This window comes from Elgaria multicarinata, chromosome 3 (assembly GCF_023053635.1).
Source record: "Elgaria multicarinata webbii isolate HBS135686 ecotype San Diego chromosome 3, rElgMul1.1.pri, whole genome shotgun sequence".
Taxonomy (NCBI): domain Eukaryota; kingdom Metazoa; phylum Chordata; class Lepidosauria; order Squamata; family Anguidae; genus Elgaria; species Elgaria multicarinata.
In genome coordinates, this window is record NC_086173.1 from 96,780,972 (window position 1) to 96,925,150 (window position 144,179).

The window sequence follows — 144,179 nt, forward strand, 5'->3', positions numbered from 1 at the left end:
TGCTTTAAAAGGGGGTGGAGAAGGCTATCAAAGGTTACTAGACCTGATAGCTAAGTGCTACTTCCAGTATCAGGGTAGTAAGCCTGTATACACTAGTCGCTAGGGAACATGGGTGGGAGGGTGCTGTTGCACTCATATCCTGCTTTTGGGTCCCTGGTTGAAAGCTGGTTGGCCACTGTGTGAATAGAGTGCTGGACTAGATGGACCCTTGGTCTGATCCAGCATGGCACTTATGTTCTTGACTCACCAGCTATATTACTTTTCTGTATTATACACAATTGCACATGCTGTTTAGTTAAATCTAATTTAGTGCAAGCAATTTATGGAACTGATGGGAAAAACTTTGCCCCATTTTTTAATTTATTTTTTTGGCATTTATTCTGATGCAGCAGTGTGGAAATCTCTCCAGGCTGTTTTTATAAGAACTCTTCTCAACAATGCTGGTGTGGTAAAATGATAGTTCCGGTTCAGACATGGCATCGTGTTATAATTCTGTTCTTCTAATCAAAAGGTAGCCATAACTGTTGTGTTCAAAAACCTTTCCATTGCTGAACACGAATTTCCTAATCAACCACCCTGTCATTATCTGATCAAATGTAGGTTAAAATACACAAAACATTCAGTTACAGCTCATTCATCCTGGTCAGTTACAAGCCATTCATCCTCTTTACCTGTAATTCATGTTTTAACCTGCAGTTTCTCATACAGTTCCTACTGGGAGCATTTTTTAATGCTTATTTTCACATTCTGTTCTGTTGTAGCCCTAATGTCTATGGCTAATTGATCCCAATATGATCACCGAGTGGGTGGGGATATAGGGTAAGAGCAGCCAGACTTCTCACAGTGAGAGATAGCATTTTAAACAAAAGGCATCTCCCAGCTTTGCTTTCTGGCCATAGAAGGTATGTACACTCGTGCTGGAATATAGATCTAGGCTTCTAGTCTAGAAACTAAAATTATCAAGCTTTTGCACTGAGATCGAAGTTGGGGTACTATATATATATATGATTAAATGACCTATTATCCTTCTTTGATCTCCTTTCAATAAATTTCAGGACTTTTATGATGACTTCAACAACAAAAGGAACTGATAGGTGGCTGCAGGCAGCCTAGGTAGTAGCCCTTGGTCCAAGATACTGGAGTCTGAGCTTAGTCCAATGTCGTTTTAATTGACATACACATCCAATGCTGGGCTAAATGGCTTGGGCCCAGGTTATCTGAAGAAACACGTCCTCCCATATATACCTGCCCGGACCCTAAGATCATTTTCAGGGGTTCTTCTCCGTGAGTCCCTGCCAAAGCAAGTGAGGCAGGTGGCTACCAAGAGGAGGGCCTTCTCTGCTGTGGCACCCCAGCTGTGGAATGAGCTCCCTAGAGAGGTTTGCCTGGCACCTACATTATACTCTTTTTGACGCCAGGTGAAGACCTTTTTATTTTCCCAGTATTTTAAGTTCATCATCTTAAGTCTTTTAACTTGGCTGTTTTAAATCTGCATAAATCTCTGCATTGCTTGGTTTATCTTTTATATTGTACTTTTATACTGTGTGTTTATAGTGTTATTTTATACTTTGAATTGTATTTGATGGTTTTAACTTTTGTGAACCACCTAGAGAGCTTTGGCTATTGGGCAGTATAGAAATGCAATAAACAAATAATGTGGGAAGGTAGAGACCCTGCTTGGATACCCCCATAAGCTTCATGACACCTGGAATCAGAATGCCCAGGACATTCTCTTCTACTCAGCCTGTCTGAAACCAAACTGCAACACAAAAGGAGACACAGACATGGTTGCAAAAATAGGCGCAGCCAGGCTTGCAAAACACAGATTATTGCTGCCCAGGCTACCGAGCAGCCTTTCCTTTGTTTGCTCACTGCTATTGAGTACCCTAAGCAAAAGTGCTCCAATCGAGCGGCAGTGTAGGCTGACAATTTCAGCAAGACGTCTGTTGGATGCTGTGAGAAGAGACAAGCTGCTCTGTCCCAAGGTGACACTGTCTGCCACCCACCCTGGGACTATGTCAACCTTGCCTGGAAGGAGGTTTCTGGGAGTGGCTGCTGGTGGCTTCCCCAGCCTGCCGTGCCTGCTTTCCTGGCATCTCCTTGAGCTGACCCTGGGCTTCAGTGACAGCTGAGCTTTGGGGAAGTCATTCAGCTCTTTGCTTTCCTTATCGTCAACTGAAAAGATAAACAAGGGGCTTTGCTTCCACAGACAGGCCTGCAACAGATTGACAGTTAACAAGGAAGAAACCAGGAGGGTGGGACAGATACTACTGCACTGAGAAGACATCCTTTATTTGATGAAATTGGTGAAAGATCTTGGCTGTGTTGAAACCTCACATGTTAATGCGGAAAGGAGCTCCTGGCGCTCAAGGGCTCAGCACCAAAATCCAGAATATTTTTCATTTATTCATTTCTGCCCTGCCTTGTCTATCAACTTAAAATCTGAAGCAGAGTGTGTTCCAAAGTATATTTGGACAGAAATAAGCCATGATGGAAGTTGTAGGACTTTTGTCTAAATATGCATAGGATTGAATCCTATGTCCCATAGAATTTAATGGACATTTCTCCCTAGTAAGTGTGCTTAGGATTGCAACCTTAAGCTTGCGGCCAGGTTTCCCTGGACTGCATCAGGGAGGACTATAAGTGGAGGATCTTGTTTGAATTCTGTACCATCTATGGCCTACACACAGAAAACAATCTAGCCTTCCTGTTTAACCTACCCTCCCTCCCTGGTATGCAGTTTTTCTGTGTGAAGGGCGATGTTTATGTTTTTGTGGGGAACTATTAGGATATGTGTGTGCGCGTGTGTGTGAGCGCGCACGCACCCTACAGCTTTGAACTGGTACTGTCTAGGCAAAGCTTTCTCACTTGATTCTGCTGAATGTATAACATAGGTCCAAACAAAGCTTTCAACAATGCAAATACTGGATGCTAGGAGAGGCATGAAAAGGGGTATAACACTGGCAGGCTCATGGGATACAAAGAAACCCCCTTCTCTTTGAGCTGGTAGCTTTTAAACTCAAGATCTCTGATGAGGCAAGGCAGGCTAAGATAAAGAATGACCTATCCCATATGTTTTGAATGGCATATTGATAAAGAGGTCCTTCTGCTCCTTCCTTTCCCTTCTATATTGGCAGAGTATCCATATGACACATGTACACCTTTTCAAGTCACCTCTAGGCCTCTCAAATCCTTTCCTCTGTAACAGGAGTCAACACCAGCCTTTTCACAGTAGATAAAACAATGTCCCATTAAGATAACATGTCATCCCTCCTTTTGTTCTCCCTGGCCTCTGCAAGCAATTTAGAGACAGGGATCTCTCTGTTTTATGTGTAATTGCTGTTACCTGTAACCTGCCCTTGAGCTCTTGCAATAGCACAGGCTCTGCATCAAAATAAAATAAAATCCCAAGAATGCACAGTATTTTGTAGGAACATGGAACAATTAGGTAGTAACAGAACATCAAGGTGCAGGCTGCTCGCTCTTGCCACGCCATAGGCCATGTTAGGGACCCCTTGGGCCTAATTTTTAGATTCAAAGCTCTTTCAGGCAGGGACTGAATGAATTATATTCTGGCACAGTATCCAGCACAACACAGCCCAAGCTGAATATGGCCTTCAATTAAAATTAAAACAGCAGCACAGAGAATTGAGCATAGAAGAAGATAACAATCTCACCATTGATACCATAGCTTCATGTAGCTGCTGGGTATTCATTTAATTTGTCAGGGTATAGGGGGTGGGCGGCAACTGGCATCCCCTGGGCCCCATCTGAGCCCTGCTTAGATATATATATTTTTTGCAGGTTCCACCATCCTTCCCCATGCCAGATTGTAAGTGTACAGACATTATGGATTTTTATGGGGGTGGGGAACTAGGCCCCAAGCAATTTGGCCAGAGATAATCCAACCTGCCAGACTTAAGTTCTGTAATGGAGTCACCCAATACATATTTTTGCCCTCTGGTGTCTCTCTTCTTTACCGATCTGTTCCTGTGTTACTTGCCCATGGAGCAGAGAAGCCAAAGTAAGATTGGCTTATCTTGTCCCATCACTCTGCCGATTCCATCAATGGCATAAAATTAGTGCAAAACAGGGCAGGCTGTAGCCAAAATTAAACACTTTTTAAATCCCAATGATTTTAATGGGAGAATTAAGCACATGCTTAAATCTCTCCCTCAGAAATAATAGAACTTGGAAATGCTGAACTTTGGCTGGATTGTGCCTTAAATGTTTAATGTATACTGGGAAATGGCTCACACTGACCTGTAGGCTATACCTCCTTTGTCTGTGAATACACAGGTTATAAAGTAGCCTTTTAAATCCACAACAACTTTAAAAATCCCAAACAGTAGCAAATATAAAAACATAATAATAAATATATTTCATTTTCTTTTCTAATTGAAAAGCAAGGTTGACTAGGCACCTATAAAGTATACAGATCAAATTCATTCATGACAAATCTCTGTAAGGTTCATACAAAATGTACAGAAGAGGGGAGGTGGGAAGCTGGCCAGGGAGATGCGCTCTTTCTGCCAGGCAAGGTCAGTGGAAAAGAAAATCTTGCTTTCCAATTCATTTTCAGGTCCCTTCTCCACTGTGCAACCCTCAGAATTTCTTCCTGCTCCTGAGGCTGGCTTTGGTTTGTTTCCGACTGCCTGAGCCAACGGCAAACTGTTTTTTAAAGTCCACGAGGCAGTCTTTGGCTTCGGAAATGGAAGTGAAAGATCGAATGGGAGAGTCACTGCAAGCTGGTTGGGGAATGGGGCTCCAGTCATCCTGAGTGCCCTCAGACTCTTTGTCCACCTCTGCCGAGTTGTGCCTAATGGGAGGGAAATTCAGAGAAATAGTAAGTAAAAACCAGGCAGCTACCTTTACAACAACACGTCTGCAGGGTCACATCCTGGGCCTACATGCCATAGTCTTACCAAACTCAACTCTTTTTAACTTCCTCCCCATTATTATAATAATGCTATAATAATAATAATCCACTTTCAGTCTCTAAACCCCAAGGGAATTCAGAACTTAAGCTATACACATAAACATAATATTGATGATGATGATGAAAGAAGAGAACCATGACTTCAGAAAATAGAGAAGAGACATAAAACACCAGAAAGGCATTTAACTAAAGGCACAACAGAACAAAAACGTCGTGGCAGCCCATCTAAATGCCAATAATGTGTAATGGGTCAATTAGGCCTCCTGGGGAGGGAGTCCAACAACATGGATGCCACTGCAAGAAGGTCCTGTCCTGCATCCCAGCCAATTCAAGCTTTCGCAGGCAATGGGATGAAGGGTAAGGCCTCCGATGACAAACTCGGTGAGCAGGCCGGATTGAGTGGCACAAGGTATCCTAGTCCAAACCTTTTAGGGTTTTATGAGGACTGACCTTAAATTGTGCCCAGAAACATACTGGCAACCAATGCAAATTTCAGGTGTAGGATTTATTTTCTTGTCCACACTCACTACTTTCCTTTCCTCTACTCTATTTTTTATCTTTAATAAGCTTAGCTGCATCATTGGACTGTATTGATTTATTTATTTGCACCTCCAAGGTTTGTTCTTCCATACTGCCTAGACAATTTGGGTTATGCTCACCAGAGTAACTGAATCCTTCACAGAAGGAAGGATGGGCTAAATGAGGGTTGGGACCTTCGCTGGCTGTTTTCCTACTCATGGGTAAATGTTTGGAGGGTGGAGGAATCCAGGCCAACTCTGCAAGAGGTATCAAAGGGAAGCTGATGGCATAAAACAGAGCAAGGGCAAGGATAGCTTGATGGAGCAACCCACCCTGGAGGGCTGGTGTTCAGCCACGGCTATCACGCAATCGTAACAGTGCTGGGATTTCTGAATTGAAGGTGTGAATGCAGCCTTCCCCAGGGAAGGTGTGAAAATGGTGGGAAGCTGTGAAATGTAGATGTGAAAATGACGAGAGTGTTTGTTGGGGGCGGGGATGAAATAAACACACACACACTTCCATTTCTAACTAATCAGACAGGAAAAACCTAGGTAAGGAGAATGGTGAGAATCAGTTGAGCCTCACCAGGAAGGGGAAGTGGTGATGCAGGTGCCCCTTCAAGCCCTGCCAAGGGAACAGAGCCCCGGGCTTCTCTTCCTCCCCCACCCCCACCCCATTCCAGCCTGAACAACTGCCTCTACATTCCTGATATGTTAGAGAACAATGGCAACAACAACCCGTTTGCCAACCGTCATTTTAAAAGAGAAATATTCTGAGCACGTGCACGGTTCACATTTTCAACTCACTTAAATCAAAATGCCATTATCACTACAAGACTAAAATGGAGTTTGCTACTGCAGCCCAGCACGTTTACTTGGGAATAAACACCATATTGTTTGTAGAGAAGGAATATATATATATATATATATATATATATATATATATATATATATATATTAAAGTAAAAATAATAAAATGAGCATCAGCAACCAAGTACATACCTCCTGCATATATTTATTTGCTATCCCCATGCTAGCCCAGGTGTTGGAACCAGGCCTGTTTGCCACCGCCCTGATCACCTGCCACTCTCTGGGCTGTCATTTGAGGGGGAGCGGACTTTGAGGTCCAGCCCTAGCTGCACCACTGATCCTATGCACAGAGCACGTTCCGTGTTAAGGGAGAGATTAGAGATATTCAGTATTATTTGTTCATCTCAGATCCCAGTGGGTCAAATTTTACCAAGATTGGGATGCAGCGAGCCTCTAAACTGAGAGCTGGGAGGCAGCTGCTATTCCCTCTCTGTCCTCCAAGATGCATCCAGCATAGCTGCACCCAAGATTGCTCATGTTGAGGCAAGCCAGTTCCATGGAGAAGGTGGAGAGATGCTAGAGAGAGGCTCCTCATGGTTTTAATTTTTGTGAACCGCCCAGAGAGCTTTGGCTATTGGGCGGTATAAAAATGTAATAAATAAATAAATAAATAAATAAAGTGCTAAGCCAGGAAGGAGGAGCAGAAATGAACTCTTTCGTCTGCAGAGGCCAACCAAGGAATCACAGTTGCCCCAATGAAGCTGCAGCAGTTGGTGAAATATTGATGAGCACTCCTTCTCCAGATTGGGTGTTTGCTGTCCCTAGCTGGAAGGACAAATGCAGAGGAGGAACCAGAGAGAAGCAGCAGGCCCCTCAGCAACTGGTAGCTGCCAACAGGAAGGAAGAGTGGAATAGGGAAGATGCTGGAATGGCACAGGCAAGTGCAATCCAGTCTCCAAGCAAGGAAGGGATGCTTCCTGTAGAATCTCAGAGCATCCTGGAATGCCCTGCCAAGCGGAGGGGAAGATTTCGCATTCTGAAACAGGAGGGGTAGGTGAAAAAGTGCCCCCCCAAGGACCCCTTATCTGAAACACCCCCTCCCCAAGATTATGCCAATACTAGATGTTGAAATATGTCCTGGTTCAGATACTGCAACATATTCCCAGTCCATTGTAACCTGTCCTGAACTGTAACGGGGAGGGGAGGAGACAGGGGCAAGATGAGAGAGAGAACATTTCTCATTCTCCAGCGATTTTGTTACCCAGTGCTGAGGGAGAAAAGAAGCAACTGGCTTTAAGACTGACTCTGAATTACTAACTTGTACCTACCCAGAGAAAGGGTCTGGCATGTAACTGGGAGAGGGAAGGAGGCAAAGCCAGGTTCTGCCTCCATCTTCTCCTCCCCATCACCTTTGCTTTCCAAAGCGAAAAAGAAACTGCCTTGAAAACAGCACAATGAAGCAAGAGTGGAAAGTTTGCAAACCCTTTGAACAGAGCATTTGTGATGTGCCCCTGTCCGACTACTTCAGGGAAACAGCCAAATAGATGCACCGGGAAAGAGACTGGGGGAAACCTCTGCTCAGAGCAAGATCACTGTGGCTTGAGACAGCCTAAAGTTTACATTTACCACCATCCTGCTGAAAAGCAAAGAAGACACAAGAGTCACATGTTACCCTCAACACTACATGCGAGTCCGTTTCTGTCACTTCTAAGAACTTACTTGTTGCAAACGCTACACTAGCCAGCTCCAAACCGCCCCACATTAGGACCAGAGCGGATGGTGAAGACAAGGGAGGGGAGATGCCATAGTGTGTCTACACCCAAGCAGCTGATAAGGAAAGAGTTTGCACCACTTTCAGAGCACAAGAAGTTTGTGAGGAGTAGTTACTCCTGACTCTGTTTTCTCTGAATCTCTATCGTGCATTAGCTGAACCAGAGAATTCTCCCTAATGTTTGTCTGGAAGGTGTTTGGCTGTCTGAAAATCTGTCTGGAAGTCCTGTGCCGTATCTAGTGGTGTCATTCCACCAAAAGGTTCTAACGCTTGTAGAAACCCCATTTTTATCCTAGCACAAGAGTAAAATCTAATACATTGATTTTGCTTGTGCAAGCTGTTGCACACTACATTGTACAAGTCCTTATGGAAACTGTTGTACAACACATTGCACCAGCTGTTGTGCAAATCATTGCACAAGAAGTTGCACAACTCATTACGATTTCATTAGACTAGGTGTTGCTTGTGCTAGTTGTGCAGTTGACAGCAGTTGTGCAATTCCTAGCAGAAAAACGCCAACTGTCTGTGCAATGCCTTGTGCAATGCTTTGCGGAGCAGCTTGTGCAGCACACTGTGCAAGTTTGCGGAATGTGTTGTGAAACCATTTGCACAACAGCTTGTACAACAGCTTTGTGCAAGCAGAATCAAAGTATTGGACTTCACACTTGTACAAGTCTAAACAAAGGGTTTCTGAAAGCAGTAGAAACTGCACTAGCAGAATGACACCAACGGATACAATCCCTTGTTACTGTAGGAGCTTGCCAGAGCTGTAAGGTTTTAAATCTTTTCTCCCTCCGATTTACATGTTGTAATATAAGGGAGGCAGCCCCTCCTTGTCTCTTTTCAGTCCTGCCAGCGTGCCTCATAGCAAAGAACTGCTTGTCATATGCAAATGCATCTGCTCAAGATCCAGGCTCCTCAGATCAAGAGAGCTATGGCTGGGTTTTTTTCACAAGACGCCTGATTTTTCCTATGAACCACCCATACTATCCCGCTAATACTTTGTTACTGATGACTCGATACTGTACCCAATATTGTGTTAACGTAATGGTCCCACATCAAGCAGCTGTTAAATGTTATACAATCTTTTGCGGCATTTGTGCTGTTTTGGTTTCTTTTTCCCCTCCTGGATTTTGTACTCATGAACCAGTGCAGCTTTCTTTGCTTTTTATGTGCTACATGGGATACCTTTCGTCATTCTTTTTTGTTGTAAATGGGTCCCTCTCTCAGGACTCATTCAGAAGTCACCTTGATATCCCCTCAGTGAACATTGCTTTTTATACCTATAGGACAAGGTGTTTTATTTTTTTTTCCTTGTTATTGTTTCAATCCTATATTATTCTTTTTAGAATTTGAAGTTCCAAAGAAGCCCATTGATACTGTTTTTAAAACAGGGACTTCCTTTCTTATTTGTTTTGGTGTTTTAATGGAAGCCTCATGTTGGGCATCTTTTAGTGGTAAGCCCAAAAGTTGTTTGCTGTACCAATGCTTACATGTGAAGCAGTCTTTTACATTCCTTATATCTTACTTTTTAAAACATTTTTGTTGTTGTTGTTTATTCGTTCAGTCGCTTCCGACTCTTCGTGACTTCATGGACCAGCCCACGCCAGAGCTTTCTGTCGGCCGTTGCCACCCCTAGCTCCCCCAAGGTCAAGTCTGTCACCTCCCGAATATCATCCATCCATCTTGCCCTTGGTCGGCCCCTCTTCCTTTTGCCTTCCACTTTCCCTAGCATCAGCCTCTTCTCCAGGGTATCCTGTCTTCTCATTATGTGGCCAAAGTACTTCAGTTTTGCCTTTAATACCATTCCCTCAAGTGAGCAGTCTGGCTTTATTTCCTGGAGTATGGACTGGTTTGATCTTCTTGCAGTCCAAGGCACTCTCAGAATTTTCCTCCAACACCACAGTTCAAAAGCGTCTATCTTCCTTCGCTCAGCTTTCCTTATGGTCCAGCTCTCGCAGCCATAGGTTACTACGGGAATACCATTGCTTTAACTATGCGGACCTTTGTTGTCAGTGTGGTGTCTCTGCTCTTAACTATTTTATCCAGATTTGTCATTGCTCTCCTCCCAAGAAGTAAACGTCTTCTGATTTCCTGGCTGCAGTCAGCGTCTGCAGTAATCTTTGCGCCCAGAAATACAAAGTCTGTCACTGCCTCCACATTTTCTCCCTCTATCTGCCAGTTATCAATCAAGCTGGTTGCCATAATCTTGGTTTTTTTGAGGTTTAACTGCAACCCAGCTTTTGCACTTTCTTCTTTCACCTTTGTCATAAGGCTCCTCAGCTCCTCCTCGCTTTCAGCCATCAAAGTGGTGTCATCTGCATATCTGAGATTGTTAATGTTTCTTCCTGCGATTTTAACTCCAGCCTTGGATTCGTCAAGCCCAGCACGTCGCATGATGTGTTCTGCATACAAGTTGAATAGGTAAGGTGAGAGTATACAGCCCTGCCGTACTCCTTTCCCAATCTTAAACCAGTCCGTTGTTCTGTGGTCTGTTCTTACCGTTGCTACTTGTTCGTTATACAGATTCCTCAGGAAGCAGACAAGATGACTTGGTATCCCCATACCACCAAGAACTTGCCACAGTTTGTTATGATCCACACAGTCAAAGGCTTTAGAATAGTCACTAAAACAGAAATAGATGTTTTTCTGGAACTCCTTGGCTTTCTCCATTATCCAGCGGATATTGGCAATTTGGTCTCTAGTTCCTCTGCCTTTTCTAAACCCAGCTTGTACATCTGGCAATTCTCGCTCCATGAATTGCTGGAGTCTACCTTGCAGGATCTTGAGCATTACCTTGCTGGCATGTGAAATAAGTGCCACTGTCCGATAGTTTGAACATTCTATAGTGTTTCCCTTTTTTGGTATGGGGATATAAGTTGATTTTTTCCAGTCTGATGCTGTTTGCTTTATGTCAACTGATACTGAGCAAAGAGTCTCTGTTGTTTTGGGTTTTCTGCCATCCGCAACTCCCCTCCTCCCCCCCCCCCCCCCCCGTCCACAACACCGACTTTCACCTCATGAATATCTGCATTCCCACTTTGGAATATCTGCATTCACACTTTGGAAGCCCTAAAACAAGCCTCTTGATGCTGCAATCTTGAATTGCCTTGATGAGCTCCTTAGTTGAAATAATGAACAGGACTGTATCTTCACTATAAAATGTTTTACAATTAAACTTATAATGGTGTTGTTTTTTTAACTCCACATCTACTGATTGTGTATTGTGAGAAACTGCCATGTTTGTTTTTATAAACAAAGTAAATATTGCCTTTTTTCAGTTCTGCCTGTACTTGCAGATACTGTACTGGCTTGATTCCTCCAACTATATGTGATTTAAAAAAAAAAACACCATATGCGTTTTTACGTGACCATCTTAGGAATGTTAGCATTATTCTGATCCCATATTCTGAATTATGCCAATATTCTGAACTCCCAGGTCCCTGAGAGAGAAAAAGCTGTAATGTTTTGTTGCTAAATCTTACACTTTTTCTTTATTGCACATCATTCTGTATGGAATGATGAATCCACCAAATGTTAAGTTCTGTAACTTCCTGCTGCTGTGTATTCTAAGGGACTCCTTGAAAAGGAACAAATGCAAGGACAGCTTGGCGCAGCAGCTTAACCTGGAGGGCTGGCACTGGCCACAGCTATCACGCAATCCTGGCAATGCACTCTATAAAACCTGGCCTCAGATACAACTCTGATGGCTACATTCTGTGCCAGCTGAAGCCTCCAAACCATCTTTAAGGACAACCCCACCTGGAGTCCCCCAGGAAAGGGTGAAACTGGAGCACTAGATGAAGCTATGCAAAGGGACTCCTAGTCACAGCCACAACCCGATGATCTAGGAGCAAAGACAGATCCAGAAACACCCCCAGATTGCATGCTACCTCATCCACAATAGGGTGTACATCTAATCCTGGATTGGATCTCCTACTCAACAACACCTCTGTCTTGCCTGGATTATGTCTGTTTCTTGCCCTCATGAAATCCATCACTGCATTCAGAAACCAGTACAAAACTTGCACTGCCTTCCTGGACTCTGTTGGAAGAGTGATAGAGCTGAGTTTCATCAGCATACTGGTGGCACCACAGTTCACTCGCCCACAGTGGCTTCACGTAGATTTGATAGTGTACACCTCCCCCATATCCTAGCCAGGTGCTCCAAAAAGATACTATGTTCGATGGTACTGAAGGCCATTAAGAGGTTCAGATATGCACACTCTTCTCTATTTTCCTGTTTACATCATCCTCCAGGGCAACCAAGGCAGTTTCAGTTCCAAAACCAGGCCTGAACCCAGACTGGGAAAGATGAAGCTAAACAATTTCATCCAGAAAAACACTGGAGTTGTTCTGCTGTTATGATCCACTGGTTTGAACCATTAAAGCATGAGCTCAGTTAATGGCAAATGAAGAGACCCTCATGCTCCATGGTATACCCCAAGATTAAGGAAAGGGAAAAGGTTATCTGCCTCTATTTAGGCAGTTATTCCCTTCTGAATCAGAAAGGGGTGAATTTCTTCAACAGTAACACTAGTTGGTCTCCTGTCTGTTTTACTAAACCTTTTCTTTTTGGCTTTGCTGAGAGCATGTCCTTGGAAACCAGCACCCAGATATGGATGACCATGCTTTTAATTATGGCCTTGTTAGCAGCTGAAAGATCCTGCGGCACAAGTGACAATAGCTAACCTTGAGTCTTCTCCTCTGGAAGGTGTGGCAGCCCCTTCTGCATCTGAAATGAGAATAATACCACGGGATATTAATTCTGGCAGCCTCTCTGTCTGGACAAGTAGAGAAACTGTAGGCCCAGGTAAACATCGTCAAACCAAACGGGGGTTACAATCGTGGCAAGGGAAAACATGGCAATAAACAAAAGAAAGGGGCTATAAAAATGATTTTAAGTGTTAGCCTTCAATAACTCAGGCCATCTACAGAGGCTGAATTTGGGAGACAGCCTTATAAAACCTAAGTGCTAGTACGAAACCTATTATGAAAAGTTTAAAATATATCTTTTAAAAACTGCATATATTCTACGCAAGAAAGAAGAGATGGATGGGCTTCTGTTGCCTTATTGCAAAGCAGACAAAGGCTACAAAGCTCCTGCTGGTGTTCTCTTAAGAATGTGACTTCCAGTAATGAATTTGCCCTCCCTACGCCCAAATAGGAGCCCCTGCTGAAGCCAATGAGGTTGTGGTGCATAAAGGCCAGGATCTTCGTACAGAAAGCATACATTTAGGGAGAAGACCAGCAACCATGGCTGAATCTGGAATAGCACAAGAACTGTGCTATATAGAAGGCAATCATGTTCTTATAATGCTATGCTAGAGGGTGGCCCAGTTTGTACAATCACTGAAGCTCACTCTAGCCATGGTGGCTTGTTTAAACTGTGGATGTGTACAGTTTGTATAATCACTGCCCAGGCGCAGCTTGTCATGCCATCTAAACCCAAGCGGCATGGCTTGTTGGAGGGTTAAACAACCCTCAAATAACAAAACAACAGGCCATGGGTTTGAGCGTTGCTTAACCCTCCAACGAGACATGCCACTCAGGTTTGGACGCACAATACGCTGCACCTAGGCAGCGATGATTCAAATTGCACCCAGCACGCGCTGTGGCTTTAAAAGCCCACGATGGCTTGAACTGTGTGAAGGAGGTCAATGATTACTAGCATCACCAGGCGTGTATGCTGGCTGTTTGCCGAATCTCCTACCTGTGGCCTTGTGTTCAGATTGTTCCAGCATGCTCAGTAGTCGGCCTTCACATCTTTCCTCCTCCTGTGACAAAGCAAGTGAAGATCCTTGTTAGAACCTCTACTAAGGCCGTAGCTAGACCTCAGGTTTATCCCAGGATCATCCCGGGTTCGTCCCTGCCTGAGCACTGGATGCCCTGTGTGGCACTTAGATGAACAGGTTTGACCCCAGGACAATCCTGGGATAAACCTTAGGTCTAGCTATGGCCTAAGTGTCCCTAAACCTGACGTATAACCATAGGGGGAAGAAAGGCACTGGACAACTTGCACGTATTTTTATCCTGTTTTATGTAGTAGGTATTGACATAACAGAGAACACCCATTGAAATCAAGGGTATAAATAATGTAAGTCCCACTTATTTCAGTGGGTCTACTCTAAGAATCCCTAAGTCTGGATACAACCCTTAGTTTTCATGCATTCCTTTGCAGCCATAATAATTAGAAGAGAAAGCTATGATTCTTAGGGATGTGCACAAGTTGCTTCAGAAGCCATATTCTGTTTTCCCCATGGGGCATCTGAGTAAGCGGAATCCTACACATCCTGTTCAGACGGAGAGAACATTGAAAAGCAGATAAACTTCTGGAGGTGAGCAGTAAAGAACAGGAGGCAAGGGCTCGAACTACACCTTGCAAGTAATCTTATTCCTTGCCCTGACAGCTTTGGCATTTCATTCTGTGGTCTGAGGATAAGATCAACCCCCTTTCTGAAGGAAGCACTGTTTTTACGCCAACATTGTTTAAAATACAAGGCAAGCTAGTAAAGAAAGAAAAACTGAAAATGGATCATTTGTCCCAATCTTCCAAGATTTTGACATGTTTGGGAGAAAGGTAGCATCTTCTGAACTTTAATGATCAAGCAGTAAGTTACCTACGTATTTTGAAGAGGCTATGCTCTGAAAGCTATGTGGGGGTCTATCTAGTCCAGCATTCTGTTTACACAGCGGCCAACCAGCTGTTCATGGGAAATCCTCAAGGAGGACATGAGTGCAACAGCACCCTCCCGCCCATGATCCCCAGCAACTGGTATATAAAGGCATACTGCTTCTGATACTGGCGGTAGCATACACCTATTAGAATTAGTAATCATTGATTGCCTTAACCTTCAAGAATTTGTCTAATCCCCTCATAAAGGCATCCAAATTGCTGGCCATCACTACATCTTGTGGTAGAGAGCCAACACTCCACAACCAAGGTGAGACCTCTATGCAAACTCCAGGCCTAGGCACCGCTAATCCTAAAGGGCTGGAAGGAGAAAAATGATCAGGATGCTGAAAGGAGCCACAATCTGTTTTGGACCCACAGGCCTCTGGTGACACCCTTTACTGTGCAGATGAGGCTCTCCTTGTTTGCGTTTTTCACATCAAAACGTTAATTGCCATGGAAATCATCTCAGTTCATCTGTTCAGCTTCCTCTCTACCCAAGTCCCCTGCCTGCCCACGTGAGCAACAGCATACAAATCAAAAGGCAAAGATGGATGGCTGCCTTGAAAAGTGGGCATTTGATGTAGCAAAAGAAAGGCTGAGTGGAACTGATTTGGGAGGGACTGACAATAGAAACATCCAAAGAATGGAAACAAAGGCATCCAAAGAAATTTGAGCATGAAAATCACTAAAGTTTGGAGAGAACGTCAGCATTTTTCATCTGGATTACATGCTCTGGCAAGCACATTTAACACAAGACAACGCCCGCCCCCCCCCCCCACCCCCAGTGGCATGCCAGGAGGTAACCACCAATGACTCCATCTTTAGGTTAGAGCTACCTGGCCACCACCAAAACTGCAGCCCTGCCCCTTATGTTTTCCTGTGTCTCTAGCAACGTCCAGTAATCCAAATCAGAAATGATGTGTCATCTTCGTTCTCAAAGGTCCCCTAGCTGGTGAAGGGAGTGCTTGCAAAGAAATTCTAAGCATCAAGACAAGCACACCATGCATTTTAGATTACTAGATGCTCTGGGAGAGTGAGAAGGAGTAGATGGTGCAGGGTTGCTGCTTTTGGCAACAGCTGTAGGACTCTTGTAACATCTAGTTTCAGCCTAGGAATCACATGTAGGCTAAAAATTGAATTCCTACTCTGTTATGCTGTGCATCTGTTCTATTATCCCCTTTGCCTAACCAAATGCCATCCGCCGTTAATCAAATTCTTTTGGTTTATTTTAATTGCACACCAAGTGCTCTGTGGTTATCACGTAGAATACTAAAGTAAACTCATCAACTTTGAAGGTTCAAATTCTTAGGAAGAAATTCTTCTTTTAAAATTCTTCTTATGGACTTCAAGGAACTCTGGGCAGGCATCCATGCAGCTCCCACAGGGAACAGAGGCAACACTGCTAAAAGCCTCAAGAGAAGCACGCTTACAGTTCTGAGCAGTTGGGGTCGGAGGACACAATGCCCAGGTGAGAGCAAATGGGAGCTCACTTGGGCCAGTTCTGAAAAGCAACAGGGCCTGGGGGTGCCAAGGGAACCTATAGCACCTCCTGCGTCTGTTTTAAGCACAAGACGGGTTCTGACCACATCAAAAAATACGTTTGGGAAGCCGAGTTAGTGACACGAACAGAGGCTTCCCACTGTGCTGGAAACTGCATAACGCTTGGCTGTGTCCCAGCCAAACTCATCAACAGGCAATCTCGTCATTTGCATGCGAATCCCTGAGGGGCTGGGGCCTGTGATGGATTTAAGGGATTAGACAAAACTGAGACATCATGTTGTATCTTCCTGCTGAGAAATCACATTGCCTAAGCATTCGCACTGCTGCCATGGATTACAACCTCGCCGTCAGAAATAAATCAGCAAGGAGGCAGCACGCAGACCTCTACTGCAAACAAGATGGGCAGTGCACGTAATGTGGAACACTACTGCATCCGAGGGAGCCATAGTGCCAGGATGCCATTGCCCCACTTACATGTCTGAGGTTGAACGCCCATAGGGCATTGGCTGGAGGAATGTCAGTGGCTAATACTAACAGGCAGGGCCAGCTAGATGATCTTGTAGTACACTGACCAAGTTTAATACCATACGAAGGTTGGCAGAACTGGAAAAAAACAACATAACTGAAAACTAAGGGCTACAGCAAACTGGGCCCTAGTGAATGATTCAGGAAAATATCAAAAAGTGCTGAATGTCTGTGTTTCAGAGATAAAACCTTATAGTTAATATTAAAAAATAATAATCAGTGAATCATGGTTTGCACATACAATTCTGTCTGTGTAGCATGGCCCTCCTGGCAAAAGGATCTCCTATAAAACACATTCTGATCTTAGGAGGTTGCACAGTTACCTCTTTAAGCAGGAAGAGACACCCCTGAAGTGCGTTGTTTAGGAGATGTATACATCTGCACAACAGACCACTGTCTCTCTCTGCCAAGATATACATATGAAAAGTGTGGAATTGTAACTTTACATCTCAATTTGCTGAAAATGGCACTGTGGTTTGTACCCTTTCGTTCCTCCCTCCAGGGGCATCAACACAGGCTCTATGAAGATATATTCAGACATACCATGTTAGAAACAGCGGGCATGGTGTGAATGCATGCTCACCATTTGTAATACAGACTACTTGTTTTACTTGTGGTGCAATTTTCCATTAAAAAATGTTTTCCAGTGTTTGTTTTTACCTACAAACGAATTGGTTGTGGATGTAATTAAGTGCTGCCCTCCCACTGCAAGCTGCAACCCCACCTCCAGAGCTGAATTACTCTCTCACTGAGAGAGCGCACTCTCCAAACCAAGCTCTTCTTCCAGGTTCTGCAGTTTGTTCACTTCTGCTCTTTCATAGGTGGAAATTCTCAAAAAAAAAAAATTCAGTGTTTCTGCCTGCATTCATTAACCTGCACTTCTGCGGTGAATTTGGTTTTAAATTTGTCTAAACACTGCCTGCTAGTACACTTAAATGCACATATATCCTTGAAAATGAATTCTTTCTGCTAGAGCCCCCTTAATTTTTTTTAAAAAATGGCCCTTGGAAGCATTGTGAGTTCCTGGCTGACATTGAAATAGGGGGTGAAGAGCAAGTTCAGAGTGAAATGAAGCAAAGGAGAGACTTTTCCCTCCTCTGCTGCCTGTTGGTCCACCAGTAAAGAGGGATCTCCCAATTCACACAGGTGCTGTAGCCTGGTGTGAAGTAGTATGGCAGAGCCCATCTCTGCTCAAGGTTGCAGTTTTGAGCAGAGAAACATCTTTGGGCTAGACAGAAACATATTTTTATGCCATCTGTGGCATGGCAGGAAACAATGTATTCTCCTGCGATGTCAACAAAGGAGACGGCCATGAATGTTTATAAACAAACAAATCATATTGTGGGCTGAGCATCTGAGTCACTGCAGGAACAGAATAGCATGCATCTTCACAATGCAGAAGTGTGGGGCAGCTGCTAAGCACAAAGTGTAATGGAGCCATGTAGGCGTAAACGTGCAAATTATGGTCAAACATCTAATGAAAACTCCAAAAAAAGGGGGGGGGACCACCAACTTGGAAACTGACAGGAGAAGCCAGGAAAGCAAGACACACACCTCTTACAAAGATTCACGGAATTCATTATCAATGGCTTCAGAGTGACAAACCTTAGGGGTGGGGAAAACATGGATGCCGTTCCAGCATTTGACCGGCTGGTGCCGACGGCAGAGCAGCTGGGATGCCACTTCAAATGGGGGAGCAAGTACATGTGTTACATTGGTTGCAAAGTCAGACTTGCACAAGGATGAGAAGTCTTATGAGAAAATGTGTATTACGGCTGGATACATCCTGAAATGAGACACTTTTGTTCTGGTTCAGCAGGGCTGACTACCAAGGAATGGCTCTTTTAGACAGATTTACATGTTCCGCAAACTCCCATGTTTTTACCACTGAAGAATGCCAGGCTCCTGGTACCAGGAGAAGAGCTAGACTTGCTGTTCCTGGGAGAAAAACAGCTGTTCTAGAGGTCCTCATTTCTGCAGAATTACGAGAGGACAACATAGAACAATATCTGTGTATTTTGTGTGTCCTGAAATGTGATTGCAGGGGAGAGAAGTAGTCTTCTGAGATTCACATATTTTAGCAAGTTTCTAGCTCTTATAGATGTGGAAAAACACTTAGCAGGCAGTACAAGGTCAAAAACAAGAGGAGGAGGAGGAGGCCAAGGCAGGGCTTATAGCAGTCAACGGTTGAAACGTTACGGTACTTCTCTCTCAGAGCGTTTTCGGGGGGGGGGGGGGGAATTGTGTTTCCCTACCGCTGCTTTGCCTCCTGCTTTCTCTCACTTGGGGAACGAAGAGGAGGTGAGTCGTGACCACGTGGCCCATTCAGCGGGTGTTTTTCTAGCGCAGCTTCTCTTGCACACATCAGGAAATATCGCTAAATACTGTCGGAGCTAAGAAGAAATGGGATCCCGTAGCATGAAAAACAGAAGAAGCGGGAGACGCACAGGAGGGTCGCTGTGTCATCAAAATGACCCACAAAGATCCGTGAGTTGCCACTCATGAGCATGCAATAAAACGCTCGTCTGAAGACCACAGAATCCCATCCTAGCCTAAGAATTTAAGGATTTCATTTTAGGTACACAGTCCTATGAGAAAGATTAGGCTGAAGAGATAATTTTTTTTTTTTTGCCTAGGGCCATCCACACTGAGGCTCACTGCTGAGCAAAGGATCTGAACTGCCTCTCTCTGCGGGGAATCAACTCATGGAAGAGCAGCTCTCAAGCTGCTGGTAGTGTGTCTGAATGGCACCACAGCCAAATTTTTATCTATGGTCAGAGGTATCACATTTAGCTACCACACAGAAGCTCCCTCTCTCTCTCTCCCTGCTGAACACTTAACTCTACCCCATCATTCCTCACGATTACACCTTCCCTTGGAGCCCAGTGCTTAGAGGGGTGTTAGGGTTTTGGGGTTTTTTTATGCATATTAATCAATCCCATGTGGTTGTGGTCTGCTCAGAATGAGGCAGGGATGCAGTGTGTAGATCAAATCCATGGAACAGGCCCGCTCCTGGAATACTAATGCTGTGCAAAAGATCATCCTGCCCACATAGTTATATCATTTAGCCCAGGGGTAGAGAATCTGTGGCCCTCCAGATGATAATTCTCATCATTCCAGACTACTGGCCATAGTGGTAGGGCTGGTAGGAGGTAGAGTCCAACAACATCTGGAAGGCCACAAGTTCCCTACCCCTGATTGAGACGCAGGCACCTGCAGGGTGGAATCAACGCAAGAAAGAGCGGCACTCAAGCAACTGGAAGGTAAGTCTGAATGGCAGCATAGCTGAGTTTACTTTTGTGGTTAGAGGCTTTGGCCGGTATTTAGAAAAAGACAGTGACAGGAGCAGACCTGCTGGAATGTGCGTGTAAATACAACCTAGTGAAACAGCACACCTTTGCAGCCTTGCAAAAGCATCTACCCTCACCTTTGCACGCCGCAGCCTCCTGGGCCCCGGGGCTCCGTTGGCACTCCGGCTCCAGAGACAGCCTTCGACATGCCTCTGATACTCTTTCGGTGGCACCAGAGACTTACAGAGGTAACACTTCTCGTACCTGCCAGGCCAGAAGAAAGAGGAGCACATTAGGATTCACTCTGCCTCGAGCGGTTTTGCTTTCTCCAAGCCATTCTCTGGGTAAAGCCTCATCGATGGAGCTGGATCAGCACAGCGGGATGACCCATAAAACGGGCCTGGTGCCAATCAAAAGGAGGGAGTGATTAGCAGTTTTCCCCCAACTGCTTTTCTGTGCCCTGCTGCTGCAGCAGTGGGATGGTAATGAAATCAGCTCCACTAACTATCTCAAACAATGCCGGTTTCCCTTCAGACATAAAACACCCTGTCAAAGCAGCTGAAATGAAGTGCAATGCTTTTTGCAAAAGGGAGAGACGTTCTGGCCCAAAAGCAGCAATCCAAGTGAATTAGGTCAGAGATGTGTTTTCCTGGGTCTGAATGAATTCACCTAACTAGTATATCAAATCTTGCAAGGCAGCATCTCCATTTTAGAGTAGGAACACTGCGCATGAACCTGGTGCCAGACAATTTGGCAGGAATGCCACTTTCTCCCAACTCTAGCTGTACTGGAAGAGGCTCAACTGTGTTCAGATGTTCCCCTGCTAAGAATTTGACCCTGCCCAAGAAGTAAGGAAAGCTAGGTCCTGAAGATGCACACAGGAGAATGATAGGAACGTGAGTGCCAAAATGCAGCTGCTTAACTGTGGGTCCTGCACAGGAGTCCGACAAGCTGTGCAATTCCGTGGCATTTCAAATGGGTCTGAAGAGTCCCCTTCATGCTCCATTCTGCAGTACTTTTTCCATATTTTCTTTCCAGTCATTGCTGATTACCAAGATAATGTGTCTAAACAGAAGCTGTCCTCTCTATAATTAGCCTAATTCCATTAGTGATGTTGCCATCCAGTGTTTGTAACAGCAAAATTACTTCCATGGCAGGGATTTTTACTGTCAGATCCTTTCTTATGATGCTGTGTGGGTGGGAGGAGGAGGAGGAGGGGTGGCAGCAAGAAAGATTAAACAAAACCATCTCCATCTGAACAAAGTCTAATTTCATTAAGGATATCACTACAGGTACCATGCTTGCCAGCCTTCTCCATCACAGCTTCTCTCTGACAGAGACGTGCAGAAATGTGTTCAAAACTAGCCCACTCCTTCAACAGCTACTTGCTCTTAGAGCTTGCCTGCCGCCTGAGTTAACTTATTACAGTTCAAGGCTTGGCTGCTTTGCAGGGCTTTGTACTTGTCTGGAGGTTTGCCTGCTCTACCAACTGTTGCTGAATTAGAACCAAATTGCATGATTTATCCCAGGACAAAAAGGGCTGCCCAAGCTTTGTAGTTCTACTCCCATGGGATTTTTCCATGCATCAGGGTGTGGACAATGGCAGCATAGTGAAAGGCAAGGGAGGGAACAAGGAAACATGACATCTAAAATGGCGAAGGATGGTGTGAACACTGGAGTACAAGTTCTACATGTTTTTGTACAGTACTACTGTTAAGACATTTGTGCCCATTCAAAATGGTTCAACTTGAATCATGCAGACACAGTCTCCAGTAGTGCTGACTGATACCCAGATGGTTTCAATGTATAATATCCTGCAGTTCACCTGCTGGTTAAATCAATGATCAGAGTGGAATATTCACATATTTATATGCCAGCCCTAACATTTCATCACCCTCTAATGTGACAAAGAAACAGAACCCAGTGCAAGGTTATGAAGATCGGGCACCACCCCTTATGTCTCTCGCTGGGTTTTATAGGATAAAGTCTTGCTCCACCTGAGGTGCTGGCTACAATGACAAATGAAAGGACGGGAGAGTCGGAGAGGGCAAACGACTGGACTCTCCACTGTGGAGATAACAGTATATCAAAAGCCCCTAGGGAAACTATGCCTGATCCAACGCTTTCAAGAACAGAACACAGAGCTGGTCAAAAACAAATGAAAGGAAGGTGAAAGGTAAAGATGGGAAAGAACGAGGTGGGTTTTAGAGAGCCTTCAAAACTGAAGAGAAAAGTTGTTTCAAGATGGCATCATACCTACTTACTTGTTAATGTCAATAGATTCTGACGTCTCTTTGCAATTGGTAAGTTTACTCTGGGCTTCTCTCTGTCGCCGGGTCATCACTTCAAAACAAGAACAAAACAGTTGCTCCACCTTTCTTCTTAAGAACCTTAGGAGGTTTTGTCAGGTGTCCAACAAAAAACACAATGCGTGTTTTGGAAAACATTTTCAAAGCCCTCCTGTGTAGGCAAGAACCGGTTCGTTTGGGGACATCACAGTGGGAAAAGTGAGAAGAGGTCTAGTTTATAATAGCATCATCTTGCCTGCTGTGAAAGTTGCCACTGTAAAGCTTCTGCCCAGAAAGAGCATTTGCTAACTTCCTTGTCCTTCTGACATACTATAACATCAAAACCTAATGACAGAGTTTAATTTGCCTCGTCTTACACGAAAACTTTTTGTTGTGCAATAATGTATAGTTTAATTTCAACAATATATTATAGCTCTTGGCAGCCTAAAAAAAAATAGGTTAAATATCTGCTGCTTTGGCATCTGAAATAAAGATAGTTTCTTTACTTAGCTTCCCTGCATAAGCCAGACAGATAAGGCTTATAAAGCTCAACCTCAAAAACACAGGGCTGCTGTATGTAAGGGTTCAGGAGCCCTGCCTATTCCAGAACAGTGTTTCAAATCCTAGGACATGCAAGACCCCTTGGCTCAGTCAGGGCTGTGATGGATGAAAGATCTCAAGGTGTAATGCTGAAAACTATTCCAGGGGGTTGTATACAATGTACGGCTATGTATTAAAAGGCTGGGATCAAAAGGGAAATGTTTGAAGTGCAGGCAGAATTTTATTTAGTGTGTAATCTAAAAATATCCCGTTTCGATACTCAGAATAAATCAGGCGCATTTGCAAACACTGCCTTAAGGTACATATATTTTGAGTGAAATCTTGGGTTTGGGCAGACTTTGGAATCTTTTGCCCAGGAGAAGGGATTGGGACAGAGAGACATGGGAGCGGAGTAGGAGAGGACAGGACAGCGGGGTAACAGATGTTTTCTCTTCAGATCATGTAAACCTTTTGTCTTTTAACAGAAGACGTATCACCTGATCACCAGATGTTCTGTCCAAGATTCCATTTAGGCTCTACACCTTCAGATCTAACCACATACTTTGAACCTTCTCTTTGCAACTATGAGAACTAGAAACATACTTTAACACACACACACTGTCATGTCTAACCCTACTGCCCCTGTTTCGGGAGAAGGGGTTTCAGGTAATCAATCAGAATCAGATTCAGAACTAGAAGACGCAGCGCCTGACACCAGCCAGGCCGTACCAGAGGGGGAGCAAGCTCTCACGGGAGGTTCCTCAGCTGGAAATCAGCCCACTCCAGAGCTTATCTCCTCAAGGCCAAATTCTACACTCTCAGAGGGAAACGAGGGAGCTTCTGGGGATGAGCATTCTGAAACACTAACTGATGCTAGAATCCGCCAGAAGCTCAAACGCACAGCGCGTAAAGAGGCCGTGAGAAAGCTGGAGAGATTACGCCAGAAACTACCACCATACCAGGCACCTTGAAGTTACAGGCATTTGAGAAGTAACTCCTCTCTTTCTTCTTGAACGGACAATTGTCTTGCTTAGTTTGCATAGTAATTGCTTAGGGCGTGGATTCAAAGAGGTAGACTCTATTCAGGTTAAAGGGAGGTTTGTTGCTTAATAAAGACTTTGTGGATTACTTAGCAAGCCTCATCATTTGCCTCCCATTGAAAGCATGAGGGCTTGGGAGGGACACGACAGACACACACACACACACACACAAATACGGGCAAATAAATGGTAATGAAGAGTTTTACACTGCACTTAAATACACATACATGCCGCCACCCCCCAAGCATGTCTCTCTTCTTTTTCCCGTTAGAATTAGCAATGGTGACAATGAAATCAGTGATATGTGTTTGTCAGCAAGCCCAGCCAGAGGCCTCAGCTTTTCTCACCAGACATCTATAGGGGTAATTCTTAAGTGTTTCTTTCATACAGTTGAATTCCTTTCAACATATTCCTGTTGACAGGCCACCAGCTATGCTACTTGGGGAACGTATCGAATATCCTCAGCCATTTCCACCAGGGTGCTAGGGTTTCTAATGCAGAAGCAGATGTTGCTTTCAGCACTCTTGGGCAATCTAGTGGAGAGGACAGTGCATTAGAACACTTTTACAGCCTAGTATCAGATCTTCCTGTGCTCAATACTCTCATTAGGAGAAAGGTCTGAATCAGTGTTATAGGCACTATAAAACTGTTATGGTTTGCTCAACATCTGCTGCGAAGTGGGTGCCCACAGAGTTCAGAACAGAAAGATGCCTTATCAGTGCCAGCACAGCCTGGGACTTGAAGCATACATTTTGGCTCTACAGTTCCTTTGTCCCTGTTCTCTTGGTGGTTGCTATAACGGCACATCTGCTGGTCGTAAGGGATGGATTTTCCCCAATTACATGCTGCAGTGACCAGTATGCAGTTTGTGTGCTTTTGGGGCTGATGTTTATCCTTACACAGGATTATAGAATCATAGAATAGCAGAGTTGGAAGGGGCCTATAAGGCCATCGAGTCCAACCCCCTGCTCAATGCAGGAATCCACCCTAAAGCATCCCTGACAGATGGTTGTCCAGCTGCCTCTTGAAGGCCTCTAGTGTGGGAGAGCCCACAACCTCCCTAGGTAACTGGTTCCATTGTCATACTGCTCTAACAGTCAGGAAGTTTTTCCTGATGTCCAGCCGGAATCTGGCTTTCTGTAACTTGAGCCCGTTATTCCGTGTCCTGCACTCTGGGAGGATCAGGAAGAGATCCTGGCCCTCCTCAGTGTGACAAACTTTTTGAAGAGTGCTATCATGTCTCCCCTCAATCGTCTCTTCTCCAGGCTAAACATACCCAAATGTTTCAGTCTCTCTTCATAGGGCTTTATTTCCAGACCCCTGATCATCCTGGTTGCCCTCCTCTGAACACGCTCCAGCTTGTCTGCATCCTTCTTGAATTGTGGAGCCCAGAACTGGATGCAATACTCTAGATGAGGCCTAACCAGGGCCGAATAGAGAGGAACCAGTACCTCACGTGATTTGGAAGCTATACTTCTATTAATACAGCCCAAAATAGCATTTGCCTTTCTTGCAGCCATATCACACTGTTGGCTCATATTCAGCTTGCGATCTACAACAATTCCAAGATCCTTCTCGTTTGTAGTATTGCTGAGCCAAGTATCCCCCATCTTGTAACTGTGCATTTGGTTTCTATTTCCTAGATGTCCACTGGGCAAGGTGTGGGGGGAGGGAGGAGTGGAGCAAGATTCTCACACGTTCACGGAAAGGTTGACCAATCATCAAAGGAGGACAGCTCTTGTTTCTGTAAGCCTGGTCTAGATCTGAGTCAGCGACCTGGGTGCAAGAGGCTTCCATGCCCTGCTGTTAACCCTAGAGTCACTTGATACTCCCAAAGGCTTTTTAACAAGCCTGTTTGCAGCAAAAACAGAGCAAATCTCTAAGCCAGTGCACAGTTGTTAATATTCCTGTAACAGTCTCTCTCTCTTTCTCTCTCTCTCTCTCTCTCTGAGTGCCTTGTGCACAGCTCAGGTGTTAATCAGTGCTATTTTTTTCCAGGAGAAGAGAACACATCTGGCACAGCAAGCCTGCTAGAAACCTTTGGGACTGGTGCTACAGAAGAGCCAGGAAAGACCTGCAACTGTACTGCCAAGAACAGCAAGAGAAGGAGCAGGGATGGCATCACCAATAAGCTCAGTCCATTACAGACGGGTTGGCCCGCTACCATTCTGAAGGCGGAATTCAACTGCACCATGGCAGGATTGTGCCAGCAGAGCTTCCCTCCAGCAGAGATAGCAGGACTCGAACAAGGTTCCTAAGGAGAAAACCAAGTGGGGAAAAATCTCCTTAACAGAAGCTACTAATGGATAAATCTCCTCTCAGAGCAAGAAAGAGAGTGTGTGCATGCCTCTCAAAACATCGATGCAAAATGAGCACAGCATCTTCCCTCAAAACATGCTGAGTTAAGTCAGACATGTTCACAATGTTCACTGTAGCCAAATTAAAACTTCATCAGCTTCAGTTTTCACCAGTCAGTACAAATGACTGGAGGAAGCTTGCATCCTCCAGGCTTTTCTGGATGTCATCTAGCCCCTTTTTGGTACGTTCCACCTTGGCTAGACTAGTCCAGTCAGCCTAAGATGGTCTGGAAGCTCAAGGTAGTGCATCAGAATTAGAATACTCCCGGAGGGCACAATATCTGGCTCTCCTGGGGCTGTTTTGTATCGCTGGGTAGATTCCTGAGCATTCCACCTTTCTTTCTTTTTAAGATGCCTACATTTTGAGTTCTCTTGGTTCCTATGCAATTTTACAGCGAGCATCTCCAAACTACTTCATGGGAAAAGAAGGTAGATCTTCCAATAGGGTCTCAGGCAAATCACATAACCTCAATGATTTTCCTTGGCCTAGGCTCTCTGAAAGTAGTTTTCTTACTACTTAAAGATAAGTATGGTTTCTTGGAAATCAACTTCATGTTCGAAGAAATGTGAAACTACAAACTTGAGAACTAAGTATATTGGTCTCGGGGAGTGTCTGGATGGGCCATGGGGGCCGGGGGCAGGCAGGAGTCAAGAGGCCCACCAAATACACAAAGGACTCCTGCAACCCATACCATGGCTCTATCCAACCAGTGCTAGTAACCAATCTATCCACAGTGCAGGGAGAAATAGTTGTGGGGCTAACATAGGCGGTGCAATCCACATAAACCAAGGAATACAGTGCAACCTCCATTCTCAGACGTTCTTTCCTGTCCTCCAAGGTCTATAATAAAGCCCCCCAACAAGAGTGCTGAAATACCCCCTGAAAATACCCCTGCAGAGAAGAAGCAAGCAAACCTCAGAGCATTTTTAGAGTCTTGTCACGCACAGGTCTGATTTCAGAAGTGGCCCCTTTTTGGTTATATATTCACATATCATCACAAGTGGGTAGAGCTGACATTGAATTCTTTGCAAATATTGGGGAAACTATCTCTGAATGGGACAGAGAATGATATCAAGTGTCTGGTTACCTTTTGCAGCAGACTTCCCACTGTCTCTACACAGGGCGTCCCCCACCTCCACCCGGCGTTAAGTATCTATTCTCATTTACCAGCCGTGCTATTTTTTGTGCAGCATCCTATTAATGGAAAGAATTTCTGGTATGTCGGCCGTTCTAAGAAGTGATGACGCTTTTCCCTGCACCAGTTCAGTTACTTTTTTTTAAATGCTGCATCAGTGCCACTTCCCTTGGTGTTGAAGCTTTTTTTAAAACAGCATCAGCACCAGCACGGCTGCAGCTCAAAAAACTCAAGACTGTGTCACTTTGTGCAGGAAGATGTGGCTGGAAGAAGGAGGAGGAGGAGGAGGAGGAGGAGGGCACCCTGCCTTGACCTATGATGAAGCTGGATGTCCTCACAAGGTGGTCACTGCCGTGGAGAAGGAATGAACTCAGGCACATGTTGAGACTCAGGAAAGCTACAGCCAAGCTTTTGCAACAGGCTGCTTTAAACATTCCTGGTAATATTGGAGAGCGGAATGTGGAAGGGAATGAAAACCTTCCTCACAAAGCCACGCCATAGTGATAGTTGTGCAAGGGTGGTGGTGGTCTCAAATGGCAAACTCCAGTAAGGAGACCCAAGAGCCTTCCTCACTGTGCCAGGGTGATAGCTTGTCCAAGGAGGTGCTGCTGGCCTATATTTCTTTGCCCTTCAGCATCACCACTGCAGCTGCTGCCTCAAGAGATTTTGCTGCCTGAAGTGGCACTCCTGCTCCTGCCCTCCCCGCTGCAGGACCAACATGTCAAAAGGTCTTGCTAAGCCATTCAGACACTAATTCCTGCTTTCGCCTATCTCATCCACATGGTGCCACCTGAAGCAGGTTGCTTCACCCTGCTGCATCAGGCAGGCCCAGAGGGGTGTACTGCAGCTACCAGCTCAGCAGGCCTTCAACCGGTCCAGTAGAACTGCTGACTCTGGCCTGGCTTTGCAGTCCAAGCGGCCATTTCCCCCCCCCCCCCCCCAAGCACAGACTATGCCTTCCAGTATCTCACTCTCGAATCCCTACTTGGCTGTCAGCTTCCCAGCTTGCCTCCGGGCCTGTCAAGTTGCAATGGTGCCTATGACAATGCTCTGCATGTTTCCTAAAATATCGATCCCAGATAGATTTGCCAGGGAAGAGACAAATCAGCTTAGGGAGAAATTTCCAACAGCCTAAACATGCAATTTTCAGCCACAGCAGCTGTGTGTGCACAAAAAGACGTGCCACTGCACTAGTTAGAATGAATGGGCGCCAAGTATCATCCAAGCCGAAGCAACTTCTTTAGGTTACAAGCTCAAACAAGAGCCAGCAAATTTATAGTAGGCAGTAACCAAAGAGTAGACAGAGAAGTCACAGGAGCTCCTTTGTAACAGGAAACACTAAAAGATGTTAAGAGTTTATAGTACCAGAGACCTCCAGAGTCAACCCAATTAAGAAGTCCTGAAAGTAGATCACTGACCCTTAAGCCAACTGGAAGGAAGAACTGCAGCAGCCTTCATGGAGCAGATCAAGGAGGAGGGTGGCAAGCAGAGCTTTGATTTCCTTCCACGCTGTGCTACTGCTCTGATCACAGGACGGCCAAATACAAACACAATTCTGAACCAACTAGTCAAGTGCTGGGGATGCAAAACATAGAATTTTCAAACTAGCATCGGTCAAGCTTGGCTCAGCAAGCTTCAGACAAAACTGCACCAGCTTTTCAGGATACTGATTCAACAGGGAACTATGAAGGCACCGTAACTGACTTCACAGATATAAGCTTGCCCAGCCCTTAATTATTGAGATGGAGTGAGGGTGGGTGGGACCCAAACCTCAGACTGAATCCCTCATGATTCAGATTTACCTAACTCAGGGGTGCTTCCAGAAGAGTCTGGGGAAAGATATTATGGAATAAAGACAGGAGCTGGAGGCACGAATGCTTCTTTTTCGGAAGCCATGGTCGGCTTGTCCACCGCCGCAAGCGCTTTCTCCCACAGCTCGGCCCCCAATTTATCAGCCCTCTGCCTCCTTGTCTTCTTTGAGAAGGCCTGGCAGTGAGGGCACGCGTCAACCTTACGTCCTTCTCCAAGGCAAATGACGCAGAAGTTGTGGCCGTCTGACGGCGGTAATTTTGTACCGCAGCGGGCACACTTCTTAAAAGGGGCTTTGGGGCCCATGCGGTCCAGATAATAATAGAAAGAGAGAATATATATATATATATAAGATTGAGAGAATTTTTTTAAAAAAATTATTTTACAGATAGAATGAAGAAGAAAAGTGAAGAGAGAAGAGAGTTGAGAGAAAAGGTAAGTCTTAGCTATTTTTAACGATTTTTTGAACGGAGAAGGTTCCCGATGAGGCAGTCACGAAGACTGTCGAAGAAGAACTGGGGATCTGGGCGGGAACCCTCCTGCGCATGCGCAAAGGAGACGGAGGGTTCCCGCCCAAAATGGCTCTCAGCTATAGAAATTTCCTGAAGCGGGGCTTCACACAGGTGCAGAGCCCATATGTGTGATGCACAGAGACCATGAAGAAGAACCTAAATTCGCTTTTCAGAGTATGTTTTTATTTACTCATTACTATTACTGACTATAGTGTTATCAAGATGATGCACAGTCATGATGAAAGCAAAACCCTTTTCTCTGTTGCAACTGGGGCCTCTGGCCACCTCTCAAGATGTGCTAAGATCCTAGAAAGAATATGCTACATAACCCAGGATTGCTTCTACTGTATGCATAGCAGTGAATATATGGTGTGTGTGTGTCTGTGTATGTGCGTAAGTCAATAAAATAATTGAAACATATACACAGTACACAACGTGTCCCAATAGGAGGTAGGCATGTCACCCAGAGACACTTTTAGGAAGCCCACAATCTCTTGTTAGAATTCTGAGAAAAAAATACTTTCATTATAGAGCTTTTAGTCCACACTGCAGCACAGTTTTGGGCAAGGAATGGCAACAGGTGTTAAATGTCAAAGCCAAAGAAACTAGCATTAAAAGCAGCTCAAATTCACTGCATTTAACTTCAGAATTTCTAAATCCAAACAAGATTTTGTAAACGCTAAGTCAACTTTTTCATATTTGAGAGCAACAGTTTCAGAATAGGAACAAAGCTTACCAATAATTTATTGCAGCTTGGCTTGACAAGGTTAGGGGGGGAAAAGAAAGAAAGAAAGAGAGAAAAGAAGCTATGCCAGTTATGTTAATCACATGCTATTAAAAATTCAAATTGGCAACAGCCCTCTGGCTTATGATGTATTTCTAATGCTGTCATCAGTACTGATCAAGTGACCTATCCCTACCTTAACAAAAGAACGACCAGGCACTGAATTAGCAGCTCACTTCACTTGTCTAAAAGCTCAATATAAAATCACTATGTTTGTGGAAAAACTGGACTGATATACTAGTTAATTAAAGCACAAAAATGTTACACCATTCGAGGCTAATAATTAATGGTGAATGGTCATTAGCCATATAAAGGTGTTGCATATGTGCAACCTCCTCTTCTAAAGGGCTGCTCCTCAACATGGAAGAAATGAAGGAGTTTAAGGCTGTGCTAAACGCGCTTTCTAGGGAGCAAGATGCACTGAATACAGTGGGACTTACTTCTGAGTGTGTGTGTGTGTGTGTGTGTGTGTGTGTATGTAATGTCATTAAGCATTTAGGATGCTTGTTTAAGTATCTAGGATGCTCTTCATAGCAAGCAGAGCCTGCCTTACTAGCAAATACCTGAAGTGACTGGCTAGAAAAGACCCTTTGCAGGGGTTAGTTCTTTTACTCCAACAGTAGTTGTACAGGATGTTGGCCAAAGCTATGGGCAAGATTTCTCAGTGGCAAGAAGACATTTAATGGGCCTGGAGCAAAATGTGACTTGTGGATGAGAAACAGCAGCCAGTCAAGACCCAAGGGGCAGTGGGGATGATGGGAGGGGATGTGACAGAGGCAGTGATAGGGGGAAAAAAGCATAGGCCTGATGGGTATGTGAAGATGCTAGACCTAAGAGCTCCACAGCAGGGTGTAGATGTGCAGGCACAAACTGTCAGGTGCCGCAGGGCTCACAACAGGTGCCCTGCTAATCAAGCACCGACTCACTGCTCTACTCAGGCTCCTGGTCAGGGGAGGGAACAGCAGGCAATTCCAGCAATGAATTTCACAATACAGTAAGTCATGTGAGACTGAAGGGCCATTCAGATGCCGGCCAATCACTGACAGATATAAAAGACTCTGACTCCCCCACCCCAATCTTGGCAACTTGTTGCCGAGGGAAGCCATGGAATCCTCCCTTTCCACCACCAGCCCAAGGGCCTGGTCTCCATCCTGCCTGCCTCCAGGGTAGTTAAGCACAGCTAGATCTGTCAGGAATCCTTTCTCAGGGATAGAATATGCTGTCCTTGGGCAAAGCATGGGACTGGGTGAAACACTGGATCCCATTGAACTCTGATTTCAAAATTGTTAAGATATGGTCCCAATGTGGACTACTCTAATGTTTCAGCTGAAAAAACAAAAACAGGAAGTGGGGCAGGAACTGGATACAACCACCACAAAAAAATGGTACGTGAGAACAGATTTAACAAACCTGGAACATCATCACTTGTGTCCTCTCCGGTGCCGTTACAATACATGGCGTGCAGCTCAATTTCCGAAACCGGGAACCTGCGGTCACAAAGTGGGCACGACATGGGGTCATCACTTGGAGGGCTGTGTGTGGACATGTTCTCCACCGCATCTGCATCGGCCTGAGAAAGAGGGTAAGAGGTCAGCTAAATTGGTCTTCTTGCAGTTCTAATTCTTCATGCTCGACCGAACTCCCTTGATCTCCTTCAATTTCTGATTCTCCCAAGGCCAATCCCTTCCAGCCTCAGTTTTTACTGCCCCTGAACAGGCCAAGGAACCCTGCACTGATGAGCAAACACTACAGCACTGGCATCTAATGCTTACTTCAAAGACACCACGTCCTCCCGAATCGCCACAAGGCTCCCCTGGAGAGTCATGTGTTCTATTTAAAGCAAGGACCACCTGTGCTGCCACTGTGATTCTCTTGGGAGAGTGTAAAACATCCTTAAATTGAGAAAGTGAGACTGTCAGCAAGCAAAAACAAACACAACTGACAGAAACTGCAGGTACCCAATCCAGAGTTTAGTCAGTCCATAGGTGGCAGTACTGCCTTCAGAGCATGCACCCATCAGGAGAAAAGAAAGCGGCCCTCATCCTTGAGTCAATCAGACCTAGCTAGATCATGTGTCGCATCATAGCAATTTAGGGCTGTGCTTGTGTGATGGAGATGGTATGTGCTGTATTTTAATTTGTTTTTTTCTTTTGACCAAAGTACAGCCATTTTGTGATGCCAGGTTCTCTAAGCCCAACGACTAAGCTATCACCATGAGACAATTGTTGCAAAGGAAGGTGTATCAGGAGCCACTGTCAACAAGCCCTTATAATCACAATTCCATTCAATGGTATTTCCTGATCGGCAAGACATTTTGGGTTCCACGTGTATATTTCCTATTTCTTCACTTCCAGTTGGATTCGAATGTATACGTAAAAATAATCTGAAATGTAGCCAAAATGCTTTATTAAAGCCACTCAAATCAGAAAGTCAAGCTATATTTGAATGTAGGCAATCCCCCCACCCCACCCCCCCAATCAAGCAGGGAGTAGTTCATTCCCAGAAAAACAGCACCACCTTGGGTGGCACCTGCTTGGAATCCAGATTTGCCAGGTACTGTGAAAAAATGGCCTAATTTATGTTGTGACAGAGAATACGACAAATGAACTGATAACTTTTGAAGATTCTACTAACGAAAAGCTGTGTCCTGACACAGAATTCTATGGTGGAATTTAGCTAACTAAGCATGCTATTTTAATGCTTATTTTCTTACATTTCATGACCTATTCTTGCATTCTCTAAATAAACCTCTTTTTAAGATCATCTGTTTTGCCTTAAGAAACAACAACAACAAATTCTAGCTGCCACTGAGCAATATTACTTCCTAGTGCTCTTCTGCTTGGATGTTCCTGAGGGAGGGACCTGGGAGGACTAAGAATATAACCGTGTAAGAATTGCCTCGAATTAGCAGACCGGCTGCTGGGGGGCAAAGGATCAAGGGAGCCTGATGCCTTCGCACCCTGCTTGTGGGCTTCCTGGAAGCATCTGACAGGCCACCCCTGAAAACAGGAGGCTGGATGAGATGGACCCTTGGTCCGATCCAGCAGGGCTCTTTTTGTGCACTTCCCAAAGGTCCAACTACTGTATTTCTTCGATTGTAAGACGCCATCGATTGTAAGACGCACACTAATTTCAGTACCACCAACAGGAAAAAAAAAAACTAAGACACACCCGCAATTCTAAGACGCACCCCATTTTTAGAGCTGTTTATATGGGGGAAAAGTGCGTCTTAGAATCGAAGAAATACGGTAATTCAGCGGTCTGTGAGCTTCCCATCAGCACCTGTAAAAGAGAAACAGGACAAGACTGAGCTCGCCAGCCCAGGCTGCTTGCCCTGGAAATCAGAATGATAGTGCTCTAAATAGGGAGACTCCTCTTTTAGCCATCACAGGTATGAACCCTTGATCAATCTATCCCTTTAGGACTGTGGCTAAATCATCAGAGCCAAGAACGTTGGAAAGATTCCTGCGGCCTAAGTAGGGAAGGACAGCGTAGGTTTTGTGACAGTGACAGCAGTCCTGTTTTGTTTTAAGCAGGCATCTCTACCTCCCTGGTTATTTGCCTTTCATATTTGTATCCTACCTTTCTTCCTAAAAGCTAAGGGTATAGTACATGTGGCATAGGGGAAGCCAAGAAACTTGCCCAAGGCTATGCAGTAAGTTTCATGGCAGAGTGAGAGATTTGACCCGTGTCCCCTCAGTCCAGGCACAACACTGCATCCAGAGGAACACAGGAAGCTGCCCTATACTGCATCAGTCCAGTATTTTCAACACTGACTGGCAGAGGCTCCCCCGGAGTTTCAGGCGGGATCCTTTCCTAGCCCTACCAGGAGACACCAGAGATCTAACCTGGGACCTTCAGCATGCAAAACAGGTGCTCTAGCAACTGAGCTACAAACCTCCTGCCATACACACCACTGGCTTTCCAGTGGCGAGCATGTGACAGAGTTATAGCAGTTACTTTGGATTACCTCTCAATACAAACTAAAACCTTGGGGGCTTCATGTGCTTGCAACAAGCACATTGGTTCAACAAGATCAGCCCCTATTTCACTGGTGGGGATACAGGATGAAAGAAAAACACACCAGAGTTCTTTCTTGGCTTTTTGTGGGATAAAGTTAAGCACTATTATTTGCATGTCATTAACTCACCCATCCCCAACAGTGTCTCGGAGTCACCATGCATTTCTCCCTTGGAAATGCAGAGGCTCTGCCTTAAACTATTCATGTTTGTAAGAGGCAGAAGGCTGACTACTGCCATCTTTTTCTTAATACAGGAAGGCTTCTACCTAATGTCAGTCTACCTAAAAGTTTCTTAAACATTCAAAGCAAAGAAGATTTGCCAGAACCATTAAAATGTCTGTTTAAATATTAAACCAGCTAGATGGAACCTGTGGGAAATAATCTAGGATAGGTGGTTTTATTGGGGTGAGACAAGCAGACACGCTTTCCCTTACATACACACCCAGATACTGTCATTTATGTCCTTATAACTGTGCACTTCCAAGGAAACCATCACTAGAGGTAGTTTGACTGGCTGCTTAGGCATGCTTCATGTTTTGTTTTATGAGTGGTCTCCATTATGTAGGCCTGTTGCTTAGCAGCTTCATTAAAGGATCTACATTGACAAGCAAGAGCCCAATTCTATGTGAGGAATTTCATTGACTGATTGAAGACTGCTTGCATGTGTGTGGGGGTGTATGATTGGTTGTTGTTGTTTTTTAAGGACCAATCTCAAAGGTGCCAAATTCCTTGCTGACAAGTGATCAGCACCAAATTGCAGGAACCATCAACAATTCTGCAGGCAAAACCCCGCACAAAATCCTTTTCTAAAGAGACCTGATGCCAAAGCGGAAGAATTGGGCTGAGAGTTCTGCAGTTGCTCAGCTACACTGCAGCCACTACTACAACAACGACGACAACAACAACAACAACACCTCTTCCCGGGTATTTCACATCTTGGCATTGCTACATCTCGTTAAGTGCCATTATGCTGTGGTGTGTCATGAAGACATGCCAAGCGCAGAATGAGACATGCCAAAGATGAAGAGTTCTGATCAAATCGGTGTTACCCTAATAAGATGACACATACACAGATGTGAAGAGCTCTCTGCTCCTTCCCATTTCCACTTTACACAGCCTTGCAGATCACATCTTTTGCAAATACCAGGTGTCCAAATAAACTTCTTACACTCCCACGGTAAACAACTCATTGCAAATGTAAATGCGGCATTGTGTAGCAACACTCGTCAGCCCCCTCCCCCTGAATGGCTTTTGACAAGCCCTGGGAGAAGCCTTAGCTGCATGACTGAATGCCCACCCAGCAAAGGGGAAAGCAGCAGCAGCACCCCACGCCGTTTGCAAGAAGAGATGCCCCGAGCGACCGAGGCCTCCTCTGTTCAAACTCGTGCCTACGGGCCAGCAGCAGAGGAGCGTTTACATGGACAGCATCTGATGGACAGGAAACCAGAGGCTGGCTGCTTTGCGGCTCACCTCCCTTTAACCACTGAGCTGCATAACACAAGGCCCTTTTATTGTTTGTCCTGAGGGCTGAGGGTCAAATCCAACCACAATATTTGAATCTCTCTGCTCAACTAGGTTAGCCCTGTTCAGAGGGGCCGTCATTCCGACTGTCTGTCTGGATTACTATTTTAAAGATGCAAATCCCACCCTGGAACCATTCATAAAATGTAAAAGACCCTCCATAGTTCTATCTATCCTAGAGGTGTCTCTTCCATTTTTTTAAAATCACCATGCAAACTCGGCATAGGCTGTGAGAGCTCAGCTACTTATGTGGTTCAATGTCCCATCAGCCAAAAAGTCTAGCAGAACAACAGCACGCACTACCTGAAAATATCGAGCTATGAAAAGCATCAGAGAGGGAACAAGGGGCATTAAGATGCCTGGGACAATGTGAGGCTGCTCCTACACGCAACCGCCATCTTCATGTAGACAGACACCCTGTACAGGCTGAGGACTCCAGGAATTAGCCTTTTTCTTATGAATCATCTTGTCAACTTCGCCTGTACTCATGTATCCTGCCAGAACGGCACTTGGAAATCCCTTTGATATCTGGCTCCCCCTTAAATTGCAGCCTAAATCGGCGTGTTTACCAGAAACAGCAACTGAAGTCAGATGCCGCTGTTGTGACAGCTGCATGGTGACTGCAGCACAGGTGTAGTGATACAGGGGGGCAAAGCAAGGGACGACAACAACATTCTTTTGGAGATGATGTGGCAGGCAAGGGAAGTCTTTCTCTAGATTAATCTAAACCCCCAAGGCTGGTAAATCAAGAGGGACCAGAGGGACCATTCGAAAATCAAAAAGCAGTGTTCAGACCAGTGTCAAAAAGTCTCACGGTGTGCCCACTCCCTTTTCGCACAAGCACGTTACCCATCTCAACCCTAAAAGGCAGTAAAGAGCCAACAGCGAAAGTTTAATCACACTGCAAAGTCGCAGTTTTGCCAACATGCTTGTAACCCCTTTTGCTCGCTTTCCTTAGCAGGGCCCAGTGGAGTCCTTGGGCGCATCACAACCCATGTAGCACACACTGATAGGTGTCGCACGCAAGACGACAAATGTGAGAAAGTCAGCAGCAATCCCTTCAGCTAACGGAGGTGCCAAGTTCGCAGTCCAGGGCCACAGAGATGGGGGAACAGAAATTACTGGGAGGAGCTGTGGATGACAGGGTGGGAGAACAGCAGGAGACCCAATGAGAGGCCATAACCATTTCCTAGCAGGCTGCGTCGTTCACAGAGCAGCTCATTTTGGAAGATGGGCAGGAAATGAGACTCTGCATTCCAGACGCTTCACTGGCTGTTATCCCTTAGGGATTTGCTTACCTGCAGAGAGACATCTTTGCTGGATGAATGGATTTCTCCGCTTTCAGGCTCGATAGCTTGTGATGGACTCGGCTGGGTCTCTGCAATAGAAGTCTTCCATGTTAGCAGCAGCCCAGCCCCTCTCTATGCTCCACAAGCCCTCCCCCCTCCAAGCCTCCCCCAGCACATTCCACACTAGCTGATAAAACTTATCCCATTTGCTTTACAGTGTCTTCACAGTTTCTAAACATTTTTTAGACTTGTCACAAATGTTAGCAGACAACGTGCAACAACATAGCTCGAATCGAAGTTTAAAGCTGTAGTGCAGCAATGTGTGGAGAAAGCGACTGCCGCTCTACAGCTTAATGGGGAGCAGGAATCAATGGGGGGGGGTCGGGTTAGGTGTTTGCTGGGGAACAGCACCATGCAAGAGCAAAGCTCTCCCAACTCAGGACAAAACACACCGATTGCTTCGCTGTACAGCTTGCCTTCTCTTTGTACCCGTAGAACACCACCCCTCAGTTATTACCAACAATGAAAACCTCATCCAGCTTCCTGCAGGGAACCTTACAATTAAACCTGTTCCTGTAGGAGATGTGACACTGAAAATGCTTGCTTTAGAAAAATAAATTTCAAAATCAGATTGGGTCTGGAAGAGAACAATTTAACCTTCAACACTTTTCTTGCTTACTGAATATAAGAAAAGTCCTTTCCCCCAGTGCGGTTTTGAAAACGTATGCTCAAGGCAGATGGATTTATAAGCACCGCTGTATGACTGATTTGCTTTGAACTGGGGCGGTGGGGAAGCACACATCCTTCAGGATGCCTTCAAGAGAACCAGCATGTGGGGACCCTGGTTTCTAACTAGGCAACTCACCCACCCTGTTGGAGCTGTGCTTGGCACTCCTGGATTTGGATGTCCAAAGAGTTAATAGCCATTGCAGCTTCATTAAACACACTGTTGCAGAAGGCAGAGAAGGAAGCTCATTTGCGCAACCAGAAAGCTAGAAGGAAGAAATATTTCATTCCATTTCTAAAAGACAAGATCAAGAGTTCTTGTCCCAGCGTGCTTACCTAAGAAATAAAGACTGCCATAAAACACGTACATAAGTGGTATTAGTACAAAACACAGCAGCTCAGTCTGTGGTGTTCACTCTCACCCTGGTGCCAAGCAAATAAAGGAAGGGGGCAGCAGTGTGGGAGTGCTAGCAGCATCCTTTATAGTGTGCCCCAAGGGAAGCATTCCAGGGAAGCAAAAAAGCCCAAGGGGAAAACCACGAAGCCCCATGAGCTGCTCTCAAGAGCGTCATCAACATTATGGCTCAAGTGAAAGGGTATAAAGAGGGTTGAGCAGACTGCCTGTCTCCTGGGCGAGTCAAGACACACACGGATTGGAATGTGTGGGACCAGGTAGGGCTTTATGTTTTCCCAGACAACTGACCTAATAATAATAATAATAATAATAATAATAATAATAATAATAATTTTATTTATTTATTACCCGCCTCTCCCTTTGGATTGAGGCAGGGAACAACATTAGTACAGGAATGAACACATCTTAAAAATTCTTGATTTTACAATGATCTGAGTAGGCCTGCTGGAAAAGGCTAGTCTTCAAAGCTGCCTTAAAACTACAGAGAGAGTTAATTTTACAAATCTCCTCCGGCAGGCCGTTCCACAATCTGGGGGCGACAGAAGAAAAGGTCCTCTGGGAAACTGATGTCAGCCTAGTTTTAGTTGACTGAAATAAGTTCACTCCAGAGGACCTGAGTGTATGGGACGGGACTGTACGGGAGAAGGCGATCCCGCAGGTAACCTGGACCCAAAAAGGTAATGACTAATACTTTGTATTTTGGATCTTCTTCAAGGTGTCCACCTACCAGTTTGAGATATTATTATTATTATTATTATTATTATTATTATTATTATTATTATTATTATTTCTATCCAGCCTTTTGCCCGATACTTGGCCTCAAGGCGGCCTTACAAAATATAAAACAAATACATTTTAAAACCTATGAAAAGAAATATACAAAAGTTAAAAAAATATTAAATATATTACAATATTAAAACATTAAACATTAAAATACACGACAATTTTACAAGTCCTTAGCATAGATAGGTGGGACTTCGTGATTTAAATCCCACCAAACAATGCAACCTTGTCTGCAAGGAAAAGATGTGACCTTCCTGACTCAAAGCTGCAAATGAATTGTAACAAGACTCGTACCAGGGCAAACAGTGATTTCTTCCTCAGCGCGATTCTCTCTGGCAATATCTGGGCTTCTCTTACTGTCCAAGGGGGTCAAGGCAGAAATGCTATCAAAACATAAACACAAAATAAACCCGTGTCACAACGTGCAGGCCTGTGAAAGTCAGATACAGTCCTGGGAGCTCCGTTTATCCATGAAGGGTAGCAGGAGAGAATGCAGGAAAGAGACAGCCTTGAAAGAGCCATCCCAAACAATGTGACCACGGAGGAGCCCTTCTTCTCTAGAGGCACTTTCTAAAAGCAAAAGAAAGGGTCGCTGTGTCATGCAAGAGACGTAAGAATATCTGCTCAGAATTGCAAAAGCTTCTTTGATGCTTTCTGTTCTTGTTCACAGAAGTACTGCAGGTAGCAAAGCAGCCTAATTCTTAGTGAGGAACTCCTTAGAGCAGGAAGGGGTGGAGATCTGTTTGACACTGAACTCTTCTTTCTCCTATCCTTTACTGCTATTTCCCCCCATTTCATCACTGCACACGGCTCTCTAAAGCAGCAGGAATCTGACACAACTCAAAGCTTCCCTACAGCAACGTCCTGCCAACACGAACAGAGCATCTCTTTCAGGCGGCATTTAACAGTGCCTGGCTCCTCTCATTTTGACCTTCCAGTGCCGCCATTTTCTCCGCAAAGCACAGCCTCGCCACGTCACAGGAAGACACAGGCTGAGCCACGATGACATCACCAACCTGTCACCCTCAGAGCTCTGTGTGGCTCTCCAATTGGACTGATCAAGTATGCAAGCACACGCTTGAAAAACATGAATCCCCATACTGACAAAAGAGAAGATTTATTAAACTCAGCCATGAGCCTCGGAGAGTCAGGAACAGCCACCACAGATTTATGATAAATAAGAAAATCCTGATGGGAAACCACAAGTGACTTCTCTCGCTCTCTCGCTAAATAAACCATCTCAAAGCATTTGTTATGAGCCCAAGCTGAGCATAGCTTACCCTGTGTAAACCATCAAGACTCACTTCAAAAGGCCTTACACTAAACAATTTGCTATGACATTTATAAAATGGGCTAATCAATTTGAAGTCAACCCGCATTGCTTGCTACACCAACTATCTCCTAGTAACAAAGCATATAATCATTTATTAAAATCTCAATCTAATGTACTTTGCACAAGGCAGGAAACAACAACACTGAGTGGCCCACAGAAAGCGGGGGAGGGAGATGTCTTTGGCTAAAGCCGCTTCCAAAATTACTCCAGCAGCATAAGAATCAAATAGCTTCTGAAGCCCGCTGACCAGGTTGCCTGTGCATTGCCCAGCACAGGGCTCTCCTGGCAAGCCGCCAGCTGCCAGATGGCCACACTTAACGTGCACAAAATTGAGAATACTGCGGCCACTGTCATCTTAATGCGGACGTGCCATCGGATGAAATTAGATGTCGCAGCACGTAATGGTCAATCTTGATCCTAGCGGCATGATGAGGGCAGCCGCCGGCTGCACGGTGAAGTTCCCAAGGCCACACTTTGGCAAGTGGACTGTGCTTCATCAACCCTGCTTGTGGCTTGATAAATGTACAAGACACCTAATGTAACCAGAAGTCTAATCCTATTACCCACAGTCTGGGGAGGAGAGGGAACAAGCCTTAAAAGGCAGAAGCTTTGCACCAGTGCCACTGGCTGATTACATGAACGCTGTCTCTGGATGGAGCTAGAGGGACTTTTCCAATCAAGCCCTGACTAATGAGTACTTGAAATATTATGCCCTAGTGAGGAAATAGGGGTGTTAGCTCTTTCTCCTGCTCAGTCCCAGAACCTCCTGACAGCTGTATTGGCAAGGAGAGAAATCCACACTCGAAGCTCTCATCCCAAGTACAATCACTATATGGGTGAAACTGGCATCCTGCTTATTAGGCTATGTCCATACAAGTGCTTACCCTGTGGCAAGTTGGGAAGAGCCAACAGCCAGCCTGCTCCCTCATTGAGCATTCAGCCAAAATGCTGATAGATCAATGAGAAGAGATGATACCAGGCAGAGAAAAACCAGCAGCCTCAGGCCAAGAGCATTTTAATTACGAAACCTGGAGAAACTAACTTAAGACTCAAGTAACTTCTCACACCTACAGCCATGGCTGAATAGCAAATATCGAAACTTTCCTGGCTTCATGAATCTTCCCCCTGTCTGCAGTCATCTTCTACAGCTTCCTTCATTTCCTGATCTCGACTGCAAACCACCCAAGCTAGCACACTTCACTCCTGCTTTGGGAAGCTTTAACCAAGCAGACCTACCAGGAGGTATTGCAGAGATGGTCACTCTGCTGTGTCCTGCCAAAGAAGGCAGCAGGGACCCAAACGTGAGGAGCAGGCAGCAGCCTCCCAATCTCATTATTGAATCGTCTGAGGCCAATGCGGGGAGGTTCCAAACCCAACTACAGATACCACTTGCTCATGCTTGCATTGGATTTCCCAGAACATTGTTTGCTGTCCCAAGGAGACAAATGTGTTGTCGCTACGCAGATGTGTTTTCTTGGGTCTCCTCTTCTGTTCTTGCCTCGTCAAAGAATTTTAGATGCATATATTTATATATATTTTAACACTGCTCCACCATGCTGTGTGCATACCCACTGAGACTCTGCTAGGTTTTTTTGTGTCCCCGACCCCCTGTAGCTAATCTCACCACCACCACTCATCTACTGCTTTGTGCTGTCAAGTCAGATTAGGCTGCCAGTTCTTGAGGCCAAGGGCAGGACTTTCTTATCTGTACTGCAAGGGCCACTTCTCGCTTTGCATTTTAAAGAAAGGTTACCCTGCTGATGGTCACACTCCTCTGTAGGAAAATATAAACATAGGTAATGCAAGAGTGATAAGGCGTGCCATGATCTCAGAGAAAAGATCCAGCACAGGGCCCAGAGTCGCATATGACATCTGACCACTGTGCAAACAAGACAATCACCACACTTCAACACAACATAGCTATAACCTGCCACATATAACAGCCACAGGGATAGGGGCAGAATTTCCATGCTACAGCTTTCAAAGAATCCAGTAAGGCCATGAAGACCAGGTCATGCCAGCAGGCCTATGTTTCCCAGGATCGATTACTCAGAAATATGCCTACTTACCTTTGTGTAATCTGCATGGGCTCCCTTTCTTCTGGCACATCTTCTCCAAACAGCACCTGGGATGCCTAAGGAAAAAGAAAATAAGAAGAATCAGTCAGCTGCATAACTTCCATCTAGAAAGCGCCAGAGAATCGTAAAAGTTGGAAGACACCTCATTGCCATCATGACTAACCTGCCACTGAAGGGCAGGATCGGCATACCAACCCATATCAAGGTGCATTGAGCCACAAGCACAGAGCTGCAGCAGACAAGGCTTGCTGTGTTGTGTGAAGCAGGTAGTGAAGATAGCAGTGGGAAACTGGAAGTTAGCCCCCCTAAAACAAAGGGTTAAATTCAGTAGCAAAAATCTTGTGAAAGCCAAAGCTGAGAAAGCAACTGTCAAGAACACACTGCGAAGCAACAATGGTGGTTGCAACATTGTCCCTAGCTGGAAGATAAACCGGGGGGGGGGGGGGGGAACCTATCTCGCAAGATATTCTCAGAGCTTACAAATGATACACTAACTGTAAACTCGCTCTGCGCCAGAATTGGCCAATTGATTATAATATTGGGAAATGGCATCGTTCTGTGTCAATAGAAACCACAGAGCAACTAAGTAAGTTATACTCTAGCTTTACGATCAGTGTGTAAATACATTTTACTATGACTGAAATGGCTCTCTGAGCATGAGAACCCTCCCCATCTTTGTGTGAAGAGGTCCAAGTGCTGCATCTTCCTTAGGTAAATAAGAGATTGACGCTCACCTATCCATGATCTCTTACATGCTGACTTCTTGATATAAAAGGAGAAGAAAACAATCTAGGAGGTGAAAAGTACGGTTCTCTGGGTCAATAGTTTACAACCTTTTCAGATCTGGTACCCACCTTTAACCCCATCCTGCCATATGTGATCAACTTTTAATTTTAGGCTGTATGTGTTTATTTTTGCTTCCTCCCTCTCATTCTCTCTCTGCTTTGCTCTTTTGCTCCTCCTCTGCTTCACACTTTCCCTATATCCAGTCTCTCACTTTCCCTACATCCTGTCTTTTTCTTTCTCTCGCTCCCTTATTCTTAAAACAACCTGAACAAAAATGAAAGGCAGTGGTGCCACTGGAGTGAACTGTTTGGGGGCAGGCACAGGGCAGTGGCCACAATGGAAGGTTAATGCTCTTAAAACTTCCTAATCTTCTTTCCTAATATGTCCCAAGGCTCTTAGAGCCAACAGTACTGCAGGACTCAAGTAACTTGCTATAGAGACAAGGCAAAAAGCTTTAGCGTCACTAGCAAATACAATACCTGAACTTTTCAAGGATCTCCACATCTAAACACCCAAAGGGACTTAATTGGAGAATACATTTGACGAACATCTACCTTACATCACTGAAGAAGTCCAGAGCACAGTGCACCAAATTGCACCATACATGATGCCTTCAGAGCTGAAAGTGTACGTGGAAGACATCCAGAAGGCTCAAGCAAAAAAGCTGTACCATACTCCATAGAAGAAACAACCACGCTGACAGCCACCACACACACACAACTAGGGTTACAAGACAGTCTGAATTGAAAGAATTCCCATTTAGTTATCTGTTACACTTCAATTATGCATGCAAAATCTTTTCCTGAAACTATCCTCCCTGCCCTGAGGAATTATTCTTAGCATTGTTGTTTCTGTCCACCTGTTCAATCCACACTACCTCTACCTGCAGTTCTGATGCCTCGAAGGAAATGAAGAGAAACACCTCACTAGGGAATTACTGAGACATCCAATACTAACTTGCAACGCAACTGACCCTTCCTAAATCTATCCAGCTCAGTCCTGATACTGATAATCAGGACGTTTATTCAGAAACCTGAACAAAGTCTTAAAGTCTGTGTCAAGATAGGCTAAGGAACATGCGTGCCTTCTGGGCTACAAGGAACACAATGCTATTCATTTCCAATGTGAATTTGGTACACAGACAAAGGACAGAACAAGAATTATGGTAAGATGTGGAGCTGCTCTTCCCATAACCTAGGGGTACTCAAAACATAACAGGACATCATTATTCTCACCCCACAAGCAGGCCATCAAGGAAGTGGAGTGGGGAAAGGGAATTTTATATGTGTAGAGTAGTCCCAAATTTCACAAGCTATTTATTTATTTATTTATTACATTTTTATACTGCCCAATAGCCAAAGCTCTCTGGGCGGTTCACAAAAATTAAAACCATAATAAAACAACCAACAGGTTAAAAGCACAAATACAAATATGAGAAAGGAAGAGACATGGAGAGGCAGTTTTCAGTAGAAGCCCACATCTTGTTTCAGTCTAATTCTGGACAATGAATAGTAAAAATGCAGTAAAAACAGACTGAGGTCTATATTCTGAAGAACAGTGAGGAGTTTGAAGCGGTCGTTCAAGTACCGTAACCATTTCAGCAGCATTTCACTGTAACAGGACTGAGCAAGGAACCACCAGGGAGGACCTGAATGGACCTGTAGTTATTGCCGTGATTAATAGTTTTGAAATTCAGCAGATGCCGGGGCGGGGGGAGCAATCAAGCAGGTTTGCCAACAACGCAAACCACCAGAAAAAGACAGATTCAGACGTAACATCCGAGGAAAGAACTGATTCAGCTGTACTGCAGTGGCAACAAGTGGTGCAGGCAGGCAGGCAGGCAGGCAGGCGGGAGAGGGAGGTATGGCTGCCTGGTCTGAACAGCTAAGAAGACACGTTGGCACCTTAAATACATTAGGGCTTCCACTACTGTCAACACAAAGGCTGCTGAAACAGTGACAAAGAACCCAGGTAGGTAATTATGGCAAAGAAAAATGTAGTGCTCAAATGAGGCTTAAAACATGGGAAAGTGGCCTTTGAATTACCTGCCATCAGCTCCATGTTCCATTACATGGCGGAAGAAAAGAAAGGGGTGGCAGGAGTCACCTGCCGCAAAGCATATTGTTAGGCTCGGCTGAAGCCCTGCCTTTGCTTCTCTGCCGTGCTGCCTTAGAGTGCTTTCGTATACATTTATGGATTGGAACGTGAGCTTTTTCCATTTTAATTGTGTTTTCAGGGTGCCCCAACAACTCCATTTGTTTCTCCTGGCCCTAGAGCCATTTTAAATGTCAAGTCTATTACTCCCTGTTTTTGCTGGAAGGCTGCTTGGACTTGTGCACAAGAAGCTCACATTCCTCAAAGGAGTAGCACAAGGGATGTTGAACCTTTTGTTAAGATGCTCCTTCTTCAAGGAATTCATTAGGGATTAGTATTAAATCCCGAACAGGTGCTAGAACAAGAGTCTTCTCTCAGCTGCCAGTGCTATCACAGGCCCTTTGGGGGGTCTCCTAGATTTTCATCAGCATTTCATTTGCCACAAAACCTTCCAGGTTAAATAAGGCCTGAATTTCCAACAAGAGAGTCAAGCAGATAAAAACCACTTTGACACAAAACTACTCCAGTCATCTCCATCAATCATAAACGAGCACAAAAAAGGCGGCACAAATCCAACACTTTCTCCTTCGCAGGTCACCTTTAAGGTGCGTTTAAATATAGCCTCTCTGGATCCAAGACTGCGAAGCCCGAAGCGCAGGCTGCACTACGCTCTCACTTCCAAAAGAAAATGCAGACATGACAGTTTTTCCTCAGAGTGTTCAATATTACAAGACAGAATATAAATATCACAAAACAAGTTAAGTATCTTTCCATCACCAGGGTAAACAATCAAATACACTTGAAAATAGTAACAACAAGGTTGAGCTTCAGTCAGAGAGAAGATAAAGTTATACAATGATCTAGCAGCGAAGTCATTATGAAAAATGAGGGTTGGAAAAGGCTGACACAAACCTAAAATACAGCAGCAATAAATACTTCATCTGACTAGCGATCTGTTTAAAACGGCGGCAATGACCGAAAGCCGCCACTAGCTCCTGAAATGAGACAAACACTGACACCTAGCGGCCACCAGGCAAGTGATAAAAATGGCACATTTAAAAAAACAATTAAAGCAAATGGAACGGGTTATTTTTGGCCCAGCTGCGTATGCCACGACAACAAGTGAGATTATGAAGTTGTCCCTGTCATATCTCATCCTCTGTCCAGCAACATGACGAATACAAAGGAAGGGTTATGAAAACCAGTCACTGCTGCCAAGACAACCTTAAAAGGTAAGCTGTCCTACTGGCTAAGGAACACAAAGGGAGCCTGAGAGATTTATGGTCTGAGGAATGTTACAAGACAAGGCTGTTATTTTAATAATGTATTAGTTTTATATGTTTTAATCAGTTTTTATGCATTTTATAATATTTTTGCATTCTATGTTGTTCCCTGCCTCAATCCAGAGGGAGAGGCAGGTAATAAATAAATATATCATTATTATTGTGATGATGATTATTTATTATTCCATTTATATCCTGCCTTTTTTCCTCCAAGGAACCCAAGGCAGTGTACATAATCCTCCTCCTCTCCATTTTATCCTCACAGAACAACCTTGCGAGGTGGGTTGGGTTGAGTGTGTGTGACTGGCCCAAAGTCACCCAGTGGGTATCCATGGCTGGGTATTATTATAAATTGTTATTATAAAACCCACCCAGTGGGTTTCCATGGCTGAGTATTATTATTATAAAACAAAAATTAGAAAACAGAAACAATGCCTGAATTGTCGAAAATATTTTTTTAAAACTAGGCTGCATGGCAATTTTCTACCTGTGATATAACATGGACCTGGTATCACACGGATGTTACTTTGTAAGAAAGAGAACAGGCGAGGCAAAACAAACTAGTCATTATGTTAGCAAGCCTAATACTAGTGATTAGCAAGAGCAAAGAGATGGCTTGTTGTCCGCAAATCGTTTGTGGATATCTCTATTTGCAGTCATATTGTTGCCATTATAGTAAATATATAACAATCAGGAACTTACCATTTTCGGGATGGTAATGGTTTTGGGACCTTTGAAGCATGCTAGATGCATTAGTAATTATTTTCTAAACATTTAACTTGGAAGAAAAGTAAAATTTGCGGCACTTTGGCAACTAGAGAGGAATAGTGAGGCTCTCTACTTTTTCAACATTTATTGTTTGATAAGTAGAACTAAATAGATTCTCTTGGCAGCATCCAACAGTGACATTCTGCAAACTCAAAGAGTGCTAGTGGAGCTCTGCTGAAACTTTCTGTTGCCAAGTGTCGACCATTATGTTTGAGTAACAGGTTGTGCAGCCAGTTGCACAACAGGTTGCACAAGCGGAATGCGCAGCCAGTTGCACAACAGGTTGCATAAGAGTTATGTGCAACTAGCTGCATAACATGTTGCACAGGCATAAGGCACAAGTGTTTCTGTAACCACACTTGCTTAAACGTACCTTTAGTTGGATTCTTCTCTTGTGCACAGTTCAGAACCTAGTTTCCACTAGCGCAACGTCATTTGCGGAAACAGAATGACACAGTAGTGGATACTGCCCACCAACTACCACCTCCTAAAAATTAACTCATTGCATAATGAGATCCTCAAAATTTCCAAGCTGTCTCCTATCCCTATGGAAACCTACAAGGACCATCGTAAGTCTTTGAATGAAGATGTGTGGTCAGTTGTAGGGAACAAGGCACTGCTTAAATGTTAAAATAACAAAAAGCAACAGTATACTTGTCTGCTGCGTAGGCCACGTCCACAACATAAATGCAGAGCTTCGGCTATTGGGTGGTATAAAAATGTAATAAATAAATAAATAAATAAACAATCATAAAGCAAGACGACTAGTCATTCCCTTGTTCATTCAGAATTTATGAGGCAGACAAGAACAGCAGAGCAAATTTACCTGACAAGAAGTGCTTGCTGGCTCGTCTTCACACTCAGCATTTCCCCCCTCAGCCACATTCTGCTCTGGATTTTGGTTAGGCGCTCCGTTTGTTGGGGATAGAAGCCATGTTATGCTCTCAGGTTCTTTTTTCTCATCCGTATCATCTCCTTCTTGTTCATCTGTACCTTCACTTTCCCTAACTGCCTCATCCCCTTTCCCACGTTTACTTCTCCTCAAGGAGCATGAATCAGGAACAACTGGCTCCCCAAACCGTTTCTTCTGCAGGAGCTGCCGCTGAGCCTGTTTCAGACTTTTCTGGTAAACCTCAAACTGGCACATGATAATCTGGGTATATTTGCTAGGATCCACTCCTTTGGGGCAGAATGGAACACCCCAATAATAGTGTACCGTGTCTCTCTCTTCTTCTTGTTGACATTCCTCATTAGCCATATGAAGTGAGCAGAGTGGTGGGGCTTTTTCAGGAATGCCAGTCCTTCCTGCAGGCTCAGTAGAAAAACATGGGCTCTTGCTGGGCTCAAACTGATGTCCAAGCTCAAAACCTGAATTGCTGGAGTGGTCCAAGATACTGCACTTCTGAGGCACTTTTCCTTGGGCTTCTGGGCTACCAACAAGAGTGTCTGCTTCCGAGTAATTTGGGGGATGCTTCTCAACTTCTTTGCCTACTGGCTTTGGAGGGCTGCACCTCCCTACAATAAGTCTCTGAGGTGCCAGCGGCCAAATGCTCAGAGGCTTTTGGGGAAAGGTGGGACTTAGGGTAACTGGCATCTCCTCTTCTAGACTGGGTGGCGTGTCACTGGAACTGCTCCCTGCTGGTGAGCAAGGGTTTTCATTTGACCTTGCATAAGGCTGGCTCTTCCCTGGAGATACAATTATGCTAGAGACTAGCGAGCTTTCAACTATCTCCTGGCTTAACCTCGTCAGTACTACAAGGGGCCTCTTGGCGACATCTGTCTGTCCATTCTCATCAGCTTTGTTGCTGGGTGAGACAGAGCTGCACTCGGAGCAAGGAGACTCGGAGCAAAGCAGCCGAGCTGCAAGGAGCTCAGGATCCTCTTGTCCAGCTGGAGACCCTGGTGCCTTGGAAGAAAGAGGCCCAGCAGCTGCAGCAGAAGACTCAGAAGGCAGGCAGCTCTAGAGGGGAGGAAAAAAGACAAGCCATTTGCTTTCCAACATGTGTATTCCTGATTATTAAATCAAACTGACTGCTCTTCAACAGTGTGTGTGTGTATGGACACTCCCACACTAACCTACAAAACAATAGCGAAAGGTGAAATCAGCCATTAGCTATGAAGGAGTCTGCTGGCATAGTAAAGATTAACAAATACATTGTGAGCCCACCCTGTCAGATGCATTTATGCCTTACACAAGACTGGCTAGAATTCGAGCAGGAACTTAGATAAGCCTGCCACAAAAACATCCCTTTTGAAAAACAGAGGGGGGGGGAAATCTTTGTGGCACTCACACTGAGGCTCTCAGCAATGGCCTTTCTCAGGAGTTCTTCCTCCTCCTCCTCTTGCGAGTTCAACTGTCTGGCTTCTTGCTCACTCATTTTCAGAGCCAGGGCAAACTGCTCATCTTCTGTCATCTCTGAAAAGAGTGAAAGAAGAAAAGCATAACACAACACGAAGCAGCAGACTCTCAATTCTTACACCCTGAAGAAGGTGACTGGGGACTTTCACCTTCACTGGCGGGGGGTGGGTGGAAATCCTTAAATTGGATCAAAGCTGTTACATCTCAGCTTACCTTACCATGTACCTTCAAAACTGGAACAGACAGTGCTAAATGCAGAGTAATGCATTTTGTGCAATATCAGATCACTGAACCAAAGCCAAGGCATTTAGTTAAGGGTCCCATAGAGATTTCAACTTTGACTCTTTAGGTGAACATCACAACAAAATATTTTTATCACATAATAACCCTGGTTTGTACTTCCACATGCAATATATGCATCAAAGAGCACAGCGGGGAAAGCAGTAGACTTTGAACATTGAACTGCACATGAAACCGCCTTTTTTTGATAAGGTGCAGTCTGTTGGCAGAGCAGAATGAAAATAATAATTGTCAAGTGGACAGGAACTATCAGCAACGAAAAGTCACAGTTCTCTGGGATGCCTACTCTTAGGGGGAAACCATCTGAAATGTAAGCAGGCAAAGGTCATGCACCATATTCTCCCAGATGTGTGCAAAATCAGGTTAGAAGAGTAGCCTGGAGAATATAGAGAATGATATTCAGAAAGACTGTCATGGCCAAATACCCTTTTGCCTGCTCTCCTGGTCAACTGCTCTATGTTCCCACCCTCTTCCTGCCTATTCAAATTTCTTCCCTAAACGTGTTTCCAGTGCGTACTGAAAAGCACAAGTAACAATAAATAAATAAATAAAGCTGTTCTGGAAAACATCTATTCATTGAGATTTCTGACCCACCACTTCCACTCGGCTAAAAATATCCAGGCCTGAAAAACAGAATGAAAAAGCAACTCCCCAGCTTTTTGAGCATCTGAAGAGGACATTGAAACACTCTTCAGTCAAACCACTGTTGGTTGATCCTGAGCAGTCCTTCCTGAGAGACCCCTCCCCTCACACAACAACTCTTAAACAAACAAGAGCACCTGAACTTAAAGTAAGGGTAGAAGAAATTAAAGAGAGGGCTTTTGAACAAATAGATCCCCTTCCAGATGTGATGGGTGCCAGTCAAATTCCTTCATGCTCTAATGAAGAGTGTCTAGGCACCAAAAGAATCATAATACAACCTCAGCTTCATCTTGAAATGGGCACACTTCACATGAGAATTGCCTCCAGATAAGAGCTGACATGTGGATTACTGAACCCCGTTTCTCCTCCTTCTCAATGGCAAGAGAACGGGAAGCCAATTTGGGCTGAGAAAGAAACAGAAAAACGTGGAGTTTGCAACAATCTCTGGAAAGGTTTCAACTCTACTGAAGCAACCATGTGACACAACCCTGTTTCATTTTGCCCTGCTCAACGGGTGTTTTTTTTCCTCTCCATTGGAGATGGATTTAGCTGTTTTTTCTGCCACGTGGAATTGGACTGCAATAGGTGCTTTACCGGCATTCCGCTATGCAGAAGTAAGATGATGTTTTAAACTTTTCATTAGAAATGTAATTGAATCCAGGGCAAGAAATCACTAACCTATGCTGCCACAGCTTTACCACTGGAAAGTTGTGATCCTGTATCGTAAACATACAGCCCATGGCTAGGATATCCTGAGCGTGACTGAACATAGAATGCACTCAAATTCATTTTATGCAGTTGTATCTGACAAAGGACCTGGTTCAGTTCAAGTACTAGCTGAACATTTAAAATAATTGGAATGAGAATAAAGTGTAAGGTGCAATACTGCATTTAAGTGCATGATCTGATTTCAAGGGACCTAAGCACACATAAATGGAGAGGAGGTCACAATCATCATAGCTACCTATCAAATCTTACTTTTCTTTTTATTTAGTAAGGGCATATGTGTTTGCATAACCAGACTATCAACAACTATAAAACACAATGCAAATAAAATTCCATCTATAAAGCAATATGGTGCATTACATTGCCATTTTTTTCATTCTCTTGGCACAGTAAAATGGAACACTGAAAACTCTAGACGAGAATTCTTCTGGCATATCAGAAAGAAAAATAAACCGTGTTTATTCTGCTTTTCAAATTCACCAGTGGATTGAGAAAGATAAATCTCCAGCCCCTGTGAAATATACAGCTTACATGACAGTAAAAGGAGCAAGCCATCTCCTTGATAGAAGCAGGGCATCTGTTCTGTCGAACCATGCTGCGTATCCCTGACTATCATGTATTATTCTGCTTAACATCTGATCATTTCTAAATACTGTCTGCAAACGCTCACAATTTGTGCATGCTTGATGTTGATTACATTGGTCATAATTTATGATGATTAGAAATTCTAACTATTATGCTAGCCTCCTAGTGATGTGGGCAAACAGACTGTTTAATAACTTGGGAGACACAAAAATAGAAGCTGAGCTTTGGGAAGCAAGCACTGTCTGAATGGTTGGGCAGGTAGTCAATCTTACCAGCATCCGGAATACAGGAAACCTTTTGGGCACAAGTTAAATGTATGCATGTATGTGCATTCAAACCCTGAATAACTCCATTACAGTGCACAAGGTGTGTGTTTGTTAAAGCAAGCAAAGTTCCACTGTATCAAAGTTAGGCTTTCCTTCTGAAGAGGTGTTGAAAGCAGTCATTTCAATGCTGCATGGAAATTTAACCTCACATGACCAACACAACCAATCCCACTAAGAGTGTGTGTGTGTGTGTGTGTGTGTGTGTGTGTGTAGAGAGAGAGAGAGAGGTGCTTTTAAAGACACAATATCCTTAAACAAATTAAACCAGTTCAGAGCCTTTTAACATGCTAATATAGCAATTTATTAAGCAATTCCTGTTTCAGTTTGACAACTGCAAAATGAATTAAATGCAAAGCCCCAGTCAGAGTCCTAACTCCTACTAAAAGAAGATTTCCCTCCCTGCCACGAAATATCAAAATGTTGTATCTATTACACTCACAGTCATAGTGAAATTATTGCACAGCAGAAAGAGATCCAGTACATTTTAGAAAATACACATCAGAAAACATTTTAAAGAAAATGGTTTCTCCAGGTTTGTGCGTATAATGTTACCCTGCCAGGAATATAATGTCACGGATGCATTTCAATTATCACTCAGAGTTAAAAAAAAATGATTAAAAGCTATAAAGCCAGAGAGGAACAATGCAACTTGAACACTAAAAATACCAGATATGTTCTAGCTTTGGAAACTGGCAGCATATGTAGACCTTATTTTATCTAGGAGCACTGAACTTCCACACACATGGTACCAAACCAGACATGACCTTATTCGCACAATTAACAACTCAGTGATTTCTTTCTACTTCTTTTTTAACATCTGAGGAAAGTTCCAGATTGGGACCACAGTGGTGGTGGGTGGGAGCTTTCATCCTTTGCCCTCACGACAGGCCCGACTGGGCCCTTGGAAGGGAAGCAGCCTTTAATTTAAAACACACACACTCGTATTCCCACAATCGCTAACTGCTTGAATAAGTCTAGCCAAGAGAGGAGGGGCCAAGCAATCCCACCCTCCCTAGGCAGCCTCTTCTCCAAGAGGCCAATTTGTCATAAAACCCAAGCAACCCTTTAGAACAAAGACAGCATTTTTTTATTTCAAAGAAATGAACCTTAATTTGCCTAAAAATAAACACTAAAAGGCTAATTATAGCTCCAATAAATAAAAGAGCAGACATGTAAGTGGATGTGCCTAATTAATTATTACTAATTGAGAGCTCTAATATAGTGGATGAGACCTGCATCCAAAGCAGCAAACTGGAGGGGAGACTCAATACTTTTGCTTAGGTCAGCATTGTTAGAAACATCTCAGGCCAATTTCTAAAATACATTGGTCTACGGATCTAGTCTCATGTTGCAGGGGGCAGATGGATTCCACACACGTTCAGGGGATCCAGAGTAGATTTCAACTGCAAACCACTGAATGCTTCATGTTCAACCAAAATGAACCCATCCCACAGGTATGCTGTACAAAGAGAGTATTTCACACTTTCCTGCTCTTGCTTGTTCGGAGTGCTGAATATAGACCTCCTACTCCCTGCAAAGGAACTTGCAGAGGGCTCTTTGCAGATTGCTTGGCATCTTTCCTACTTGGAGTGCACCTGTGCCAACTACTTTCAGGGCTGTTCAGAAATGTGTTCCACTATATTCTCACATCAGTGCTGCATGCAAAACCAACATTATTTACTACATATCTTGAGAAGTAATGGAGTATACTGCTGGCAACCTATAGGAATGGATCGATATTTGTTCTGTGAAATAGGAAGCTGCCTTATACTGCATCAGACAACTGGTCCATCTAGCTCAGTATTGTCAATACTGACTGGCAGCAACTCTCCAGGGTTTCAGGCAGAATTCTTTCCAGCCATATCTGTACACACCAGGGATTGAACCTGGGACCTTCCGTATGCAGAGCAGGTGCTCTACCACCGAGCTACTGCTCCTCCCCTAGAAGTACAAGATTCTGGAATTACGTCAAAGACAAATTTGCCTTCACCAATAGAATAACTAAGTTACAGGGTCACCCGTAAGACTAATTAATGTACAAACCTCTATGTACACTCTCACCCTAATGACAAATCAAGCTGCAAGCCAGAATAATCTGTGAATGAAAAGCTCACTATAAATCCTACATGCCATCTACAATGGTCACCCGATTGGGCTAAAACCCTAATCCAAGAGGTATATGGTAATTGTCACTTTTTATCCTTATTCCCACCTCTCAGCTGTATATAGCACAGCTGAGTCAAGTCTCCATACAAAGAATTGATAGCAACACTGCACTTTGCATACCCACAGCACTACCCTCAGGGCCTTAATAACCCACTTCTTCCTGCTATCAGACATATGCTTAGTCATGAAATTTGAGGTATACGTGGCAAAAAAATTAACAGAACTGCAATAATGGCTGTACTCTATGCCATGGATAAAGCAAAGTAGCTAAGCTGAGTTGTTAGCCCCCTGCCATAGATGCACAGCATACATAACAGCTGAATATCCCAAAAAAGTGCTCTGCTCATTCCCCAGTTCCCCATTTTCCCAGCATATGTGAGACCTACGTGCAATTTTTCTTTTTGCTGCAAACTTCGCTCTATCCAGCTGCTGCTTTGTTCTTTTCTTCTGCAGACCAGGCTCCTCTTTTGACTCTTGCTGTAGGAGAAGAAATATGGTAAATATATAATCTATAGGAGGTGCTACCATTTGCTGCCCTTCCCCCACCTCTCCCGCTTCACCTTCATCCAAATCTCCAAGACCAGAGGAGGAGAAAAAAGAAAAGAACGAGAAGAAAAAGCTGGCACAAAGGCTGACTCCTCAATTGGTGAAAAATGTGACTTTCAGACCCAAATAAAAGAACTCTCAGTAGCTATTAAAAGAGCTGCGTGATAAGTATAATGAGCAACAAGAATTGCAGGCAAACGTGTAAATAAGCGAGCAGAAGAAGACAATAGACTTCACGTCAGTCACTGCCGTGCAGAGTACCTGCTGCATAGGATTTTAACAAAAAGTTGTTTTGCCTTTACGTTCAAAGAGTCATGAACACTGGAAAGGCAAAGGAAAAACATCCAGCGGCAGGCGTGTCCAACAGGGCAGGTACTCTTTCTTAGTGCAGCTGGAAAGGTTTCATCCAGCAAAGTTGCTTCCTCAAAGAGAAGGGGTACTTAGTTAAAAGAAAAAGAAAAAGAAAAGAATTCCATGTTTACTACCACTCACTATGAAACAAGTCACCTTACTATGTATCCTATGTCAGTCTAGTAACTTCATTTACTCCCCTTTGAGGAGGGAGGGGGGGTCACATCCATCAAAACAGCTATCTTGCTATGGACTCCCTGAACTGTCAAGTAAGAACATTTTTAAGAGTCAACAGCATGAGTATTTGTCAGGGACAGTTAAGGTCTAAAGGATGTAACAATGGAAGCACAATTCCAAGCCATATCCATGCAGAGAAAGAACAGGAGAAATTGAACAAGACAGACCTTGCTACACAGGAATCTTTTTAATGATTGGAGAGCCTAAAATGGAAATTGACCAAAAGGAGTGAGGTGGACAGATTGCTAAGGTGAAATATACTGGTCTAGCACAAAAGCATGTCTAGACAAAGTCAGAGAAACAAAAGCACATTTTGACTGGGTTTGGACAGCACGATGAATTGCAACTAGTAAGAGATATCCAAAACCACCCACAGGGATTTTACATTATAAGAAAAGACACCCCAAGACTGCTCACCTCAAAAAGAGATACCAACAGAGAATACAAAAGTGCTAAATAAATATCTACTTTCCAAGAACTTCTGAAACAACTAGCAATATCAACAGAGACAACAATGGGAAAGACACATGAATTCAGTATCAGAAAAGAGCATATAAAATACTACTTGATCAGTCTAAATTGGATATTCATGACATTTGAAAATTCAAGGAGAGTTGATGTGATTCCCAAAGACTGAAGAAATATTACAGGGCTGTTTTTTTAAAATGGGAAGAAAGATTCAAAATGGGGACAGATATTGGAGCAAGCATTTGGAACAAAATAAGGCTGATTATTAGAAGCAATGTGGTGATGTTACAGACAAACTTAGTTCTCTTCTCTGGTTAATTAACTCCTTTAGTAGGCAGGGGGAATTCACCTAGGCTACAATCTAGAGCTCATACATATCCATTACCTATCATGCACTGATTCTGAAAATCTTGTTGTTCTTGCTGCATTTGAATGTATATCCGACAGTTATCAATTTAGTCTGAAAGTTTATTAAAATATATGGACTGCTTCTATTAATGTATATATCTGAAACAGAAGTGCCAAACTTTTCTTTTCTTTTCTTCTCATTAACAGTATTGTTTACAGTTCTTGTTAAATGAACAGGCTTTTTTATCATGTTCTTTCTTTACTTTTTCATTGCTGAAGTGAAAAAACACGTATACAACACCAGCTACAGTAGAAGCAGCAGCACAGGAACATGGAGCTTGTTCTCATTCTTCAGTCAGGAATGGAGAAGCCCTGTTACTGTGTAGAGGGCTGCTTCACAGCCCCAATATCAACAAGGATATTGATCCAGTCCCAAGTGACATCCTCTTAAGCAAGCATGAATTATGTGAACTTAAGATGAAACTACATGAAGTGGATACACGAGTGGCTAAAAATAACAGCACTCTGTGGATAATAATGAATTAATTGATATGAAAGAGAAAAGGGGTGGCCACTGAAGTTCTCAAGCAGTCAGTTCTGGGGCCTGTGCCATTTAGCTTCATAAATAACGACAATGAAGAATTACCAGAGGGGAAGCCATGTTAGCCTGCTGCAGCAAAAACAAGACAGAATCTTATAGCATCTGAAAGACTATTATGGAATAAACTCTCGTAGACTAGAATCCACTTGGATTCTAGTCCACAGAAGCTTATGCTATTTCAAATGTGTTAAGTCTTTCAGATGCTACTAGGCTCCATTGTCAGTGAAAAAGTCGACAGTGCAAGTATTATTATTATCAATCTATGTTGATAGCAGGTTGGGGTGGGGGGATTTTATAGAGAACATGCTATTCACATTTTAAAAGACCTCAGTATAGCTAGGGTTGGACAGATGATAATAAAATGTAAACCAGCAAGGAAAAATACTAATATTAAAACAAAATGAAGCAAAACCAAGTATATAAAAAAGACAGGGCAACTAGTTAGACAATGGCATTGCTGGGATTTATTTATTAATAAAAATAAATATGAGTTGCCTTTGGGACTAAAAACGGCTCCCAAAGTGATGTGACAATTTAAAAACTTTTATACAATGTAGGTGTTGTAACATGTATGTAACAAATAAGCACAGCGTTTAGCATAGTGACCCCAGTTACTAAGGAAGGCAACAACAAAACCTACCTGAGAGGTTCAAAACAAAACTTGGTTAAGGACCCACCATGGATGCCTAAGATTAGGGATGTGGAACCACCAGCATCCAGGACCTGCCCCCTTCCCTGCTGGGTTTTCCCCAGTTCAACACTACAGGTGGGAGAAGGCTGTCACCTGTGATCGGTGATCAATAATTGGAGATAAGAGCTGGGATTTCTGAAGTTGAGATATAGGCTATCTTGCTTCAGGACAGAAAGGTTGATTGACTGACTTCCCTCTCTCTCTAAGATTTGAACCATTGTTTTTTAAAAAAACTGCCAATATAGAGGGTGGGAGTGACCCACATAATCTCTTCTAATTGTATGATTCTTTATATTCACAGATATTAATCCTGGTGACCCTGTTCACATATTTAAGAGCATATACATACTGGAGCTGAGATAAGTCAGTTGTAACTCCACACTGTACAAGGATCCTAGGTGCCTACATGGCTTTTTGGACTGAATACCGTCAGTCAGGCTGAACTCTAAAGGGGAAATGCATGCTCATTTGGGGCATAGGTTTTTTACAGAGAAGCAGTCATTTGCCTGGTGCACAATGCATTACCCATTTTACTGCATTATAGCACGCATACAAATTTAAACCAAGGGCTCCAGTACTTCTCTCAGACATTGTTACAGCTTACTTTTTGCTCTTCCATTTCATGCCAATGTTTGATTCCCACCCCCACCCCAGATTTGTAAGTTATATTTTTGCAGACCATGTCTAATTTTTCAATTTTCTGCCCATGTTTTCTAATCACTCCTGGCCCCTTTGGAATGCAATTCTGCTATGATGTGCACTTGCGGTGTCTGACAATTTACCATAATCTGTGGATTTCATTAGTGTGCAAATTCTGATCATTAATGTAGAAGTTAAACACAAGCAACCCTGACACCAGTCCCTTCCTCCCTGTGCTGTTACTCAGAACAAGATTCATTGCTGTATTCTGCTACCTTTTGTCTACAGTTTTTTTAAATTTTCATCCCTGGAGTATGCCTACCCAACTAAGTGCAAAGCAGAGTTTTACATGATTCTCCAAATCCCAATATGCACTTTCCTTCACTGCTTTTAAATGACCAAAACAAACAAACCATTTAATATGTCAAAAGTTATCCACTACTCTCTATCTACACACCACAGTGACACAATATTTCCATTTCCTTCTACCAACTTTACTACTCCCTAGGTATTGCTATTATAAAGGGCCTATTCCCTGTCATACCTAAAGCCAAGATCTGGCGCTCTCTCTTTGAAATATAGACCCTGCTCCCTGCTCACTCTTTTACACTCCCATATCCCACTTTGGGCATAGAACAGTGGTCCTCAGGAGCCTTCAACTCAGCATCCGCGCTGCTCTGGGACTAGCTTCATAACCTCCTCTACTGGACTTGGTGACGGTAGCCTGGTTATACCTGCATGTAATCTGTACATACACTCACAAGCTTCACATCAGAATAAAAATCCAAGGAGACAGCCTAGGAACAAAAGATGCTGACTTACACTGAGCAAGAATATTGGTCCATCTAGTCCAGTGTTTTCAACACTGTAGAAATAATTAAAAGGAAAAAAGTTTTCAGAATCAATCTTAAAAGGGTGAAGAGAAGGGGCTTTGCAGACATCCCCATGGAGGGATTCCTCAGTGTGGTGTCAGCACTGACAAGGCCTTGTCTGTGATACCCCCAATTAAATCTTTGCTAATGACAAGCCAGAGAGCAGGTTCTCTGACACTGATCTCAGGCAGTTTCACATGGGTTTCAGGTGGTTCTTCAGATATTTCAAGGCCTGAAAAACCTAGGAACAGATTAACACCTACTCTTAAAATTGAGCTCAGGAAGGAATTGCTAACCAATGCAATAGGTATAGAATCAGTACAATATGCACTGATCATCTTGCTCCTACCGAATTCTTGGCAGTCAATTACAATTTCCAACTGTCTGTACGTGGAGGTGCTTTTAGAGCATTGCAGTAGTTACATCTGGATGTAACCAGTACATGATTAACATATTCCATAGCTGCTTTCTCCAGATAGGGTTGTAATTAGTGAAGCACATGAAATTGATAAAAGTGTTCTTTTCACCAATGTCACCTGGACCCAGCATCAACTAGGAATAACTCTGGGGTCCAGGAGAACCCCCAAATGACATACTTGATTCTTCTGGGGAAGTGCAACTCCATCCGAAACAAGCTGCACTGAAGTCCTCATGACTCCAACCAACAGCATTTTCATCTTGCCTCTATTACGTTTAAGTTAGTTTGCCCTCATCCAGACCAAAACTGCCAAGAGGCATTGGTTTAGAGCAGTGGTTCCCAAACTTTTTCAGGTAACCGCCCCCTTGGTTCCACAAACTCATGCCCAGTGCCCCCTACTCTACACTATAAAAATCATTATTCAGAATAGTGGTTTTCAACGACCCACTAAGGAAGATAATAACAATAACATTCAAAACAGTAACAATTAATTGAATATTTATTCTAAATAAGCACCCGCCACAGGCTTGCCGAGGGAGGGAGGGAAAAGAGAGCGAACGCCTCTGTTTTACAGCCAGCATGGCGGAGCACACCAAGCAGGGCATGTCTCTTTATTAGCGTTTTGGTGCTTTTGAAACATTTCAATTCACAGTTAAAAGGACTCTTCTTAAATGGTATTAATACATGTGTGGATTCTTCCCCTATATAGCTTGGGACCAAACTACCTTCTCCCATAAAAATGTCCCTGGGTTTTAAGACCTTCTGGAGAGGCGCTTCTCAGAAAAGACCACTTTGAGCGCCCCCCTGCCGCCCCTTTGCCTCGTAGCGTCCCCCTGCCACCCCCTTGCCTCTTAACGCCCCCATATGCAATCCCACCGCCTCCAAGGGGGCAGTACCGCCCACTTTGGGAACCACTGGTTTAGAGCTTCCACTGGCTCCTTGGGATCAGCAGATGGAAATGTGTGGATAGATGCAAGTGTCATCAAACCTCTGGACAATGTGACCCACTGATTCATGCAGGTGCTAAAGATCGTGGAGGACAAAATGAAAGAGCTGAGACATCCTATAAGCCAAAGGCCACAGGATGGAAGAGCCATTCCCCAGCACCACCTTCTGGGACAGCACAGCAAAAAGGACCCTTTTCCTGATGTCCCACACTGTTTATTTCTTCTCTGCTGTTAATTTCAGCCACTGCTTTTCCTTGCCAGCTTCTCTGGATTATGATGACCCTGGCTGCGGTACAAGATTGTAGCTCTAGATTTGCATTTTTATTAAGCAAATTCATTTCCTGCAGGCCCTATACAGCAGCCTAAGAATCCCCTCAAACTAGCCTACATTTGGTCATTGACGTCTCCCTGATCCAGTATAATAGCTTGCTATGCTTCCCTTGTTTTTCCTCCCACTGCTTGCCAATATTCTCACGATTCATCTTATATTTACTAAAGTAAAATGCCGAAATCCATATCACTATAATCCCTTTACTGGGACAAATCAAAGGTCACAAAATACTGAGCAAGCTTTTGAGTTCTCCAGAATTCTTCCTCAGGCAAGAAGAAAAATGAAGCGGGGGGAGGCGGTTTATGGCAGATGTTTAAGCCATGGAGTCCACATTTAGTTACAAGATGTGAAGTGGGAGGTGGCTGCAGACATTCGTATCTTTTGCTACCATGTACTGAGACGCTTTCAGAATGCACCTGGGACTCTGCCAAGGGTTACTGGGGAGAACAAGCAAACAATGGTTCACCATCCGGTTATGAAAGTATAAAAGCCAACTTTTATTCAATACTGTATTATGTCTACTGTGACCTCATATACTTAGAGATGAACCCTGAGACTATACAGAAAATTGACTGCATTTCCTATGGGCTGCAGTGCATGAAACAGAAGGACAGAGCTTATAAACACCTTAAGAAAGCTGCGGGTGAGACATCCAGTCATTTCAGCAAAGAAAATAGTTTATCTTGTTTTGTCAGATCTATCACTCTCAAAACAGAAACACTGTTCAACAACTGGGCAGTACTCTCGCTATATCAAAAAGTAAATTTCATATCATCCATATTCTGTGACAACGAAGTCTGAATTCTATACTAAGCCTTCCCCAACCTGGCTCCCTCCAGATGTGGACTACAACTCCTATCATCCCAAACTAGCATAACCATTAAGTAAATCCACACAAATCAGATTAACTTGGATTGTTTCTGCCAACAGGAATCTGGGTTTGATTTATTTGATGAAGAATTCAAACTGCCCACCACCACTGCCAGCATTGGCATCACTAGGCCCATAGGGCCTTGGCCCTGGATATATTCCCCAGGGTCTTAAATCTATTCTGCAGGGCCCTGAGTGTGCACTGGTACCAACAGAAGGGGGAATACAGTTGGGGAAGGAAGGCTTAACTGTCTGCTCTCCGCATGCTGCAACACCCTCTCCCCACAAAAATCTCTCCCTCCATGGCAGTTATCCTTAGCAAGAAACCTTTCCCACTCATTTAGGATCATATGGCACAGGGTGCAAATTAACTGAAGAATTTATTTTATTTGAGATTATTTGGATGAGAAGTTAATTGGCTGGCTTTGCCTCTCTGTGAAAATTAAGTAAATCCTAGTAATTATTTCTACATGCACATAAATCAATATAAAATCAATATATGCAGATTTTATGTATATTTGTGTCCGATGGGCCTGTGCCCTGAATCTTTTAAGTGCCTAGCCACATATCAGCTTCAGAGGTAGAGGTGGTGACGGGCGGGGGACAGATTCAGGGCCATATGTAAGCCATAGGAACCAAGGCTCTTTACAATCCTGCAAGGGGGCTTAGGAAGACTCTAGACAACCCTATTTCTCACTGCATTGGTTACACACCACCTTGTTTCCATACCAAGTATCCCCCCAGCTTTGCCTCAATATTATTTGCATTTCCAAACAAGGTACAGGCTTCTGCGATACAAGAGAGGCCTCAGCTGCCCCCATGTACTACGTGTATATATTTCCCAATCCTTCGGTACAGATGCTATACACTTTTAACACCGTAGGAAAAGTCGTGGGTGAATTCTGAACATTTCAAGACTATAGGGCGTTGCAAAAGATTAGCACCACACATTTCTCCTAGCACAATAATTCCACTAGCATACAGTACATCCAGCACCAATGGCACAACAACCTGTACCTATTTAATAAAAAGAGGCTAGCCTTGCTGTTTTTGAGGCCACCATACTGCTTGCTGCTATTTTGTTATTTGTTAAGGAAAATGGGCATTCCAGCGTTGAAGAGGAATGTGCACATTTCACTGCTGCGGGAAGAGGGCTTTGTCTTACTGGCATTTGCTACATTTAAAAAAAGAACTACATGAGGGTGCTCTAGCAAGATGGTAGTTGAGCGTTCAGACTCCAGCAAAATTCTTAAAAGCTTTTCCAAGGAACGCAAGTATTGACGGTAGCTATTTCTTTTCATAGCGATGTTACAGATACTATCCAATTGGCACCTATGACGCTCATGCAACGATATACCACGCAGTTCTGCCATAGTTGCACAAGCAGAGATGAAAAACGCATTTTCTCAATAACAACACTGCTGTTTCAGAGTGGGGGAAACACAATGTTGGAAAAGACATGTAAAGCCCCTGCAATATGAGTACCAAGTGAGCATTTATTACGTAAAAGTGGTAAGTCTCAGTCCCTGTGTATGATTTGCTCTACTGGATAGTTGCAGTCAAGGGAGCTTCTATACTGAATCCAATTAATCCTCATGGCCTAAACACACACACACACAGTATTCAGTGACTGAGATTTTTAAAACCATACTTATTTAATAAAATCAGAAAATGAAAAACACTATTTAATTAGGTCTTAGATCTGCTCATGGGAAGCTTTTATTTCTAGTGGGAGCAAACCCTTTAATCCAGAAGTACTCTATATCTATGCTGGCAAGAATGGCCTTGAGATACCTTTACTGAATGCAGAGAGGGAAAGAAATCAACAAAGCCAGTGGGGCTGAGCTAATCTGACCCAACCTTTTAATAATGCTCATCTGCCAACGAGAATATCAACTACTCAAGGGACCGTTCAACCAACTGCCTTTTTAATAAGACCGCTAGTCCAAAAATAATCTTAATCAATTAAATATCGCCAACACTGCTGCAAGGTCATTCCTAATGCAAAACTTACAAGGAAAACTAATAGTTATGCTCGATTTGATCTGTGTGCTGTACATCTCTGCTCACAGTGAAAATTCTGGATAAAGTCTTCCTTTAGTTTCTTTAGGTTAAACCTTTTAAAATATCAGTCAGAAGTAATCTATGTTACTTTCTCCACATAGGGATCTACAGTTTAATTTATGCTTACAAGCAATTCCAGTGTAACCTTTGTGCAAAGACCACAGAAAGAGATTAGTTCTTAAATCTCCACACATTTTAATGCAAGAAGAACAGATCCTTTTGCCACTGTTTGAGCTTGATCATTTGAAACAAAAACAAACCTGAATTATTACAACCCAACCTTAAACACACTGATTGAAAAAAACAAACCCTATTGAAATCACTTTAAATAAGGTCTTCACATCCAAGCCCGTAACTCAATTATCTAAAATCTAGCTGTGCACAGTATTAATACATCCAGCGCTGATATATGGAATAGAACCTTGCTTAACAATACAAAAATGAGGAACACACACTGATGATATCTGAAAACAAAATTATCAAAGAAATCTTTGGTCATATCAGGAAAAATGAAACCTGAAGATGAAGGATTAAAGAAGAAATAAGAAGTCTCTATGACCAGCCAAGCATAGAGGTAGGAGATTAAGGCAAATTTATTACAGGAGCTCAAATATAAGGGTAAGTAGAAAGCAGTGAAAAACAACTTTTGAAGGAAAGCCATGCACTAAGGGCTTATTTAAATAAACAGTTTCAGGTGTGTCCTTGCTTCATTTTAGGTTTTGCAGGGTAGTACTAAAATCTGGATTTGAAGGAAATAGTGTGATATATAAGACAGGGGTAGAGGGAGCAGCTTTGCTGCAGGGGAGGCAATCAGCCATGCTGCTGTCCTTAAACCACCTACGTTCTTTTTAAAACACTGGTCTATAATCCAGTGCACCAGAAAACAAGCCAGGAAGCTGAAAACTTACTAGTCTTAAGGCAAGCAAGACTGGTGAAACTTTTTGTTAATTTCACCTTGGCAGCGAGTTCAGCTAGTATCAAGGCAAAGACAAAAAACTAACTTCCAGGAGTAAAACTTACAAGGGGTTACCCTGAACCTTGTCTTCTGAAGAATTTATGTAAACCTAGTATCTCTAGCCTGCTTAACTGTATACCTAATTGCAGTTGACTACAGAAGGGCAGATTATCTGTGAAATATACAAGCCACTGACAAGGATATGTAGCTAGCTATTTATTTTTGCAACTGCCGAATGACCAAGTCTGTAAAGAATCAGAAAGACCGTGTAGCAATCCAAACCATCCCACCTACATGGCATCAAGCAGCAGCAGTTTTTCTCTGCTACATGCATGCCATAAAGAACCATTTGGGAATCTCTGGAACGGTTAACACCTGTCAAGTTAATACAGCCAATAACAAAGCAGTCCATTTGTGAACTTCTTGATAAAGTGGTGTGTTGAAAAGAAGGCTAAGTACACACAAAATCCTAGGTGGTTCTTGAAGTCCATATAACCTGCCTTGACAATATTAAGACATTTGGTATATTTCCCACCTTACCTCCTCATAAGCAAATGAGGAAAATATGGACTGCATGTTACTGTTACCCGGCTCACATATAACTGTGTTGTAACCCGGATAATGGTTTGCTGTTAGTGTAGAAGGAAGAAATAAAAAAACTACAGAATCTGAATGAATCAAGCTCTTAGATGAAGGAAAGCCCTGAATATCTAATTTTCAAATAGTACAAAGCCAAATAAGATTTCATATGGCTGTATGTAATTCAGCCCCATCCCACCCTGGGTCTTCCTATCCCCAGGTCACAATGCTGCAGTGACAGAAGTCACTGGCAGACTTTCCCTTGCCCTAAAGATAACTTACACTACATTACTTTTAGCTGCCATGTCTCTTGACCATCCTCCCTAGCATTATTGTCTACTTTCCACATCCTGTATAGAATATTGTCCTTCTTGACCTTCCGCAAGTCCCTCTCTCTGATTTCTTGCATCAATGTGCTGTCACCTCTGGCCTTTTCTTCAAACCACCTACTCTTCCTTCAGGTTTCTCTTTTTCAATCCATTCTCTGTTCTGCATCCTTTCTTCAGCTTCGTTGACTCTAGGCACCCTGAACCAAAGTCCTAAAACCTCAGCCTGTCTATGTGAGCTTTTAATCCCAGCCAAACTGACAGCTTTCCTCTCCCTTACAGCAGATGGACTACAACTGACTAAGATCCCTGAACATTCCTTGTTCCCACACCAGCTCAGCAAGCTCGTGGTCAGAGGCTTTGCTGTCACAAGCGAAAAATATAAATAAACTGTTCCTGACAGCAAAGTGTTCTTAACTCATTGGGGGAATTGAAGAGCAGAAGTCAAAATTCACCTAGGACAAACATAATTATATGTACAAGAGAAAAGTCAATACCCTATTAATAAAAAGGAGGTAATTGGTTAGATAATCGCTCCAGTTAGAAAAATCTGCATGTTTCTAGGAAACTATAGTCTAAATAAGCATGCTGTGATACTGATATACCCAAAAGGCAACTTATACTAACTGAATTTTAGAACTTCTTCCATAAGTCATTGTTGCACTCTATTCCATACTAGTCAGACCTTAGTGTAGAATACACATGGGAAAGAAATGAAGAGAAGAAAAAGGTCTGGAAAATAAGTCTTATTAGAAAAGGCTGATAGCAGAGTTGGAAGATGACAACCATTTACATTTTTTTCAAAAGCTGCTCAAGCAGAAAAGCAACTGACAGGATATAATGGACTTTTGTTGAAAGAAGAAAAATTCTGGAGGAGGAAATTGTCGAAGGGAGAAAAATTTGGAGAGGTTTTGGAGTACCTCAACCACTGGATATTTTTTCAGAAAGATACAGTTAACGTAGTAATGATGATTCTTATGGCCTAGATCACAAATGGACAAGTAAAACCAACCTGTATCCCTGTCATCTAGGGAGGGGGGCATTACTTATTCCACCATAGAGTCATGGATCAATCAACAACAATGAAGTGACTGATGACTTCCTTGAATATATCACAGCTTCACACACACACACACACACACACACACACACTGCAGCTCAGGTAATGGGGTCACAACAAAGGACTATGTAGGCTGCACACTATATTTTCTTATCCAATACCCAAACTAAGTAACATATTCCTTTTCCGCTCTAAAATTATCTGGTTCAAAGAACGTCTCTTTTATTTTTCTTCATAGTTCTATTCCATGAAAATATGTTTTCCCTTGGATAGAGCCAAGGCCCTCAGGCTGCCTGTCCTCCTTAACAGAATGCATTAAGGCAAACATGGTAAGCAAATATACCTCCAGGCTCTCTCTTAATCCCTTCAGCAGGTAGACTCTGAGTGTGTCTGCAAGGAGATTTTAAAAGGGATCAGATGTGCACTGGATGAACACCTAGTCATTGCATTACATACTTACTGAATTCCAGGTCACAGGATCAGCACTAGCTAGCTTGAAGACTGTACAACTGAACTGAAGATGTGAATGCAGGAAGCTCTTCTTTTTGCAGAGAATGCTTCTCCCACTCCCAATTTAGCACTAAATCTTCCAGTGAAGGATCACTTCAAATAGTTTCAGCTATAAGGAGATTCATGAATTCATAAACTGCAGAAATAGCATTTGGACTGCAGGTGAGGGATCATGTTTTAAATGCTCCACTGTGTAACTACCTGCATCTGGAAAGCTAGCACATTAGGTGGATTGTCCCTGTGGTTTCCTACATTACTAAGTGGCAAATAAGAGCAAGGGCAGCCTCTCCTTTCTTTGGCCTCCGTTTTAACCTATAGCAAGAGCAGGTTTGATATGAGGGGCTTTGGAAGAAGGGTGGCCCTCTGTGATGTTACCATATGGGAGTGTGCCTGCTTAGAGGATCCTTTGATAGTATCGTCTTATTTAAGTGTTTGTACCGTAGGAATTTATTGACAATATTTATGAATGTTTATCAATTGAATTATTTCCCCATGAACCAAAATGTTTTTGAAAGGTATTTTTTTTAATATTCTTTGTTTTGTTTTTAATATAGTTGTATTTATTTGGATTTTTTTTAGTTGCTTTGAGCTCTCTTTTGGAAGAATAAGCAGAGTATAAACATTAAATAAAAATTAAGTGAAGCCTAGATGGAAATACTTTTTCCTGAGATGCTGATTTTCTACACACAGGGAGTTGTTTTTCAACACAGAGGAACATACAAACATATGGTTCCTATGTGTTGGAAGAGGTAGCGCAATGCAGGAAGGACCATACCACCTGGTATTTCTGCACATTTCAGTGAGCTCCAAGAGCGCAAGAAGCCATGACATATATATCTCCCTTTCCTCCAGAATAAGGTGTTTCTTTTTCAGACACAACTGCTCTAGGAGCTTAGTGTACAGTGTAAATCAGTCATCCACCACTGTCTGGTTGGCCATGTGCTTCCTGGCCAGCACCAGGGTGGCTTTCCTTGAAGGATTGAGCAGATAGACAACAACCTGTAAGATGATTTATATAATCATCTTTACATAAAAGCTCATATAAAGATGAGCTTTTATATTGCATTTTATACTATGGTTTTATACTGTTGTTTTATACTTTGAATGTTTTTAATTTTTGTGAACCGCCCAGAGAGCTCCGGCTATTGGGCGGTATAGAAATGTAATAAATAAATAAATAAATAAATAAATAAAAAGTGTACAGTGCTGAAAGTAGATCCAACACACAGCTGACATGCAACACATTCATTAACAATACATGGAGGGCCATTTCCAGAAGCTAGTACTAGGGGTTACTATTCAACCTCATGTTGTTGAGGTTATGGGACCTCTATATGAAACTGCTGGGGGAAGGTCATCCAGGGATTTAGAGGGAGGCATTGTCAGTACACCAATAATATCCAACCATCCTTCTCCTTTACATCTGAGTGAGTGGAAGTGCTAAATTGGTGCCCAGAATCAATAATGGGCTGGATGAGGGTGAATAAAACTGAAAAGGCAGAGGTTCAGTAGGTAGGTGGGTCATCTGTTCAGGGAGACGGCATTCATTGTGTTCTGCTAAAGGACAGGTTTGCACTCTGGGGTGCCCTAAGATCCAGCTTAGTAATTAGGAGCCTGTGAACTCAATGGCATGGAGTACCACCTACCAACTGAGGCTGGTGCATCAGTCGCAGCCTCTCCTAGCTAGAGGCAGCCTAGTCATAATTCTCTCCTCGACAGAGATAGTCTAGCCATGCTCTGGTGACTTCCAGGCTAGACACTTGTAACGAATTGGAAGTGTGGCTGCGTTTGAAGACTACCCAAAACTGCAGTTAGTCCAGAATATAGCTGCTAGGATATTAACTGGGACCAATCACTGAGAACATGGCATAGTTCTTACAACACATTAATCAATGCAGTGTGAAAACTCCACTTAATGGTTGAGTTTTTAGGAGGTACTCCCCACACAACATGTTCTAACTCCACCGTTGTATGACTGTGGGCTACTGTGGAGTTGAGTAAAAACCACCAAAACGTTTGATTGATAGTTCCTTCGCCCTCTCTCCTCCTCAGTCCTCCCGATGGTATCCCATCAGCCATTGCTGCAAAAAAACAATCTCAGCAGCTCTCCTAGAGCGGCACTCACTCCTTTCACCACTCTTGCCAGGTAATTCTGTAGCAAGTGGGAAAAGTCAACTCAACACAATGGAAAACTCCACGGAGCCCACCACACAACACAATGATTGTGCAGGAACTCTCCTCTGCATAGTGTGGATATTCTGCGCGGAGTGTTTTCCAAAAGAACTCCACCACTACATGGAGTTTTCCCACCAGACAACACATTTAACAACAGTGGTGTAAATGTTGTCTGAACTGAGCTCATATCTCATCAGTGCTTAAAAGTTCTACTGGATCTCGGTATGTTTCTGAGTACAATTCAAAGTTCTGAAGATTACGCTGACAATTAAAGCCATTCATGGCCTGAGATGTGGGCACCTAAAGGAACACCTGCTCCCACATCAACTTGAGCCCCCATCTCAGGAGAATTCTCTTGCCACAGAGGCTCACTTGCTACCAACCTTGTTGTCTTTTGGAAGCGAGGTAAAAAACATGTTTTTTTCTCCCAGGTCTTTTAAATTGTTGTAATGTATGTTTATAAAGTTATTGCTGGGTGATAGTCCCAACGCCAGATTGAGACATTTCTGTTCATTTACCCTTTTGGAGCACAGAAAATGATAAATTATCCTGAAAACATTGTTGAAGAACGGTCTAGAAATTAAGTAAATAAATATGGAAAACTGTCACAGACATAGAGTAGTGTTATGGTATGGGGATAAAAACTATATTGAGTTATAGACAGGCTTATTTCCCCATTTTGCATTTCTGCTCCAAAAAATAAGCCTGGACTGAAATTTGGCATCAGAACTATCATCCTTATCTAGCATTTTTGTTCAAAAAGAAAGATGGGCATGCAAAATATTCAAGATTCAATCCCTGGCATCTCGTTAAAAGGTTCTCAGCTAGTAGAGTAGGGAAATACATCCACTTGAGAACCATTGTTAGTATAGACTGTTCTGAACTAGATGCTGCTGTTGCGATAAACATTCCTGGGCTGTTTATTGTGATGTTTGACCCAGCGTAAGGCAGCTTTCAAATGTTTTTTCTTATATTTGCAAGACGTACAGACTCAGATCACCATGTCACCCTAACGAAAAATGTAAATCTACAGAAAGAAGCAGATACAATTGTATTTTTCACCACATGGTTGCCTTTTCCTCATTTCCTCAATTATACCCTGGCAACTGCAGAGATTCAGTCACAATTCCAGAATAACACATACTTTGCTCATTGTTGCTACAGGATGCTGTTGTTATTAATAACGAAGGACATAGAAGAAAGAAGGCTGGATTTCAGGACAGTCCAGTGGCCAAAAACAACTGAACTGCATGCGGAGACTGGTGCAAATGACTAAATGCACACCACGAGCCATGCAAGCCAAAACCATAACCCAAAAGAAACTGGTTGCCCGGCTTTGCTTGAATCATATTCACTCAATGTTCTACTGCAACTCTTCTTTCTCTTCTCCCATCTTCATTCAACAGCAGTCTTCTGCTGGCATTCTTGCCATTTCCTAGCCATCTGGTTCTACTGCAAGGTTGAATTCAAGTTGTTGCTAGTTTTACAGAAAATTATGCCACTCTAGCACTTATGGTAACAGTCAGTGTGTGCACTGGTCAGAATGACCCTGTTTGCGCGCCATGAACAATCCATGGTTTGTTAACCATGGGCTTCTGAAAATGCAGCTGGAGTGAGCAAGCATGCTAGTTCCAAGCGAGCTGCTCCTGTTACGATAAACAAGCCTCATTCCTGGGCTGTTTATTGTGATGTTTGAACCTATAACTCTTTGAGCTGTTCTTCCCCCAACAACCCAGAATTCCAGGTTCAAACATCATGATAAACAACCCAGGGGGAAGGCATCCCTTAGTGCTGCGTGACGGTGTAAGGACTGGGCCCATATCTTTGCAGAAACACACAGAGAAGGTGTGGGAACAGAGTCAGATGAGGAAGAGGGGAAGGGGTGTGGGGATCTACCAAGGCATAGGAGATAGAGGGACAGTGGCAGTCTTTCCAGATGCCAGCAAACCAGTTGGATCAAAACCAGGAAGAAATCTCACCATCCACTGTGGGAATGCCAGAACTTATGGTGGGGGAGGAGTTTACAGTAATAGATTCAAGGATCAGACATAGATAAGGAAGGAGAAGCAACTTCGGAAGGTGAGGGGATCTAAAAGGTTGGCCACTCAAAAGAGGTCCCTAGGGGGAAACCCTTCTTGAGGCCAGGTCTGGAAGAGCCGCTCAGGTTTCCTATTGCTGGTGAGCACCTGTTTCGTTACAATATCCTAGCATAACATATTCAACAAAGGGAACTTGTTCTAGTCTAATTTGTATTATGCAAAGCGGACTTGAGAATTTAGCTCTGTTTTGCTGGATGTGGATTAAATCTGTAACCTGAAGCGCTGTTGATCTGACTGTGATTTGCATAATAAAAGTCATTTACCAAGAGAACCTCTTCCTTGTGTGACTACAAAGATGTCTGGAGGTTTGGCACTCAACAGGCGAGAACCAGCACACTCACTCCTGATGCATTTTCAACAACACATGTTTGTTAACCATGGATCGTTGTGATGTGCAGATTGGCCCAATGCTCGGCTTTCATATGGAACACTACAGTTCAAATCTTCACTTGGTTGTGAAACCCATTGGATGGCCTTGAGTGAGCTGCTAGCTCTCCATTTAACCTACTTCACAGGCTAACACCCTGAGCCCACTGGAGGAAAGTTGGATACAAATGTAACAAATCAATCTGTCTGGGTACAGAAAGCACAATAATCTACACTCAAGGTTTAAGTATAGGTTGAGTATGGGTTGTTGAACCATGGGTTATCATGCTATCTGAACCCAGCCATGCTAATAAACCATGTTTTTTTTTTACCACTAATAATCCATGAAGAGAACCCTTGATTTGTTGTTGGGTTGTGAACTGTTAGGTGTTCATGGTTAACAAACCATGGTTTGTCTTCATGGCTGATTCAGACAACACAATAGGCCACTTTCCAACAACCCAATTCAATGACAACCCACACCCAACACATGCCCACACCTAAGTAACCTACAGGTGTGGATTATCTTGCTGTCTGAACGAATCCAGCTTCATATCACTTCATAATCTACACACACACTACTGAGAAAGGAAACCATATTTCTTGGTCAACAGCAGTAAAAAGCTGATAAAGGGGCCATTCACATATGCAGTTAGGCTCAGGCTACTTTTATCTTCAACATGCTATGTAGAGGTAATCAGGATTGATTAGACAGGCCATTGAGCAGAAACATTTCTCCAGATTAGCCTTAGCAGATGCTATAACAAAGCCCTGTGCAAAAGAAGCAAAAAAAAGTTTGCAAAATAGCACAGGGGAGTTTGACAATAAAGCATGACTGAGAAATACCAGGAAGACTCAGTCTGCCAGAGATCATCAAAAGTGAGATGTTGGAGACTTTCCAGCTGCAACTGCTACAAAACATCCTGGCCCAGGAGGATTATTGGAGGCTTGTTCTAAAGATATGTCGGGAGGTTGCCAAAGAAAGAATCTGATTTCTGAGTGTGCCTTTAAAAATCTGTGAATCATAAGGAACCACATCCAAACAGCTGCCAGATGAATTGAGAACCTACACCTCTCTAAAACTGCCGTTTACCTAGACTATTACATGCTTTTTACGATAAGGCCATAAGAAAGGAATTCAGGACCTGAATTTTGCATCGCATGCCTTGCAAGTCTGAGAAAATGTTTTAAGAGTCAGAAACATTTTTCACAATTCCCTGGAAACAGATTTTTTGCAGGAGAAAAAATGAGAAGGAAAGGTTATAGCCTAAGATCTCAAAACAGAGCAAACAGAATAAATCCACTTACTCAACTGGCTGTGAACTGTTTTCACTTAAACAGAACCTAATTGGCTCTTTAATGGCCTCCCTGTGCATATCCTCTTCTGTAATATGAGCGATTATGCCACCAGAATTTATTGTTTATAGGCCTGAACATATAGTCTAGCCAAAGTGCCTAACATTTTTATAGATGTATTTTAAGAGTTGCTTTGTTTCTCTGCTTTCAAGTGCATACACAATGAGATAAATAATTGTGGCCAACAATAGGTCCTGATCTCCCATGTGAAGTAGAGTCTCTTGAAGCTATTGGTTTCGTCTTTCTGCAGATTTCAGCATGAAGATCGGTAACACAGCACAAATCAGAAGTTCGCTTAGCATATTTGTCGAGCTGGGGGTTTAGAACAAAGGAATAATCCCTACTATATGATCTAGTTCTTTAAAGGAGTTTCCCAGCAGGGAAGGTCTCCAGTAAGTGTGCAGACATAACTTCCAGTATCATTGGCTCTAAAGACTTTTTCTCCTTTGTTTAACATCTGGGTGGGTTTCTTTTTTTAGTCTTTCCACATAATAGCCATCACTTTATCAAAACTGGCCACTAAAGAACCTAGGTGCAAAATCTATCATCAGTAGGGAAGTGAACCCTACCATCATTTTTTTAAAAGCACAGGGTGAGAATGTAAAATGTGCAAGCATGCAGTGGCAAATTAGTTCCTCTGTGAGTCATTTTGGCATGACTTAGGTTCAGGTCATAAGGACTCAGGCTTTCCTGAGAGTCAGTAATGCAATTGGTAACTCCAGAATTTATACATAATGCTGGTATCAGCACTGATTTAACGGTTAAGGGTCTCTATTACGGAATTCTATAGAAAGCCCCACAACTTGACATTTGCATCCAGGCAGTTACATACAAATTTGTCATACTAGATAGAATGTAACTCCCCTCTCTAAACAGGTTCATTTGTTCTTCTATTCAAACAGTTGAGCTGGACAATATTTACAGAGGCTGTGGCAGTGGAGATTTCTGTAGTTACTTCCATCACAGAGCATAGTATTTTAAACAAGTGGATCGCACAATCAGTTGCCTTTGGAATGAATTGAGTGTTATCAGAACACTTTACACACCTACTCTTTTCTTTCAGCAGTTTTCAGGGGGAAATTCTCACAACGTGGGAGCATTTTCAGCAGTTACATGTATGTTGTTGTTTTTCAAACCATCTGGAAAGCTTTGCTTAAGGGTGATGTAAAAATCTTTTTTTTAAAAAAAAAATCCATAAAATCAGAAACTGCATGGAGAATTTCAGGCGGATGTGGCAACTAGAATCACTTTTCTCTGTCCTTCACCACAACCATTTTGGCAGATTTGTATCATTCTTCCCTTAAGCTCAAAGTGGAATTACTGTAATGAGTTGTAACTGGAGCCCTGATGATTGCTGAGAGACTACAGCCAATGCAGAAGACACCCCCCTCCTAACAGAGGTATTTCGCCTCAGTATTGAAAGTCTGGCTTTCACCTGCTTTCTAGGCAAAGTTCAAGGTGCTTATTTTGACATATATAGATCAGGACTAGTCCAATCAAATTACACAAGACCATGATTTCTACCACTAGTAGTATGCAGCTACATTAGTTGCAGCTCCATCTTGTTTCATAAACATGATGCTCTGAGCCCTTAGGATGCTGTGTGTGTGTGTTGTGTGTAATAAAATAATTAAAAAGAATTTACAAAAACAAAAAAGGATGGAAAGAAAAATTGGGAAGGGAGAGAGTTTGTTTCCAACGTCAAAAGCCTATTCTGAGATGTCTTAGATGCCAGAGATTATCATTTGGGCAGAAATCAAGTTATCCTAAAAACAACAACCTTTATTTAGAAGTAACGGACTACTGTGCTAAAGGTTCAGCTACCTAACTTGATAGGCAGAACTGACTCTCTTATAGAAATAGTAGATTGATAAAATTTGGGATTTCATGGTTAAGTAAGACCACAATCTACAGACTTTCCTATTACCTATAAGTAAGTCTCACTGAACTCAATGAGACTTAATTCTGAGTAGACATGCACAGGATTGCACTAACACTCAACAAGCAATTCCAATTTTTAAAAAGATGTTATGGCATCATGGTTTCTGTTTATCTTAAATGTGGAAGCCCTTCAAGTTTCTGGCTGCGTTCCAACTGCATTTTTTTCTACTTATGATTCAGACATCCAAACCCTCTCACTAGATATACCACGGATGGTAATCAGTGAATTTCATTTTCCTCTTTTCTCTTAATTAATGATCTTGTATTGTTGCATAATGTTTTTCCATTTTTGACCTGCATTTTCAACTTTATTTCAAAACAATACATTGGTACATAAACAGATCCCCTATCAGAATTTGCATTGTTTTATGTTCTTGACCACTCACCTCTCCATCACTGTCAGATATGACAATACATGCATCCACAAAACTGTGCTTCTGCACGGCATTTGACAGTCCTGTTGATTCCTCTTCTGCCTGATCTTGGCCTTGGGTATCAGGCCCATCTGCAGTTTTCCGCTTCTTCTTTGGCATCCTTTCAACTGAAACAAAGAAATAAAAAAGATTGAAAGCTATTTGGTTGATCCTGGTTTATTTCCCCCCTAATAGATTGCTGCCTTATTACTTTGAGGCAAAACATAGTAGACATTCCATTCTTATCACATAGGCTTGCAGACTTGGGAGGTACAAGACACATTCATAAATTCCTGCTCATCCAATTAAGATTACCTTATATAGCCGATTAAGCTTAAAAAAGCAGGAAAACACAGACTAACAGCATGTGCCAAAGCAATGAGTAAAAAAAAGAAAGAAAAAGCTCATTTTAGACTTGCCCAAAGTTATACATTTGACATCAACCTTCCATCCAAAACCCTATTAGCCTCAACCCTGCTCCACTGCTGATGCAGAACAAACCGAGAGAGGGACAGTGGATCATGCTAGGCTCAGCACTCCAGAAGGGAAAACCAAAGCATCAGAAGCAGTTGTCAGCTTTCATATTCAATTAGACATGGGATAGGAGCCGCATTTTTCAAATAATATGCTCTCAAAGCAACAGCTTGGAGGTACACTGTTGGAATAAGGCAAAGGTCATAAGAAAAGCAAAAAGACTAAATGACAATTTGAGAGCAAAGTCAAGGACACTTAGGTTTCCTTTCATGGCCCAAGCTACCCACTAAACAGCGTACTCATAGTGCCCTCTGCTGGGACAAGACCATTCCAGAAAGGACATTCTGCAGATAGGGGAGGGAACCTGCTGGCTATTAACGCAACAAATGCTAAGAGTTATTTGAAACAGAGGGCAGGGCAGGTGCAAGTGTAATTAGAGCTAGTGCTTTCGGCAAAGCCTTTCCCTGCCAGACTATACATAGCAAGAGAGCTACATAACAAGCTTTATCAGTGAAAGCACAGCCAGGAAAGCTGATTAGGGCCCTGGGCCAACTGAGAGAAGCAGCAACATGGCAAATGCGTTTCCTCCACATTCTCCAAAGCTTTTCTGGCAACCGGTTCCACATGCGAACGGATCACAACGCAATCAAGCATTCCAACAGCGCTTCTCTCACTCTGCGCCATTTCGCAGTGATGGCACCGCAATAGTGGGCCTGTTCAGGCAAACATGGCTAGGCCGCTAACCCTTTTGCAGCAAGTGATTAGTGAGCGTGTTAAAACCATGGTTATATAGCCACCATGGTAAGGAATGACAACTAAGTCATAGTTCTCACGACACGCTAAGCCACAATGCTTAGTTCAAAATGCTTAACCATCACGGCCTGCGTGTTTTCTGAGCAGGGCTAGTAAGTCAAAAGAATGGAGAAAGGGTGAAGTGGTGAGAATGCCATCCCTAGTTCTCTTTCTACTAGCACAGATAACTGATTAGATTGCATCACGACCCTTAAGATGGTCAACATCTGTTTAATCTACCGGCTAGATTCCAATATGGACTTACAAGAACCCTTGTCCCAATCTTCAAAGGAAGAAGAGAGGAAAAACCCACTAAATATAAGGGGGGGAAAAACAATATTCACCATCGCCCCCACCCCCAACTGAGGACTTTCCCTCCACTTTTCAACAGAAAAATTGAATATTTTGAAGACTGAAAACAATTACTATGAAATGTTGTCTTTTTGGGGTCAAGTTAAATTCTTCTTAACAAAGATTTCCTTACTCAAAACGTGTAGGATTAAGTTTTTCATGTAAGGCAATCTACAGCATTAAAGAATTATTACTCCTGTGGATACTGAATACATATACAAACTCAAAATGTTTTCAATGCTGTTATAAAGTTTAACCTGATATCCAGATATGTTGCTAGACTTAATATTGTGTCAGTAAAATACTGTTCTCTCCAAATATTACTTTTTTAAAACTACATTTGTGGTTTATATTTTCAACTTTTATTTTCTCATGCTTCTCAGATGCAGAATGGTCATTTGCACACTGTCAAAAAAAGGAGCCCAATTTGCATAATACTTGCATATGCGTGTGTGTGCAAATTTAGAAATAACTAAAATTTGAATAGAAATACAAGACATCTCACCATCATGGAGGAGACAGGCCAGGTGATCTGTGTGCTTGTTCAGTCTTAGACTTCAAACCAGACTCGTGCTGAACAACCCATCAAAAAGAGGGCAACAAATAGAAGACTGTTCTGTGCCAGCTCTCCAAAATAGAGAATTGCTCTCTATAAAGTATGAAACCTGGGAGTAAGCTCCACTAGAGGGTCTTCTTAGTAGATCTACAAGAGGTTGCTCTGTAAATTTCATAAATATGCCAAATAGTACACTATTATATGCTAATTAAGTTATACATCATGTTGTTGTAGGTTTGATATGAAAATATAGATTTGCATTTTCCCCAAAACTGTGTTTTTTATAGGGCTTCAAAATTACATCTCTAGTGCTGGTTTCTGCATCCTTGGGAGTAAGTTTATCCTTTTCTCTGAAGTGGTATGTTTGTTTGTGGGCTGTAGCAGCACCACAGCTGTGGAATTCTCTCCCAGGGGAGGTCAGGTTGGCTCCATCCGTACTAAGTTTTAGACAGGCAGTAAAAACTGCATTGTTTTGCCAGGCCTTCAGCTTTTAAAATTATGTTTTGTCTGTTTTTAAAGAATGTACTTAAAGAATGTAGTTTTTATATTGTAGTTTTATTATACATTAGCCTGAGGGCACCAACAGGCAGGAAAGTGATGTATAAATGTTTTTAATACAAATAAAAAAAGAAATACGCAGATTTCTAAAAATACACTCTAAGTCAGTGTGATGTAGTTGTTAGAGTGCTGGATTGGGGTTCAGGGGATCTAGGTTCCAGTCCCCACTCAGGCATAAAGCTCACTGGGTGACTTTGGGGGCCAGTCACTGACTCTCAGCCTAACCAACCTCACAGGGTTGTTGTGAAGATAAAATGGAGAGGAGGAAGAAGACTATCTGAGCTGCCTTGGATTAGTGAGAGGAAAAAGGCAGGATATAAATGTAATGATATTTTTTTAAAAAAAATAATGTCTCCGTGTTTTCACTTTGAAAGGAAAAGAAACAATGCTGCTCTGACATTTCCATCAGTTGAAGAAGGGGGAGGGAAAAGAGTTTCCAATTTATACCAGTTATGCCCTTTAGAGCAATAGGCACAGGCTACGCTGAAGACAATTCTGTAAAATTCAGCAGTGTTGCTACCTCATATTCAGTAGATCAGATTGTATATGTTAGTATGCCTCTGAAATACATTGGGGAAAAGCACTTGCAAGCCTGCCAAAAATACAACATTCACACCACCACTCAAGTCCCTCAGATGGTGCAATATATCTTCTGCTTGATAGATCACATTAGATAAGGGATTGCTAAGGAACACTAACTGGAGGTACGATGGCTCACTTATCTCCTACATTTTCAAAGAGACGCACAAAGATTTAACCACACAACTCTCTCCGCAGCTCTGAAACCCAGGAGCTTGATACCTCTTAACAACATAAATTAAAGCGACCAAGACAAGTCAGAAAGAACTGAACATTTTGTTTTGCTTTCATATCTCTCTCTCTCCCCCCTCCCTCTCTCTCTCACACACACACACTGGGAATCTGCTGTTAACTAAGGGCAGTGTTTGGTTTCAGTGAAATGGAACAGGTCAAAGAATTAATTACTTGCAATTAATTCTGCATGTTGGCTCACAGGCTGGTTTTCCAGTCATCTGTTTTTTCATTGGGATTCTTAAGAACATTTCTCTCTCTAAGCTCAGTCAAGGTGACCCATTAATAAGCAAATCCACGTGTGCTTCATTTCAGAACATGCACTTTTCAGGGGTATCCTTGAAAATTCCCCATTTATGATTATTTGCCATTTTCTTTCATCATCATCTATCACTTTGACGAATCAGAAAACAATTACCAGCAGGATAATTCACAATCTTGACACTGCAGCCACTAGACCTGCCAAGCTGTGACAGCTTAAAACGCTCAAACACGAAGCCAAAAATGAATGACTCTCATCTCCAAATGAGTTTCTGAGAGGTTCAAGCTACAGGCTGGTGAATTCTAAAACTGCTACCCCAACCTCAGGAATGATAAACATGTTGCTTACAATCAGCAGCATAGAGGAAGAAGTCCTCATTGTTGCATTTACAAGTGGCCAAACATAACACAGAGAGAGTTCCCTTCAACCATCTTCCATTCTGAGTTTTAACATGCTCTGCACACCAGCCCCAGGTTTATTTTGCCCACTTTTCTAAAAACTATAAAAGATTTGCGTAGCAATATATAATTATGCTACCAATTTTTAAAAAGGATACATACACTCTTACACTTTAGGTCTCTGCTGATTGCTCAAGGTTAATGAGACTCTTTTGAGAGCCTTTTGCAGGGGACATACCCTTGTAAAGTCTTTTTGTATGACTACTGCCTGCTATCAAAGACAAGATGAAGAACAAGACAGATGGACCACATCATTGACCCAAATCTAGTAAAATCCAATGGATCAATTTTTAGATGCACTCAGCAGTTAGTTAGTTATTAAAATATTTATATCTTGCCCTCTATCAGTAGGATCTCAGGACAACGTACAGACGAAATTATACAACAATATAAAACAATAAATATACACAGCTAAAACTAATCAAACCATTAATCAAGCAGTAAAACCAAGCAATACAATTAAAACAATGTGCAAGCTTGGTGAATTTAGCCATCAAAGGCTTTGTTAAAAAGCCATGTCTTTACTTGGTGCCGAAATAAGGTCAGCATTGGCGCCAGTTGGGCCTCCAAGGGGAGGGCATTCCACAGTCGGGGTGCCACAGCAGAAAAAGCACTCTCCCATGTCCCACTATAACATATGTCTTGCGTTGGTGGGACGTGGACGAGGGCTCCTCCAACAGATCTCAAGTCTCGGGCAGGCAAATATAGGAAGAAGCGCTCCCTCAAGTATCAAGTTCCCAAGCCATTTAGGGCTTTAAACGCCATTACCAACACCTTGAATTCTGACCGGAAATGTACAGGCAGCCAGTGAAATTCTTTTAAGACTGGTGTTATATGGTCTTTGTGAGATGTACCGGTCAGCAGTCTAGCTGCTGTATTTTGCACTAGCTGCAACTTCAGAATCATCTTCAAGGGCAGCCCCATGTAGAGTGCAAGGTAAGTTACTAGTGCATGCATTACTGTGGCTAGGTTATCCCTGTCCAGGAAAGGCTGCAGCTGGCAGATCAGCTGAAGCTGGCCCCAAGTACTCCAGGCCACGGAATCCACTTGGGCCTCCAGTGATAAAGATGGATCTAGGAGTACTCCCAAGCTACACACCCACTCCTTCAGAGGGAGTGCAACCCATTCCCTAAGGAGGTTCGCTTGGCACCTACATTATATGCTTTTAGACGCCAGGTGAAGACCGTTTTATTCTCCCAGCATTTTAACAGTCTATAAATAAATTTTAACTTGGTGTTTTAAATTGGTAATTTTGCATTGCTGCTGTTTTTATCTGGTTGAGCTTTTCTATTGTATTTTATACTATGGTTTTATACTGTTGTTTTATACTTTGAATGTTTTTAATTTTTGTGAACCGCCCAGAGAGCTCCGGCTATTGGGCGGTACAGAAATGTAATAAATAAATAAATAAATAAATAAATTCCAGAACAGGTCGCTTACCCAATTCTGGGACTTGGGAACCACCAATCCACAGAGCTTCCATCTTATCAGGAATCAGCTTCAGTATATTGGCCCTCATCCAGCCCATTACAGCCTCCAGGTCCAGCACCTTCACTGCCCCAGCTGACTCCGAAGACAAGGATCAGTATCATCATACTGATGACACCCAAACCCCTAATGACCTTACCCAGCGGCTTCATATAGATGTTGAACAGTATGGGGATAAAAAGAGCCCTGTGGCACCCCACTGCTTAATAGAATGGGGTGGAACAGGAATCCCCCAATGCCACTCTCTGGAATTGGCCGTGCAAGTAGGAGCAGAACCACTATAACACAGTGCCTCCTACTCCCATCTCGCAAAGCTGATTCAGTAAGATACCATGATCAATGGTATCAAAAGCCGCTGAGAGATCCAGGAAGATCAACAGGGTAGCACTTCCCCTGTCTTTCACCTGGAGTAGGTCATTGGTCAGAGCACCCAAGGCTGTTTCAGTGCCACACTCTGGCCTGAAACCAGACTGAAATGGGTTCAGATAATCAGTTTCTTCCGAGAACATCTGATGCTGCCCAGCCACCACACGCTCAAGCACCTTGCCCAAAAAGGGGATATTAGCGATGGGGCGGTAGGTCTCACATACCTCTGGGTCCAGGGAGGTTCTCTTCAGGAGAGGGTGCACTACAGCCTCTTTCAAGGCAGCAGGCACCACCCCCTGACAGAGCAAGGCATTTACCACCCCCTGGACCCACCCAATCAAACCACCTCTGCTGGATTGTATTAGCCAAGATGGGCAAGGGTCAAGCTTACATGTTGTGGGACAGACTGATTCAGTTACAAACAATGATTAATTCCACAGTCTCCAAAATGTGGAGCAGATTTGTATTGCTCATGATAGCAGTTGCATGCACAGGCTCAAAAAAAAAGAAAAGAAAAAAAAAAGCAGAAAAATGAGAATAAGGGTTCAGAAGTGCAGAGCTGCAGATTCATACCTTATGCATCAGACAATACTTTTTTCTGCAATGACTGTGAATCTAAGCATACTTTTGTGAACCGCCCAGAGAGCTTCGGCTATTGGGTGGTATAAAAATGTAATAAATAAATAAATAAATAAATAAAATTGAAAGTTTTACTGAAATCAAAGGAACTTATTTCCATGAAAATGTGTTTAGGTTTAAGATGGGATGCTGGTACAAAAAAACCCCACATATCTGACTTCAGGCTGTTGCCTTTGAAAACCCATGCCCCAATAATCAAGTCTGCCTCTAGGGGCTGCAGCTATTCTGTTCCTGAATCAGCCCTTAGCCCAATCACATATCAATGTATTTATTTATTGTATTTTTATATCGTCCAATAGTCGAAGCTCTCTGGGCAGTTCACAAAAATTAAAACCATTCAAAGTATAAAACGAACAGTATAAAAGCATGGTATAAAATACAATATAAAAGCACAACCAGGGGTGTAGCATTTCCCTTGCAGTATCTAGACCAGCATGATGTTCCAGGCAATCAGGACCCCGTTTGGGACACAAAACAGGGCCTTAGATGATTCATAAAAATTTTGGTCAGCCTCATACAGCAGGAGGCAATCTTTCAGATACCTCAAGCTGTTTAGGGCGTTATAAGGACCAGTACCATAAGTTAGACTCTGAAGCGGCTTGTTGGCTGGTGCATTCATGAAAAACCTGGGTATTGTCCCCCATGATCATTATGGGATGATAACTAAAGGAGCAACTAAAATGCTCAAGGGCTGGATCAACTCTTCTATGAGGAAAAGTTACAACATCTGGGATTGTTTAGCTTAGGGAAAAAGTGAGCAAGGGGAGACACTATGGAGGTGTACAAAATTATGCATGGTGTGGAGAAAGTGGAAAGAGATGCACTTTTCTCCATCTCCCATAATACTAGAACCCAGGATCATCCCATTAAGCTGATTGGTAGGACATTCAGGACAGATAAAAGGAAGTACTTCCTCCCACAGCATGTAGTTAAACTATGGAATTCACTTTCATAAAATGTAGTGATTGCCACCAATTTAGATGGCTTTAAAAGGAGATTGGAAAAATTCACAGAGGATAAGGCCATCAATGGCTATGAGTCCTGATGGTTATATGCTACTTCCAGTAATTCGAGGCAGTATGCCTATGTACACCAATTGCTAGGGAACATGGGTAGGAGGGTGCTATTGCACTCATGTCCTGCTTGTGGGTTTCACATGGGCACCTAGTTGGACACTGTTTGAACAAAATGCTGGACTAGATGGACCCTTGATCTGATCCAGCATGGCTCTTATGATCAGTGGTAGCAAATACCACTGAAAGGTCTAACAGAACCAGCATGAATGTATGTCCCCTGTGGATCCTCTGATCTACCAAGGTGGTTTTTATCACCAAACCAGACCTAAATTGAAAAGTATCTGGATAATCAGTTTCCTCCAAGAAAAGCTGAAGCTGCAAGGCCACTACTGACTCCAAGAACTTGCTTTAAAAAAGGGAGATTAGAAATTGGCTGACAATTACCAAGGGGTGGTGGGAGTTGGAAAAGATTTCTTCAACAAAGGTCTTCCCAAGGCCTCCATTAGAGGAGCTGGAACATGGCCCTTATATGAATAACCACACATCCATTGTGTGTTACGCGATTGGGGGTTGCATATTCAAAATGGTAGCTGATGTACACCATGGCTCATCTGATTAAATAACCCATGATGAGCTGTTGTGTCGTGCAAACAGGCCCACCAACAATCTCCACCACCCAGTTAGTGAGCTGCCTTCTGACAGCTCTATAATAATAATAATAATAATAATAATAATAATAATAATATATTTATTTATTTCTTACCCGCCTCTCCCTTTGGATCGAGGCGGGGAACAACATTAGAACAGGAATCAATACATCTTAAAAATTCATGATTTAACATTGATCTGGATAGGCCTGCCGGAAAAGGCTAGTCTTTAAAGCTGCCTTAAAATCACACAGAGAGTTAATTTTACGAATCTCCTCTGGCAGGCCATTCCACAATCTGGGGGCGACAGAAGAAAAGGTCCTCTGGGAAACTGATGTCAGCCTAGTTTTAGCTGACTGAAGTAAGTTCACCACAGAGGACCTGAGTGTGCAGGGCGGACTATGTGGGAGAAGGCGATCCGGCAGGTAACCTGGACCCAAACCATTTAGGGCTTTAAAGGTAATGACCAACACTTTGTACTTTGCCCGGAAACTAATTGGCAGCCAGTGGAGTGATTTCAATGTTGGGGTAATATGCTCACCCCTAGATGTCCTGGTGACCAACCTAGCTGCCATATTTTGGACTAGTTGAAGTTTCCGAACTAGGTACAATGGTAGCCCTATGTAGAACGCATTGCAGAAGTCAAGCCTTGAGGTTACCAGCGCGTGCACTACTGTCTTTAGGTCTTCTGACTCTAAGAAGTGGTGCAGCTGGAGTATCAGCCGAAGCTGATAGTAGGCACTCCTGGCTGTCACATCTATCTGGGCTGTCATTTGGAGCGACGGATCCAGGAGCACCCCCAAACTGTGAACACAGTCTTTCAGGGGGAGTGTGGCCCCATCCAGAACTGGCTGACACACCTCCAAACCTAGGTCAGAGCCCTTGACAGCAAGCACCTCTGTTTTGTCTGGATTCAGCTTCAGTTTGTTTTTCCTCATCCAGCCCATTACAGCCTCCAAGCATTCATTCAGAGGAGACACACTATCCTTAGCTGACGCTGTTATTGAAGGCATAGAGAAATATATTTGGGTGTCATCAGCATACTGATAGCACCCCGCCCCATACCTCCAGATGATCTCTCCCAGCGGTTTCATGTAGATGTTAGCACTGGGGATAAGATGGCACCTTGTGGTACACCATACAACAGCTCCTTTTTTGAGGAGCAACTATCCCCAAGCATCACCATCTGGAATCTACCTGAGAGGTAGGACCGGAACCACTGGATCACAGTGCCCCCGATTCCCAAACCCCTCAGGCGTTCCAGAAGGATACCATGGTCGATGGTATCGAAAGCCGATGAAAGGTCCAAAAGTACCAGCAGGGACACACTCTCCCTGTCAATACTCATGCGGAGATCGTCCACTAAGGCGACCATAGCGGTCTCAACTCTGTATCCTGCCCTAAAGCTAGTTTGAAATGGGTCTCGAAAATCTTTTTATAAGCCAGGATTGTCACAGGTCTAACGAGTACATGCATGTCCGTACTCCAAGCAACTTATGCACTTCCTCATGCTGAACAAACTAAAATTCATCCATCAAAACTAGATTTCAAGGACCTGATTTACCAGGAAATACTTTATTTGAAGCTCATTCTTCAAACTGGCTGTTATTGCCCCTCAAACATCCCTATTCATCACAATGCACTCCTATTGTTTCGAATCTGCTTGCAACCAAGTCTAATGATTGCCAGAGACCATCAAGGAGCTTCAATCAGAGAGACACACTTATAAGCTACCCTACTCTTTTAATAAGTACATATTAGGAAATAACACTTATTTGAGAGTATTCCTATTCTGCAACACACATATCACACTGATGTACAGAACAGACATTCAACCATTTTCAGTTCTCCAGAGTTACCTCCCCCTTTTGCAAAAAGATCCACAGCTTTCCATAAAACACTACTTTTCATTTTGCAAGGAACATCCAAGCCCTTATCTTTCACCCTGACCAAAATGGGACTCTCCCATGTTTAAAGGGAAAGGATTAAGAGAAATATCAACTTAAATTCCTGCTAAACGAACCTCTCATTTGTTGGGATACAGGAGGGTGCTTCCAGATGAGGCTTTTATTGCACCATCACCCTGCTTCATTCATTGAATGGGGGAGGGTGAGATTCAGATGCCATCTTCCACTTGTACCCCTCCCTTGTATTCTCACCACTTCTTCCATCTTTTTTCTTCAAGAGGAAAATCCGTTAAGAAAACATGGAATAGCTGCACAAAACCCTTCTGACTGAGCCCTCTTTCAGAAAGCACACCAAGTCTAACAGTTTGCTAATTCCTTTTTTCCCTTTGTACAATCATCCTACAAGCTTCTTGTAGCATTATTTTCAGTTCCAATAATATAATACAGATGCAGTGTGGGATGATGCCTCGCTAAGTAAAATACAAGTTTTTGTAAGAAGATAGCCATGCCATTCTGTATCCCTTGTTTTCCTGTAGTGCAGATGTTTTGCCAATCTTACCTGTGATATCACAAGTAAACAAACTGAACAAAGCCCATCTTTAAATAAGAATATTTAAGGGAGATGTGCACTATCATAATACTGGAGAGGATTAGTATACATGTTTAATATTTTTTTTTCTAAATTACAGAACATGCTTGTGAAATGCAAAGGTAATTATGGCTGGAGGGAAGAGGAAAGAGTTTTGTTAACATTTTTACTGGGAAGTCATTTGTTTAAAGGGCTCAACAAGCCTCTAAAAAGTCAGAAAACAATAATAAAAATAAAGTCTAGCTTTGAAAAAGTATACACACTAGTATGGGCAGGGACAATGGAAGAATTTTGTCTGGGTTCACACCACATAGTAACCCACAATAGGTTATCATGTTGTCTGAGTGCAGCGCTTTTTCCACAGGGTGGGTTAACGTGTTTATTTATTTATTTATTTATTACATTTCTATACTGCCCAATAGCCGGAGCTCTCTGGGCGGTTCACAAAAATTAAAAACATTCAAAATTATTATTATTATTATTATTATTATTATTTATTTATTTATATAGCACCATCAGTGTACATGGTGCTGTACAGAGTAAAACAGTAAATAGCAAGACCCTGCCGCATAGGCTTACAAAACCATAATATAAAATACAATATAAAAGCTCAACCAGATAAAAGCAGCAGCAATGCAAAATTACAAATTAAAACACCAAGTTAAAATTTATTTATAGACTGTTAAAATGCTGGGAGAATAAAAAGGTCTTCACCTGGCGTCTAAAAGCATATAATGTAGGTGCCAAGTGAACCTCCTTAGGGAGCTCATTCCACAGCAGAGAAGGCCCTCCTCCTGGTAGCCACCTGCCTCACTTCCTTTGGCAGGGGCTTGTGGAGAAGGACCCCTGAGGATGACCTTGTTGTGTGAATGTCATCCATTTTCCGCAGGGCGGCTTGTTATCCATGCAGTTTGGGTTATTTTTCTCGAACAAGCCACCTTGAAAATCCATAGCTTGTTGTTGAGTGGTTCAGGATGGTTAACATAGTATACTGCATGGTCAAAGAGCAACCCTGCGGAAAAAGCGTTGCATTCAGACACACATAACTTATCCTGGAGAAAAAGCGCTGTGTTCAGACAACACAATAAGCCACAGTGCCACAACAACCCACACTGGCTAGGCTGGCATGTTATGCAAACCCATTGGCTGAGTACAGATGAGACGCTAATCAACCGGGGGCAGGGTGTAATAGGACCAGAATGGGAAACAACTGTTGATTAGTGTGTCATCCGAACTCAGCCTATTACACACACACCCCAGTTGATTAGCATGTCGTCCAAACTCAGCCTGTGCGTGTATATAAGCAACACTTGGAGCTGTATATTAGACCAGGGAGGGATTAATTAATACACAGGTTCCCTGCAACAGATATGCTACTTCAGACAAAAAGCAACACTTGAGTAACAACTTACAAAACATGGGGAAACTTTCTCTGGAAATATACTAATTGTAAGCACCTGTACACCATTCCAAGGGTTCTTTTTACACACTACATTCTGAGAACACTCAATTCTTAGGCGCACACAAGATTAATTTGCCGGGCTGCAGTCGTTTGACCAGATGCAACAGAGGACAGGGCTCCTTCACCTGTATCTGTTGTAAAGAAGGGGGAATTTCAGCATGTGTCACTGAATTCTCTCCTCTACACAGCTACTAGAAGTGAAGGAACCCTGCCCCCTTTTGTACCTGGCTGCAGACAGGGGTAGTTTTCATCTAAGAATAAGTACCTTAGTTACAAGAAGGAAGATCTATCCAGAGGAGTGCGGAAATTAAATGTAAGGGAAGAAGTGCCAGCAAGTCAGATTCTACTCTAAGATTGCCAGCTTTTGAAAAAGCCCCTGCAACTGTTCCTTTAACACCAGCTTGCTGTGCAGCTAAGGTTGACCTCCATGCTATGAAAAGCTTCCTTGGGCGATTTCTGCCCATCAAACGGCTGTTAAGAAGACGAGCGAAGACCAGCCAGAGACGTGGTTGCCTCTGGTGGCCCACTGACAACCCTTGGGACGGAAGGATTGGGCGACCAGGGCTACAACAAATCGCTAGGCCAACAAGATTGGGGCAGCCAGAACTAGGAGGACACCCTGAGGTGAGGTGGGGGGACAGGGCACGGACAGCGTCCTAGATAGAGATTCTCCCCACCCACCCCTGCCCGCCTCGTCCCGCCACCGGTAGAAGCATTGGAGAAGAGAAAGGTCACACGGGCCCCACGAGGGAAGTAGCACCTCCGTGAGTGGGCTGGGCATGGACAGAACTACTCACCGGCCCCAGCCTCTCCCCCACCGGGCCGGTGCCCCGCCCCCTCCCACGCCGACCCCGCCAGGCGGGCAACGACAAGTCGGCGACCCTGCCGCCTCTTGCAGGGACTCGCACACAGATTCGACAGCGGCAGAGAGCGGGTCTTTTGCCCACACTCAACTTGGCGCCAATAGCTTCGCTTCCCACAGCTAAGATGGAAAAGGTGCGCGCGCGCAGAAGGAGGGAGCGGTATGGTCATGTGAGCCATTCCTCCCGCGTGATCCCACAGTGAAGCCTTAAGCGTCATCTTGGGTGAAGGCAGCTGGGCTTCCCTTTCGGCGCTTTCCCCCCGCCCCACTTTTCAAATCAGCAGGTTGTGCCTGCTGCTGTTCCCGCTGCTCATTCGTCAAAACACGGGGGGGTTGACTTCTGCGCCTTAATGTTTGTGAATAATCTGTCCTCCTATCATATTTATGAGCTCTTGGAGCTGCTGCTGTAGCTGGAGAGTAATGAGTCTACTTGTACTTAGGAATGTTGGGGCTGACGGGTTGCAGGAGTTTGCAGAGAGAATGTGAGTATGTAGTAAAGGAGCAATCCTATGTATATTTAAACAAAAAAAGTCCTACAACTCACAGCATCCCCCAGCCAGTATGGCTGGCTGGGGCATGCTGGGAGTTGTAGGACTTTTTTCCTGTCTAAACATGCATAGGATTGAGTGTTACCAGTGGTTTCCTTTTGGAAGAGAAATGGCAGTAGTGGCTTATTCCCCATTTGCTGGGGAATGGCGACAGGCTTGCAAGATCACAGGTTGCTTGGTACTGGCAGGAACACTAAAAATTCCTCTCTGGACCTGCCTGTTAAGGTGTCGCCCCCCCCCACACACACACACCTTTTGTTCAAGCACTGTGTGGGGGTAATGATGGGGAGCCTTGTGGTACCATAAAAACAAGGTTGCAGTGTAATCCTATGTATGTATGGCTACTCAGAAGAACCACACACCCCTGAGTTAAATAGGCTGTTTTTTGAGGTAAATGTGCATAGCATTGCACCCTGAGAAAGAAGGTAAGATGGAAAGAAAGGGGGCAGGGATAAATGAATAGAGTAGTTGGATGCTGTGGGATGCTTTAGGACTATAATATGAGAAGTAATAAGAATTGTGCCCTTGAGCATATACAGAGTGTCTTTCCTTCAGTGGTACATAACTGCAATTCAGTCCTTCTAAGCAAATAATATTATGAACACTACACTGAACCAGCCAGATTTTCCATGGGGGAACTTATGTACTTGGTTATATTTTTACATATATTATCCAATTCTACAACAAAATAGTGCCTGCTCCTAGTAAATGTGCTTAGCTTCAGGGCAGCAGAAGGAAACACCACTTTATTCCTGTGGCCATGGTGATGTGCCACCATGAGTTGAGTTTAAAATGTTAAACTCTACGGATTGAAGGAGTCATTTTTATTTATTTAATAGGCTTGCTGTTATTATTTTGCTGTAGCATATATGGAACATAGCAATTGTGGAATTGGGGGTTGTAAGTGATTGATAATCTAAAGTGAGAGGGCAGTTAAAGTCCAAAATTGCCTAAAGGCATCACCACTGTCACCTGACTTCCTTGGAGAAGTGCAGCTCAGCTAGTTGTTACTGCACAGCTGCACTTGTGCCCTGAGCCGCTGTAGGCAGTGAGTTTCCTGGCAGGAGGACGAATAGGTGCATTGACTGCTGACATGCCAAATGGAGTGCCAGAGGCCTTCCTCACCCATTGCTGCTGGGCACATGGTCCTCCTTGGCAGCAGGGGTTTGAGCTAGGCTACAGAAAGGTGAACAGATGTGGAAGGAGGATAGGGGATTCTTTTCTTTTGTATTCATCTAGTCCAGCGTTCTGCTTCTACAGCAGCCAACAAGCAGCCTTTGGGAAGCCCACAAATGGGACATGAGTGGAAGAGCACCTTCCTGCTCATGTTTCCCAGCAAGTGGTATATAGAGGCATACTGCCTCTGATACCGGAGGTAACATATAGCCATCAGGACCAGTAGTGACTGATTGTTGCAGTCTGGCATAGCTATTTGGATGTGTTTGTCTTCTAAGGTTAATTTCATTCATCTATCAGTCATAAAGAGAATTGTGGTGGTTTACTATACGACTGCCCCTTCCAACTGTGTCTTGAGGATTCTGCCCATTATTTCACATGAACAGGAGTAAAATTAGGTTTTTATTCTTTTTGGTTTTATTTATTTCTATTTAAAATGTTTATAACCTGCTTCCCTGGGCCTTTTGAATTGGAATGTTAACTTGTAACATGCCTTATGTTAACTTGTAACATTCCACACATACATCCCATGGGAATTATGGGAATAGTTTCATCAAAGCTCCTACTAAAGTTCTGTTTAAACACCACACAAGATTGTAAATTCGGGATATTTTGCACAATATGGATGAGCGCTACATCAACTGGCGCTTTTTTCAATGAGCCCATGCGATGAGAAAATTCGTGTAGCTGTTTCACACGTTGTGGGTTACTCGAGGTATGTAGACTGAACGTCGGAACGCACCCTAATTCAAATTCCGGGATGGCGTCTACAGCTCCGCCTAGTTCCGTGCCCATAGGAACCGCTCTTAGTACTCGCTTGCCCTTAAAAGAAATGGGCGCCTAGGTCGCGTGGCTTTCCTCAAACCACATCGTATCCAAATATCGCGAGAATGCATGACTTTCTACTGGCTATCCCGAGCTTTTCGGTTCCCGGGCAGTGGAGAGGACCTCTCGCGACATGTGCCTTTGAGATTGGAGCCTCTCGCGGTATCTCGGAGCCCTGGGAGAAGACGGACACCTCGGGGGCGGCGACGCTGGAAGAAGATGGCGGACGAAGCGGGTAGCAACGGGGACGCTTCAGCCTTGCCGGTGGGGAAGGAGGCAGGTGAGGCAGGGGTGGTTCTGCCTTAACTCTGGCGGGCCGCGGGTTCTTGTCTCCTTGTACTTTTCCGCCGCAGGCCTGCCCCCCTTGGCATATTTCGCCTGGAACATGATTGGGCCTGTGGATCTCGCCCGCCCCGCCTCCCCCTAACCCCCTTCCTGCGTGACTGCAGGATTAGGACCAGGTGCCGACACACTTCTTCCACCGCGTGTGAAGCGGGAGGAACGAGCTCCCCTTTTATTTCTATTCTCTACCTTCTGTGGAAAAGCCGATCACGAATCCTTCCCCTCCGCTCCGTGTGCAAGTCAAAGTTTCCTGTTGCCACTGACTTCAGTTGCTGAGAGCTAGCTAGGCTTGTTTAAACAAAAATATAAAACCTTAGGGCATTTTGCAGACTAAACAAATCATTGTGTTACAGGGGTCGTGGACTAGGGCCCACGAAGTCGTGCATCTAATGATCTGAGCTTTAGTCCTAAGTCTGTTATTCTTTAAGGTGCCATAAGAAAGAATAGGTCCATGTGACTCTCCTTTCATCCTTACACTGGTAGTGAAACCCTCGTGAGAGCAGCTTTAGTGCCAATTTCTTATAATCCTCAGAAATGATTTGTTGAAAGAATGATTATTTCTAGTTCATCATAGTATATGATCCCTAGGTTATTGTACATTTGCTACCCTCCCCCCTACCAGATGTGATTAAGGGGATGTGATTGGATTTCAGTCCTATTTCACACATTGTCCATCTCATCTCATACACAAATACATCTATTTGAACTGCCAGAGTGTAATGTCCTTGGAAACAGTAGTGTGTTCAAGTTCCAATGTTATATTAAGTGCCCAAATTATTGATCTCTATGATCTGGTTTGCAAATAACAACAATTCCTGGCTTGTTTCTGAATCTTCGTGAGACACTGCTAGTTTGGATTCTTTAACCCAGGAATTGTCAGATCTGAGCAGGAGCAAGCGAGCATGCTGTCTCCCCATATGCTTCCACTTTAAATAAAAAGCCTAGATTGTTTTTGTGGCATCTGAACCTGGAACTCTGAGTTGTTTAGGAGTTTAGTAACTCAGAACAATCAACCCTGTTGGGACTTGTATGAAGGGACTGGACTTCAAGTGAGTGAGTTCGAAGAATGCTCTAAAGAACCTTGATTAGCTGCCACACTTCTGTCATGCTGTTCCACAGCCAGTATTATATACATTCTGTGCTCATAGTGATAATGCAAGTCTTAGATATAGAAATTAAGAAATGAAGGTTCTGATAAAATAAAGAGAAGGCACAAAAATAGAAACGAAGGCATGGAATTTATGGGGCAGCTAATGAATGAGTGGTTGTGTAGCAAGGAGAGGGGAGAGAAAGAGCTGTGTGGGATGGATATCCTGGCCCCTAAATCCAATGGTGGGTAAGCTTTTTTGGTCTGCGGGATAAATTGTCTGCCAGGAAACTTCTTGGATGCTGTCAGCCACTCTTTCAGGAGCTGCCCCTTCAAGCTTCTACTAGTGCCTTGAAGCGGCGAGTCATAAGGAAGACAGCTCTGTATGCGTTTCTCATGAGGAAAGATGAGGGGAACACTGAACCTTCAGCAACCTTGCTTCAAGGAGCCTAGTGTACCTTGGTGGCAAGGTTCCCCAGGTCCGTATGCCCCTCACTTTTCCCAATGCAGCTGCTCCAGGGATGGAGTCCTGAGGTTGGTGGGTTGTGGGCTGGGGTTGGTGGTTGCGGGCTAGGGTTCCCCACCCTCCTTAATCACTAAATACCTGACCCTGAGCTTTCTGAATCTTCATCAGACACTGTTAGTTAGGATTGCTCGATAGCAGGCTGCAAATATACATTATCCTTTTAATTTCCCTGAGGCAGCTTTAGCGCTCCTCTCCCCCCAGCAGATATGGGTGAAAGAACTTAGGAAGTCGCAGACAGGAGGAGCCAGAACTGCCTAATTTGCTGCTTCATTAGGGCAGATAGTGCACATATCTTGCTTGTAGCATTTATATTACGTTTTGCTGCATTAGGCATTATTCATGGAAAGGTGGGGTATACGTTTAACAAATAAACAAGCAAGCAAATTATGAACCTTATTCTTAGAACATCAAACTAAATTAGGTGAAATTCTGCTATTGTATAGCGCATCTGGGATGCACAATATCTATGGCTGTCTTCGAAGCATCAGATTAAAGATACTAAGGCTGCAGTCCTGTGGTTGCAGGGAAGGTGTTCCAGACAATAGGAATAGATCCAATCTCCTCCAAGGGTGGAGAGAGAAGCCTACTTTTGGAGTGTGAGATCAACCTTGAATGCCCTCTCCCAGCAGAAACATCTGAGCCCCAGCATCAGAATTCCAATGCCAGTAGAAGGAAAAGGATGGGTGGAAGAAGCCTGGGATATGCAGGAACCATGGCCCTCAGGCACACCCCTGATAAGGGGTTGAGGGAGAGATATGGCAGCCCTTGAGTTGACATGCGGATTTCCCTCCAGTTGGTTGCAATTAGGAGGGGAAACCCCCCCTCTCCCCCCCCAAAAAAAAAACAGGAAGGGAGGAAAATGCTGCTTCTCCCTCCTTTCTGCCCTGCTGGCATAAGCTTAGCAGGGCTTTAGATGAGGCTGTTTGTCTGCTTTCAGATCTCTCTACCGCTTCTGGTGGGACCTCTGTGTGAGACAGCTAATTATCTGATACTGACATCAGTTCCACAAACATGGAGCTTTCAATGTCTCTCTCCCACATTTATAGATCTGTTTTCTTACATGCAGGCTTTTTCATTTTTTTCTCTCTATCTAATGGATTATGCTGGTTATGGGCAGAATTTTGTTCACCTTCACTAATTACTCTTATTATAATTTTGTGGGAGCACTTTCTTTACCATAGAAAAAGTGAAGCATTGCTTTTAATAATGTTTTTAAAGCTTTCCTGCCCCCAGTCACTTTTGTTCTGTTGCTGCCATGTCTAATGGTGACTCACTGATGAAAATCAATGTTGTGAGTGGAGGCGCATTGGAAACGAAAATGGTTTGTGCTGTTTGCAGTGAACATACTTCTCAAGAAATAACTTTTCCCATAAGCTCTTGTTTTATGGCCACTTGAAAGTATTTCCAACGAACTCTGTTTATCCTTTTGACCCATATCTGTTACTAATGTTTTCATTGGGTATGATGGACTTCAAGGCAGCTCTTGCTATTACACACTGTTTCTGCAGTCACAGAGACAGCTAATGGTTCACTGCACATATTGTCCGGTTCACATTAACCAGGTTTCTTGTGGTCATGTATATATGTGTACAGTTAGGTGGAGAAAGTCAGTAGTGTGATAACTTTGTCTAAGTTTATACAGAATGCTGTGGTGCAAGCAGTAGACACATAGGCCATTTCTACACCTGCCTTCCCCCCCCCCCCCCCCGGGATTGTCTCGGGATCATCCCTGTGCATCCAAATGACACACAGGGCATCCCGGGAGCAGGCAGGGACGATCCCTCCATTTGTCTGGGATAATCCTTAGGTGTAGAAAGGGCCATAGCCTTTCAAATAGACACAAGCTATATGAGAATAAGTTTGTTCCAATGTATGCATGAGAACTAAATTCATAAAAATTTTAACTGATCTCTTTTTTTTAATAGTTCTTTGAATTACTAAAACTGAAATACGTGTTGATGGCAAACAATACAAATCCTGCTGGAACATGAGCCATAGGACCAGAATGGGTGGTGAACCTCCCTTTGCAGGAGCAGAATACTTCTCTAAAAAGCAGCATGCTCCCCCAGGTCAGGTATTATCATGGGTGGGGCTTCACACTCATATTTAGCCTGCAATTCTAAATATATATCTTTGGAAGTCCTATGATCCATAGTACAGGCTTCTGAATAAACCTGCTTAAAATCAGGATGGCTGTGCCTACATCTTTTTCAGAATGACATTTAGTGCAGGATTTGGAACTTAAGCTTTTAGAGGTGCTCCAAATCTCAGCATAAGTGCAGGGGCAGGTAGGGATTTGTCCCTTTTGCCAGTAGTATGGGGAGGAAAACTTCCCAGTGCTTTATTTTTTCATAGAAAATTATCCTTTTCTCAGTTTATTATTTAAAAAAAAGAATACAATATTAGGCAAGCTTAGCAGTTTCAAAGTTGCAATTACTGTTTTTCAGGTGATTATCCCTAGCAAGTGTGTGAAAGGATACATATATGTCATTGAAGGACATATAAGTTTCAGAGTGAAATGGAACTAATAAGTCGTGGCAGTGAAACTGAAGGTGCCCCACCAACTTAAGCGGAACAGAATTGAACTCTATTGAAATAAACGAGTGATTGTCACCATATCATGCACAGTTCTTCAGGTTGCTAAAATTATTTAATGTGTCAATAGTTTTCATTATCTTTGTTTTTTTCCTTAAATTTAAGCCACTCTGCTTATGCTATTGTCATAGCACTCGTGTGCATGACTTCTAGCGCCACGGCAATAGGGTATGCTGGTGTGACGGGTTTCCCCAGAAAGCCCATTGTGCCTGCATACTTTACTGGGGTTGCGCTAAAGGACACTTATTCTAGTGCTGTGTCAATGCTGTATGCAGAATAGCAGTGTGAGATACTGCCCAATGTCTTTTTACAAGCATTGCACTAATTTTTTTTTACATAACATTTAAATTATGAAAGCCCTGTTGCACTTCACTTGGACAGACTGGACAGCCTCTTTGAAGCTCAGTGTGAGGTCAACAAGATGCCCTTTCACTACATCCTTTTCCTGGACCAAGACTTCGCACTGACTTCGAAAAAACAAGGCTTAACCGCTTTTCAAGTCTTAAGGAATAGACCTATCCCTGCTGGCAGACAATTCCTTTATCTACAATGACTACTTGGTAGCATAGACGTATGGGCTAAGTTCTGCAACAACCTCAGGTGTTTTATTTGTCTTTAGACAACACTATTAAAAGACCTAATAACATTAGCCACATCACCAGAACTCATTCACTTGGTCACTTTCCAATGTGATGTGTGCCATCACCTGCCAACAATGCCCTTCGGTCTACACAGGACAAATAGCATTTGTAAGCAAGCACAGGTCTACCTCCTGTGAGGGAGAATTATTACTGTACAGAATAGGCCGGAAATTATTGAGGATATGTTGGGAATGTTTTAGCTGAGTGTTTTAAATGGTCTGACAGTCTTGTATCTGGTCCTGGTCTATAACAGGTTTTCCCTGGGTACCAATCTGGCTTTGCCTGTCTATTTGGGTGGGTGGTTACTTCACTGGGTGGGTATTGAACTTCTCAAAATTCCAGAGTAAAGTGTTCTTAAGCTAATGGTCGTTACCTAAAACACTCAGCTAATATATTTCCATCTCTCAGGAAACACATTTTATAAAATGAGGTGCAATTTTTCAACAAAAAAACTCGGAGGAGAGATGGAATGGCAAAGCTTGTCTCAGTAGCCAAGGCAAAATGTCTGGATGCCTGCCCCTCCCCTTGAGTGAAACCTTAACATCTGTCCAAAAGTATGTCCCACTAGACTCTACTCAACACCATCGTCTAAGAGCAATTACAGTTGCCAATTTACTGCTGTTGTATATAGTCCTTTTCTTACATTGATTTGAATGTTGTATAGAAATCTTACAGATAACGACAGAAAATGTCCCACAAGGCCTTTTAAGCCCCATGTTTTTTTCTCCAAATAAAGTGTATTTTAATCTGCAATAACTCTGCTTGTCCTTTGACGGTGTGTCTTGCTCTATTCTACTATTACTTACCACAAAAAACATAATTCAAAGTGATTTCCTGATGCACTTACTGGCAGTTTATGGAATACAATTTATCATGTCAATATAGTGATTTATTAGTGTTTAAAATGAATGCACGGAATGTGTTTTGAAGACAATTGCAGGTTAATCATAGCCGAGAAAATTTTCTGCCCATGTATTTGTATTTTTCCAGCTTGCTTCTTATTCAGTGTGTAAACAGCAGTTTATTCTTTGTGAGCTTATTGGCCTAAGATATACATGTATGTGTGTGTGTACACATGCACACACACACACACACATCTAAGCTGTTGACAAAAAGTGATCCTTCTCTTCTTGTAAGTATATTTATTTATTTATTTAATTATTTAATTACATTTATATACCGCCCCACAGCCGAAGCTCTCTGGGCGGTTTACAACATTTAAAAATAGTAAACATTAAAAATATACAATTTAAAAAACAACAACACACACACACACATAAAAAAGTATAAAAACAACAGTATCCATTTAAAAACAACAATTGTACCTTTGGAGACAGAAAACAATGCCTGACACTCTGTGCATCTCTTGCTGAAAGAGATCTCTTCGCCAATTGACGGTTTAGTTGAAGACTAATGAAAGCATTGGCATTGTATTTAAAACGGACATGGATCAATGCTAAGAATGAATGTTGAGCCTTTCTCTGTGCTCATTTAAACTATGTTATTTACAAGGGAAATCATTAAATGAAGTGGTTTCAGATTGTTTAAGTCCACAATGGTCTCCTGGCATGTGAACTAACATTATTCCTGCCGCTGCATATTTCCATATCATCGGCCTGTCTTATTTTAGTGATGTGGAGGATGCCTAAATTATTCAGCCCTGAGGGGAAATTTGTCCTGCAGCATCTCAAGGACACATCAGACATTTATTATTTTGTTGTGTTGCTCCTGAATATTCTTCCCCTCCCTGCATTTTTTTTCATTTGAACATGGAGTAAGAATTACATGATTTTTTAAAAAATCTGTTTTGGCTTCCATTAATATTTGCATTACTTCTCCCTGACTGAGAAATTAGGATTGTAAAGTAAGAGAAAGGGGCGGATCGTATCACGATCCGTGTTCACATATACTACAAAGGTGGATAAGTATTATAAAAGCCTTTTAATATATTAATAAGTTTCACTAGTCAAGAAAAAAAGTATATTGCCACTGTAGGGCTGTGTAGTCTGACATTAAGAACACACAAACAAATACTAAAAATCCATTAAAAACACTCAAAGTCAAGGATTATTTTTTTAAAAAAAAAAAAACAGACCAAACGCATTTCGACCCTAAAGGAGGGTCTTCCTCAGTGGTCACATATACGATATAGACACTTAGAAATACTAAGTTATTTACAAATTGCCAATACCTGAAAGTCAAGAAAGACATGGAATTAGCAGCATTCATATCCACGCTAGAGCCTCTTGCCCATAGCCCTATGTTCCAATTGTTTAACCTAAAAAAATTTCTAAAAAAAATACCACTAAATGTTACTGTCCCTTGCTTTTTAAAGTAGGTATTGGGCTAGTATATTTCAGCTAGTATCCCATGTTTGGGATACAGCTTCCTGTCCCAACTGCCAAGGTGGTGTTCTGTCTGCAAGGAGCCTCTTTATTATGTTCTAAATTCAAATGTGCAAAGGGGCATATGTAAGAATTTTTAAAGTAAAACTCTTATTTTATATACATACAAAGTTAAAATGCAAAGTTATATATTTCAAGCTAGAATATTACCTGTAGTGAAAGCTGGCCCCGATTTCACTGGTGTTTTCACATGTATTTCTTTTGTTATCAAGAGGCAGCCATCTAACTCATTATATAGTGCAAGAGACACTTGGAGCCCAAGTATATTAAGTTGAAGTTGATTGTGATACTGACTATACCTGCTGTGCCTGAAGGCATCTTGTATATTCTATTAGGTAATGGGGTTCTTTATGGTGCTAACTGGCTCTATCAGAGGCATTACTGGTATGTAAATTGTTTGACCCTACAGGCAGGCGCTATCAATTGAGTTGTATTGTACTGAGCATAACTACATATCCTAATAAGTAATACACATACTGGGTAAGATAGTCACTCCATTAGACAGAAACAAAAACAAGCCAAAAGGTAATAAGTACATTTAGTGCATAGCCATCCAGTTGATTTCCTTACTTAGACCCGCTGGTGATTTTGTCTTTAAAGTGGAGATCCAGAGTGTTTTGTGCTGTTGAAGTATGTGTTGCATGTTCTGTCCATGTCCTTCCACCTTCTCCAAACAGCAGAGTTGTGTTCCATGTCCAGATAGTGTTGGACCAATGGTACTTGTATTCTCTGGTTTCTAATACAGCTCTTGTGTTCAATAATCCTGGTCTTGATAGCTCTTTCAGTCACTCCCACATAGATTTTATTGCAGGGGCACAGAATCGCATAAATAACTCCCTTAGTCTGACAATTATAGAAGCCTCTATAGGTATATAGTAAGTTATTAATAGGATTGATCAGCCCTTTCCCCACAAGGCAATAAGTGCAAACACTACGGTGGCCACATGTATAGTTTCCCAAGTCCTCCTCCCCCAAAAGGGTTACATCCCTTAGTTTGTTTTTAGGGGGGCATGCACTGTGAACCAGCATGTCCCTAAGATTCTGTTTACGCTTGTATGCAAAAGTAGGCTGATTCTGACAAGCAGGTATAACATTTAAGAGGTGCCAATGCTTAATTATAATTTCTCTGATCTTGTCTGTATATCCATCACACGAAAGGGGAATAACCATCCTTTCTAAAGGTTGCTTAGATCTAGGTTGTAGGAGTTCATTTCTATCTCTACTAAGAGCCTTATACTTGGCTGTTTTTAAAAGTTTCTTAGGGGATAACCATAGGTATCCCCTATGGTTCAATTGAGCAATAAGTAGATTGGCTTGTCTGCAAAAGTCCTGTGTGCTACTACAGTTCCTTCTTAATCTTAACATTTGCGAATAGGGTAGGTTGCGTTTCATATGTCCTGGGTGATAACTGTCATATCTCAAAAATGAGTTGGCATCTGCTTTTTTTGTGATATAAATCAGTAGTAAGTTTGTCATTTTGAAGATTCACCACCACATCCAAAAAGTTCAATTTGGATCTATTGTAGTTCATGTCAAATTTGATGGTGTCATGTTTGGAGTTAATGTCTTGGAGGAACTGGAGGAGGAGATCCTCTGTTCCTCTCCATAGCATGAAGATGTCATCTAAGTATCTCTTATAAAAGACAATAGAGGGTTTAAAAATGTTGCCCTCTTGCATGATATGTGTTTGTTCAAACCAGTCCGTATAAATATTAGCCAAATTTGTAGCCCATGGCTGTGCCTGAAATTTGCCAATAGAATTCTTCCTGAAAAGTAAAAAAGTTTTTTTTTAAGGGCTAGTTCAGCTAAAGAACATAAAAATGCTGTTGGATGAGTGGTGACATCTATTCTTTTATTCAGTGTGGATTCTAGGACTTCTAATGCTTCCTATTGTGGAATATTGGTGTATAGAGATACTACATGCATAGAGACAAGCCATGTGTCCCGTAAGTCATCATGGATGTTGTCCAAGAGATTTAAAAAATGTGTTGTATCTTTTAAATAGGATTCAATATGTGGTACAAAGGGTTTAAGAAAAGACTCGATGTAATTAGACAGAGGCTTTAATATAGATCCACATCCTGATATAATAGGTCTCCCCTGGAGAGGGGAGACATTTTTGTGTATTTTAGGAAGGAGGTAGAATCTGGGGATACGTCCCTCACTTTCTAAAAGATAGTCATGTGTATGTTTATCAATATATCCCATAAGGGAGGCTTCATTCAACAACGTGGCTATTTCATTTTTAATTTGTGTGGTTGGATTCTGCTTACATACTCTGTAATGTTGAACATTATGTAGTTGACGGTGGGCCTCCTGAATGTAATCTCTTTCATTCAGAACTACAATCGCACCACCTTTATCTGCTGGTTTGAAGATCACATCTCTATACCCTTTAAGGGCCGTTACTGCCTTATTTTCTTCACTGGTAAGGTTATGCCAGGTGTTAATCCTTGTTGCTTCAAGGGTCTCTATTTCCTTTGTTACTAATTCCTCAAAAGTAATAATTCTATGGTTCCTTGAGGATATGAATGCTGCTAATTCCATGTCTTTCTTGACTTTCAGGTATTGGCAATTTGTAAATAACTACTTAGTATTTCTAAGTGTCTATATAGATATGTGACCACTGAGGAAGACCCTCCTTTAGAGTCGAAACGTGTTTGGTCTGGTTTTTTTAAAAAAAATCCTTGACTTGAGTGTTTTTAATGGGTTCTTAGTATTTGTTAGTATGTTCTTAATGTGTTCTTAATGTCAGACTACACAGCCCTACAGTGGCAATATACTTTTTTTCTGCACTAGTGAAACTTATTAATGTATTAAAAGGCTTTTATAATACTTATCCACTTTTGTAGTATATGTGAGCATGGATAGTGATACAATCCGCCCCTTTCTCTTACTTTACTGTCTTGACTTTAAGGGGCCTGGATAGCTCTTTTGCTTATGTGAGAAATTTGGATTGTCATTACAAAATTCTGAAGTCATGTGTTTGCCAGAAGGCCTACATTTAACCAGTGTTTGGAGCTGCCCTCACCAACTGAGTGATGCTGGCAAAGTCTATAAGGATAGCTTGTCCTTGCCAAAGTTTTATAATTTTTTGTTGTTGTTGTTGTTGTTGCAGTGGATCGTCTGATTAAAGAGAACAGCCACATCTTCACAGATACCCAATGTAAAGTCTGTAGTGCTGTGCTCATCTCTGAGTCCCAGAAGCTTGCTCATTATCAGGTACACTTCATGCTACAGGCAGTTACTGAAACTATTGTTTTGAACGTGTAGGATTCCTGATATGCTTATATTGCTCCTCTGTGCTCTTTTCTCCAGAGTAAGAAACATGCAAACAAAGTTCGGCGGTACATGGCTATCCATGGTGAGGAGGAGCTCAGCCAGAGTAAGAAAATAAAGCTGGATACAAAGCAGGTAAGGCCAACCAGAACAGAACTCCAAAACAGCAAACTAATGAGTTTAATGCACTGGAAAGCTTGGGAAGTTCACTCAATGTAGCATTTCTTTGTGAGGTTATGTACCAGAGGGATTTCTTGGATCGCTGTTGCAGGAATAGTCCATGCACTGAACTGCTCAGGCAAACATACATTTAAAGCAGAGGTGCATGCACCATATGCAGCCCCTAGAGGCAGGTTATGCAACTCCTCCCCCACCGATTCCTCTCCTCCTAATTCCCAATCAGCATTGCTGCTTTCACACCGCTAATGGCTTTGTGGAAGCTGCTATATCCATTGCTTTTACCAGGAATGGGAAGCTAAAGCCTCCTCTACCTCCTAGCAATCCAGAAGCAGACAGCATCACTGCTTCTGCACTGCTGATGCCAGTGCAAAAAGCACCGATGCCCATTGCGGGTGTGGTGGGTGGAGGAGGTTTTAGTTTCCTCCTGCTGCTGGCATCTGTATGCCCACGTGCAGCCCACAGGCCCACTAATGATGCGAAGTGCAGCACTTGAGGCCAAAAGGGTTGTGTACCCCTGGTTTAAAGCTTATCCACCTAATTAAATGTTTACCTGTACAATGGAAAGAAACCTGAGAAGCTGGTCGAAAGAAAATGACAGTCAACTTCCTGAACTTAAGACATTTTATTGGTACACTTTCTTCTGCTTCTTCAGACCCAGTAAATTTCTGTGTTCCTTCTTGCAAACAGCAGAGCAACAATGGAGAAGACAGGAACAAATGCTGTCCCATCTGTAACATGACCTTCTCCTCACCTGTTGTGGCTAATTCCCACTACCTAGGCAAGACTCATGCCAAGAATCTGAAGCTGAAGCAGCAGTCTCCTAAAGCAGAAGGTATGAGTGGGAAGATGCAGGTGCATTGTCTCCTGGTGTGCTGAAAACCCCTGATCAGATTAATCCAGGGCTCTGAGTTTCCATTGTACAAACACTGAGCAGTGATTGCTTTCTTGCTAGTATGTGATAATAAGATGGTCATTGAGTGAGAAAGTATGTTTTCCAGTTGAGAATTGGCATGCTGGTGTCATGCATTTTTTTAGATGACTGTGGTGATGGTAACAATGCTGAAAGATGTAGTACCACCAAAAATCTTTACCTTAGATAATCTATTTGTCAGCTGCAAACTATGAGGATGTTCCAATCTTTATGCAGAGTAAAGTTTTTCTAAGCAGCATTTCTGACCTATTATGGAGATTGTGGCTTGTTCTGATTATGCATCAGCTCTTGTACCATCATCTCTTCTGATTGCTTTGCCTCCAAGTTTTGTATCTTCTGGATTGATTTTGCAGCAGCTGTACCTGCTCAGAAACAACCTGCTAACCCACCTCCCACTACTGTGTCCTCTAATGAAGAGAACCAAAACACTACTGACCCAGACAAATTCTGCAATCTCTGCCATGCCACGTTCAATAATCCCCTGATGGCAAAGCAGCACTACGTAGGCAAGAAACACAAAAAGCAGGAAACCAAACTTAAACTAATGGCACACTATGGGAGAACCCCTGAGGAGCCTGCTGCCTCAACAGGTGAGTGTTTCACAGCAAAGCTTCCAGAGTAAAGAGCAGGAGAAGTTGTAAAGTTCTAAAAAGCTACAACTAACTTCCCACTTGGAAGTGCTGTTCATGGAATGTGTATGCATTTTTGTGATATACGGTTGAAAATAAACCTCCACTCCATCATCTGTTCCATTAATACAATAGGTATATCACATGTATAGGGAGAGGGCAGGACTTGGTCCCTACAGGTGCTGGGGGTGTCAGAGACCCCTGAGGTAGGCAGGAAAATAATGTTTTTGGTTGGCGGAAAGACTCCTAGCTCCTTACAAAAACCCAGTTATTGGTAAGAATCTCCAGCTGCCCATGCATATTAGAAAAAAGTGGTGGGAGTTGAGGGCAATGCACAGGCACAAGGCTAGGGAACATCGAATCTTGGGGGAAGAAGAACAGGACTGCAAAACATGCTGAAAGTGGCATAGTGGCTGGCTGAGCAGAAAGAGAGTGTAATGAGTCTTCTGTTCAGTCAATCTAAGGCACCACTGTCCATGCAAGCGAGAATATCCTGACCTTTCCTAAACTGTGAAAATGTGGGCATGTGCATTTGCAGTGTCATGAAGGAATGGGGGACTTCTGACACTAAGGAAAGAAAGATTACTGAAAACCTCAACTACATACAGAGGAAAGAAGTAAAATCTATCCAAATTACGAAATAAGAGGTTAAAAGAATGCTGATAGAAACATTGGCTCAGTTCAGACAACACATTTCTCAACTGCGATTTTAGAACTCCATGGTAAAATTTTTACACCACCATTGAGAAATGGGTTGTCTGGCGGGAAAACTCCATGCAACAGTGGGGGATTTTTGGAAAACACTCCACGCAGAATATCCATGCTGTGCAGAGGAGAGTTCCTGCACAACTGTGGTGTGGTGTGGTAAGCTCTGTGGAGTTTTCCGTTGCGTTGCCTTTTTCCACTAGTTACAGAGTTCCCTGGCAAGAGCAGCAAAAAGATCGAGTGCCGTTCTAGGAGAGCCACTGAGATTGGGGTTTTTTGCAGCAGTGGCTGATGGGATACCATCTGGAGGACCAGGGAAAGAGAGAGGGCAGAGGAACTGTCAATCGAACTCGACAGTGAATTTTATTCAACTCCACGGTAGTCCACAGTCACACAGTGGTGGAATTAGAACATGTTGTGTGGGGAGTACATCCTAAAAACTCAACCATTGAGTGGAGCTTTCACACTGTGCTGACTAATGTGTTGTCTGAACTGAGCCATCATAAACTTAGGAAGAGCAGAAAGTAATCCATGGGTAACTACTGTTAGGACGGCAGCCACTTGATAACACTTTTTAAAAAATATTGTAAAAACCAAAATTTGTGTGACTGGAATGTCATGAATGGAATCGTAAAATTAAAACGAAAAGCCATGTGAGGACAGGAAAGCCTACATTCTTAAACTGGGAAACTGAGCCCAGGGATGATCCAGGAGCACAAAGTGCTGGGACACTGCAGCAATGCAAGTGTACACCTTATCATTAAACTATATAGGAAATCACTGGAAGCCCCATGAAAGAGCAGGGCTATATGTATGTTTTTTAAAAGCTAACAAAATTGGACTTTTGTTTAATAATTGAAATGCATGTACAGTGGGGAAATTGTATAAATATCCCCCCCCCAAAAAAAGGGTGAAACAAAGACAGACACAAAACCATACAGAATATGCTTGTAACAGAAAAATCAGTAAAGTCACAAGAAATAAGGAAATGTTAACGTAAATCTTGAATACATTGGGATTATCATGTCATGTAAACCCAGCGAGCGTTGTTTAATCCTTGCCAGTTCACACAGCCCAACAACCTGGTACCCATGGTCAATGCAAGTTGTGACGGGTTAAATCATCCATGATGCGCCATGGTTTGTTGTCCAAACATGCTATATAATAGAAAAAAATCAAGAGACTGAAAGAATGTTTCAGGATGGGTTGATTCAAATCAAGTTCCCTATTTTGGCTTTCATATATTTCCAGGGCAAGCACACATAGCAGCTGGTTAATTGAACATGTAAGTTTGAATCCAGTGGTGTCATTCCCCTGACAGATCTCATTTTGTCCACAGAACTGGGAGGCGGGTAATCTCCCCCCCCCCCCCCCCGATCTCAGAGTCTGCTCTTGAAGGAAATCATCTGGAGCAGATTTTTTGGGCAGTGCAGAGGAGAAAATTACGTTGTGCTGGAGGGTCCCCACTAGTGTAATGTTGGATTTAATCCATTTGTGTGCAACTAAATATAACTTTTATGTAACCTAGGAACTTAATCCAAAAACTTTGGCCATGCATGCCTTTTGCTTCGCAGAATTACGTTTTCTTAGAGATGAGGCAATTTTCTGCTTGCTTCTCTGGCTACACATGCGAGGATACTATGCAAGTTTACCTCCTTGAAGTCTAGGGCAGTATTCCTAGATGCACTTACTTGAAACTAAGTGCCATTGAATAAAATAGGATTTAATCCTGAATAAACATGCACAGGATTGGGCTATAGATATCAAGAACTTTACAGAGGCAAGGGCTAGGCAAAACCGTGTATTTCCATGAGATGGAATATATGTATGTATATATGTGTGTAAAAGAACTAACCCACTTATAAATTCACTCATGTGCACAAAAGCATAGATATTCAAGTGTTACTGCTTACATGGTGCGGAAACCATTATGTTCTACAGCAGGAAAACAACCCTCCAATAACAACCTATGGATTATGGGTTGTGCAAACTGGCCCAATGTTTTGCCTTTGTGCTTTCACTTGGGCTAGTGAGAATGGCATACAAGTGACAAGCTATATGGGGAACACACGCAGTTATTATAAAAGGTGCAGAGAAGGACATAAGTCAGGGTAGATGATGGAGCATGTATCTGGTCACTGCATCTCAAAACAGATATTATTTTGTAGAGCTGGAAAAGGTGTAACAAAGGGCAACTAAAATGATCTATAGTCTAGAGCAACTCCCCTATGAGGGGAGCTTAACTGTCCTTCCTGACAAGCTAGTGAAAAGAGCCTCTGTTGATGATCTCAGAGTGCACGCAGGCTGGTATGGGCGAAGGTGATCCTTTAAGTATCTTAGGTTGTTCTCCATGACAGGCAAACTCAGAGCTCTGGGTTGTTGAAGAAGGAAGGACAGAAGGATAGTTATGAAAGATGAGTAATCCAGACTTGTAGCAAAGCTTCAGGTCAAAATGAACTAAGGCTGGCCAGGAATGCTTTGAGTAACAAAAATGGCTTTTCAGGTATGCTCAAAGGTAGAGGAAAGAAATGCCAGGAGCACTTTTCAATAAGGATGATGAAATGCTAATGGCAACAATGTTCTGACAAAGAAGGCATTCTGTTTAACTTCTATCTTTTCTTCTCAAAATGGGAACTTTGTGCAACCTCACATAAATAACGTAACTGGTCCGGATTGATTAGGCGTTGGTCAGGAATAAGTAAGTTAAGAAATAAGTAACTTAAATAAGTTCAGATCTTCAGGGCCAGAACCCCTGTCTACAATCTCTGGAAAATACTGGAGAATGGGTGTGGTTCCACAGGACTGGAGATGGGCAAATGGATCCCAGTCTTCAAAGGGGGAAATGGAAGACCTGGGAAAATACAAGCTGGTCAGTCTGGCTTTGATACAGGGGAAGGTACTAGAACAGATTATAAAGGAGTCGATGTATAAACATTGTGATGATGATAATGCAGTGATTAGTAGGAGCCAGCATGGATTTGTCAAGAATAAACCCTGTAAAACTAATCTTGCCTCTCTTTAAAAAAAACAAAAATACCAGGTTACTAGTTTAGTGGATTGCTGGAGAGTTGTGGTTACAGTTTATTTTGATTGCAGCATAGCATTTGTCAAAGTCCCCCATGATATTTTGGTTAGCAAATTCATTAAATGCATATTAGATAAATAAGAGTACCATCAGGTGGATTCACAGCTGTTTGGAAAACTTTACTTGGAATGCTCTTCAATGCTTCCTCATTAAATTAGAGGGAGGTTTCGGGTTGAGTACCAAGGGGTTGGAGGGAATCCTTATCAAATTTGCAGATGGCCAAAAAATCCCAACAACCTGGGAGTGATAGCCAAATAAAATAATAAAATTCAAGATGACCTTAATTGAATAAAAAAAAACTTGGCCAAATTTAACAAAATAAAGTTCAACAGAGACAAATGCAAAGAAAAGACTGCTGTGCAAAACTTTTGTCAAGAATAAGGCTTAAGTAGGAATATAGTGAATGGGAGCAGTGAATGTAATATCCCAAGATGCTGCTTTTGTGCCAGGCAAATACCCTATTTCTTCGATTCTAAGACACACTTTTTCCCCATATAAACGTCTCTAAAAATGGGGTGTGTCTTAGAATCGCGGGTGTGTCTTAGGTTTTTTTTTTCTGTTGGTGGTACTGAAATTAATGTGTGTCTTACAATCAATGGCAACTTACAATCGAAGAAATACGGTAGTAACAAGATGCAGGGGACATTGGGTGGAATGGTGCGAGTTGGTAAATACGACTGAAAAGAATTGAAACACAAATAGAAAATTTGCTATGCCAAAGAATAATTGCAGCTAATCTAAATTCCCTGACAGCTAAATGTGATTTTATTTGTCTTCTCTGTAAACAAACTGGTTCAAAGCATGTTTATTTGGTAATAAGATCTATCCTATGCAACGGGACTTATTCCAAGACAAGTGTGCCTAGAATTACAGTCTTAATTGTTCTATACATCTATGGTTTAAGTATTTTAAATCCTTTTTGTAGTGATATTTAGTTGTAGTTAATAGCTAATCAGACTGTTTGGTTTCTGTAACAATTTGCAAAATTAGTTTACATTTCTTGTTTCAGTTATTTTTCTAGAAAAATGTTCTTTAGAAATGTAAAACTCCAAAAGGGGTTAAATTAAGGCTGTACCAAAATGGCCTCCCTGATTTTGCAATGCCATTTGCAGGTAGTGATATTGGTGGGAAGGGGGTGTAGAAGGTAGAAATAGTTGGTGGCGGGGCAGTCCTCCTTTTCCCCAGAATCCCCTCAGATGTTGCATCATCACATAATGCTGGTTTGCGCATCATAATAAGCCATGGGCTCTGAGATGTCTGCTGGCCGTCATTTTGAATATGCAAGCCCTGGCAGGGGCACACCATAACTTATTGCGCAGTGCAAACCACCTCATAGCATTATTTTATGCTATTAGCACCATGCTAGAAATGCTACCGCTGTTGAATTTTGCCCCCACATTCAATGTTGCCCATCTCACCCACTGAAATTTCCAGGGCTTTCAGCCCCCCTTTCGTTCCCTGAACCCGCACATTTGGGAGCAAAGTTACCAAATGAGAATATTCGTCTCGGCCGGAATATAACTTTAGATCTATTTAGAACAGTGGAGAAGTTTGGTAAGTCAAAGAGGTCTTTTAACGGGTTAATCTCTCCTTGCTTTAGTAAGAAATACAAAGAAAACAAAGAAAATATGTGTTACACAATTCAGGTAAACTAAAAATGGCATCAATCACCTCCTAAAGAAGGAGTTGAATATCTATATTTATTTATTTTTTAAAATAGAGAAATAATAATATCCTTTATTTAATATAGATCAAACCGAGGGGGAAACCCAGAACCAAAAACTTATTCAAGGACCAGGGAACTTATTAACCATGGAAGGAATGCACAAAAATACTGTTGGTAAGAATTGCAGGGAGAAAGAAAAACTCAAAATTCAAACACACACTGTGCTGTTTTCAATGAACAGGCAAAATGGATAAGATGTAAGCAGTGTTAGAGGACTTGGAGGAAGAATTGAAAAGAGAATCCCTTGGGACAATGAAAGAATGAAAGAAAAAGCTAGTGGTGCATAATCTCCAATTTGAAATTGCTTTGCTTGAAAGTGAGCTGGACATTAACATAAAAAACAAAACAATACAAAACATTTCACTGGCTCCTAGTTGGTTTATGGGCTGCTTTTGACCATGAACGCCCCAAAAGATGTGGAACCATGATATCTAAAGACCACCTAAATTCATATACAGTAAGCCTCCCCAGTTCAGACCATTGGGCTTACACCCCACGTTCATGAGGGTGGCAATTAGGGACTGGGCTTTCTCCAATGGAACACTGCCCTTGGAACCCCTTCTCTTAAGGAGGCCCATAATGGCATCTTCTTTTCTTCCCAAGACTGACTTTGGGGGAGTCTTTGAGGAAGACAGATAGTTGTATGTGTTCTGGGGTACTATTTTTTTATAGCTGTAGTACTGGCTTATTGCAATTGCATTTACATTTTCTCTTACTGTTAGCTGCCATAGAGGCCTGTTGTTGGGCAGAAAGGTGACAGAAATAAATGTCTATAAGAAATAAATATCTTAAATGAAAAACATGCTTAATTCTTAAACATTACTTGTATACATGTTAATGCATTAGGGGTGTACAAGCACTAGTATGTTCTTTTAAGTTTGAAGCTTGAAGAATTTTAGTAAAATAAAAAATAAAAGATCCTTATTGAAATAACAAGGACAAGAAGATATGAATCATATGCAAGTATGACTAAAATGCTTGAAATAAAGTGTGCATGTACAAAAAAAACACACGAACAGAGTAAGCAGAACTCCATGACCTGGTTTGCACATCACACTAACCCATGGGTGGTTGAATTCTGGGTTGTTGTGATGTGTGAAGCTAGCCACCCTAACAAACCACGGTTTGTTAACCACAAACAACCCATAAAGAAAAACTATGGCTTGTTGTTGGGATGTAAACTATTGGTTGTTTAAACCATGGGTTGTCATTACATGTGAACCCAGTACCATGAGTTGTTTTGCCAGTCTACCGTGATGACAGGCAAGAGTGGTAAAAAACAACAACCCACCAGCAGATGCTCCGCATGCCTGTAAAGGCATTTAAGGATACAGGGAAGGAGCAGGTGGAGGAGGAGGGAAGCAAGCAACCCAAGGGTTGAGAAAACAAATAATGGGTTGTTCAATCATCTGCCAGACAAACCCTGGGTAAGGCAACAAACCATGTGTTAACTAAACCATGACTTAGCATTATGTGCAAACCAGATCCATATGTAATAGGGCTTTTCTGGCAACTCCTGACTACACCCACCCCCAGCAACTTTTGAGGGTCAAAGCTTCCTCTGAAATGTCATGAAATGTGAAATGATTTTAAAAGATTACATGGAATAATCACGCACGCATGCGCACACACACAATGTTGGAGCACAATACTCACAACATTTAAGCTTTTTCATGGATTACCCCTCATAGAACCCTATTTCAGAGTGGTGAAGGTTTATATCTTTGCTATTCCTAATTATTTTAGAATAAAAGCGGTCATATTGTGCTTGTTGATGAAAATTGTGGTATAACAACCACAGATAAGTAGTGAGAAAAATGTGTAAACTATGTGTGAATAGAGGCAATGGTAGTTGGTGGACTCCCAACTCCTCAATGGAGGCTGAAATTTAAGATAAAACAAAACACTGTCACTACAAATTACCTTTACTCATATGACCTTTAGAAATTAATTAGTACTAAGAATATCTTTGGGGGAAGATATAGAACCTCCCTCCATGTTATGTTCCATAACTTACGGAATATAAGTTAGCCATTAGAAGGGATGGCGAAACACCTGAGCCTGCTGTCTGCAATCCTGTAGTTGTCATGTGGCTGTATTTTGTTGTGCAGAACTACATCACATGTTTAGGAGATGGGAGGTACATTCATGTGCTATTCCTGTATTCAGTGGATGACCATTTTGGCTCCCATGCTCCATACCGGGCGACATAGAATTGCACAAAGTAGGTGGATTTTTCAGCAGGAGATCTAGGGTTTAACTAGTAAATACCATCTATCTTTCATGATGCAATTGCTGGATGAAATTGTTATGATGTAACAGGTTTGTTTGGACTTCTTGAATCCCTGTCTTTTGACACTATATTTCCTACTTAAATGGATTCCAAAAGATCCTGCTATTGTGTAGAGAGCTGCTTTTTCCAACCATTGGTGAACAGATATTCCAATGTTACTTATAGTTTCATATGTTCTATAGTAGTTGAAGCCCAGTGAGAGATATTGGGGCTGGCATAGCAGCTGCAGACAGAATACAATAGGATTCCTAAGTGAGAATTTTGAGGTACTGGGTTGTCCCCTTCTACATCTCTGAAACTATTGATTCTAAAAGTGGTTGATCCTTATTAACAATATGGAGCTGTTCTGAAACATAGCCTAACACCATTTTTCTGAGCTAAGCAGATGTTTTAGGCTTCAGAATTCTCCCTAGTGCACAGTTGCTATTATAATATGCCCATTCTGCATCCTTTCCTGTAGTGTGCCATCCACTCATGAATACTCTGATGCATTTCTTGCCTCTTAGATTCTCATCTCACTGACACTAATTCCCAAATGATCTAACAGACATGTGTCTCTTTATTGGTATTTTTCCAATAAAAAACTACACTGGAGAAAATCTACCACTGAAGATTTTTATATTCAGAGCTTGAATATATTGCATAGTGTTCTTACAAAGCATTGCAACTTAAATAACTAAATGTGATCTGAAACAAATGAGTTGCAAAACAAAACACAGTGCTGGGTTCGCACGACATGATAACCGGTGGTGGGTTAAATAGTCAGTGGTCGTTTACTGTGTCATCTGATTCAGCCGAAATAACCAACGCTGTGCGGAGTTAATTACTTGAACATCCATTGGTTATTGTGTTATGTGTCAGGCACAACTGACTATTTCATCACACACAGTTGGTTATTTTCAGTGACTTCCAAGTTCCCTGGCAAGAGTGACCAAAGGGGTGGCTGTCGCTCTAGTCCAGCTGGCAGAACATGCAGTGGATGATGGGATACCAGCTGGAGGACTGAGGAGAGAGAGGGCGGGGGATGTGTCAATCAAACACACTGTTGACTAATAGTCAACTCAATGCTGGCCTTAATCCACACCACAGTTGATTATAATCATGTCACGCGGGGCGTACCCCCTTGATCATCAACCAGGGAGTAGACCATTAACCCACAATTGACTATTGTCCAAACGCACCCATTGTATTTGTGTCGCATTCTATTTAGTTTGTTTTTAAAAATACATTTTTGTTTCCTTTCTGTTGTAATTTATGGATCTGAGGAGACAAATATAAAAATAGCGTTCCGGTGGGAATCCTGTGGACTGCATGAAGAACACTTCCAATATTTCTATTTGCACTCTTCAGTAAAAGGGAATGTTCAGTATTTGAATGGAGCCAGATCTCTGGGGAAGGGATGTTGGTGGGGACACACTCCATGTTAACAAACACATATAGCAATAGCAGCTGCTGTCTGCCCTGCTGGGGGAAACATACTTTTATGTTTTCCTCAGTGAGACATAAGTGAGCAGCTCTTACATCAGTGAGCAGCTCTTACATTTAGATGTAAAAATGGCACAGGGAGAGTTAACCCCAACATTAAGGCTCCAATCAAATTTGGACACCACTACCCCCCATGCATTTGCTATAAAACAAAAATTGAAACACTAGGAGTTCTGATCAAAGATCTCCTGTGTCTTGAGTAGTTAACTCTGAGTAAAAAATAGGAATGTTCTTGGGAAGGGGGTAGGCCGTGTGGTGCCTGTGGGTGCCAGTGCACCCCCAGATACCTTTCTTGGAACCTACCAAGTTCCACAACTCCTCACACTCTTTTTTTTTATTAACACATTTTCTTACTGGCTGCTGAGATTGCTGTAAAATATGTTTCTGTTGGTGCTGAAATTTGTGGGTTCAAAGGAGTTGTTCAGTGTGTTGGAGCTCAGGTCCCACCTCTAGTTTGTAGTTGTTTATTTGGTGCACATTTCTTGTCCTTTGCTATGTCTCCAATGGCAGCCATTTTGTGGTGGTGCCAAGGATATTTTCTCAAATTGCCAAATGTGCCCACAGCCAAAAAAGAAAAAAAAAAAGGTTTCCTACCTCTATTCAAGGAAATATTGATGAAGCAACCTGCATGCTGAAGGGGACCTTTCCGCCACAGTGACCAATGAGTTATATGGCCTTGCTGAGAGCTTAGAACTGCTGGCATCATCTGCGGCATAATCACCATGAATGTCACTTTGCATTGTTAATTGACATTCAGATTTGATTATTTAGCTCCATGACTTTAGTGCTCATACATGTTTAACACTGTCTTTCAGCTGGAAAGGGGTATCCCTGTGATGACTGTAATATAGTACTGAACTCAATAGAGCAGTACCAAGCTCACATCAGCGGCTTCAAACACAAGAACCAGTAAGTGTTGAAATGTTTTACTGTCTAAGGTAGCTAAATTGTATAACTTTCCTTTAAATACGATGCACTCACATATGTCTTAAAGCCAGGGTAGATTTTATTTAAATCAAGATACATATTTCTCAAATAATGATGCACATCTGACCACTAAACCATATTAATTTACAACTAAATATTAATCTTCCATTTTTGCAACCAGGCCTTACATCTGTTTGCCATACTGTGCATGTTTTGCATGCTTTAAATGTCTTTAAAATATATCTTTCCTGTGACAAGAAGCCATGGCAGTTTGTGAGGTTATGTATGGGAATATAGGAACTGTATAGAGACATTGACCTGGTTTGCATGTCGCTAGGAATGCTGGAGAAATTTGAGACGGACTAAAATGAGTTTGGATATCTAAGAATCCAACCTGCGGAATCCGATGAAGACCAGCCTCCTCAGGCGTGGAGTCCGTGGGCTTTCAGATCTTTTTTATCTTTTTTTACTTTCCCCAAATGTACGTACATTTATTTGTAGGAAAATATGCATGTTTCTGCTGAGACTGTAAAATATGTGGGGGGGAAAGTTGAATAGAATGAGGATTATTCAGTAAATATTATGTACTAACATAAATTATGTTGCAAACCCTCTTATGGAATTATTCGTGAAATTTTCCACATAACGAATTTTAAAAAATTGCATACTGGAACGGATGACACCATGCAGTCCACCAGACATGGCCGGGACAAATTTCTCAAAATCTGGACATCCCTACATGTCACCAACAGCAAGGCAGCAGGGAACAAGCATCTGTTTCCACTGTGATAAACAAGTGGGGGCCACTCCATCCCTAGGTTGATTACATGACATCTGAACCTGACAGAACTTTGGGTTGTTGGGCGATGAACAAACCAGAATTTAAAACCATCTGGGTTTGGATGTCATGTAAGCAACCCTGGGACCAGTATGTTCATTCCTGCTGCATTTCCAACAACCCACAGTTTAATTTTGGGTTAATAGTGAGTTGTGAACTAGGTCTAACTGTAAGATTAACATGCTTATATTCAAATTATTTAAAATTACCCCTGCTACATTTAAAGAAACCATAGTAATTTCCTCTTTTTTTAAAAAAAAAATAGCAACAACTAATTTTAACAAAAAGAAAACTTTTTTTTAAAAAAGGCAATTTTTATACACTCAGCTTACAGCCCAGATTTTTTAAAATTAGTTCTGTTTGGCTTACCTGTGATACGTTCTGATTGATCTGTAAGCTGTTGTAATGTGGAATACTACTGTAAACGTTCAATTTTGATAGTTATGAACTAAAATAATAAGCATTTGGGGAAAGAGTGAAGTCTATGAGCCAAATTATATACTGCAGAGTTTCCAGATGATGTTGTCTGGTCTAGTTTCACGTGGCCTGGAGAAATGCAATGAAGGCAATTTAGCTCTTCTTTGATATTGGGTATTGTCCTTTGCTTTTCCATAGATGTGCACCAGACACTTAGGGGATGTCAACCCTTTTGACTCCTTGGTTACTCTGGTAGTAAAAAGCAAGTTCCTGAGTCCCATACACAACTACTGTTCAATAAATCAATATAGAATGGTAGTGTGACTGGCACTCAGGAACTTGATTTTCACTACCAGAATAACCAAGGAGTCAAAAGGGTCTCCCCCCCCCTCTCTCTCTATATATATATATGTATGTATGTATAAGCTAAGCATTTTTAATTTGGACAACGTTTGCATTGAAATTGAAAAACACCTTAAATAGAAATTATTATGGGGCCAAATTGTATAGGCTTAACTTCATAGAACAAAATCTTTCTTATAGAACATGTTCCTCAGTGTTCTATGTTTGGACAATCTTTGGGACTATATCCTTTAAATTAACATATATCCCAACAGATTTTTCTATGAATCTATTTTTGAGGGACCACTCAAAATAAATTAGAATCATCCTAGGGCATGAATGCTTGCAGGTTACTCTTAGGGTCTTGGCAGTATAACATATCTTAATCATTTGGGTGATGCTTGATTCTGGTGATGGTATTAGTTTGACAAGTCCATGCAAACATGTGAGATGCATTTAGCTTGCTGATATTTGCCAATGTGCCAAATACTAAGGTTTTAGTATTTATTAGGCAAACACAGGATTTTTGACTGTAGAACTGTATGCTGCAAGTGAGGTTTTCTGCTGCAAGTGGACAGTGATCTCTTTTCTGGTATAATCCTGTTGACTTTTAGCAGAAAATCCTACCCATGATGTATAAAGCCATTACTTTGATAATGAAGTTTCATCTGCAGGTGGGAGCATTTTTAAGTGCTACAACTGTAGCTATTGCTGGACTCCCATCCTCACCCCCATCACAGACTTGCCAGAGTGGTTCATTATGGTGAATAGAAGTGGATTTTTTTTTTGAGACCTTGAATTATGGTTGATCCATGTGCAGCTTGAGATTTCCCAGTAGGCAGACATATACTTCCTGTAGACTGTGAATTAATCAATTTTGCAGTAGTTTGAATAAACTTTTCTGTGCCTTCCCAATCTCATTCTATAGTATACCAGGAGGAATTCCTGTTACAGCACGGTACCCAACGACGCTGTACCGCGAGGAGACAACCGGCCCTGATGGCTACAGCTATTTCAGCCAAGACATCTAGAGCAAGCTCCAGTGATATTTTTTGAATTGCTGGCGGCCCAAAAGTGAACATCTTTTATCAGCCCACTATGGTTTTATTGTTCCGCTGGCTAAATGAAACCCTCCTGTCCTGCAGTGTACCGATTTAGCTGATTCAGAACTAACTATTGGCTAAAGGATCTAGAAGGGACAGATTTACTAGTTGACATTTGCTCAGTCCTTTAGAATAGTTTTCATTGTGTAATCTCTTGCTGTCATGGCTGATAGGTGGGGTGGGGATTGTGCCGAGCCAGCGTTCCACCTTGAACCCACCCTTTCCCTCTGCCCAGAAGAAGCCAAAGGAAGTTCTACAGCCAGTACCAGCCAGAGGAGATGGACCTTTGGAAGAAAGCTTGTAATTCTTGGTAACACAGTGCTTGTTAAATGTGAGGTATGGAATGGGCATAATTGACAGACTGATTGCCTTCTACTCACCTAGAATGGGATGTTACATTGCTGTGTTTGTCTTGCCCCTTCCTGAACTAACTGGGTTTGTGTGCAGAGTTTCTTAGGACACCAATTTGCCATTTGCATCCTTTTTGTAGTTTTGCAGATCTTGGTTCTGGAGCATCTGGTGATCTGTTTAATAAAGTTGTTTCAGTTAGTAATATGCATAATCTGCTTCAGAAAAGCAAGCAGAAAGAGGCCATGCTGAAGCACCTAGCAGTGCCTCCAGCAAACTGCACTTCTCTCTCAGTTCCTGGTATTCTTCTTGTAGAAATTGTAATGTGTTTGAATCCAACTGTGTACAAGGTTCTGTTGTGTTAAAATGTTCATCAGAAATCTTTTGATGTGGTGAAGGCTTTTAAATTTTGATCTTTCTCAGAACTTCAAAGCATTTAAACGAATCTGCACAAAGGGATAGCAAGGCTGAGAGAACAAGCAGCTATGTTTTGACTTCGAGGCTGGCAGTGACATTTGTGAGGTGATCTCCATTTAACTCATCATACTAAGTTACAGAACAGCACTTTGCATAGCAATGTGGCCCTTCTGCTTCTGAACTTTGTCAGCCCAATAGGCATCTCCCAAGGCTTGGTTTGTGGATGCCATACCTTGGAACGACTTCAAGTGTGAACCCTTTCAGTTCCCTATGTATGAAATCAGTTTCTTTGAGAGAAGTGTCTGTTCTCCAAGGATCCCATCCATTTCTTTCTGATAACTTTTCTGAGGCACTGAAAGGAATGTAGGTGCTAGCTGGGGATGCTGCGTGAGATGAATTGATGACATACTTTGCTAGAAAGGAGATAAAATTAGTTTGTGTATTGGTCGCTTCCTTTCCCCTCGCTTGTGTACGAGGAGGAGATAGGTTTGAAGTCTGCCGACATCTGAATTTGTTTGAAGACTTCCAAATGGCATGTTTCCAGAACAATCCCTTGAAATTCTAATTGTATTTGTCCAAAAAGAAAGTTGATAACATGTGGAATTAAAGTGGGGGGGACAGACAGACTATGAGCTACTCACTTCCTGCCTAGCCCATCTTTGAAGTGCTTTTCTCTTTCTCGTTTGAAACAGGCTCTGCCTCTTTTTCTCTTGCTGCTCTCTTCCTGTCTGCTTCAAAATAAGTTCCTTGGGTCCCCATAATTAGCAGAAAACCCATTTTCTCTCTCACATTCCTAACCTAATCTCGATGGCAAAAGTGTTTTCAGAACAGGGTATGGGAATTGAAGCATCCTGTCCTCTACCTTATCAAGGGTGGCTTGATGTGTGAGTTTGCTTCCCCTGCTATTCTGATGGGGTGAGGGTATTGACTAGCACCTTTGTCTCTTTTGGTAGCCCTTGTGTCTCCATTTGCAGTGTTTCTCAGATGGAAATGTATGAATATTGCTACCTGTACATTTATATACAGCTTCTGTGGCATATGTGTATTCCCTCTTTGCCATCTTAAAAAGTTAAGAGGGCCCTTGTGCGTCTGCTTTCCCAGCTGTACTGTTATGGTAAGATCAGGACAGACCAGCAGTGCATTTTATTATAATCCCTGATATCTGCTGTGATAGTTCATTGCCAATGGCAGATCATTCCAGGGAAGTAAACCTGTTCATCATATAAAACTTGCCTTTTATTTTTCACCACTGCTAGGTTTTTGTGTACAAAATGTCCTCTACCTGTAGAGCCCAAATTAAGCAGGGGCGATTTTTTAACATGTAAATGTTATTTTATCTTTTCAGCTTTTTATTGGGGTGGAGTGGTGAAGTTAGGTGTCTTAGATTTGTATCTCATATTTCCAGTAGTTTGAAAAGCGTCTATCCTGTAAGACAAACCCACTGACCAGGCCACCCCCAATATATTCTCATTTATTTCGTTTTGATCAAATAGCATGACGAAAAGGGGGAGCAGGATTTCTACACACACACACACAAACGCTCTGCAGCTTTCCTGTGAATAACTGATGGGGCAAATATGGTATCTTCTGACTTACCAGTAGCTCTGCTTGCATAAACCTTGATTTTATGCTTCATCGTTTTCTGCATTTTAACTTTTGTGTTTTGGCATTCTCCCTCTTCTGCTGTACTTGGCATTTGGCCTCCGAAGCGCCCCGTGAGCATTCACAGTCCACAGAGTAGAGATTCGGACACCGTGATTGCATTCAGCAAGCTCTGGCTTTAGAATTTGGTTTCTACTGTATATTGAATTCTATTGCAGTTGCTATCAGTTGCTATTTTTGGCAAGTGCAAGGCTGAGTAAGTACTCCATTATATCATTAACATGGTCAATATGCTGACTTGGCCTGATATGGAAGGGTCATGATAAATTCATAAATTTCCATTTGTCTCAGGCCTGTTTATATACATATATAAAAATGTGTGTATGTATATGTAGTCAGGCACCCTCTTCCTTACTTTAGAGATTAAAGGGTTGTTTTTTCTATTCATAGCAAATGTATTGTTTTGTGTTTGTGTGGAGTCTATATTCTTGGACAATATCTAAATGATGAAAAATGAGAAATTAAGTTTAATCTGCATAGTTTGATAGCAATGGTGTATGTGTAAGAGTAAGACTTGTTTGGAGGCATTGGCTTAGGGGAGCACGGTGAACTAGAGGAAGAAGAGACTGGCTCAGTTCAGACAACACATTTCTCAACAGTGGTTTTAGAACTCCACGGTGGAGTTTTTACACCACCATTGAGAAGTGCGTTGTCTGCCAGGAAAACTCCACACAACGGTGGAGGTTTTTTGAAAAACACTCCACGCAGAATATCCATGTGTGCAGCGGAGAGTTCCTGCACAACTGTTGTGTGTTGGGCTCCGTGAAGTTTTCCGTTGCATTGAGTTGACTTTTCCCACTGGCTACAGGGTTCCCTGGCAAGAGCAGTGAAAAGAGTGAGTGCCACTCTAGGAGAACCGCCGTTTTTTTGCAGCAACGGCTGATGGGATACCATTGGGAGGACTGGGGGCAGAGGAATTGTTAGTCAAACGCCACAATGGATTTTACTCAACTCCATGGTCGTCTACAGTCACACAATGGAGGAGTTGGAACATATTGCGTGGTGAGTACCTCCTGAAAACTCAAACGTTGAGTGGAGTTTTTACACTGCATTGACTAATGTGTTGCTTGAACTGAGCCAACCTCTGCTTTTATATTCAACTTTTGACCACAACCATTAGAAAAAGAATCTTAAGCGTGCATACAGATGAAGCTAAATCATCTGCCGCTTTTGATATGGCACCTTACTGCATGTACAGAAGATTGCTCTGCCTAATATTCAAGAGCTTACAGTGATCTAATGAGAGTAGACACTTATTTTATTCATTTGGATTTTTATTCTTAGCACTTGGATTGGAATGCAACATAATTTCAAATTAAAGCATAAAATGCTGACAAGATTAAATAATGACAATATAGAAGTGACAATCAGGCCTGTTGATGTGTTCATGGCAAATATGGAGAATGCAAAAAACTAACAAACCCTGCTCTTGTGGCTGGGATATTACTTTGCCCTCTACAGAAGATATTAAAAGTTCTGCCTTCAAGAGGCTTCACTGGACTGCCTAGTAACCACATTGATCTGCATCTTGGATGCCCTGCTGTATTCTGTAGCAGAATCCTAGAAGGTAGCAGCTAAATTCATGTTTTGGTGCATAGAGACACACAGAATCAATTCCATTGAGAACCAAAGATATGCAGTCAAATTCAAACCAAAAGGAAGATTATGATAGTGAGCAGAATGAGTAGCTAATCAATGAAGAGCTTGCAGTGTGACAGGTAGAACTTTCAGGGTTCATTAAAATGTTTCTTACCATCTCCAGCCACATACAAGTGAATGGACTTGATAGGACTCTAGGGGCCTGAAGTAAGCTAGTCTCGCAGTGGACATTTTCTCTTCAAAATTAATCTGATTTAGAAATAATTGGGTCAGCTACCCAGGTCCCCTGCCCTTTTAAAGAAACATTCCCCATTGTTATGTATCAGAATGCATGTCCTTGCTATAAGAGAAGCATGAAGATTCAGGAGGGTTTGATAACTACAAATTCTTACGATCTATACAAGCCACACAAAGAAGACCAAACAGGGGAGGGAGAGGAGAGTTTGTATGAAGCTTTATACTGACCTTTATATGGGCATAAATTCAATTCTTCAATGCATGAGTGTGGAACATGTACTCCTACAAATGTTGGTGGACTGCAACTCCCATCAGTCCTAGCCAGTGGAGGGATGAGGGGTTATGGAAGCTGAAGTCTAGCAACATACGGAAAGCAACATGTTCCACATCTCTGCTGTAAGGATTAAACTTTTGTAAAAGAGTAAAAGATGAACCAATTACTATTGCTTGTCAAACTCACTGCTCCCAAAAATGCTATTTGCTATCCTTCAGTGTTCTAGATGAGGCCAGGCCCTATAGATGCAAGGCATGCTTGTTATTGAAACTGGTGCGGACTGGTTTTCTGCGACCCCTGACTATTACATCTGCCTGCAAATTAGGGAGTGTGTATGTATGTATAGATATATCCCAGGGCAAGTTGCCTTCATTGAAATGTATCTACGCTGGGACTTTATCTTCAGATTCTAGCACAAAGCCTTGTTAAAACATGGTGTTCTATGTCCTGTTTTATTACAGCTAAGGAATTCTTAACTGTGTAGTGAATCTTCCCAAATAATTATGATGAAGCAAAGTGGGTTGTTTTTTTAAGTGGACAAATGAAGCCCACTTATTTCACAAACAGTGGACCATCTCAGTTGCTGGAAAAGGGGAGGCATGGGTTGGTCAGGCAAGATTTTGGATCTCTCTTCCATCAGCTCACATGGTTGGAAACCATGGTCTAGCTGTTCCTTTAAAAATCATGGAGGAAAGAAGCTTTCTCCCCTAACACAGCTCAACTGTGTCTGCTTCAACCCTAAAACAATGGATAAGAGGTCTGTTTCCCCAAATGCTTGCTGCTTCCACACAATTGGTAATGGAACATCATGACTTCCTCAACTGTGGTACAGCAGGTACAGGTTTGATGCACTGTGATTTTTTCTGATTGCAGTCTGGTGTGTTGTTTCCAAGTAATTTGAATGTATGCTGGCCTGCAAACTCAAGTAGCTGGAGGGGGAAAGTTATTATGTCCTGATGCTGCTGGCTGTCTGGCTACAACTAGCCAGTATTTAATGGCTCCAATAAATGTACCCTTTTAATATTAGATTGTTCCTCTCTGAGCTAATTAAATGCCTTGAGAGGGAGAGGTTTTTTGCCTTGGTAAATCACCACTTAAGCTTTTTCGAACATACATATTGTAACTATCACACGGAGTTCTGCTCATGGAACAGGGCTCTCTGAAGCCTTCTGAAAAGCTGCTACTGCAGGTAAGAGAACTATTCAGAATTGGGTGGTGGAGGGATTGGCAGAAAATAAAAGCCTGTCCTTTGCACAAGTGGAAGTATCCGATGCCATGGGTTTGTTAGAGTTAAGAAAATGTATTGCAGATTCTTTTTGACACTTGCAAGGCTGTTCCTTTTCTCTGTGCATCACACATGTGACTGCTTGGGAACATTCTAGAACTGAGAAATCTTTGAATCCACCCCCACCCCTTGGGTACTATCTATCTGTATAAAAGCCCAGACTGCTCCTCCAAGTCAGTTATAGTTTTTGCCCTCTGGCGCCATCTAGGGACATTCCTCAGAACTGCGACCTTCCATGGAAGTTCCACGTTCCGAGAAATAGTTTTGCCCTCTGGTGCCCTTTAGGGAAGTTCCAAGTTCTGAGAAAGATAACTGCCAGGAGCTTCCGGCCTAGCAGAGGGGCCAAAACCCACTAACCTCCTCACCAGACTGCTCCTCTACACCTGTCGTATGAGGGGCTTTTTTGCTAGTGTACCATAATTTGATGGGAAGGGCTTTGTCATTTGCTGCACTGCCTTAAGCAGCAAAACACTTTAGGCTAGCCCTGCTACATTGTGGCTATTATCTACCCAAACTCTCCTGGCTGCTTCTCTGCTCCTGTGGAGGAAGAAGTCTCCATTGCAAAAGTCCTGTCCAACTTCCCATGGAGGAAATCGTGTTTATCTATGTGATGTCCTGGAAGACTGTCTCTTTCCTCTTTCAAGTACTAAATTTACCAGACTTGCTAGCTGAATTCAAGACTTGTATTTGTTGCTAATAATGGCTTTTTATTAAGTTAACGAAGTTGAATTTCATTGCTTTCCAAACTTGTGAAAATTAATTTCATCCTGTCAAATAACACCTCGTCTGTGACTACACCTAGAATCTAAGGGCTAGATTATAAAATTAGTGGACAACATTAATATAGGGAAATGTGACCTTCTTTAGGAATGTGTGATTTCAAAATTAATTTTAAAAAGCAATGATTTTTTAGTGATTGCGCAGAAGGGTCTGAGGCATGAGAGAGCTGTGAGCAGGTCCTCAGGCTTCTCGTGGTGAATGTTGGGAGAGAGATAGCTGTGTATAAAGCCAATGCGTGCTGTATGCAGCTGGACAAACAAATGGGTTCTCGATCAAGTTGGAAGTTATTCCTCTTAATCTTTTATGGTTTTTAGGAGCACACACCTTTTGAGGGGGTTACAGCTAAAAACAAAACATTTAGCCTATACATATATACAACAGGCAGTTTAAATTAGCTGTGGTTCCCTGTACTATAGAGAAGTGGCAAACAATGGCTTACTGCACTGCCACTTCCTGACTATAGTTTAAAATTTACTGATCGTCCTTGAATGTCCAGCATTGCTACTTTGCCATGCTTGAAGTGCCCAGGTGGATAGGGCAGTCCAGAATTTTAACTAGTTTCAGGTTCTCCATGGCTTCAAACACACTGCACATCAGAACATTAGATTGATCATGGAGCTGTTTTCCCTGACAAAGAGCTGCATGCAGAAAGGAGGGGAGGGAGGGAGGGAGACGCAGCCAGACCAAGACAGTGCCTGCTCACCCCAAGCCAAGTGCATAGTATCCAAGGTTGGTTGAGTTTGACTCCTGAAGCAGAAAATCCCACAAGCACCTGTCTCCTGTCTTGCCTGCTAAAAATATAATAAGTAAATAACCAACAATTCCCTGCCCTTTCAGGACAACTAAAATCAGCTGCCTTACTCTACCTAATGGTAGGGCCTAACCTACCATGTTCTGTTTTTAAGAGGCATGGATTTGGATATCTTCAGTGGTTTTTGCCCTTCTATGGCTCCTTACAGTCTTGCAGAAAAGAAGTAAAAAAGTTATGCCCATTGCTGAGTTGTGCATACTTCTCACAAACAGCAAATGAGGTGGTAAGCCTCCATTGTCCTAGTTTGGATTGCAGACAACAGACTTAAGGCAATGCTCCTCTACAAAGAAACATTCCTACACAAACACACACACACGCATATAAGCTAGCCTCACATGCTTCTCCCTAGCCTCTTTTTTTTCTATGTTCGTGTGAATGTTTCTCAATTGGTGAGCATTCTGATGAGATCCTATCCCATTTTTATCTGATGTGGTCTGAAAATGATTCCCTCCCTTGCTGAAAAGTCCATCCATTGGTTTACCTCCTCATTTACTGCTTGTGAGCATTAGCCCCAAAATGATCAGAACTTGGAATGCAGCATGTAAACTGCTTTGAGACCAAAGCTGAGCTACAATTTGAGATTTCTCTTTTTCAACCGAAAGAAGAATTTGCAGAGTTTTCTCCAAATGTTCTCCACTATCCCCTGCCCTCAATGCCCAGGAAAATGCTCCGTCTGGGGCATTTGAGGGTTTGCATCATGGTGGTCAGGCTGCAAATACAGTTGCTCCTGCTGCTTCTAGTAGCAGCACAAAAAAAGAGACCTTAGGGGGTGGAGTGGGGGAAGAAGCTGTGCTACTGCCACTGTTAAAATTCATTATTTATTTGTTTATTTATTGCATTTCTATACCGCCCAATAGCTGGAGCTCTCTGGTCGATAAACAAAAATTAAAACCATTCAAAGTATAAAACCATAATATAAAATACAATATAAAAGCTCAACCAGATAAAAAGCGAGTCCCACTCCAGCAAAACTGTTAAAGAATTTCTCCCCCTTCTGGAAAAATTGGATGAAAGTCACCCACAGATAGGGTGGAGAATTTCAAAAGACCGTTTTCATACAGCTCTGGAAATTCAGACGGCTTGACCAAAAGAAGACAGTACTGTCAGGGCTTTACCACAAGGGGGCGATGGAGCATTAAATCATCCGTTGCTTAAGGCTACAATCCAAAACATTTGAAAATAAGCGCCATTTATTCCAATTGATTTCTGTGGCGTAAACAAGTTTAGGGCTGCTACTCTAGTTTCCTAATCTGATGTGAACTGTTTTCCTTGGCCTTGTTGCCTGGAGCACTCCCTTGCTGTGCTGCTCAGTCGCTTTTACAAAATGTAGTTTTGCGTCTCTTCAATTACCTTTCTTGCTTGGTAAGTGAGCAGGTATTGGATGGGGAAGGGAAGATTCAACAGGTCAAAAAAAATGTTATGTGTCTCCATAATAAATGGAGTGCAACCTCCATGTTGGGTTCTAGAAATCACTGTGAGATTTAGGTCCGTAGCATCTCCAGTTAGACGGTGCAGGTACTAGGTGATACTGATGGAGAAGACTGAAACCCCAGAGAACTGCTGCCAGTCAGAGTAGATTATATTGGAATAAATGGACAAATAGCCTGACTGGTATGCAGCAGCTTCCAGTGTTCAACTCTTGCTCCATTTCCTAGCTTTTCCCTACCTTTCACCCATAACTGTTGGGTGCCTCCAAATGGAGGGCTCCTAGCACTATTAATCAAAAGACATGATACTTGCAGGCACACTAAATATGGACATTGCAAGCAAACACCAGCATCCATGGATATCTGGAAGTGTTTCTATGTTTGGTTGAAGGTGATCATCAGCATCTTTTACTTTGCGTGTTTAAGTGCAATATTGTTGAGAACCAAGGTGGTTGGAACTGGACAAAGGAAATAGCAGACAGTTGAAAGGGCACGGAGGCTAAGAGAATTGGAGGCCAGTTGGAGAGGCTTAACAGGCTTCTTCTCTCTGTGTCTTTGGTGCGGATGGATTCACTTCTATGGAAATGTGGGGATGAGATGATACCAGGGTTTATATTAGGCTGTGTTAATATGGATTGTTCCTAGTCTAGTTTCATTGCATGTCAGGTATGGGTGACACATAGCATCAATTATGCATACTCAAGCTCTCCACATTCTAAAATAAACACTGCCTAAACAGGTAGTGAGGCATACTTCCCAAAGCATAAGGAAGGAGAATCTAAACACATTTCCTAAAAGCCAACGGGAAAAGACTGCTTTACCATAAAGGCCTTGCCATGGACCTGGGCCTGGCATGCAAGAGGGCACATGAAAGTGGACGAAAAGAGGTATTGATGCTTGAATAGCACATCAAGACTTTTTAAAGTGTTGGCCCTACCCCAGAGGGGGTACAGTTTGGGTTTTATTTCAGGCTGGAAAGTGCCTTGGACTGGCACTGCCTTGCCTCCAGTAGGAGCCTGCCTCACATCAAGTTGCGGCGGCAACTCGGCCATACCTCTGCATCATCCTTTGTCCATAAGAGTACAAGGATTGAGTTCTGCATCAACTTTGTATGCCTTTCTCACAGGTGCTGCTTTCCTCTTGTTCTCCATGAAATCAATGCCTTCTTCTAAATCGCTGGATCATAACCCACTTCTCCACAAAGCCTTCCCTCATTCACTTTGAACTTAAATGTAGTATTTGCTACCAATTAATCTTCACCAACTCTACTATTAAATGGACAGTCATGAAATAATGTTTGTTCATAAATTATCTGGAGTCCGGGTGATCAGTGGGGTAATCAAATTTGCAGATGACACCAAGTTATTGGGATGCTGAAAATGCTATTGCCAAGAGCTTCAAAAGGTTCTTAGAGTCATGGTGGTTAGCTCACTGAAAACAGTATAGTGCAGTGAAAAAGGCAAACTCAATGTGGAAATTATTAGAGAATGGGTTTAAAATAAAACTGCTAGTGCATTTGGAATACTCTCTAATCGCCCAATCTCTCCCCCCCCCGCCCAAAAGGGAATCATACAGGTAAAAGAGCTGTTAATGAGCAGGGGGTTGGAGCAACTTTTCTATGAGGAAAGGCTAAGGCAGCCTTTCCCAACCTTGTGCTCTGCAGGTGTTTAGTACCGCAATTCCCATCTGCCCCAGCTGTCATGTCCAATGGTCAGGGATGATGGGAGTTGCATCTGGAGGGTACAGGCTGAGAAAATGCATCAGCTCAGAACATATACAACGACAGTACTATTCCGTATAATACATAGTTAACAAGTGGCATCTGCTCCCACAAAATATGAGGCCCGCTAGCTTAGACTTTTCTTTTTTTTAAAAAAAAAAAAAAAAGGTTAGGTACGTGCATGGGGGAGAGATCTATGAAACAGGTGTTAGCCATAAAAGCTCAACAGACCTTCCATGTTCAGAGGCAGTATATTTCTGAATACCAGATGCCCTGCGACATACAAGGAAGTGGGTTGCTGCCTCCGTGTCCTGCTTGGAGGCTTTCTGGAGGCATCTGATTGGCTGTGGTGGAAAACAGGATGGTCCTACCAGGGGTGGGCAACCTTCAGCCCAGCTTCAACAGCTCTCTGCACATGATCTCTTCAGACCTCTGGCATGAGCAAGCTGTCCCTTGGGAGTCCACTGTGTGGGAAGGAAAGAGGAGGGAGAAACGTGGCAAAACCCAAAGAGTGTGGCAGAAAGAAAAAGGGGCTGATACGCTCACGGTTGGCTCTGGCCCTGCCCAGTGTTGGACTTGGCCCCGCTCACCCCTGGGCCCTTGTACTGATACAGCAGGATTCTTCTCATGTTCCTCCTTCTCATTCTCACTCCTGCCATTTTCCTTTGTTCTGCCCCATGTTAATAAACTAGGTAAAGGTGACACAGTACATACTGTGCTGTTGGAATTAAATGGGTATTTATTAACAAATAATAAGACTAGTATGAAGGCTTGCATGAGCCCGTGGCTGTTGACGTCTAACTCAAGCAGTTTCTCCAGACTGAATTTTTACCCTACCAGCCTTCTTCCATCTCTAAAGCCTGTGACCGTTTCCTGTTTTTGTTTGCGCCTCTCAGCCAAGGCAGCTGCAACGTGACTTTCAGCCTTTACTAGAACGCTCTTTGTCCAACCTTCTGAGCTTCATTCACAAAATTCCTGCCCCTGAAATGTGCCGGGAATCTGTGAGAACTGCAGCTGCTTAATATTCTAACCCCAAAGACTGAGTGGGAGCAGGCTGGGCTGTGTCATGACCCAACTGCTGCCTCTTGTTAGGTGCTATTGACGTACAACCACACTTCACTGGCAGACTGAATATGGGGAGACATGGGGGGAAGTTGCACAAGCCCCAGGTACAAAGTGTTGCACGTTGAATGCTTAGGAAAAAGCTGTAGTCCCACAACAGAGGCTCAAAGGGAGGTGGGGGTCATATGCAGGCAATAAGCAGCAAATGCCCATTGATAATGCTAAATAGTCCTGATTTACAGCCCCACTACCATCATAGTTTCCTATCCAGGGCGGTCCTCGGTCCTCATCATTCCCATTTCTCCTATTTCTGCACTGGTTTTCCCCTCACATTTAGCGAACCCAACTGCATCACTTGAGCCTCTTTCTGCCTCCCTGGCCTATTGCTGCCCCATGTCACAGCTCTTCTGGCACCGCCTCTCAGCACCCTAAAGCATCCCGGGGAGCAAGGCTCCCCCCCTCCTTCCACATCCCAGGGCTGCCTGACCTCTTCCCAGAGCTGGATCAGACAATCCTTAGCTCCTGTCCGTGACTAGAATAGGCCGGCCCGATTAAGCATTCCTTTAGCCTGGCTTGGAGGGGGATGGGAGGGGGGTTTGTGCACTGGGAAGAGGGAGGCCTGACGAGCAGAACACAGCTTCTCCAGGAAGGGATGGAGCAAGCGCTGAATTTCTGGCAATTGCTACGATGGGAGAGGGGAGGGGAGGGGGATTAGCATAATCACCTGCAGCATTTCCCTGGTCGGCACAGATCGCGCAGGCATGTGGAATAAGGCGCTGAAGCGGTGCCGCTGGCGGCTGGCCACTGACTTGCTTGGTCCAGCCGAAGCGGGGAGAGGTCAGGTCATTCATCCAGCTGCCAACTCGAGGCTTCTCTGCCTCACAAATTCCATTTTGTGAGGGCTAAGGACTGTGGCCACAATGTCTCGGGAGACGGGACCAACCTTTGCAGGAGGGCTTGTAGGTAAGGCAAAAAGCAGCGCCCTCCCAATATATTATTAAAAGGATGCTCAAGACGGTTGGACATCGAGGAAGAAACATGCCTGATCTACACAGCCCTTATCAACACACCCTGCTTGTTAATAAGGCACAAAGAGCCCTCCTTACAGAACAGCGATAAACTAACAGTCCTTTCTGAGCACAGACCCAAACATTCAGGACCAAGGACAAAAGCTGTCCAACTCCTTTTTCTGTTATCTTTCATGTCCCCTGTAAAGGTTTTCTAACCTAAGCTCCATTTTGACTTGGTACTTGCAGGTGGGCAGCTCCTAGGGACATCCAATCATTGCTCTTCAGGTGAAAGCAACCTTGACCTTCCACAGGTCTATCTGAAATGCAGAGTGGGAGGTGCAGTAGAGGCAAGGATTGCCTCCCACTTTGCACTGGATACTTGTAAGCCTCCGAATTCGGAGGCTCGTGAGTATAAAGAGCGGATCCCATAGCATTCCGCCGTAAGTGCAGAGTAATTGATTTTTAAGAATCAATTAGGAAAAGCTGATTATAAAAAATGGCTGCTCAGGGGAATAATATTTGGCCTTCTCTCATGCAGTTGTGTCACACCCGCTTGTGTAAACAGAATATAGCGGGACGTACACAATGCAACAGCTATGAATGTCTGATTATCAAGTGTAGAGCCAGTGGTGATCCTGGCCTCTGCTGCGCCTCTCGCTCTGCATTTCAGCTAGATGGGTCTTTTTGCTAGAAGGAGCCAGGAGAAGCCTCAGGATACATTGTAAGCCAGCCTCTCCAGCCCCTTCTCCTGCTGTGGAAATGCCCCCTTTTCCTCCTCTCCGAGGTGGCTTTTGCAACCTCAGAGAAGCCATCGGTCAGCCTGTATCTCTGTGCTGGCTGTGAGGGGTGGGGGGCTTGGACTCCTGGGCGTGAGGTTGGCCAGGGCTTCTACCTCAGCTCTAGGAATCTGAAACATCCTATGGACCCCCAGACTCTGCCATCTTGTTCTACTGTTACACTGGAAGAACTGTTGGAGACCCTGAAAGCGGGGGGGGGGGGTTAAAACAGTGAGGTGCAGTGGTCTTTCAGGAGTAAGCACGTCCTGTAGAGGTTAGGCAGCTATAGCCCCTTGGAAGCCAAATATAAAATAGCCCTTCAGCAGCAGAAGTGGTGTGTCCAAATTCCTCCATTGGAGCCCTAGATGCAGCAGGCCTTCTCCTTGCTTTGTTGTTGGTTTACATTTATATCCCATCTTCCTCCCATCGTGGAACTCAAGAGGGCCACATGCAGTTCCTGAGTGGTCTCCCCTCCAAGCACTGACCAGACCCACACCTACCTTCAACAAGGTGGCCGCCTCATGTGCCTTCAGACCATGCCTTGGGACCTTGAAGTCTAGGCCTCTCGCCTGCCTGAGAAAACATTTGGGAGCTAGGGCTGAGTAATGGCACCACACAAGCTGCCTTTGCACTGCATCTGTCTGGGCCACTCAGAGGCTTATATAACCAGCATCTCTCTACTGTTTCCTCCAAGCTTTAGTTCTAAATAGAAATAGAGCTGATGGACATCAACTGTTTTGCTGATGGCACCAGAGTAGCCTCAGGGGTGGGCAGCTTTCCTCAGGTTGAAGGCCACATTAGATAGGTGGCCAGGGGGCGAACACACACACTTGCACACATACATGTTCCCAATCCTACTGCAGATTGCTTGGAGAGAGGCTTTAATCTCCCCCCCCCCAATCACATGATTTTCCAGGGGAAGGGTCTGCAGGGATGATTTCTTGCGTGGAGTCTTTCCCTGTCAGGCTGGGCTCCACTGCTGCTTCAGGGCAGGGAGGAACACACAGGGGCCACACAAATGGCCATAGGGGACACACACACATGTTTCCCATCCCTGCTCAGTATAAAGCGAGCAGAAAAGCAACACATCATGGTGACAACAAAAGATTATTAAAGTATAATGAGAGAGAGCATTTCAGAAAGACTCTTGGAATTAAGGACATTTGAGGGCTGTATCTGGCTCACGGTAGGATAACTTATTTATTTTATTTATTTATTGCACTTATATCCCACCTTTCTTCCTTCAAGGAACCCAAGGCAGCGTACATAATCATTCTCCTCTCCATTTTATCCTCACAACAACAACCCTGTGAGGTAGGTTGGGCTGAGAGTCTGTGACTGGCCCAAAGTCATCCAATGGGTTTCCATGGCCGAGCGGGGCCGCTAGAACCCGGTTCTCCCAACTCCCAGTCCAACACTTTAGCCGCTACACCACCACTGGCTCTTGAGGTTGGACACTCACTTCCTTGTACTTCTGCAAGACTCGTTTGGTAGAGCTCTAAGCTCTGGCAATGGTGGTGGTACTAAAATAAAAATAGGCCTGCCTGGTATGGACTGGGGATTAATGTGGAGCAAACATAATAATCCTTGGGTAGGTGTCTGGTCATACACCTGCCTTCTGGCTACCTGTGTCTGAAACTCCATGCTGCTCCTCCTCCTCCTCCTCCTCCCCAAGGTCACTGGTATTTGATATATAGGTTGTGTTTACAATGTGCCAAGCGCCATAAGAAACTATCTGCCTTTCCAAATTCTGTGTTTTTAGTCATGGAGGACAGTCCGCCTATCACTAAATCAGCCAGATGATCCCCTCATCAAACATTTCTGATGTGGAAAAATCGCCAACAATTGGCACCTAACCGTCTCTACACAAACTGCTGGTAACTATGATTGTTGCCTCAGGAGGTGGGATTTCAATACATTTCCTAAGTGCTGTTTGCCAGCATTAGGGTAAACATAGTTAGATCTATCACAAGCCTTTGCCATTGGGACTATCACATGGAGGTTAAACTGCTTCCCCCTCCCCCCATGCTGGCCCCACCACCAATAGGCAGTGTGAGGCGGCTGCCTCAGGCAGTGGGTGCAGGGGGTGGGCAGAGAACAGCAGGAAGCTGTTGGAGGTGTACAGTATATGCCACAAGGCCTGCCCTTTGCCCCTAAACTAGCCTGCTGCCCTCAGATGCGGTCAGGTAAGATTCAACTGCCGGTCTGCTCATCTTCTATACACAGAATGGGAAGGTTGTCATCTTGTTCTCTGCTTCAGGCAGCAAAATGCCTTGGTCCAGACCTGATTTCTACTGTTTTCCCTCCCCACTACTTCAGAGGCTGTATCCTCATCCACTCCAGCACTCAAGTATAGTGCGTCCTACAGTACCAGAAATAATAACAACAAATAAAATGATAATGTTACAGCTAATGAGGTGTAGTGGTTAGGGGTTATAGCCATTTTTAGATTATAATCATTTTTTTAAAAAGTTCCCACGGTAGTCAAAAGGAGGCACGGAGCCTCAGGTTTCTGAACCTAACTCCACATCAGTACCTGAGTCAAAGTGAATGCAGTCCAAGCAGAATAGGGCCATTTTCCAAAGTGCTGAATTGGGGCCAAGCCAAATTTTGTGATTGGTGTACAGCAATAATATGCAAGTATGCATAAATAAAGAAAAAATATATGTCACCCTTCATCCAGAACGGTTTACAAAATGGATCGCAATAAAAACATGAAATACACTTAGCACTGAAACATTTAGTCAATATATTAGTAAAACACCCTAAGATTTAAAAGCCGGAGACAATAATTTTTTGCATGCCCCCAAAAGTGAGCCTCTTTTAGGAGGAACTTTCAAAAATCGGGCACCACCACTGAAAACACTCTCTCTCTGATCCCCACCTGCCTCACCTCTGACATGGAGGAGGGACCTGAAGGAGCAAATAACCTCAGCCTTCACGTAGGTTGATATGGAGTATAAATGATCATATAGTACCTGGGGCCAAGCTGTTCAGTGCAGGGCTGGGCCACTTGGGACCCTCCAAATATTTTAGCCTACAGTTCCCATCAGGCCTAGCCAGCATAGCTAATGATGAGGGCTGATGAGAGACGCAAGCCAAAACATCTGGACACAACAGGCTGCCCACCACTGGTTTACAGCCTTGAAGGTCAACACCAGCACCTTGAAGCAGGCTTGGAAATGAACTGGCAACCAGTTAAATTCTTTTAATACTGGCAGGACATGTTCCCAGTGAGTTATCCCACTTAAGATACCCGTAGTTGCATTTGCTACAAACTGCATTTTCTGCCAAATAGCCAGGTTTACACAAGAACATAAAAAGAGCCCTGCTGGATCAGACCACGGGTCCATCTAGTCCAGCATTCTGTTTGCACCGTGGCCAACCCATGGGAAACCCACAAGCAGGTCACGAGTGCAACCACAGCCTCCCACCCATGTTCCCCAGCAACTGGTGTACATAGGCATACTGCCTCTGATAGAGGAGGTAACCTATGGTAAAAGAAAAAAAAATAGTATCCTTTCTAAAGAGCGGCACAATGTTCAAATACACTGATTCAGGAAGGCTCTATCCCACAAGCACCCCTGTGCAGCTAAGCCCCTTCCCCCACCCCTCTGCACCAGCATCCAGGTTGGGCCTGGGACCCATGGGAGAGTTTATTTGCTCCTTGTATAGATGGGGATAGGTTCTCCTGCTCTCACCCCCTCTAACCCTAGTGCTAAATTGAGTTGCAAGGCATGTTGGTCCCATCTCCGGTGAGAGCGACGGGTGAACAATGGGGGCTTTTCAGCTTGACATCTCAATGAGCAGGAGATGGAGAGCGAGCCCCTCCCGCCCCCCTCAACTCTCCCCGCGCCCAGCTTTGTTTGGGGAGCAGACAGCCACCTCCAGCCCCAGCAGCTTTTCAGTACCTAGGGGCAGCCATTCGTCATGGATTACAGCCCCCTCCCCACTCCCTCAGCTGGTCGTCTGGGCAGGGAATTCACACACTTGTCAGCCCTGGCTAGGGAGAGGGGCCTTTGTGCTTAATGGGGCCTGGACCTGGAGATGGGTGAGATGGGTCAGAAGGTTGGGGGGGAGAGAGAGAATAGAGGAAAGAGAAATGGGGGGGGAGAGATGTGTTGGGGCTGATCCTGATATTCTCCAGGAATTCCGTTTGAATAAGTTGTCTTCTGGAAAATTACTCTATTGACAGCTAAATCCAGGGAAGAAAGTAGAATTGTTTCTGATGTCACTGCCCCAGGATTATCTCTTGAGCCCATGAGTAAAATATGCCGTCCCTATAAAGGACAACACTCAGAAAAGCCTCTCTCTCTCTTTCTCTCTCTCTCTCTCTGGAGTAAGGAGACTAGGATATCAAAAGTATCTGGCTGCATTCTTATGCTCACTTACCTGTGAGTAAGTCCCACTGAACTCCATGGAGCTTATTTCTAAGTAAATGGACAAAAGATTGCTCTGTAAAAGCAGCACAGTTCCATACACACCTTCAGCCTGGGCTTGTGAAGTAGAGCTATTTTTGAGTGCTACTGAATCCCAGCAGGTGGGCTGCTCAACAGAGCGACAAGCCAAAGCACTGGGTTCAATTCTTTCCTCGTGTCTCAATTCAATGGACAAGTTTTAGCAAGAGATCTTTCTTGGCTTTTGCTTCCCCCCTCCCCCCCCCCCCACTTGCAGAATAGTGGGTATAGTGATGGCTGCCTTCACAGGAGGAGGGATCGTGGGGGTGAAGGTTGCAATGCAGTTTGCGTGCTGGAACGTTCTGTTAAAAAAGAATCGCACTAGTAGATCCAAGGACCTGAGTGGCAGCTTGCAGAATCGTTTGCTTTGTGAATGGGGAGGATCTTCACTATACAAATGATAAATCCAGGCACACACAAAGTAAACAATGGAACCTGCCAATGAATTCCCAGCAGAACGAAACTGGCCCAGGCCCTCACCCCCATCTTTCCTGTCCTCAATATTATCTGCACTACTGGAACAGATTATTCTCAACCCTGGGGGAATACAAAATAAAAGCCAAAAATGCTGCAGGCAGGGCCTAGGCTGCCTTCTGAAGCCTCCCCCATGGGGCAGGGGGACTCTCCAGCTAGCTCAATATCTGTCAGCCACCACTGCTGTTCCTGTGAGATGGCGACGAGCCCTCCCACCCTATCTTCCCCTCTTGGCAGACCAAGCTGGGGCCCAGAGAGAGGCGGGGGCTGCAGACGGGACCGTGTGCCAGAAACACTCCTGTCCCTTGTGGCTTTGTCGTCGCCAGCATTAAATTGTGTGCAGATGTGTGTGCAGGGGAGGGCGCCTGGTTGTGATTAGAGCGTTGAGTTACAGGCACCCGTGCAGCCTGAGCTGGGCGCTGCCTGGATCATAAGAGGCCGGGTCCATGAAGGATCCACCAGGGGGACCAGGCCATCCCAGGAGCAAACAGGACGCCTGGGTCCTCTGAGCCATAACAGATGGGGCAGGAGTCCCACAGATGGGCAGCCAGAAGCTAACAGGCCCCTAGAGAGCAGGGATGGAGTCTGCACACTGGGAGGTACTCATCCTTCTACTGGGTACAGACCCATAACTCTGGCGCTCTTAAGTTGTTCTTTTTATTGCTCTTCAGGGCTGTAGGCAATTCAGTGCCCTCCAGATGTTTTGCCTGACAATTCCCATAATCCCGGATTATTGGCCATGCTGCGCTGGGGATGATGGGTGTTATAATCCAAAACACCTGGACCTACCCCACATTTTAGGAGATCTTGCTTCCCTCCACCAAACCCATTCTCCTTTGGCTCTCAACTCTTTTTCGCCCCTCATGTTGGCGACAAACCTCTGCAGTGGAATAGCTAAAGCACTGGGTGCAGGCTCTGATCAGGTACGTGGCCAGATTATAGCAGAAAAAGGAGGGGGAAAACCCTCGCCTCGCCGTGTCTTCCTCCTGGACTTGGAAATGTTGAAAGAGAGCCTTGCTTGCTATTGGCGAAGTGTCTGTGTGTGAAAAGCTTGCCAAAGCTGGAAAGAAACAATCGATTGACATAAGCAGACTGGCTTGGGCATCAGTATGAGCTGAATGGATCTGAACAAGTGGTAAAAGCAGCTCTGTGATTTAAGAATTGGGTGTCTAACTTTGAAACTCAGCTCACATTTGCTTCACCATCATTCAGTGCAGCTTTGGGGTGGTCTGATAAATAAGGTTCAAGTAGTGGAGCAGATTCAGGAGGAAAGCAGCCGGGTCTGCACTAATCTATTAAAGGCAGTGCCCAAACACACGAGTTCAAGTGTGTGAATAGGTCTTGGACAGGCTGGCAGTTCCGATAGCTGATCATGGAAGCACAGTGGGTTCTGCCCACGCAAACACACCATTCGCCTCTAACTACAACACTGGTGTTTTTCCAGTATTCATCCCAGTGACACAAAGCAATTTGTCCTACCAAGACTCAGAGCAGGGAATATTCCTCTGGTGGGAACTGAGCACCATATTCACTTCCCTCAAACTCCTCTATGTCGGGGGTCGGCAGGCTTCAGGCTCGTGAGGTCTACTTTGCTTTTTATTAGTACCCTGAGATCCATCAAGTGTAGCCTGGTGCAAAACACATAGAATTAAAGAATTCTGAGCCCAGGAATCTGTTTTGAGCACCAGGACTGAATGGATCTCACAGCCCTTCCACAGAAAAAAGCATTCCTGGTTACTCTACGCTTTCTTCATTTTGGCAGTAATACTTTTAACTTGGGGAGGATGGAGGAAAATCATTTTGTTGCTACTGTTCTTAAACAGTTGAGAGGTAGGCATTCTGGCTGATCTACTGCAAGTCATCCAGACCAAGATATCTAGATCTAGCTTCTGCCCACCCCTGTTCTATGTCACTCCAGTCACCTCATCAGGGCTTATTTTATCCAACAAATTCATTTCTTAATTTAAATTCTCCATTTCTGACACTTAAGCCTGCCTGGAAGTCATACTCTCTGATCTACAGATCCTATTTCCATAGTCCCCAGATGTGCATAAACTGGTTGCGATTACTCAGTGGAAAGAGCTTCTCTGTACATCCTCAAACGTACTGCTTTTGTGCTATTACACAAAGGATATTTCAAGCCTGGATGCAGAAAAGCATTTCCAGAACTCAGCCCTAATCACTCCTAGCTCAAACTCAAGCTTGGATCCCATGTATAGGTGGGTAAGCGGAGCGCCACATACTGGGTGCCATCGAACGCAAAAGCAGCGGAGTCCTGGAGTGACCTTGTCCCTGCCTCAAGCCAGATGCAGTTACTAAAGGGTTCCTCATTGCCGGAGCCATTCACATCAAACTGGTCTGTGACTATTTCCAACTCAGCAAAGAAGTGGCTATTTTTAGTTATCAGCGCTTTCTCTCGTCTTCTCCAAGGAGCACGGCGTTAGCAGTAGTGTGCATGGATTTAGAGCATGGGAAGTAGAAGGCTGCTGTTTTCCCTAATTATTGTGGATCAGTCCGTACTCTTAGGATACCTACATATAAAACATTTGCAGAGGGGTTGCAGCATTGTAAAGACTTCATTTATTAAGGCATGAGCTTTCTTTGACGAGGGATGAGAGCTTATGCCATAATGAATGTGCTAGTCTTTAATGTACCATAAGTCTCTTTGGTTTTTTTTTTACATAGGAACAGCTTTCCCCAACCTGGTGCCCTCCAGAAGTGTTGGACTACAACTCATTCATTTATTACATTTCTTTACTGCCCAATAAACAAAGCTCTCTGGGTGGTTTAAAACATTAAAAGCCTGAACATACTATATGATCACATAATCTCAAACCATTAATTCACATCACCCCCAGCCAGATGGGAGTTGTAGTCTAGCACATTAGAGGGCATAAAGTTGGGGAATGCTGGAACAAAGGATAAATAAACAAGAACAGATGTGAACAGGCACTTACATTTAGTTGGGGATTATTCAGACCCCAAATGTTATACTGTTCATGCATTCTTTATTATATATACCAGGGGTGGGCAACTTGTGGCCCTCCAGATGTTTTGGCCTACAACTCCCATGATCCCTCACCATTTGCAGTGCTGGCTGGGGCTGATGGGAGTTGAAGGCCAAAACATCTGGAGAGGGGCACAAGTTGCCCACCCGTGTTATACGCAGTTGTACATGCTCCACATTTTAACCACAGCGGGGTTCGGTTGATTACGTGAATGCATCCCATAATTCTGTGCTGCATTTTACCATAATTCCTTGCAGTCACTTTCTAATAGTACTCCATTCTATGTACTGGTTGCAATTATTTAATTTATTACATTTATATCCTGTCTTTTTTCCTCCAAGGAACCCAAGGCGGCAAACATAATCCTCCTCCTCTTCATATTATCCTCACAACAACAACTCTGTGAGGTAGGTTGGGCTGAGAGTCTGTGACTGGCCCAAAGTCACCCAGTGAGTTTCCATGGCCGAGTGGGGACTAGAACCCAGATCTCCCGACTCCCAGTCCAACACCTTTGCCACTACACCACACTGGCTCTCATATAGAGATGTTTCCTAGAGGAGAAATAGTGAGCACATCCTAACAAGGAGTAGAGAGGCTTATATTCTGATAAGATTATTTACAGGCGGGGGCAGCTCAAGAGTAGGAGTTGCCAGGTTGCAATCTGGTGTTGCAATCTGATGCTCTGCTATGGTGCTGCCACAAAAATGCTGAGGCAGGAGGATAGCGTACAATCACGGCTCACCGCAGCACCTTTCCCCCTGTTCTGTTCATTCACTAATACCTTGGCCCACCCTAACTCTTGCCTGCAGCAGCAAACTGAACTCTAGTTTTATCCCCAAGAGAGCAGGTGAAGGGGGAGCAGAAGCACAATCCAAGCATGTTTGGAAAGAAAAAAGTCCTACAACTCCCAGCATGCCCCAGCCAGCCCACTGGTCTAGGGTTACCACATTTTTCCAGGAAAGGCTTTCCTTTGCCTTTAACAGTGCATAACAGGTAGATCTCAACAGGTGTGGCTTTCCTCATCATTGCATCTCCAAACCAGGAAAAGGTTCAGCTGCGGAATTCTGTATACAGTTTTCAAAGATGCAACTTATTTATTTATTTACAGCATTTACATAGGCTGCCAAATAACATTGTTTTCTTTATTGTTACATTTCTGACCCACCCCAAGGCAGTGTACATGGTTCTCTTCCCCATGCCGATTTCACCTCACAACATCCCTGTGAGGTAGGTTAGGCTAAGAGTTTGTGACTGATCCAAGGTTACTCAGTGAGCTTTGTGGCAGAGTGAGGCTTTGGATGGAGACCTAACCATTACACCACATTGGTCTTTTACATCACCGTTCCCTTTGTACCCTCAAGGCAGCAAAAACATATTCATCATCATTATACGTAGAAATCAGAAAAATTCTGCACAATTCAGCCGGTGGAACACCGTACCAAGCAAAACCACATAAGAGAGTTTGGCCCTAAAAGGCAGGTTAAAAATAACTTAAATCAAATACATAAAACTAGTTATCAGTTTCCACCCAAGTCATGTTGACATAGAAATGTCTTGTTATGGCATCTAAATTCAAATAAGAGGGGAGCTAAACGGATACTTGGAGGCAAAAAGTCGCATAAGATGGGTACAACCCCCAAGAAGGCCCTGTCTTGTGTGCCCTCCCATCATATTATGTAGTGATTAGCATTTGACTAGGACTCAGATCTGGCTTCTAGTCCCCACTCAGGCATGAAGCTCACTGGATGACTTTGGCCCATCACTGAATTGCAGCCTAACCTACCTCACAGGGTTGTTGTGAGGATAAAATGTAGAGGATGTGAACAATGTGAGCTGCCCTGGGTTCCTTTGAGAGAAAAAGGCAGGATATCAATGTAATAATAAATAATAAATAATATATCAGTCTGTGGTGGAACATGAGAGAGGCACTTGAAGATCTAATTGTGCCGGTGGATTCATAGGGGAGGTAACAATCCTTAAGATATCCAGGGGTTCCTGACAGGGCACAATAATCCTGGCAAAGGGTGATGCGGGAGGACTAGCAATCCTATTAACCACCATGTATGGAAAATCAGCGACCTCTAGGAATGGCTTAACTTTCGCAGCAACTCCAAGGTGAGATGTCAGGAAATATTCAAGGACAGGGTTTGGAAAAAACATTTTGGATACGGAAGAAGAGCATATACAATTGCCAACCTTTTTGGTTTGGTTTTGGCAGTTCTCTTTCATAATCCAAATTTCAGTGGGCAGTACTTTTCCCAGCAAGCAAGTTTCACCTGCTGAATTTCTGCTTGCCATGCAGCTGCTACAGAGAGAAATCCTGCCAGAAAGGGGGAACACTGACTAACCTAACAGTGCAGAGAGATTGTTCCCCTACTTTGAGACAAGCCCGCCTTGGGGGCACACAAGGGGTTGTGACTGCCCTATGTCATGTCATATGAACAGTTTTGAGGTGATGGGGGAAGAGGAGCGTGCCTTGGGTACCAAAAATGAGAGCCTGTGCCTAAAAACAATGGGATTCAGAAGAGGCCAAGAGAAACTTCCAGAAGGAAAGAGCCCTCTAGTGCCGCCGTGCTGCCTACAGGTGCAACCCGGCAGGATTCAGGGACACGGGCAGCCAGAGTGAGTCTGGTAAAAGGGCTCTGTGTTCCCTGAAGCCCGGCCACTGGCCAAGAGAAATATTGTTGGCACCAAGCAGACTCGCTACTCTGGCAGCCAGACACGGGGGCTTTCATAGCTGGGGGCAGGCACTACTGTATAGGGGCAGAGCCAAGTGGTTAGCCCCCTCCCCACATACATTGCTCTGTTCCAGGCTCTGCCTCCTCTTGCATACTGATCTTCAACAGCTACACACATGCAACTGAGCTGCTCCATCAAAGGCAGGTAACACAGGTCCTCACCACACATCTGTACACACACATAGAGGATTCTATGCACGCATACCTATCCCACATGTGTACAGAAACACAAACGCATGCACACATTTGTACACATGCAACTACACACAAAGCTATCTATGTTTGTACATGTACATGTTTGTACATGGATAATCCATAGACAAGTGCATCAGTACAGACATACACATACACAATCACGTATTTTTTACGATACCCAGGACACATAAAATCATGCCCCTAGTTTTGTTTTGATGAATGTGGAATAATTACCATATCCAAAGGTAATTTTAACTGTTTAGGAGCAAATAAAGTGATTAGTAATCAGGTAATATAATCTTATGAAAAGGATTTCATGATACGAATTCTCATACATTCAGTATGACCCATACCAAGACATGCATACAAAAATAGACCTGGAGGCATGAAGACTCACACTAGTATCTGTTGCTACAATTATTTGTCTCAACATTTTTTTAAAGCCTCATATGCCATCCTTTTTAAATATGTGCCAGATCAAGTGGCTTATAGCAGGCGAATCCTTCATTTTTTAATAATTTGGGAAGTGTTACAGCAACATTCAGTCCAACCTGCACACTCTTCACCCCTCGACATTGCTATTAGAAGCTGAATTTTGTGCTCCTGTGGCTACTAGGAGGAGGGCTTTCTCCACTGTGGCACCCCGGCTGTGGAACGAGCTCCCCAGAGAGGTCCGCCTGGCGCCTGCACTGTATTCTTTTTGTCGCCAGCTGAAGACCTTTTTTATTTTCTCAGTATTTTAACACCTAAATTTAATTTGCTGTTTTAATACTGTATTTTAATCCTATATCAATTTCTGCTGTGTGGTTTTATCCTGGTTGTGCTTTTTATATTGTATTTGGGTTTTTAGATTGTTGGATATTTTATTATGTTCTTAATGGTTTTAATTTTTGTGAACCACCCAGAGAGCTTCGGCTATTGGGCAGTATAAAAATGTAATAAATAAATAAATAAATAAATAAATATAACAGCTGCTCAGAAGGGACAACCGAGCCACCACAACCAATCCTCTCTCTACCACACAGCTATTGAAAAGCCACAGGAACCTCTTTCTAGGCTGGCTAGGCACTAGCACCCCTACTCCTTGAGCACCATGCAATTTCTTAAGGCAAGTTCATACAACCATATGAATTTTCAGAGGCCACTTGAAACCGCTCAATGCATTGACTACCTTAGGCCAGCTGTCTCTGAGGGCCACCAGGCTTTTAACATACCACTGCCACACCATCTTTCAGGTGATTCCTAGGAGAATGAAAGGGCCAGTTCTTTGCTTAACAGCACTTACACCCAACCGGAGCACCATAGGCAGAGAGCCAATACCTGCATAACTTGGTAAGACTATGAAAGTCATCCTAAAGCAGGAGTAGGAACCAAAGGTTTTGGATTACAACTCCCACAATCCCAGACCATTGTCCATGCTGTCTCAGGCTGATGGGAGTTGTAGTCCAAAGCATCTGAAGGACACCCGGTCACCTAATCCTAGAGAGTGGTTAGATGTTGATGTTGTGCAGACTTCTACTGTTACTTTCTACTGTTAGTTTTACCCTACCCTGTGCCTGCTTACCCTACCCTGTACCTGTTTGCATTCTCTTCCCCTCCTTATTGTTTTACTATGATTTTATTAGATTGTAAGCCTATGCGGCAGGGTCTTGCTATTTACTGTTTTACTCTGTACAGCACCATGTACACTGATGGTGCTATATAAATAAATAATAATAATAATAATAGATACATATTCGCTGGCTGCAGTGATTGAGTGCTGGTAGGAAAGCACTCAGCACATGCTCAAAGGCACTCCTATCATATCACTTCACACAGGAAAGGGATCTGAATGGGTTACAAGTGAAGTCTGAAAGAATCTTTGTCTTCAGTTATACTCCTTGAATTAGACTATCTCTGCTAAAGACTAACAGAGGTTAATCCGGGGCAGGGCAGGCCCAGAACAGGTTTACACTGTATTCTCACGGAGTGGTAATCCATCATGTAAACTTCCAGGATTGTAATGGAGCGCTCACACAAATTTGCTTCAGGCATTTTTTGTGTCCCCCCCCCCCCCCAGGAAAGCGAGGGAAGCACGCAGGCAAACAGAAATGTAATAAAGCCTAGTCCTCCCATAACAGAAATGCAGTGATGGGGAAACATATTGAACGTCTGCCTGCCTGCAGCTGTTAAAGGCACAGGAGCACCCTGGGGCGGTGGGGGGAGATGTTGAGTGACGGGGGCAACCCTAATGAGTGTCCCTTTAATCCACCTGCCTTGCCCATCCTTGGCCTCAAGTCAGCCCAATCATTCCAGACCCGCGGCAAAGACTAGAACCTTAAACGCACTTCGAGAATCAGTCCTCTCTGAATACAGAGGGACTTACTTCCGAGTAAACCTGCGCGATCTAAAGGCAGTGCTGTGCACCTAGAGCTATAGTAGAGCGGGCAGGAAGCCCGGCACTGCAGGCCCAGGAGCACTGGCAACACATGCCGGAGGATACGGCCTGGCACGCCATCCCGCCCCCGACTTTGCTCTTCAGTCGCTCCCCGCTCCCTCGCGTCCCCCGACCCCCTCCCCGCGTCCTTTGGCGCCTCCCTCCTTCCGCCGCCACACAAGCCCTCTTCTTCCTCCCCGCTCCCCATGTGTGTGGTAGGCAGCCCCACCTCCTCCCCCTCTTCCCCCCGACCCCCAACCCGCACGATCAGACGCCTGGCTGCGATTCCTCCGGTGCCGGAG

General features: G+C 43.2%; 2 protein-coding genes across 9 annotated transcripts; one reads left to right on the forward strand and one right to left on the reverse strand.

Annotated features, from left to right (window-relative positions):
- Window positions 1-4,206: 4,206 nt before the first annotated feature.
- Window positions 4,207-89,064, reverse strand: UIMC1 (ubiquitin interaction motif containing 1). Of its 5 annotated transcripts, none has more exons than XM_063120964.1 (14): window positions 89,032-89,064; window positions 75,833-75,987; window positions 55,083-55,173; window positions 49,884-50,008; window positions 48,419-49,552; window positions 42,653-42,717; window positions 39,545-39,633; window positions 37,336-37,415; window positions 31,906-32,065; window positions 22,294-22,372; window positions 20,167-20,293; window positions 13,752-13,815; window positions 12,731-12,773; window positions 4,207-4,819 (listed from the first exon to the last, which is right to left on the reverse strand). In XM_063120964.1, exons 2-14 carry the CDS (start codon window positions 75,977-75,979, stop codon window positions 4,606-4,608), a joined length of 2,418 nt encoding a protein of 805 aa, XP_062977034.1. In that variant the 5' UTR covers window positions 75,980-75,987; window positions 89,032-89,064; the 3' UTR covers window positions 4,207-4,605. The 5 variants fall into 5 exon arrangements, with proteins under 5 accessions (XP_062977034.1, XP_062977033.1, XP_062977035.1 ...); XM_063120963.1 differs by lacking the exon at window positions 89,032-89,064 and adding an exon at window positions 86,300-86,344; XM_063120965.1 differs by lacking the exon at window positions 89,032-89,064 and adding an exon at window positions 82,199-82,216.
- Window positions 89,065-91,806: 2,742 nt separating this feature from the next.
- On the forward strand, window positions 91,807-120,002 carry ZNF346 (zinc finger protein 346). Of its 4 annotated transcripts, none has more exons than XM_063120968.1 (9): window positions 91,847-91,925; window positions 95,526-95,669; window positions 102,360-102,463; window positions 102,560-102,655; window positions 103,388-103,532; window positions 103,985-104,221; window positions 109,801-109,890; window positions 114,370-114,463; window positions 117,007-120,002. In XM_063120968.1, the coding sequence occupies exons 2-9, from the start codon at window positions 95,588-95,590 to the stop codon at window positions 117,107-117,109; spliced, it is 951 nt and encodes a 316-aa protein (XP_062977038.1). In that variant the 5' UTR covers window positions 91,847-91,925; window positions 95,526-95,587; the 3' UTR covers window positions 117,110-120,002. The 4 variants fall into 4 exon arrangements, with proteins under 4 accessions (XP_062977041.1, XP_062977038.1, XP_062977039.1 ...); XM_063120969.1 differs by having other exon boundaries at window positions 103,391-103,532; XM_063120971.1 differs by lacking the exon at window positions 95,526-95,669 and having other exon boundaries at window positions 91,807-91,925.
- The last annotated feature ends 24,177 nt before the right edge of the window (window positions 120,003-144,179 follow it).

What these genes read in the sequence shown, in the direction of transcription:
- ZNF346 (XM_063120968.1), top strand. Translation starts at nt 95,588, where the DNA reads ATGAGCCATAGGACCAGAATGGGTGGTGAACCTCCCTTTGCAGGAGCA. An exon ending in GCAGTCTCCTAAAGCAGAAG is followed by an intron (nt 103,533 to 103,984) that starts GTATGAGTGGGA and finishes TTGATTTTGCAG; the next exon opens with CAGCTGTACCTGCTCAGAAA. An exon ending in AATGCACAAAAATACTGTTG is followed by an intron (nt 109,891 to 114,369) that starts GTAAGAATTGCA and finishes ACTGTCTTTCAG; the next exon opens with CTGGAAAGGGGTATCCCTGT.
- UIMC1 (XM_063120963.1), bottom strand. An exon ending in AGCAAAAAGAAAAATTGCAC is followed by an intron (nt 50,009 to 55,082) that starts GTAGGTCTCACA and finishes CACTCTTTTCAG; the next exon opens with AGATGACAGAAGATGAGCAG. An exon ending in CCCATGCAGATTACACAAAG is followed by an intron (nt 39,634 to 42,652) that starts GTAAGTAGGCAT and finishes ATGTTTTGATAG; the next exon opens with CATTTCTGCCTTGACCCCCT.